The sequence below is a fragment of the Parasteatoda tepidariorum genome, chromosome 9 (assembly GCF_982258835.1).
Source record: "Parasteatoda tepidariorum strain Cologne lab strain chromosome 9, Ptep-v5.0, whole genome shotgun sequence".
Taxonomy (NCBI): domain Eukaryota; kingdom Metazoa; phylum Arthropoda; class Arachnida; order Araneae; family Theridiidae; genus Parasteatoda; species Parasteatoda tepidariorum.
In genome coordinates this window covers 1012937-1130460 of record NC_141763.1, presented here as the reverse complement: position 1 = coordinate 1130460, position 117524 = coordinate 1012937, and the positions used below count along the sequence as shown (strand labels likewise).

The 117524-nt window shown below is 29.0% G+C and overlaps 2 protein-coding genes and 2 long non-coding RNA genes across 37 annotated transcripts; 2 read left to right on the top strand and 2 right to left on the bottom strand.

Moving 5' to 3' along the window:
• Nucleotides 1-11384: 11384 nt before the first annotated feature.
• LOC147803226 (protein spire-like) lies at nucleotides 11385-45212 on the bottom strand. Of its 6 annotated transcripts, none has more exons than XM_087150555.1 (12): nucleotides 44815-45182; nucleotides 44251-44355; nucleotides 41051-41166; nucleotides 39211-39311; nucleotides 34722-34863; nucleotides 33521-33628; nucleotides 28126-28280; nucleotides 25236-25370; nucleotides 21295-21396; nucleotides 19134-19255; nucleotides 14979-15157; nucleotides 11385-11548 (listed from the first exon to the last, which is right to left on the bottom strand). In XM_087150555.1, the coding sequence occupies exons 4-11, from the start codon at nucleotides 39211-39213 to the stop codon at nucleotides 15130-15132; spliced, it is 795 nt and encodes a 264-aa protein (XP_087006681.1). In that variant the 5' UTR covers nucleotides 39214-39311; nucleotides 41051-41166; nucleotides 44251-44355; nucleotides 44815-45182; the 3' UTR covers nucleotides 11385-11548; nucleotides 14979-15129. The 6 variants fall into 6 exon arrangements, with proteins under 6 accessions (XP_087006681.1, XP_087006682.1, XP_087006679.1 ...); XM_087150556.1 differs by having other exon boundaries at nucleotides 39211-39307; XM_087150553.1 differs by lacking the exon at nucleotides 44251-44355 and having other exon boundaries at nucleotides 44815-45212.
• A 301-nt stretch (nucleotides 45213-45513) lies between these two features.
• Nucleotides 45514-50946, top strand: LOC147803225 (uncharacterized). The gene is made up of 3 exons (XR_015428906.1): nucleotides 45514-45654; nucleotides 46269-46346; nucleotides 47883-50946. It is a non-coding gene; the product is annotated as an uncharacterized LOC147803225 (long non-coding RNA).
• Nucleotides 50947-54789: 3843 nt separating this feature from the next.
• LOC147803224 (uncharacterized) lies at nucleotides 54790-70557 on the bottom strand. 5 transcript variants are annotated; one of them, XR_015428911.1, is made up of 5 exons: nucleotides 70399-70527; nucleotides 67937-68039; nucleotides 66196-66299; nucleotides 62467-62547; nucleotides 54790-55247 (listed from the first exon to the last, which is right to left on the bottom strand). It is a non-coding gene; the product is annotated as an uncharacterized LOC147803224 (long non-coding RNA). The 5 variants fall into 5 exon arrangements; XR_015428909.1 differs by having other exon boundaries at nucleotides 66196-68039; nucleotides 70399-70557; XR_015428910.1 differs by lacking the exon at nucleotides 70399-70527 and having other exon boundaries at nucleotides 67946-70386.
• A 76-nt stretch (nucleotides 70558-70633) lies between these two features.
• On the top strand, nucleotides 70634-103684 carry LOC147803223 (integrator complex subunit 11-like). Of its 25 annotated transcripts, none has more exons than XR_015428896.1 (7): nucleotides 70634-70732; nucleotides 72108-72355; nucleotides 77761-77884; nucleotides 86625-86723; nucleotides 87666-87925; nucleotides 90596-90638; nucleotides 103517-103684. XR_015428896.1 is itself a non-coding variant. In XM_087150540.1 (7 exons), the coding sequence occupies exons 4-7, from the start codon at nucleotides 86682-86684 to the stop codon at nucleotides 103677-103679; spliced, it is 339 nt and encodes a 112-aa protein (XP_087006666.1). In that variant the 5' UTR covers nucleotides 70634-70732; nucleotides 72108-72355; nucleotides 77761-77884; nucleotides 86625-86681; the 3' UTR covers nucleotides 103680-103684. The 25 variants fall into 25 exon arrangements, 12 of the variants coding, with proteins under 12 accessions (XP_087006666.1, XP_087006673.1, XP_087006668.1 ...); XM_087150540.1 differs by having other exon boundaries at nucleotides 87666-87756; XM_087150547.1 differs by having other exon boundaries at nucleotides 70702-70763; nucleotides 87666-87756.
• Nucleotides 103685-117524: the final 13840 nt, after the last annotated feature.

The window sequence follows — 117524 nt, the reverse complement described above, 5'->3', positions numbered from 1 at the left end:
TTTATAGGTTAATATTATAGGGAGTTACGGGGTGTGATGTGTGCGTGACTCCTGATATGACTTCTGTCCCGTTTTCAGCCTTTATTCACATATAGAAGACTTTATTCGCTTTAAAATATTGGAAAGAAGTTAAAAAAAAGTTCGCTATTAGTTATTATTCGCTTTTTCCCAAAGAAAAATAGATTTTTTTTATATACAGAACACTTGATTCACGTTTAAAAATAAAAATATATATTAAAAAAATAATATTAAAAAAAAGAAAAAATTTTAATGTTGACCGTCCCAGGGTTTCGAACCCATGGTATCGTGGACTACAAATTTAACTTGCCACACAGCTTTACCAACAGCGCCATATTCACATGCCTGACCGCGAATATTTAGCTTAAAACACCACCGCCCGGTTAGTAAACAAAACTTATTTTGGCAGATTGCGGTCCCACTAATTGGTATATAAAAAAATCCTTCGGTACAATTGCTGGATACATTAAATTCTATGTTTAGGCGGAGTTTGAAATTTATAGGTTAATAATATAGGGAGTTACGGGGTGTGATGAGTGCGTGACTCCTGATATGACTTCTGTCCCGTTTTCAGATTTTATTCACATATAGAAGACTTTATTCGCTTTAAAATATTGGAAAGAAGTTAAAAAAAGTTCGCTATTAGTTATTATTCGCTATTTCCCAAAGAAAAAATAGATTTTTTTTTTATATACAGAACACTTGATTCACGTTTAAAAATAAAAATATATATTAAAAAAATAATATTAAAAAAAAGAAAAAATTTGAATGTTGACCGTCGCAGGGTTTCGAACCCATGGTATCGTGGACTACAAATTTAACTTGCCACACAGCTTTACCAATTGCGCCATGATTCACATGCCTGACCGCGAATATTTAGCTTAAAACACCACCGCCCGGTTAGTAAACAAAACTTATTTTGGCAGATTGTGGGCCCACTAATTGGTATATAAAAAAATCCTTCGGTACAATTGCTGGATACATTAAATTCTAAGTTTGGGCGGAGATTGAAATTTATAGGTTAATATTATAGGGAGTTACGGGGTGTGATGTGTGCGTGACTCCTGATATGACTTCTGTCCCGTTTTCAGCCTTTATTCACATATAGAAGACTTTATTCGCTTTAAAATATTGGAAAGAAGTTAAAAAAAGTTCGCTATTAGTTATTATTCGCTATTTCCAAAAGAAAAAATAGATTTTTTTTTATATACAGAACACTTGATTCACGTTTAAAAATAAAAATATATATTAAAAAAATAATATTAAAAAAAAGAAAAAATTTGAATTTTGACCGTCGCAGGGTTTCGAACCCATGGTATCGTGAACTACAAATTTAACTTGAAACACAGCTTTACCAACTGCGCCATGATTGACATGCCTGACCGCGAATATTTAGGTTAAAACACCACCGCCCGGTTAGTAAACAAAACTTATTTTGGCAGATTGTGGGCCCACTAATTGGTATATAAAAAAATCCTTCGGTACAATTGCTGGATACATTAAATTCTAAGTTTGGGCGGAGTTTGAAATTTATAGGTTAATATTATAGGGAGTTACGGGGTGTGATGTGTGCGTGACTCCTGATATGACTTCTGTCCCGTTTTCAGCCTTTATTCACATATAGAAGACTTTATTCGCTTTAAAATATTGGAAAGAAGTTAAAAAAAGTTCGCTATTAGTTATTATTCGCTATTTCCCAAAGAAAAAATAGATTTTTTTTAATATACAGAACACTTGATTCACGTTTAAAAACAAAAATATATATTAAAAAAATAATATTAAAAAAAAGAAAAAATTTGAATGTTGTCCGTCGCAGGGTTTCGAACCCATGGTATCGTGGACTACAAATTTAACTTGCCACACAGCTTTACCAACTGCGCCATGATTCACATGCCTGCCCGCGAATATTTAGCTTAAAACACCACCACCCGGTTAGTAAACAAAACTTATTTTGGCAGATTGTGGGCCCACTAATTGGTATATAAAAAAATCCTTCGGTACAATTGCTGGATACATTAAATTCTGAGTTTGGGCGGAGTTTGAAATTTATAGGTTAATATTATAGGGAGTTACGGGGTGTGATGTGTGCGTGACTCCTGATATGACTTCTGTCCCGTTTTCAGCCTTTATTCACATATAGAAGACTTTATTCGCTTTAAAATATTGGAAAGAAGTTAAAAAAAAGCTCGCTATTAGTTATTATTCGCTATTTCCCAAAGAAAAAATAGATTTTTTTTTTATATACAGAACACTTGATTCACGTTTAAAAATAAAAATATATATTAAAAAAATAATATTAAAAAAAAGAAAAAATTTGAATGTTGACCGTCGCAGGGTTTCGAACCCATGGTATCGTGGACTACATATTTAACTTGCCACACAGCTTTACTAACTGCGCCATGATTCACATGCCTGACCGCGAATATTTAGCTTAAAACACCACCGCCCGGTTAGTAAACAAAACTTATTTTGGCAGATTGTGGGCCCACTAATTGGTATATAAAAAAATCCTTCGGTACAATTGCTGGATACATTAAATTCTAAGTTTGGGCGGAGATTGAAATTTATAGGTTAATATTATAGGGAGTTACGGGGTGTGATGTGTGCGTGACTCCTGATATGACTTCTGTCCCGTTTTCAGCCTTTATTCACATATAGAAGACTTTATTCGCTTTAAAATATTGGAAAGAAGTTAAAAAAAGTTCGCTATTAGTTATTATTCGCTATTTCCAAAAGAAAAAATAGATTTTTTTTAATATACAGAACACTTGATTCACGTTTAAAAATAAAAATATATATTAAAAAAATAATATTAAAAAAAAGAAAAAATTTGAATGTTGTCCGTCGCAGGGTTTCGAACCCATGGTATCGTGGACTACAAATTTAACTTGCCACACAGCTTTACCAACTGCGCCATGATTCACATGCCTGCCCGCGAATATTTAGCTTAAAACACCACCACCCGGTTAGTAAACAAAACTTATTTTGGCAGATTGTGGGCCCACTAATTGGTATATAAAAAAATCCTTCGGTACAATTGCTGGATACATTAAATTCTGAGTTTGGGCGGAGTTTGAAATTTATAGGTTAATATTATAGGGAGTTACGGGGTGTGATGTGTGCGTGACTCCTGATATGACTTCTGTCCCGTTTTCAGCCTTTATTCACATATAGAAGACTTTATTCGCTTTAAAATATTGGAAAGAAGTTAAAAAAAAGCTCGCTATTAGTTATTATTCGCTATTTCCCAAAGAAAAAATAGATTTTTTTTATATACAGAACACTTGATTCACGTTTAAAAATAAAAATATATATTAAAAAAATAATATTAACAAAAAGAAAAAATTTTAATGTTGACCGTCGCAGGGTTTCGAACCCATGGTATCGTGGACTACAAATTTAACTTGCCACACAGCTTTACCAACTGCGCCATGATTCACATGCCTGACCGCGAATATTTAGCTTAAAACTCCACCGCCCGGTTTGTAAACAAAACTTATTTTGGCAGATTGTGGGCCCACTAATTGGTATATAAAAAAATCCTTCGGTACAATTGCTGGATACATTAAATTCTAAGTTTGGGCGGAGTTTGAAATTTATAGGTTAATATTATAGGGAGTTACGGGGTGTGATGTGTGCGTGACTCCTGATATGACTTCTGTCCCGTTTTCAGCCTTTATTCACATATAGAAGACTTTATTCGCTTTAAAATATTGGAAAGAAGTTAAAAAAAGTTCGCTATTAGTTATTATTCGCTATTTCCCAAAGAAAAAAAAATTTTTTTATATACAGAACACTTGATTCACGTTTAAAAATTAAAATATATATTAAAAAAATAATATTAAAAAAAAGAAAAAATTTGAATGTTGACCGTCGCAGGGTTTCGAACCCATGGTATCGTGGACTACAAATTTAACTTGCCACACAGCTTTATAAACTGCGCCATGATTCACATGCCTGACCGCGAATATTTAGCTTAAACCACCACCACCCGGTTAGTAAACAAAACTTATTTTGGCAGATTGTGGGCCCACTAATTGGTATATAAAAAAATCCTTCGGTACAATTGCTGGATACATTAAATTCTAAGTTTGGGCGGAGTTTGAAATTTATAGGTTAATATTATAGGGAGTTACGGGGTGTGATGTGTGCGTGACTCCTGATATGACTTCTGTCCCGTTTTCAGCCTTTATTCACATATAGAAGACTTTTTTCGCTTTAAAAGATTGGAAAGAAGTTAAAAAAAGTTCGCTATTAGTTATTATTCGCTATTTCCCAAAGAAAAAAAAATTTTTTTTTATATACAGAACTTTTGATTCACGTTTAAAAATAAAAATATATATTAAAAAAATAATCTTAAAAAAAAGAAAAAATTTGAAAGTTGACCGTCGCAGGGTTTCGAACCCATGGTATCGTGGACTACAAATTTAACTTGCCACACAGCTTTACCAACTGCGCCATGATTCACATGCCTGACCGCGAATATTTAGCTTAAAACACCACCGCCCGGTAAGTAAACAAAACATATTTTGGCAGATTGTGGGCCCACTAATTGGTATATAAAAACTTCCTTCGGTACAATTGCTGGATACATTAAATTCTAAGTTTGGCCGGAGTTTGAGATTTATAGGTTAATATTATAGGGAGTTACGGGGTGTGATGTGTGCGTGACTCCTGATATGACTTCTGTCCCGTTTTCAGCCTTTATTCACATATACGCTTTATATACGACACATATACGACTTTATACGCTTTAAAATATTGGAAAGAAGTTAAAAAAAGTTCGCTATTAGTTATTATTCGCTATTTCCCAAAGAAAAAATAGATTTTTTTTAATATACAGAACACTTGATTCACGTTTAAAAATAAAAATATATTTTAAAAAAATAATATTAAAAAAAAGAAAAAATTTGAATGTTGTCCGTCGCAGGGTTTTGAACCCATGGTATCGTGGACAACAAATTTAACTTGCCACACAGCTTTACCAACTGCGCCATGATTCACATGCCTGCCCGCGAATATTTAGCTTAAAACACCACCGCCCGGTTAGTAAACAAAACTTATTTTGGCAGATTGTGGGCCCACTAATAGGTATATAAAAAAAACCTTCGGTACAATTGCTGGATACATTAAATTCTAAGTTTGGGCGGAGTTTGAAATTTATAGGTTAATATTATAGGGAGTTACGGGGTGTGACGTGTGCGTGACTCCTGATATGACTTCTGTCCCGTTTTCAGCCTTTATTCACATACAGAAGACTTTATTCGCTTTAAAATATTGAAAAGAAGTTTAAAAAAATGATATAAATTAAAATAAATAAATAAATAAAATTTATCCAAAATTTATCCGATTATTAGCTATTATTCGCTATTTCCCAAAGAAAAAATAGATTTTTTTTATATACAGAACACTTGATTCATATTAAAATATCAAAAAATATATTAAAAAAATAATATTAAAAAAAAAGAAAAAATTTGAAAGTCGACCTCGCAGGGTTTCGAACCCATGGCCCCCGGGACAACAAATCTAACTTGCCACACAGCTTTACCAACTGCGCTATGATTCATATGCCTGGCCCGCGGATATTTAACTTAAAACACCTTCTCCCGGTTAGTAAACAAAACTTTTTTTGGCAGATTGTGGGCCCACTAATTGGTAAATAAAAAAATTCTTCGGTACAATTGTTTGATACATTAAACTCTAATTTTGGGCGGAGTTTGAAATTTATAGGCTAATATTATAGGCAGTTACGGGGTGTGATGTGTGCGTGCCTCCTGATATGACTTCTGTCCCGTTTTCTGCCTTTATTCGCTCTTTAACAGCGAAAAATATTTCTTTTCACATATAGAAGACTTTATTCGCTTTAAAATATTGAAAAGAAGTTAAAAAAATAATATAAATTAAAATAAATAAATAAATAAAATTTATCCGTTTTATAGCTATTATTCGCTATTTCCCAAAGAAAAAATTGTTTTTTTTTATATACAGAACACTTGATTCACATTAAAATATCAAGAAATATATATAAAAAAAATAATATATAGAAAAAGAACGAAAAAAATTTGAATGTCGACAGTCGCAGCGTTTCGAACCCATAGCCCCCGGGAAAACAAATCTAACTTGCCACACAGTGTTTTAAGCTAAATATCCGCGAGCCCGGCATGTGAAGCGTGGCGCAGTTGGTAAAACTGTGTGGCAAGATAGATTTGATGTCCCGGATGCCCAGGGTTCGATACCCTGCGAGGATCGTCTTTCAAGTTATTTTAGTTTTTTTTTAGTTTGTTAACAAATTTTTTTCGTTATTTTAACGTAAATAAAGTGTTCTGTATGTAAAAATATCTTTTTTTTGTTGAGAAATGGTGAATAATAGCTAATAAACGGAAAAATTTCGGATAATTTTTACTTATTTTATTTTATGTCATATTTTTAACTTCATTTTCAATATTTTCACGTGAATAAACTGTTCTATACGTAAAAAGATTTTTTTTTTTTTTGTTAGAGCGAATAATGGCTGAAAAAGAGACAAAAGTCGTATCAGGAGTCACGCATACATCACACCCCGTAACTCCCTATAATATTAACCTATAAATTTTAAATTCGGCTCGAAATTAGAGTTTAATGTAGCGGACAATTGTACTAAAGAAATTGTTTATAGACCTATTAGAGGGAACGCAATAGGCCAAAATACGTTTTGTTGACTAACCGGGAGGAGGTGTTTTAAGCTAAATATCCGCGGGCCTGGCATGTGAAGTGTGGCGCAGTTGGTAAAGCTGCGTGGCAAGGGAGATTTGTAGTCCCGGATACCCTGGGTTCGAAACCCTGCGAGGGTCGACTTTCAAATTTTCTTATATTTTTCGATATTTTAACGTAAATAAAGTGTTTTGTATATAAAAATATAATTTTTTTTGTTGGGAAATAGCGAATAATAGCTAATAAACGGTAAAATTTTGGATAATTTTTACTTATTTATTTATTTTATGTTATATTTTTAATTTCTTTTTCAATATTTAACGTGAATAAAGTGCTCTATACGTAAAAAGAATTATTTTTCTTTCTTAAAGAGCGAATAATGGCTGAAAGAGAGACAAAAGTCGTATCAGGAGGCACGCACACATCACACCCCGTAACTCCTTATAAATTTTGAATTCGTCCTGAAATTAGAGTTTAATGCAGGGCTCGAAGAAAGTCAGAAATTTTAGCTGTCCCCGAGGACGGCTTGTTCAACAATGTACCCGTCCTCCTTTGAAACTAACCCGTAGCTTATAATTAAATAAAAATATAATTTTCTCTTATTTATTACAACCATTAATATAAATTGCACAATGAATTAGTAGTTACTAGGATGACAGATACTGGGCTACTAATAGTAAAACCTAGTAATTCTTATATGAAATAATTTCTTTCTCTTATGAAATAATTTAAATGACAAAGGTCAAGTTATCTGGAATGTCAATTTATCCGAGGGTACAGTAAAACTTGTTTAAGTTGACCACTTGTGGTGCATTGTTTTAGCGGTCAACTTAGACAAGTGGGCAAATTATAGAGGGGGTGGGTCATTGTTTACTTTTTCTTTTCCTATATCATGTTGCTATATATTAAAATTTTTTTTTACTTGACTTTAAAATTTTATTCAGAAAATATGCAAATGAATATGTTAAGAAATGTGTTTAACCCTGAATGAACTTCAATTTGATACATATAATTCTAATATTTAACTAATTTTTTTTTAAAATTATTTGGTTAGTTATGCATGTGAAGTGTTTAATAAATATAATTTCTTAAAATATCAGAACACGAAAATATGTAATTTGAAATCTTTCACAAAATAAAATTATTTGGACACTTTAAAATTTATTTACTACACTTAAAGATCAAAGATTCAGAGTATTCATTTATTCAAATGCTCACTATTGCAACAGGAAGAGCAACTTTTCAACTAACACACCTGTTTTCAATGAACGGATGAAAGAAATTGTAAAAAGCTGACTCCTTACAGTTTCCCCTGATGGTCAACTCACAAAAGGGTTTAGATTAGCTTTTTACACTATTTCACCAAACAAGTGAAATTTTAACATACATTGCTAAAATGACAGAAAATTTTCTGAATTTTTTTTCTGGTCAACTTATGAGGTTTTTAGAATAGAATTTCATAATACTCCTAGACAAAATTGACTTATTTCAGTGGTCAACATACAAGATAGACAGGTGGTCAAGTTATAAAGGTTTTGCTTCTTTATATTATATAGGAAAAATTCCGTTCTTGATAATTGAGGTCAACTTATGCAGGTGCCCAACTTACAAGGGTGGTCAACTTGGCAGGTTTCACTGTACTTCGTTTTTTAAATGAAACTAATATGACCTTTGCCAGTTCCACAATCAAGCCAATAATTTACAGAGGTTTCTGCACAGATCTCTGAAAGGGGTTTTCTTTTTAGGTGGATGTTCATAATTGCGTTTAACGCTTCTTGTTTAAGACCAGTACGTAATGTGTTTTTTTGTAAGCTCATTGCTGAAAAGCCTCTTTCAACCACTGCAGTACTCCCAGACAGAGAAAACATCAATTCCACCAAGCACAGTATGTTGCTGTATTTCTAGATTAGAGGGTCATTTTAGAAGTGAGGCGCAGGACTCTTGTAAGATAACAAAAATTGAAAATGTATCACGAATATTAACGGGAAAATGGCCGTCCGCGCGGACGCCGGATTCGAGATATTTGTTGTCCGCAGGGAATTTTTGACCGCCGAGGACGGGCGGTTCTTCGAGCCCTGGTCTCCCGTAAGGAAAACATATTTTCATGAGGGTGGTTTGTTACCACTGCCGATAAACGCCCGACATCGAGCTTTTTGGATCTCATCCCGTGACTTAGCCAAAGATAAACAACGAGCATAGATTCGGCTGATTTGAGACGATTATCGATCATATTTCCAACAGAATATATGTAAATCTCTTCTCCCTCTTGATAACTAAAATCAGCCAAAAGGATCCCAGCGCGTTAAGGTTTCCAAATACATTGCAGGTCCCAGTAGTTCAGTCCATCCTAGGAAGTGACCCCCTTGAACCATAAATCGTATGACACGAAAAACCGGTCATTAGATTACGGAGTGTTTTTGTCCATTACACAGCTGTAAAATGTGCATTTAAACGAAATTAAGCTTAAAGTAAAGATAATGGTTGAAAACCTCGAATAGGGTAAAAATTAGCTGCCATATAAAGTTTAATTCATTTACTTATGAAATAATAAAACTTTTTTACTCTTTTAAAGTCACGACACAATGATTGCCTGCTAAATTTTACTTATATTTCTAGATTTCTGATCTAAAAAGGAGGATAACTATTTGTTTGTTTTATTCAATATATATTTATTATTTTTTAATGTAATTTTTTTTACAAAATTCATATATTAAAAACAAAAAACAATTGGCTGTTTTTTTATTTTTGAATTACTTGAGAAAACTTATTTGTAACTTAGAAATTTAATTTTTTTAATGTCTTTTACTGAATTTCTTTTATTTTGTAACCAATATTTTAAGTTTTTATTAAATTTAATCTTAATAATATGAACAAGATTACATTATAATTCCTGTTGGAAAAAAAAAAGATTAATAAGGATAAATTGAAAAGAGATATTTACCACTGAAAAAGAAGATCATGCCATTTAAAATATGAACTTTGATGGTAATACACATTATTTGTTTTCACGAGAATTGTAAGGAAATTTTGCTTAAATTTCATAATTAAATTTTAAGAAAATAACTCAAAATATTTCTTACAAAATAAAAAAATTTCAGTTAAATAAAAAAAAAATTTACATTACTAATTTTTTTATAATCATATTTTAATTAAAAAATAAAAGTAAAATGTAGCTTAATTGTTTTTTGTTTGAAAATTTTAAACTTTGTAAAATAATTAATTTAAATTAAAAAATAATAATTTAAATATTGAATAAAACATACTAAATAATTATCAGTATTTTCATATCAGGAATCAAGAAATATAAATGAATGTCTCAGTTAGAAGGCTTAATTGTTGCACCATAAATTCACGAAAGATAAAAAGTTTTACTATTTCACAAGTGAATGAATTAAAACTTAAAGCAAACATATTTTACTCCAGGAGCAGCAGTATTTGCAAATTTTTAACCTCTCCAAGGTTTTCAACCATGCTCATTAATTTAAGCGAAATATCTCTTTAATGCAGACATAAACTTCACTTGTATTAAAACACACTTAATGACTAGACTAGGGGTGCACAACCCGCATTTAATCTGAAAAAATATTTCTTTTCTTCAATGTTTATTTATTTTGATAAATCTATTGTTCATATAATAAAAACAGCAAGTTTTTTTTTTTCTAAAAGAAAAAAAAAAAGTATAAGCTTTTTTTTATTTTGAATGCATTCTTTTTATTTTGAATAATGGAACACTATTAAGTTATTAATATTACTAAGTTTATTGATGAAAAAAATGGAACGCTAATGTTTAAATAAACATTATAACATTCGTCATTAACATGTCTAAATACATGTGCGGCCCTTCGTTAGCCAACCTGCTGTGCAAGTGGCCCTTCACTCAAAAAGGTTGTGCACCCCTAGACTAGACGATCGAATATTGATTCACGTTTGAGACCTATTATTTCATTTTTTTTTCTTTAAATATTCCCCCCCCCTTTTTTTTAAAAAAGAAATGGACATATTTTTTTTAATGAACTCTACTGTTTACAAATACTATTAAAAATTATTTTATTTCATTAACTGTATTTTTTATTTTAATACTTCATATTGCTTGGTATTTAAATTACTTAAAAAAAAAACAACCACTTCAGAATATAATAGTTATTAAAAAAATATTTAAAAATTAGTGCTTATAATAATAAATAAAATTTAGATATTAAAAGGATACAACCATAATATACTTTGACGTCTGCTTTTTTGACATTTAAAATATAAAGTGTTCTTCAGAAATCTTTATATTCAATCTACAAAATCATGATATAAATGTTCATACATATCGAATTAAAATATAAACAACAGTTCCTCATTTATTATCACCAATCTATTGAACACTAATGTGCATATATATTATTGAAAAAAATAATAAAATTAATTTTTTTCCTTGACAACAAGTAACTGTTAACTGAAATACCAAGCAAGTGCACAGTCATAAGCTCAAGAAACAAAAAATCTATAAAAAGGTATCTAATATTATTGAATAATAAAAAGGAATTGTTCCTTTTATACAAACAAGACATCAATCATTCCTTGTTTCTAGGATTTCACAAGGGTTCCGTCTCCTAGCTATTACTTGGAAAGAACGGCAACATCGACAAAGGGATGGTAACTTTTAAAGAATATACAATGAAAACCAGAAATTCACAATAAACAAAATAAATATTTAATAGGAATCATCATTAAAGGAAAAGTGATAAATATTTTAATTACAAATGTTGAAACAAAACATTTCATTTCAAAATTTAAAACTCTTCTTATTTTTTGTTTTCTTAAGATTCATGGAAGATGAAGCTTGATTACAAGTCTGAAATGAAAAAGAAACTGTATTTAACGATTTATATATAATAATAAAAATACACTTAGGTAAAGTTTTTGGTAGTTAAAACTTTGGTAACTTTTAAAGAATATACAATGAAAACCAGAAATTCACAATAAACAAAATAAATATTTAATAGGAATCATCATCAAAGTAAAAGTGATAAATAAATATTTTAATTACAAATGTTGAAACAAAACATTTTATTTCAAAATTTAAAACTCTTCTAATTTTTTGTTTTCTTAAGATTCGTGGAAGATGAAGCTTGATTACGAGCCTGAAATGAAAAAGAAACTGTATTTCTCGATTTACATACAATAATAAAAATACACTTAGGAAAAGTTTTTGGTAGTTAAAAATCCTATAAATAAAATTTTTCTGAAAAAAATTACAACGGTTAGTTTAGGAGAGAAAACTATTAAAACTCCCAAAGGCTATAGGTGAGAAGAATTTTAACCAATAACTGCGTAGAAATTTGATTTTAGATATTTTTTAGACCATTTATTTATCTGATGTATCAAAACCATTATTAGTAAATTTAGTTGAAGGCAAAGACTGAGTTATCCAAAGTTAATCTGACAATGATTGTTGACTTCAAAATAGACTTGAAAATTTAAATTTTCAGTTAGTAGCCTGTGGTAGGTAGACTAATAGCTTAGCAACTAATTTTTCCTCCAACCAAATGAGTCAATAATCAATACTGATAGGTCATTTTTATTTAATTAATGATCCCGATCATTAAGACACAGTTCCCAGTAGAACACCGAAGTCAAGCATCACTGGCTGCGGTCAGTAAGCGGGAGGGTGACCACTTTGATCATCGGTCCTCGTTAAACTGTTTTACCATAAAGTGCGCGACTTCGCGCACAGGTCGTCGGGCTATCAAAATGGAAGAGCCATCCCCTCTGTAGAGGATCAAAATTGTGATGGCATGTCTTCGGATCATCCTCAGGGATGTTTCCCAGACCGTCGCCAATAGCCCATTGTGCAGCTCTAGTGCGACGTAAATAAAAGAAAGCTATGAATAAAAATATTGTAAAATGTTTTCGTTAAATGTTCACGGAATAAAAATGGTTTACTGCATTCATCTAACCTATCCTTTACTATATTTCGGGTAAACGTACGCAATGAGAATGCCTCTGTGGCTGAGCATTAATAAGATCTAAGGCCCCTGGCCAAATTATTAGACGCACTATAAGTTTCTATGTAAAATCTTAATTATTAGGTGATACTATACAGCTTTTACGCGGTTTGCACTTGTTTACGTTTAAATGAAACGATATATAATGTAAATTTGACGATAGATTATATAAATATTTATTATATCAGGTATTATATCAGTACATTATTATTAATTCGACCAAATCATTAGACGCACTGCAGTTTTTTAATAACTAGTGTTTTAATAACTGCATGTTTTGCACGAGTGTATATGCGATACTTTTATATTTAAACATACATGTAATGAGTGCTATTCTAGAGATTTTTATATACTTCCTATTTGTAATTATTTTTAAAGTATTGCATTACAATGTTAACCAATTAATACACGAACGTAAACAAGTGCAAACTGGTTTCAGTCGTGTAAGTCAGTTGATAATTTATATAGAATCTTCAGTGCGTCAAATAATTTGGCCAGGAACTGGCCAGGATACTAGGCAAAATCGGTCGAATCGTTCCTCAGAAATCGAACCTTAAATATCTGACTTTCTTAGAATTCGATTTCACAAGAACTATAAAGTACGCTTTTGTATCTGATTTCATAAATTAAAATATCGTCTGCATTAATTAATCAGCCTATTTTCGGTCACCCCCTCAAATCATTAAGATTAAGTCCTGAACGTGAAGATCCGATCATTAGATCAAAAGTTATTCGGCGTGGTCAGCTTTTTTGTTTTTCGTACTTTGACAATGTTTTTTGTTTTTTTTCCCCAGCAAGTTTGCACTTTATTTCTTTGAAGATATAAAAAAGCATTGATCACTTAAATCATAAATATTTGATTATTTCCTAGCATTTCCTAAATCACTGACCAGAAAAGCATAGATTTCAAAGCAAGATCAAGTTAAAAGAACAAATACATAAAAAGTGCTTTAAAATGAAAAAAACTATTTCATGTAAGCATGAATTAAAACTTCTTAATATCTCCTTATATTTAACCTAGCCAATTTTTTATTCAACACCATTTTGACAATCGGTGAAAATAAGTTCTCCAGTTAAGTTTATCTTCTAAAAGTAGCAGAGTAGTGAACGCATATATTTAACCTAGCCAATTTTTTATTCAACACCATTTTGACTATCATCGAAAATTAAGTTCTCCAGTTAAGTTTGTCTTCTAAAAGTAGCAGAGTAGTGAACGCATATATTTAACCTAGCCAATTTTTTATTCAACACCATTTTGACTATCGTCGAAAATTAAGTTCTCCAGTTAAGTTTGTCTTCTAAAAGTAGCAGAGTAGTGAATGCATATATTTAACCTAGCCAATTTTTTATTCAACACCATTTTGACTATCGTCGAAAATTAAGTACTCCAGTTAAGTTTGTCTTCTAAAAGTAGCAGAGTAGTGAACGCATATATTTAACCTAGCCAATTTTTTATTCAACACCATTTTGACTATCGTCGAAAATTAAGTTCTCCATTTAAGTTTGTCTTCTAAAAGTAGCAGAGTAGTGAATGCATTTCTAAAGTAGTTTGTAGTTGCTACATTTTTCAAAAAAAAGTAGTTATAGTTAACAACAATTGTAATAAAGTAGAACTACAGAGTTAGCTACTGAAGTTAACTACAAAGAAAATGTAGTTTTACCGACCACCACCCCTGGGTGCTATCTATGGGGGCAATTTGATCTAGGAGAGCGATGAATGAATACCAATACTATTTGAATTATAAATCAAAATGATGAATGAATACCAATACGATTAATTATAAATCAAAATGAGGAATAAATACCAATGCTATTTTTATTATGAATGAATACAATTACAAAGATTTTAAAAACCAAGCGATGATTTTAAATCACGTATTGGAGATATTTAAAATATGGATAAAGCAGGATGGATTATCAAGATGATTTAACTGCGTAAATTATAGATGATTATGCAAAAAATATCTTAAACTTTGGCAAGAATTCCATTTGACATATTGATGATATAAAATTTCATTTACAAAAAAAAAAAAAAAGTATTCAGAGTCAACATGTTTTGAAGCTTGAAAATATGCGCCCATTCTCAAGACTCACCAGATGTGAATGAGGCATGAATATATTCCTCACTCACAACATGGAGTCTTGAGAATGAGCACCTGTTTTTAAGCACTCAAAACACTTAGATTTTTATTACCAGCAGCATATTTTTTTAAGCAAATAAAGTTTTATACATATTGTCAGTGGATAAATACAAAATAAAATGGTAGATTTACGAACCTGTGCAATATTTTCTTCATTTGGACCTTCAGATCCTGAATCAGAAATTTCTCGTTTGACAGGAGCTTTTCTGCCCAGTTCTTCCTTATCTTCATCATATTGTATTGGAAATGAAGATTCAGATATCTCCTTCTTAATCGGCATTTGAGACTTATCTGGACTTTCTGACAGTTGATTTTCTGTAAGTCAATGGTAATTGTATAATTAGATTCAAATTCAATTATAAATGCAAGTTTTCTAAAAAAAAATAAACCTTTTGCTAACTTATAGAATGAAAGACTTTTCTGTAATAATAAAGTAAGCGAAAGACATAAATCCACTACAATATTAACCTAAGAGCCGAGATGGCTCAGGTGATGGAGCGTTCGCAGTCTCATGAGCTGAACCGGGTTTGAATCCCAGCTGGTCGATACAAATTCCGCATTCGCCTTGCACTGACCACAATACTGACGTAAAATATCCTCAATGGTAGACGGATCAGAGGTTAGAGTCCTCTTGCCATCAGGCTAACCTTGGGAGATTTTGCTCACCATGTAACCCAAATGTGGGTTAGTTCCATCAAAAATTCCTCCACGAAGGCAAATTTCTCACACTACTTGATACAGGAGTTCCCTTGTCTTCCAGATTAGGTTAAAAATTACAAGGCTACTGCGTGGAGCGTTAGTAGTCGTAAACCACAAAATCGGGTCGGCTGTTCAATGACAATTTTAAAATAAAATACTTATCTAAAATCTTAATTGCCTAATTTTTATAAAATAATTCATCATAATGTAGTCACCTTCATCATAACTAGGGCTGCAAGTTTGTCGCGGGAAAAAATTCTCGGAAAAATCGCAGGAAATTTTGAAAATTACACAAATTCTAAACATAAAAAAATTTATTATATAAATGATGCAAAAGACAGAAATTGCGCAAATAATAAAAAAAAGCTCATAAATACACAATAAAAGTATTTCTTTGAATTTCAAGCAATATTAATATTTTTATTTAAATGAACAGAATTTTGGTACAAAGTATTGTACATTGTCAGATTATTCTCATTAATGCTTCGTCTTTTATCACTTAATGCATTTTTATACTTAGAAAACGATCTTTCTGCGTCAACGCTGTTTTTAGGCACCGACAAACATCCAATTGCCAATTTTGGAGCGTTCGGCCTTTGATTTCCAAAACTCGATCAATTTTCCTTCACCAACGAGCAATTCCTTGGCCGTTGCTTTGTAAGAAGTAAATGCTGTAAAACTCAAACATTCTACATTCAAACTTCTAGTTACAAGTCCCTACTAACTACTAGTCCCTCTCATCTAAGAAACTGATCCGTATTTAAGAGATCACAAGAAGCCGTCTAGGAAAAATTAACTGAATATGTAGAAAGGCAGTAGAAATTTCGTTGCCCAGTGCAATAGCATGTATACAATTTTTCTGTCAAAGATTTGATTTATAACATTTTCCTTCCTTGGTGATTCCAATTTCTTTTGTACTCTTACTGACTTCAGGAAGGTAATTACCCTCCCTAAGTGTAGACAGACCACCTTAGTTGACAAGATTGTGATTATCTCTTATCTCTGAACTATTTTCATGTCATTTTGCTATTGATTCACTCCCCTAAATATCTAATCAATTTTACACATTCAATTTAAGGTTCAGGAAAATAAAAAATTCTGTTTTATAAAAATAATAAATAAAATAAAAAAACTCTAATTTTAAGCAATTTTCAAGCAAGTCAAGACATATTGAGAAATTAGCGGATTTTAGGAAAAAAGATGACAATTTCGCGGAAATTCGCGCCGCAACAAACCTGCAGCCCTAATGATCAATAGTGAATAATCAACTCCATAGGTCCTCATGACTTACAGGTATGCTGTACTTTTTTTTTTCTGTGAATCTTGGGAGGTTTACTTTCAAAGAAGTATTAACCATGTTCCCTATCAAGTAATACTTAGGTGTAAGGGGATGTAAATCTAATAACTGAAACTGACTGAAAACTAAAAGCTCCTATTCGGTATAATTTGTCTGACTTGAATATTTGAGCTAATAGGAAAATCATATTCATTTATCTGTAGCTACATCTAGAATTATGTACTTATATCAAGCTTTTTAATGTATTCTTTTTTATCGCAAGATATTTTTGAAAGTTTAAATATATATTCTTGTAGATTATTTAATTATTTCTTTGAAAATATTCTAAAAACAATTTATGTTGATAAACTTCGTTATTAGGGTATCCTTCCTGTAGACAGACAACTCTCATAAACGGACAATTTTTTCGGTCCCAAGAAAGTCCTCTTAACCGAGGTTTCACTGTATACGTAAATGAAAACATATAAAAGGTAATTTATATTTCTTAAGTTATACAAACTAACAATTTTTACATTACATAGATTAAGACTGTAATGAATAAATGGAAGTATAAAATAAAAAGAGAAAAATGTGAAAGAAAATCTGAACTGATATATTATTACCAATATTGTAAAGAATAACACATTATTTAAATATAAACACTATTTTGCATGAAAATGAGTTGCATTTTGTTTGATTTTAAATGGGGCAAGAACCTTGCATTTCCAATCTTATAAAATGCTACAAAAATAATTATAATTTTATGAGTATGCTATACTTCTGGGAGAAACCCTTCACGGCAAATTCTCTTTATAATTACTTGAAAGTATAGATTAAAGTGAGTTCAACTATACACCTAGAGCATTGATGGACAAACCTTTCTGATCCAAGGCAAAAATGCAAAGAAAAAAAAGTTTGGTGAGCTAAGTAAAAACTTCTAAAATAAAATAAAAAAAAATGATATACAAGTTTTAATTTAAATATTTAATGAGATGAATGAAATTAGGATTTCATTTTTAAAAGTTCCTTATATTGAAGTTCCAAGTGAGATGTTCTTATTTTAAGGAGCGAGGCTAAACGTTTGTCTGCTTCTGAAATGATTTTTTCTAAGGTTCATAGTTGAAAACACTTGTGCACATAGATAAGATGAAGCAAACATAGCACTGATTTTCTGGGCCTGAGATATTAAATTTGGGAAACTAGCTTTTGGTAATGATTTGTAAAACTCAAACTTTGGCATATTTAGAAACAACTGCTTCAGATGGCACCAATTTTCTGCTATTCTATTTAGAACTTTTGCTTTTAACATTTTACCAATTGAAGCTGACTGTGCTAGCTATTTCCATCAATTTATGTTTTGAAGAACAAAAATAGAGAAAGTAAAAAGATCGTCAGTACTTTGTTGTTAGAAAAGAAAGAACAAAAATAGCTTTAAACAAATTAGACAAGAAAATGGGTGTATATTGTTTATATTCGCCATGGATCGGCAAGTTAAAATTCTATCTGCGTGCCGGATAAAACCTTCTGGCGGGCCGCAGTTTGCCCATACCTGATTTAGAGCAAACAATGAAGTATCAAATGTTGAAAAAATGCGTGTAACTTATTGCATAGTGAAATAACACATTTAGTCACTTTAAAAATATTTACTCCAGGCTTAAATGAAATCACTTTTCTGTAAAATATCAACAGAGATGAAATAGAATTTCCCATAAAAATTTTCTCTCATGATACAGTGTGCTCTCAAGAGGACGCCACACCACGGGTGAAACTTTTCGTCGCTAATTCTCTTTCACCTTCATGATAAATTTTTTAAAAAAAAAGAAAAAGTGAGTTCAGACAAACCTAGAGTAAGCAATGAAGTTTCAGTTGCTGAAAAAAAAAATCAAAATGCAAACAAATTATTGAAAGAGAACTTTTCCATTACGTAATCCTAACTTATCATCGTATAATTTATTTTCATTTTGATACTTAAAACATTTCTTTTCATTATTTGAAACTTCATGCCTTGCTCTAGGTTTATCTGAACTCCCTTTTTCTTTAGTTTCAATTTCAAATTAGTTATGGAGGTGAAAAAGAATTTGTAATGAAAGGTTTCCCCCCATGGTATGGCGTCCTCTTAAGACAGCCAAATAAAGTCAAGAAGACACTTTGTGGGGTGAGGAGACAATGTCAACCTTCATCTATGAAAAGGTACTCCTTCGTAGAATTGAGTTAACATGTCTTATATACTAGGGAAATGGAATTGTATTTTTGTAGTGGTAGATATAGACTACAACTTATTTTGAAAGGGTCAGTAAAATAGGAATTTCGTCTTACTTTCCAAACATCTCAGAAAACTTCCAAAAACTATGACTAGCTTCCTTCTCAGGGGGTGGACTTGGGGTTGGACTCAGCATGTAAACTGGTATCCTGGCAGAATGTTCAGTTGGGATATGCATCTGAAAAATTGGAATAACATTACACATGAGAAGCTTCATTTATGCAATTCATATAACGACCCTTGTTATTCAAACAAAAATGGATATTATTATGTGAGCTCATCATGTTCCAAGTACACAAATATTTGTGCATGGCTAATAAATAGACCAGAGTTTCTCAAAAGGTGTTTTTCAAACCTTACTGTTCAGTGATAGGATCAATAAGGTACGGAGGTACTTTATTTAGGTCACTCTAAAGCTGCACAATGGGCTATTGGCGACGGTCTGAGAAACATCCTTGAGGATGATTCGAAGAAATGTCATCGCAATTTTTATTCTCTGCAGAGAGGATGGCTCATTTGCTTTGGTAGCCCGATGACCTGTGCAGGTAGTCGAGCACTTTACAGTCGAACAATTTATCAAGGACCGATACCGTACACCCTCAGTCTCTACATGGGCTGATCAAAGTGGTCATTTACTGACCATAGCCAGCAATGATTGACTTTGGTGTTCTACTGGGAACCGTGTCTTTACGATCAGCCCACTGCAGGATCATTGGTAAGATCAAGTGGTTCCGGATGTAAGTACATTTTTTTAAACAGTAATGATTTTTGAAATCGGTAATTTTTCTTATATTCAAACAACAATTTAGAAATTAATTATTATTATTTTTTTATATAAAATTATTGAAGTAAAATGCCAAGGAAGGCAAATTGCCAAAATTTGAAAAATAATTTTTAAAACAATATATCGAATAAATTATTAAAAGAATATAGAATCTAAGATAAAATATTCTATCAATATTTCTCATTGAAATTATTATTTCAAATAAAATAATTGAAATGAAAAATAAAATTTTTTGTTTATCTGACAATCATTTTCAGCGTTTATAAAAGCTCCCTTTTGAAAACCAAAACCAGCTTATTTTATAGTTTTTGATACCATAATCAAGTTTATTAATCAAAAGCTACTTTATTTTCTGCATATGTATAAACCAAAAACCAATTCAGATGCCACTTTAGACCTGTGACATTAACTGTCTTTTTAATTCCAGGACAATTATTGATAAAAACGATGATTCATTGCTCTTATTAAATATTTTCAAAATTATCAACAGTCGTCCATTTGGATAGAATATACGCAGCTTCAAGCAAACTTAAGAGTTTCCATTTTTAGCTTCATGGTCGAAAAAATAATTAAGAAACGCAGTACTAGATTGATTTGGGCAAAAAATGCAAATTTTTCTTTTCCTTATATTCTTATTTCTTCCTTCCTTTTCACAGTGTAGGGTTCTTTCTGTAACTCTTAAAAATCATGAGGTGATTTTGCTCTAGGGGTTGGTAAAAGTAGAAAACATAGGATTAGCTATGCGAATTGTTAGCTGGTGGGTCGAAAGAGGGTATATGTCCACCTCAATAAATAGAAATCTCTAAAAGTCCCCCCTCAAAATTTCAGAGAATTTCAAATAATCATCAAAATTAAAAACAAGAGAATTAAGCTTTTTACAAATATTTAGCACATTTCAAAAAATCTTTTCTACATGTGTGAATTTTTTTCTTCTGATAAAGTATTCTGAATTCTCAAAAATTAGTCTCTTGCAATGACTATGGCATGGGCTTCTTAGTATACATAAAAGTACCATACAAAAGAATAGATTATGGATGGTTAACCATGTAAAGCTAAGCACAGGTGGCGCTTGGGGTTAAAATTCGCCAATTTTCAAAAATTGAGAATTATTTATTGATTTTAGTATTTCTTATCTAGGTGGTATTTTGTAAGAATTTTTTAGATTTCTTTGCTTTGTGCGAAAGCTCTTAAACTGCCCCTTCTTTTTTATTTTCCCTGGTGTAAGAGCTTTAAAAAACATCCTTAAATAATTTTCAGTTCAACAACAAAGAGCTTCATAAAATTCTACTTTAATAGTGAAATGTATCGTTGACTTTCAATTCAACAACAAAGAGCTTCATAAAAACCTACCAAAATAATTCCTAAAAAGTGGAAAGAGTTTCCTTGTGAGAAAAAAAACTGTTAAAGGTAAGGATAAAAAAATAAAAGCTTACTTTACTGCTGCATTTATCACATACTGTCTTTTCACACATTTTACACTTTATTTTCCATGGACCAAAGAAGGAAAACCTAACTTGTTTGCAAGTGAAACAGACCTAGAACAAACAGTTAAAATGTTATCTTTTAAATAGTCACAAAATTCTACATTGACAGTAAAGATCGGACAAAAAAAAAATCAATTAAAGATAAACAGGAAGAGATAGTATAGTTTGTCTAAAGTGAGAAATCCCCATGCCATTCGTCTGGCCCTGTGGCGGTGACCATGGTAACGAAGTATAACTACTTCACGTAGGGGTCGCTGTTTAGGACAGGTTTTAGCTCGGGTGGGCAAAAGAAAGGGAATATTTTTCTTCGTGTTAGCCTTAGAGTGAAGAGAAGCTACCCTCCCTAAAATGCACTATTATTGTTTCCATAGCCGCAGACGGCCTCAGACTTTTTGGAGGTGAGAGTTCTTACAATAGACAAACTATACAGCTTGCAGCCTTCGGCACAAGAAACCTGGAATTTATTTTCTCCAAGTTTCAAAATCAGTAACTAACTTTGTTGCTAGAAAACATGCTAACGGGAAATATTATAAAATAATATTTTTGCAGTATGTCAGACCATAATAAATTACATACATTAAAAGCTCGATAAAATGAGTACCCGAGTAGCACAGGAATATTGTTAGACACTATTATTATAATATTGATCAGCATCGTGAATGCAAAGAAAACCAAAGGCATTTGCGCACATTACGTCATCGAGTGATAACACAATTTCATAACAAGTTACCAATTTATTCCTGTTAGTTAATTAATTTCATAGGAAGCTAGTTTAGCAATAATATACAAGAAAAAATGTTTAGAAGACTAAAATAATTCATTTTTGCTGAAAAAATCAAAGAGTCAAAATTTGCATTGTATAAAAAATTTTTGTAAACAACAATGAATATCATATATGTAATGTTTTTTCGATTTGCATCCTTTTACCTTTCGTTTGAGAGTTAAATTTATTCATGAACAAAGCATTTTAAATGGATGAAAATGTTGCTTACTTCGCATTAGGATAGCTATAGCAGAAAGTGATGTGTATTTACAGTAAAAGGTATTAATTATTGTCCTGTATTGAAAAAACTATAAAATTATCACCTATTCATTCAATTATTTGAATTTTTAATGTTCTATATATTTGATGATCTGAAAATCTGCGTTGTAGGCCTAATTTGTAATATCTTGTCCAGAGTTTTAAGAAGCTTTTAATGTTATTTTATTTCAAATTTAATATTTTTTTTTAAACTTTAAACGCAGACTTTTTATGTTTCATTATATCTTAACAAATTGTTTAACTGGATCATCCACCATACAGCACCAGATTTTCATCTGTTTCCAGAACTTGAGGAATTTCTAGGTGAAAAGCACTTTGGGAAATGATGACATGTTGAAAGAAACTGTTACTAAGTGGTTTAATGGCCAGGCAGCAGAGTTCTTAGTTGAAATTGTAAAATGAATAAATGTTCCTATTTTAGTTAGTGATACAATTAACGTTTATATATAAAGTTTCTTTTACAAGATGATTCTTACTTATGTAGCGTTTCTACCACTGCAAAAATACCATTCCAATTCTATATAAGACATGTTAACTCGATTACATGGTGGTGTACCTTTTCATAGATGAAGGTCAACATTGTCGATAAATACATCCCCACATTGGTGACCTTCGGACGTGATGTGAACATGCCTACCTTGACAGAAACTCCCACTTTGATATGAACACGTCTATCTTGACATTAACGTCCACTTCGATCTGAACACAAACGCCTACTTCATTGGATGGTCCACATTGAACAGTTGACTTGCTACTTGTGATAGCGACATTGTCCATCTCTTTGCGCTATTGCTGCTCAGTCCTGATCGACAATGTATACACTCGACTGCTAAAGGGAACACAGGAGCGACCACGACCGTGAACTTAATACAGCTCTAAAAAAGTACGATGATCTTAATACAGCTCTCCCAGCTTCTCACAAAACAGCATTGAATCGACTAGCAGTATTCATGTATCGAATTCTATCGCAAATATAATTATGGTAGGGGAGTGCTGTAGCGTTTAAACCCCTACAAAAATATAATTCCAATTCACTAGTATATAATACATGTTAACTCGATTCTATGTTAGGGTTTCATAGATGAAGGTTGACATTGTCGATAACAACTCACTCCCCGCACTTAATTAGATGATATTTCAAAATGTATCTATTAAGCTAAAATCTTTCGTAGTACAATGTTTTATAGGTATACAAGATTTAACAAACTTAATTTTACTTTAAACAGATCATAAATCGCAAAGCGTTTTAATTTTTTAAAATACAATTCACTTTAGAACGCGAACATTAAGTTATTCAGAAATATTTTTGGAATTATTCCTTTCCTGAAAGTACTTTTCTCTTTAAATTTGGTTGCAGTTTTTTTTTTAGGAGAAATTTTAGTGAGAAATAAAAAAAAAAAGATAAGTTTATTAAAATTACAGTTATTAAAAGAATGACAAATTAAAATTATAAAAAGGCTGTTTGTACATTGGAAAAGAGAAAAAACTGTAAGCAAAGCCATTTCGTTGCTACCTTTTTTTGATTATATTAGCCACCATAAAATTTTATATATCTTCCTCAATAAATCAAATACCCTCCTCGTCATTGAAAAGCCTATTCTTTCAATCACTTGTCATGGAGCTCATATTTAGCGATACAAACCAGCCAGTTTCAGCAGAAATTTAGAGACAAGACATCAATTAGCTCCTCTTCAAAAAAAAAAAAAAAAAACTTGCACAATTTTTATACAAAAAAGAAAAATTTGAAAAGTATAACAGTGAATGGGTAATTACAGTTTGGTCAGTAATATGGGTGAATGTAACACAAAGTTAAAAAAAAATTATCAATTGTATCACTAATAAGTTTATGTTTAGATTAATGAAGTATTTATGATGATCATGAACAGTTTAAATCAAATTTATCAAAGAATAAAAATGATTGTTTATCTATAATTTGGTCAAAATAGGAATTTCATTCAGCAAAATGTGAATTTTGTTCCTCCAAAAATATAAGTTTGCGAAGCCCCTGATGTCTAAACATTTTTTACTCTTTTTATAGTTATTTTAACATTAAATATGTTTATTTGCTTATAATAACGCACAATTTAATCTTTCCATAATTTAATCTACATTTATAGACTGTCGTTATAACGGACTGCATAGGCATCTGTTAACGTTGTTCTTAGACTGCTGGAAGTTGCTGCTTTAAAATGGTGGTCAGTTTGAAAACAGTTGATAACAAAATTTCTCCTGAAATAAAAAACAAGACTCCGTTTGGCAAATAGGACTGCCTAGGGGTCGAGAAAATTTGTTCTTAATTTACAAAACTCTTGTCTGACCAGTCTTGGCATATACTTCTGAAGCTTGGACAATGACAAAACTGGAGGAAAATTGTATCACAATGTTTGAGAGAAAGATTTTGAGGAGTATACCTGGTGGTGTAACTGAAAACAATAACTGGAGAAGGAGATTTAACTTTGCCAGATATTATTAAACATTAACAGTTCGATATTATTAAATACATAAAAATAAACAGAATGAATTGTATGGCCCATGTGATTCAAATGAGTGACGAGAATTCAATAAAAAAGATATTGCTTTTTAGACCCAATGGTAAAATTTCTTACAATTCATGAAAAGAATTGGACATCCAAGATAAATTGGAAATCGTTATGGAGAAATGTTTAGAGGAAGGCATTGGCTCACATTGGGCTGTCTGGCCAGCTATGATGACGATGAGTTTGAAAACATCCTTTTACAATTTATTTTTTCAGTTATCAATTTAATATGTTGACGAATTTTATAATAATTTTTTTTAAACTAAAGAAGAATAAATAAGCAGGTTTCAAAAGCAAAGAGCAGTGATTACCTTTCCCTTGCATATGCCGTCGTAGAGTGTAGGATCTACAATTAGACTTTCAAGCTCAGCTTTCGTCAAAACGTTGCGGATGTGGACGACTTCTTCTAAAGTCAAGGCAAGATATTCAAGGCTCTGCCACTGAGACTGAAAAAGAATGTTAATGACTTGAAAAATACAATTAAAGCCTCATGAAATGACTTCAAAAAGAAAAATAGTGTTTTTAAAAATGTTGGAAAAATTGTTTTATATTACCACCACTTTTTGTGAAAAATCACAAAGCATAATTTGCATTTATCAATGTAGTAAAAAATGAGATAAAAATTTAAAAAAAAAATTTTAAAAAATAAAATTTAACTAATTATTTGATAAAGGAAGAATCTTATCTTCTTTAAGTTTGCAAAAATACCAGAATTGAATTGTGTTGTCAAATATTTTTTTTTAAATTAGAAGATTGCCTAATGTCCTAAAGTAAATTCCTCCTTCTTTACTGCCTAATGTCCTAAAGTAAATTCTTCCTTCTTTACTGCCTAATGTCCTAAAGTAAATTTTTCATTCTTTACATCTTGTAAAAACTCTGTTCAACATCAACAGTTGCAGGAACCACATAACTTGGGGGATCTCTGATCCCTCACATTTTATAGAGGGAGGAACACAGCCTTTTCTAATATCGCAATTTTTCAATAAATATTTTTTTAATACGTAATCTCTGTATACAAAAGGAAAAAACTTTCTGTTGCAATTCCAAAAAAAAAAAAAAAATAATACTAATAATAATACAGCAGGAAACCGATTATCCAGAACGATCGGGACCATCGCTATTCCAGATAACTGATTTTTCTGGTTTTCTGAATCGCTACAAAAAGCCGTTTTTTTATTGTTAAACCCAACTAAAAAAAAATATTTGGAAATAATCATAAAAAGAAGAAAAATGATGAAATAATACACTAATAATTATTTCCAAAATGACGGTAAGGTAAAAATCTTTCAAAAAAGAAAGAAAAATCCTAAAATTTTAAGAGGAAAAAAAAAACGGCAGGAAAATTTATCGAATTTTGTTTCGGTTTTTTGGTTTTCCGACTTCCGGATAACGGGTTCTGTACTGTAATAATAAATTACCTTATTTCAAGAGATCTTTAATATTTCCTTGGTGGGAACTGCTACCAAAATCACCCCCTCCCACAAAGGCAATCTATGGTGACCAACGGAAAAAATCTTACTTTTAAATGGTTTTTTTTAATTTTTAATTTTTTATTTATTTTTAATGGCAGAAATTGACAAACTCTTAACAAGAAGAATATATGCAAATGAAATAGATAAGAGAAAAAAAGTCAATGACTCATTAGCAGTTGCCTAGCACTATAATATCTTTTCACTTCGGAGGCTCCGTGTACAGCCGAACATCCCATCAAGTGCTTCCTTTCCATTAATTCGAATTTCCTACAGAGTGAGCAAATCGGACTCGGTATAAATACCAATGCGGTGGAGTTGGTGCGCAAGACAGTCATGACCCACTGCAAGTCTAAATTCTGCCACAGCCTTTTCACGGGATCTGTCTGAAATGCCCCAGTCTAAAATGTTCCCCCAACTTTTCAGGGATATATGGGATGAAAGGGACACTTTCCAATTTTTCCACATTAAATTTTTGATGTAGATTTTCGTGGAATGAAAAGAAAAATTGGAATTTAGTTGTTGGATTATTTTTGTGCCTTTTTTTGCCAACATATATCAGCTTGTTCATTGCCGTAGATATCGCAATGTCCTGGGATCCATTGTAGAGTAACCTGACAACCATCGATCTTCAATTTCTCCAAGAGACTATCTTGTATATTCTTGGATATGGGCATTTCCTTAGATGCAATGGCCTGTGTGGCAGCTTTGGAGTCAAGAGAGAATAACAGTCTTTTTGTAGAGGTGTCTTGGAATTAGCTGTATCAGAGCCACATTGATAGCTGTTACCTCTCCCTCAAAGGAGAGGTAGCAGCGTTACTTTTAAATGTCATAGTAAAAAAAAAAATGAAAAAAAAAAAAAATAGCAGAGAGGAAAAAAAAGCTAGAAAAAAGAGAAAAAATCTAATGTGCTATCATATTGTGCTTGTTTTAAAACGGATTAATTATTTAATATGTTGGCTTAAGCAAAATATATATAGCATAATTAAAATTAAAAAAACAAAGAAAATTAAGAAAAGCAATAGTTAGACAAACAAATAGATCAATTTTTTTTCCTTCCTCTTTTTGGATTTTTATTATTATTATTCCCCCCTTTTTTTCCCATTGTTCTGTAATTTTTTCTATGTTTTCTCTACATTTTGAACTCTATATATATATAAATACACAGGGGTCTGTTCAGGCCAAATTTACTACCGTTTAGCGGCACCTTCACAAATTCAACTTTAGAGAAAACGGTAGTTTCACAAAATACTTTTTCTTAAAATTTTATTTTTGTATCCCTTAAGAAACGATAAATCCATATTTTTGCGTTGATTTTTTTTTAATATAAATTTTAATTTCCACAAATTATGTCTAAATTTTCACAAAATAGTTACCTCTCAGAAAAACCTAGACAGACCCCTGATATATATATATATAAATAGCACAATAAGACAAAAAGAAGAATAAAAAAATAAAACTAATAAGTTTTATATACTGCACATACATGTAACTACTAAAATAAGTTAAAAAATATAGAGAAAACATGGAAAATATTAAAGATTATTGAAAAGAGAAAAAGAAATATTCCTAAAATAAAATATTTTTAAAAAATTTAAAAAAATATATATTAAAAGGCTGGAAAACAAAAAAAGTGAAAAGATATAATCTCATCATCAGCTCGCACAATTATATCCACAAAAAGGGTATATATATATATATATATATATATATATATTGAAAAATCACTTACAGATTTCCAATACTCGAATCTTGCCCGACTAGAACATTCATAGAATGGTGTGGAATATTTCATAGTTCCTTCACACTGTGCGGTCTGGTCACCAGACTTAGGAGGAGATTCACACACGCTGATGCTGTGTCTCCTTTCTCTACTCCCCACACTTTCTGCAAAATAAATTTAAAAAAACATTTTCTTTAAAGTTAAATAAACATTGCCAAATCTTTTCAACATTCTGAACCCAATATATATATACTATATATATATATATATATATATATATATATATATATATATATATATATATATATATATATATATATATATATATATATATATATTGGATTAGTTTGTTGAAAATCTGGCTCTGAAGAAGCTGTTGATTATTTTAATTACAGGCTACATTTTAGATTTTCAAATCCAAGACTTTCTGTGACTAATTCCAAGAATTTTCATGACTTAACGAAAATACTATTTTCTCTGACAAAAACACAACAATAAATTTAAAAAAAGCATTATATTAACATTAATTGAAATGATAGATATAACCAAAACTGTTATATTCTGCATCTTCATATTTATAGATTTTTAACTTAAAAAACAGAGTAAAGAAAGAGTTGAAGCAATAAAATAAAGGAAAAAAATACAATGGGAAAAAAATACAAAAGCAAATAACTAAATACAGTCAGATATATGCAGTTATTTAAATCTGTTTTATTTCTTATTAAAGGTAAGTGTAATATAAGAAGCCTATACTAGAATTTTAATTTGATAAAATAAAAATAATAATAAATAGATAAAAAATTCTAATATCATGGAAGTTTAAAAGATAATTCGCTCTAGAAATTATGTTCTTACTTTTTTTAAAAGAACACCATAATTTTTAAAGAACAGGATAAAAACATGCTATATTTTAATAAAATATGACTATGAGTGGGGATTTTGTTACAAATTCAGATATTCGGAACATTGGAAACTGTGAAATTGGTAAATTCCATTTTAAAAATTAGATTTTTCGGCAATCTAAATCCATGACTTTCCATGATCTTGTTTTAAAACAAAAATAGTTAAAATCATTATATTTCGTGATAAATTTTGTTCAATACCAAAATCCATGATTTTTCATGACTTTCCAGGTGCGCAGATACTCTGTAATTATTTGATATTCTACTTTAATCTTCATATGAATGGGATGTTTGAGAAACCATTATCAGGCTACCAATCAATAACTTTAATGAAAGACTGACAATTACTTTTAATAATTCAAATGTTCATTTAATTTTCATACAAATTGGATGATGGAAAAAGGTTTACCTATTTGACTATTACTACGCTCAATGGAAGACTGCCGATTACTTCGATTTTGAAGAGGTAGTGACTTCGGTTCCTCGTGAGGAGTCTGAGGTAGATCTTCAATATCCTGAGATAAAACATTAATTCTTACACATTAAAATGTTTAAAAAAAAAATTTATATACTTGTACCAGGGTTTGTTGATTTAAATCAGCTTGATTTATATCACAATTTAAATCATGATTTAAATCAAATTATTTTTATTTAAAAATCATCGATTTAAATCAACTTATTTTTATATATATATTGATTTAAAAAGTTAAAAAACAGTGTTTTAAATCATTGATACTTCTTTTATTTCTTTTCTTATAAAAATTTATTTTAAATAAATTGCTGCATTAGTTTCAAAATTTAATATTGCTGCATTAATTAATTTTAGCTAACAAAATTACTTTCTTTCTTGGTATGTGTTAAATTCCAACATATTTGAAATTACATTTTTAAAAATCATTTGATGCTTGAGATTGAAAGTACAGATTAAAGTAATCATTTAAGTATTTTTTTTCCACATAATATGTTTGCAGTATCTTTGACATTAAAGGAATTTTGTGAAAAAAAATTTAAATGAGTACATAGATTTTTAAATTTTTTTTTTTTTAAGCTTAACTTATCTATTTTGATACAGGATTAAAAATTTATATTTTAATGTAAAAATATATAGATTAAATATTTATTTTTTGATGAATGACTACATTTATAAACACAATCTGTTACATTTATTTTGTCATTTTAAAAATCAAGAAAAAGAAGGGGGGAAAAAAGAAATCACAATTTTAAATTAAAATTATGGTTTGGTAATTGAAACTTTGTTTTAATAGTTTAACTATTCTTTAAATTCTCTATTTCATCTAGTCTTTAAATTTCAATCATGTATTTGTTTCAAAATGGTTGCTATGCATTCAAAGCTATGTATTATAATGAAAAATTGTTTTAGGTAGTTAAACCTTCTAAAATATTCTTATAAATTCTAATAATATTCTTATAAATTCTTATAAGTTTTAATATTAATTTATATTGATTAAACATTTATAAAGTTATTTTAATCATAAATCAAAGTTCTTACAGTGTATTTGAATAAAAATCAAAAAAATCCAATTTAAATAAAAAAAAATCTGATTTATTTTTTTAAAATTTTTTTTAAATCAAAAAAATTAGGAACCCTGATTGATACACATATAGTCATCTATCTACTTTGCGCAGAACATTAGAATTGAAATTAATTCATTTCATCAACTTCCAAAAGTAAAAAACTTTTTAATTAGTGAATATATCTATAAATCTAGGTCATAATTTTAAAGCTGTCAAGGCAAATAGATTATACCATAAAATAGAAATTTCATGCTAACTACTATATAAGTGCATAACATGTGAAATACTCTACATCTTTGCAATGGCAAATAAAGTACAAAAATGCTTAAAAACTACAGCATTTAATATATATATTACTGTGAATAACTGAAATTGGTGGTTGTTGACTTCCGCCAGTGAATGTTGACAATCACAGTCGCTTTGGTAAATGTCCAAGATATATACTAGGTCTAGTTAAGTGCCCGGTGTACCATTGTATTTTTAAGGACCAGCGCCCTTGCCCAGTATGCATTTAACTGGTACTCTGAACACTGATGTTTCTCCTAATCTATTCTTAGCAGATATTAAAATATCAAATAAATGTTATAATATCAACGAATAAATTAATATCAACTCGGATATAACAAATATTTCGGACATTCACTGCAGCGACTATGTAATTGCTGACTTTCACTGGTGAAAATTGACATTCTCTTGATTTCGGTCTTTCACGATAATGTATACACTAATAACTATAAATTTAAATTGTTATCGGTTTGTGACCAACACTGGATGGCCTCAATCACATAGGGAAAAAACTAACTGATTTTTTAGACTGATTGTATAATATGGATTAATATGGCCACAATCACTCAGGAAAAAACTCCCTGATTTTATAAAAATTTATCAATTTCCGCAACTGGTGGTATAAATTTCATTATTAATTTTTTAGCAATACCTTATTCTCATCCATAAAATATGTCACCAAAACTTTTACATTAAGTACAAGCACATCAAATAAGAGGAGCCCACATTATGTAGGACCACCATGTAAAAGAAACCACAACCATTTTGTAGGTACAAACTTTAACTAATGCTGTTGTCGTTGTAGGCCATTAAGGCAAAAGGTGCGATTGTTCTTGTTTTCCAGTGATGCCATCTGTCGCCAAGAATTAGACTTCAACCACACCCATACGTCACACCAGCTTATAGGACGAACCCATTCATACACAGATCATAATTTTAACCTGAACCAGAGAACGGTCAATCCCCAATTCAGTACCCCTAGAGGTATAATTTGTTATGGGAACATGGAGGACTTTGTGACCAGACAGATTTAACATACACCAGTCACCATTTACTACACAGGGAGTCTTCGGCTGGCTAGATTCAAACTCCTGTTCTCACGCACGTGAATCCCACGTTCTGCCAATGAGGCTATGCTGGCCAACTTTAACTAATCTCACCCCTAATTGATACCCAGGGGTGATTGTGAGCCCAAGTCAAAATTCCGGAAAATTTCTTGAGTAAAAAAAAAAAATTTAAATCGAAAAATTAGGAAAAAAATTTAAGCAAGGTTTTTTCCTTTTTCTCAATATTTCTTAATTTACTTAAAATATATTTAAAATTTTACACATACCTATGATGACCTGGAGAAGTAATTGAAATTTACAAATATGTCTTTCTTTCTTGAGTTTATGATTATAATAACTATTTACTGATAAAAAATTAATATTAATCTTGAATATAAGCTTACAAAGTATCTCTCTGGCTCTCCCTTACAAACAAATAAAATAAACTGTGTTTTTAAGTTCCACCTTTGAAAATTTGATTTCCGGAAACTTTTGTGATCAATGATTTTTTGAAACGTCTGAGCCTTCCATCTCCGGAAACTTCCGGATGACGGTGAGCGAAAAATACGGAAATCCGGATTTTTTCCGGATCATAATCAGCCCTGGATACCATAAAAAGTTGATAGTGATAGGTCTTACACTTGCTACTAGATTTAAAAAATAACCTTTTTTTATTTCATAATTATTATGAGATCAATTTAAGAAAAATTATTGCAAGACTACTTTAACGGAAATATTGGACATTTGGGTATCTGAAAATCTAATTAATTCATTTTTCTTGACTTTTTTTAAAATTATAATTCCCTGATTTTTCACTGCAATGTGACCACCCTGTAAACACTAAATAAATTAATATAAACATTTTTTATTAGGTTCATTGCATTCTTCAATTCATAATTTTCAATGAATTTATTTTAGATAGTTATGACATATTTTTGAATAACAAATACATTAAAAACATGGGTGATAATGTTAGATACTAATTATTTTCTAACTGATTTAAAAATAAAGTTTTTATTAAAAAAGATAATAAGTAAAATTTACAGAAATTTAAATTATAAGTAACACTTGCTTCGCTGATACTTATTTAAATTTACAAGTCATCAATTATCTGAGTATAGATTTATTCTGACAGGGATTCTTACAGTGAATTCTTTAGATTTCATAAAATTTTTTAAAATATACGAATACATACAGAAGTTTTGTTTAAATTAGAACACCAGGATAAAATTGCCAAATCTAGTTATTTTCAGGAAAATAAAGTAGTAACAATTATTTTCAATTCTCAAGAATATGCAAAGATTGCTCAACTTCATTTGAATGAAGTCTGCAATCATAAAATTCACCAACTTTTTTTTAAAAATAAAATCTAGAATAATAATTATAAAGAACACGTGATTTTGTTTTAATACAATATGGAACTTTCAAATCCACTTAACTTTGTTTCCATAAAATCTAGAATTATAAAAAAAAGTTTGTTCCTATAAAATTAGAAATTACAAAATCCAAGCAATTTTATAAAAATAAAATCTAGAATTACAAAAACTACCTAAATTTATTTTAATGAAATCTAGAAAATGAAGAAGAGAAAAGCTATTTCTTTTAGAAAAAAAGCATTGGCTATTAAATAAATACTTGTCTCGTAACTTGAAGAAAAACCTAAACTAATGTCTGCTTTAATAAGTCGTCTTTGTGGTTGTGGCGTATCATCTGTGTCCTCTAGTTTTGTTCGTGAAGTTTCAACTAAAAATAAAATATACAAAAACATACATATTTATAACTGTTTTTCTTGAAGAACATTTTAACCTAATAATATAAGGATTCTAACATAAAAAATAGCCCCGTGGCAGAATTTTTTAGAGCTATCTGGGACATAATGGTCCAGCACTAATATCTGAATGCAAGATACTTTTAATAATAACAAACATATATGTTACTAATTTAAAATAACAAGAACGCTTTGTTTACAACTACAAAAAAAAACTATAGAATTCTTTTAAATTGAACATGTAATAATTTTTTATTCTAATATTATGGGTGGTATTCTCGCATTTTGTTGGGGGGGGGGGGTGAACGCACCCACCTAAGTTATTTCCTTTTTTGCATTTTGTAAATAATTATCACAATAAAAAAAATTAAAAATCATGAAATCCGTAGTGGTAATTGTCCAAAAAAAGATAGAGGACAAAATCACGAGAATAGAACTCTTTAAAAAGGGGTTTCTTTTCAAGATTAGGTTGTTATATCGAAATGTTATCGAATAAAAAATGTAAGATTTAATAACTATGGAGAAATCTATACTAATAACTGCTCAAAAATTCTATAGAATTATTGCCCTGAAAAGTAAATACTCAAATGCCTGATTCAAATTTTCCATACTGTTTGAAATATATCGGAATATTTAAAATCCAACTGAAAATCAATATCAGTAACTGCCAATAATACAATCGAAACATTACATTGCGTTACGATACCATCGTCGTAAATTGAGCGAGTAAAAAAGTGATTAACTAAAAGTGACTAGCTTTAATTAAGGTTTTGAAAACCCTAAGACAACCTCGATTTAAGGTTTTTATATAGAAGGTTGTTTTCCAAGGTTTTGGACTAGGGTAATGTACGTAGAATAGAGGAGATTGTCACAGACCTCGTTTTAAGAAGGTTTACTTGTAAACCTCATTACAAACCTTTTTAGGTTTGCATTAAAAGGTCTTTTGCTTACTGGAAATAAACCTTATTTTGCTATCTGGGTAGTATATTGATTTGATTGAATTTTTGTAACATAAATAATTCACTCTTTTAATATGTTATTTCAAAACAAAGCCATAATTCTGCTTACTTTTCCTCTTTCCTACCCTTTCAGGCACAGGAGAGGCTGTGGGTGTGGGTTTTAACTTTTGTTCTTGTTTTATAGATGCCATTAGCTTCTCATATACAGTAAGCTGTCTAGGAGGTGTAGGCGGTAGCTTCCTCTCAGACACCTAGTAAAAGATCAAAAAAATTTCATACCTCAAGCATTATAGTAAAACTAACTTTATATTACAAATTCACAAATAAATCTCAACATAAGAAAAACCTAAGATAGCTAATACAAAAAACATTTTTTTTATAAAAAATATTGACATTGCTATTATTTTCATAAGTTAAAAAAAAAGGATTCCTTTTACATAAAAATTTAACATGTATAAAAAATATTTTGCCATATTACAAACGGGACAGATCTCCTATTTGATATAATTATATGTTTCGAAAATAGTGAAATATGGACATATACAGTTGCTATACTTTATTATTAGACGCACTGAATGATTCTAGTTGAAATCTTAATTATCAGGCGATACCACACAGCTTCATTATTATTACGTGCCTGAAACCAGTTTGCACTTACTTACGTTCGTGTATCAATTGGATAAATTAGACGATATATTAGTATATAAATATAGAATATTTGTATGTCACATTTCACAATAAAATTGGTCATATTCATAAATTTGATGAGTGACTGTTCACTGTTCATGAGGTTTCAATCTTATTACAGAAAAAAAATCTTTATAATGCAATAACAGGGTGCGTAGCCAGATTTTTCAACAAAAATAAGCACCTTTTAAGTACTTTTTAAGCACTCAAAAAATATTTTCACTCCCCCCCCCCCGCAAAAAAAAAATCATAATTAGGATCTGTGCAGTAATAAAATTGTTTTCCCCTATAGTTTAAAATTCTTAATTTATAAACAAAAAATCAGTAAAAATTAGAAATATTTTCAAAACCTTTTACATAATCATGATAAAATAACTAGTTTCTGATAAATACTGCAGAGAAAATTGTCTAAACCATGCATTTTTTGTAATTTAGAACAACAGTCGACACAGCAAAGAAAAAATTTCTTTTTAAAAAATAGAAAATTAAGCACTTTTTACAAACCCTGAATAAAAAAAGCACCTTTAAGGGGTTTTAAAAAGCGCTATGCACCCTGATTAAATAGAATTTTGAGTCACATAGATCAATTCATGTATTTTTAAGTTTAGTTAATGAGCATAAACAAATTTGTTAAAATAATTTTTAGATGCAACCTACTTTAAAACAAAAAGACATGCACTCCAATTTTCTTACCTAGTATTCAAATAAAACTGATGTTAACCCAGACTTTTTGTTAGATTTGTAATCCAAAGGAAACGTTTTTACATTCTTGAAACATCGGGGATTTCGGTATTTTCCAATAACAAGTAAGGGCAATTTCTCTGTCCTAGACGCATTTCCTCCTACTAGGACAGTCAAACGTTCCTTGCCCATTTTACCCCCGGAGCAGTTTTCATCCTTCAACATCATAGTCTTATTAGGAAAACATTTAAAAAATAAACTTTTTTAAACAGCTTTAGCTTCTACATGAAGAGTGCCAAAGACATTGTGTGTGTGTTGCAAAGGAAGGGGCAAGATATCAGGTCCTAGGTTTTGTTTCTTGCTTTAAAAGATCCCAAAACAATTGAGTTAAAGGGAGTAAAATTCAAGTAATAGAGAATAATTAATATGAAATTGAAGATAAAAGGGTCGAAACCTCATAAACAAATCGAGTTATAGTAATATTCGAGTTATAGCGAATTGACTGTATATATATATCAGGGTTGGATTTTTGACGTCAAAAAGTGGTTTTTGACATGACAAGGGTATAATACTGGTTTAAACCGTCAAAAACCCGTCAAAAATGTCAAAAACTGAAGTTTGCCAAGAAAATATATGAACTTCAAAACTACCAACAGTTGCCATGCATTATATTGAAATTTAATTATACTATAGGTAATCAGCAGGTTTTAAAATATTTTTTAATTAAAATTAAGGTAAAATAACAGATTTAAAATCTCAGAAATTTCAGATGCATGTGCAGAAAAATTTTGCGCAAAAATTGTTTAAATATTTATATTTAAAAATTTTTTTTTTCTTTTTGATGCTTAAGAAAATTAAAAGTTTATTACTATGCATTTTTGACATATAAGGAACATATAACTAATATTTATAAGGAACTTACAAGTTATGTTGTATAAATACAAACTTGATATAAGATACAAGTGTATAAAAATTTTTTTTTTTATGTTATACCGAATATCTTTATTATCCAGTATGTTAATTTGAATTTAAAAGTAGTTATATTTATGAATAATGATAAATATAATTCATATTGTTTATTATATTTATTTATAATTATTACACTTATCATTTTAAAACAATTTTTATCTCTTAATTTTTTTTTCTCCACTTGTATTAAGAATACAAATAATGCATATCTTGAAAGCAAGAAGTAATTATTCAACAGCTGAATATTTAGATATTCAACAAAACTATATCGTATTCAGCAAAATGAAATTCACAAGTATTTGGATAAACTAAATTTTCAGCATAGTAAGTGAATAGGCTGAATATACTGTAAATCGACACTAACTACTCTGTGTATTTAACAGAAAGCACTTAAATTTGTATTGTCTTATGTTAAAAAGATTAAGAAGATTTAAAAGAATATTAAAATGATTTTCTTTAAAAGAAGATGTCTAATGTACAAAACTGCTAATGTTTATCTTTAAAAATGTCTAATTTTTAGTATAATCTATACTATACACTAAATTTGGTTATAAATAAATTTCTTAATATCACTGCAGATTTTCAATAACACATGAAAATGAATACATAATATTACAAAAGATGTGAGTTTTCAAAAGTACAAGATTTTGGTTACTATTCAAAATATAAGTGTTTCTTCAAAATTATAAATTTATTTGTTCTAGAACATATTTAGAAACACTATCCTTTAAAAAATATATAAATTTTATGTATTAATTAAATTTCACATATGAATATAGGTTTTTGACATTTTCGACATTTTTGACAGTGAAGTTTTTGACGTGACGGTTTAAACCATGGTTTAAACTGTCAAAAACTGTCACATGTCAAAAACCTGCCAACCCTGATATATATATCGCACCCCGGCAAGAAAAGTAACACAAGCCAAAAAACGGCATTTGAGAAAATGCCATTATCTAAACCTGAAATTATCATTATCTAAACCTCGCACAAAAAGGCAATAAAGAATTTGTACTTGCAGTTTTAACGTCATGATTAAAATTGTTTTAAATTTAAAAAGCTTTTATTACAGCAAAAATAGTAAGTTTTTTTTTTTTTTTTTACCCAGTCACCAGGGGCAGACCCCTATTATCATTTTCAAATTTTATTATTACTACTAATTAACTAATCACCTACAGATAAACTATAAAAAACACATATTGAATTCCCAAATACAAATAGCATCCATTTTTAATCAAATACTGTTAAGTATGAATACTTGAACAAGTAGTAACTATTCAACAAGTAGTTTAATACACAAAATAAAGTCAATTCCTACTTAGGTTAACAAAGAAAAATCTTACTTTAGTTACTTTTTATTAAATAATTATAATTTTTTCCCATATAAAACTAAAATTAATTCATTAAATTTAATTAATGAATTAATATCTGAAAAAACTCTATAAAAATATAAAATAGTGTCATTCACAAGTTTAAAAAAAATGTATTTTAAATTGAACAGAGGAATAAAAAGTATTTTATTAACGATTGAAAATTTGAACAAGATATATAAATATATATTTCTTGGTGAGGAGCTATTCAAATTATTGGTGTTTGCATGATAATCAATTACTATTTGTAGAAAAAATAAATAAAATGCCCATATTATACAATAGAATATATTTATTTCACACAATATATAAGAAAATGTTGTTTATTCTTAGCTTATTTTTAATACAATTTATAAAAAGTATGATTCTCAAGCACCCCCTGGGTACTGCTCGGGTGTGCCATGTGTAAAGACGGTACTGTGATAGAGCTATTATAAGATTAGACCAAGTAGGCATTTGCTCATCTCTCCTACCCTTGGTAATGAAATTGAATTTTTGTTAAAAACCATAAATAAAGAAGTTTCCTTAAAATTAGTTTTGGTATTTCAACATGCAAATCTTGTTTTTAATTTACCATGTACATAAAATTGAAAAGAAAGCAGTGTTTACATTTTTAGGAGCCTTGGATTAAAACAAAAAGATCATAAAAATCAAAAATATAGAATGAGAAAATCTAGTTTTTTGATAAATCATTTGATGATTATTTAAATTGGGTCGTTTAATGCAAAATTCTTTGTTTCTAAAAAGCACTAATGTTGTGTACATAAAAATGAAACGATGGTATAAAATTTCTAGAAAAAAAATGTTTGGTAGTTGGTCTTCAGAAATCTACCAACAGTTTTGATCAAGCAATAAACAAAAAAAAAGTATAGTGAACAAATAATTATTTACCATTATCAAAAGTATCTTCCTAATCTTGCAAGAAATGCAGCTTCAGAAAGGTTCATTTCAGCAGCAATTTTTTGTTTACTTTTTTTTGATACTGCCTCTAGCTAATTCAAAAACATTAAAAACATAGTTTCAATAGATATAGTATTCAGAAATAAAAAGATAGGGATAATAAAATTCAAATGTCAAACAATTCATATCTTACCCACGCTAGGAGTTTAAAAGTACAAAAACCCTTAAAAGGATGGTAGCTGGCTGGTTTGCAAAAACCCAGCCACGTCAGTTTATATGCAGTGGAAATAAAAGGCAAGTCTTAATAAAACTCGAATGTCAAACAATTTATTCCCTAACCCGGCTATGAGTTGAAAAGTACAAAATAACTTAAGAGGATGGTAGTTTGCTGGGTTCACAACCCAGTCCCTGTGGCTTCCTTTTATATGAAAAGACCTTATTATGTTTGGGGCTAATTGGCTTACAAAAATTAATTTATAATTATTAATATTATTAAAATACAAATTTATGTAAATGAAAAAATTGAAACTTTGAAAATAAAACATGACAGTAGTTACAATAGAAACAAAAAATATAATCAGAAAACTATATTTTATTAATATTTAATCTATTTGCATGTATAAATGAATGCCTGTCCGTTATGTGTCTTTCATAGACTGCCAAATCATCCAAACAGCAATATGGCATGCAAAAAATTTGAAGCACAAAGAAAGCCCATTGAGCGAAAACGTCAACATCATTGAGTGAAAAACGAAATGAAATTTTCCAATTGGTCAGGCGTTATCCATTATTTTATAATTAACTTTAGACAATTTAATTATCCAAATACTTTAAAGATAACATCAACGATATTAATTAGCTTATTACATTATTTGATTAATAAGAAAAGGGAATTTATTATACTACTTTAATATTTAATTATTTATATTTGCTCTATCAGATACCTTCAACATTAACATGAGAGCATGAATAGACAATGTCACCATATAAGTAAGTTATCTCAGACCGTGTGCTTATTTTGTTAATACCAACTCTTTTAAAACGTGTTTCTGTAAAAGTGAATGATTTAAAATCAACACTAATTGAAACTAAAAAAAAAAAAAAATACTTAGATAAAAAAAAATATATAAGTATTTTAAAAAATATATGAAAAAAATATGAGTATTTAAAAAAATATAAGTATTTAAAGGCAATTCGTTCATTTGTTTAGGAGAAACGTGAAAAATTGACATGCTATTATTGACGCCAATGATTGTTAATTAATTTAGGTAATATATGCAGAGTGAAATAAAAGAAATTAACCATGTACCTACTAAAAGACAAAATTAATGAAGTAAAAGTATTCATACGCTTCGAGAAACTATAAAAAATTGACGTACTATTATTAACAACAATGATGCTTAATCACTGTTAATAATGTCTATTGATAAATGTATTTCGCACACAACTCAAATGTTAAAAGGTTATGTAATAAATCCCAAATATACTAATATAGGTATCGAGTATTATAGTGACATATTTTTCGATTATTAAAACTACACCAACACTAAGCAGCTTTAATATCAATACTGTGGAAATAAGTCTTTCACTCACGGCCCCTCGAAAGGGTTATATACAAAATTTTGACTATCATCAGCTGGTAGCTAATAGTGTTTTTAATTCTTTTGCCAAGAAAAATGAAAAAAGTCACAATTTAAAAGGCAGAACTATAATTAACTTTAAGAGCACGGTAGACAACGTCAACAAAAATTCGTTACAAAGCTCAGTCCATAACGGAGATTCATAACAAAAAGATTTAACAAATATTTTTCTGCATGACAATATGTGATACCTCAGTCTTGGGGATATAGAATTCAGGGCAATAGCTATTTCTTTGCATTTCTCATAACTAGTAGATGGTAACTACCAGTGTACATTCAATGTTTGATAACACGGATATACTTTAACCTGAAAAATAAATGCATTGATATTACCATTTTGGAAACATACATACAAGGTGTTAAAATCCCTTTTAATACATAATTAAGGAATCATTGGCACATAATTAAGAAATCATTGGCATTTGAAAAAAAAAATAGTAATAACATCTCATAAAGAGTCACAAATTAATTTTCAGGGGAGGAAAAAAAAAAAACAGTTCCGAACTCTCACCCACTACATAGCTGATATTAGAAAGAGCAAAGGAGGGATTGAAATTATAAAAACAGCTTATTTTTTCATTTAGATTGGAATGTGTTACGAACTGCCTTAAGTTTTAGCCCAAAAATAGTTGTAGATGATTTTAATTACTTGTTTGTCTTTACATCCTTTGAAAAATCCCTTCAAAATTTGATCTGAACTAAACCCCCCTCCCAAAAATAAATAAATAACACACAAGGTTGGATTTATATACAAGCAGAATAGGTTGCAGCTTAGAGCCCCAAATATCTTTTTTCTTTCTTTTTGCACTGCTCAGAGTTGCTCAAAATAAATTCAATAGCCAAGTAACATTAGCAAATACTATTAATTTAATCTTCAATAATCACGGATAAAAAAATGATATTCTGATAATTAGTTTAGAGATTGCAAGTGATTTTAGTGACACTAGTTTTGAAATTTTTGAAACAATGACTAAAAAAGAATTTCATGAACAGATTAAGCATTGGTTTGATGAAGAAAATTACTGTTGACGCAAAACAGTGACTAGTGTTATAGAAACTCTTCACCTGAGAAATCAACTATTATTGAGTAATACACTGCATTTATACATGGTCACTTATGATGCTGAACGCTCTGGCAGTCGTTAAATCAGCATTGTTCTAGAAAATATAAAAAAAGTTTCACAAAATACTTTTTCTAAAAATTTTATTTTTGTATCCTGTAAAAAACGATAAATTCATATTTTTGTGCTGATTTTTTAAGATATTTTTAAATTTTTTACAAATTATGTCTAAATTTACACAAAATAGGTACCTCTAAAAAAAAACTAGACAGACCCCTGATATTTTAAGCTAACATGACTAAATATGCGTGCTGCCCTTCATTAATCTACTTGCTGCGTGAGTGGCCCTTCACTCAAAAAGGTTGTGCAAGCCTACATATAAAGCGTCAACATCGTAAAGGGAGCATATAAAATATTGGTTAAGACATGACTCTCAGGATGCATAGTTTTCTAGTGCAGTAAATAAACAGCGCCAACAGATTTATAGAGATAAAATTAAAACCGAAGATTAAACATATTGGTAAAACCCCACGAGATGCCACTGTGAGCCCAAGTAATAAGCAGAGATCTTACAGACCCGGAAGTGTCAACATACAAATTCATATTTGAAATTAAATAATTGTTTTTGTATTTGAGTTAAATAATTGTTAAACAGATGTCATTGATGGGTTGATGTTCTGAACTCTTGAAAAACCACTGAACCCCGCGATACTAATGGATGAACCCACTGATTAATGAATTTGAACACACATATACATAGAGCAAATATTCCTTTTCTCCTTTATTCTTAGATGAAGGAGAAAATTAGCATAATACTAAGTATCAAATTACTTTGTAACTTTTCCTTAATGTAGATGTTTGACTAGTTCTAATTAGAAGCCTCGATTGTTTAAATATAATTCTTCTCGGGTTGAAACCCCAAGTTTTGTCTACCAATAGATAAAATAATATAAATTAAAAGCCTTGATTGTTTAATTAAAAGCTTTGATAGTTTAATTAAAAGCTTTGATAGTTTAATTAAAAGCCTTGATAGTTCTAAGTAAAAGCCTAAATTGTTTAAATATAATTCTATTTTGGTTTGAAATTATCTGTTTTGTCGACCAATAGATAAAATAATACAAATGTGAATATTAATAGGTAGATAAAGAAGTTGAAATTTTATATCTTAAATAGAACTCCTGATTATAATATAAAGAGACCCAGAAGGATGGAAGTCCTAAAGATCCACAATTTCCAAAGTATAGCAGAGTCACTGATCTTATATATTTAGTAAACTGAATGATATGAAAGGGAAAAGTAACTCACCTTTTACATAAAATTCAAATACCATTTTTTGCTGAAAGTACGCATAAAAAATTAAGTAACAAAATATGAAGAGAAGAAAAAAAAAAAGATTAAGCACATAGCCGAGCTTAAAAAAAATTTATTATTAATCCAGTACTTAGATCATAATTTTAATTACAAATTGGCAGGATTAGAATTAATCATGGAATACAGCTATAAAGAATTATGATAAGCAATAATTATGATCAGAGTAAACATTATTTTATTCCCTGTGGCAGAATTTTTTGGGCATTCTGCAACAAACCTCTCTAGCGCTAATATCTTTCAGCAAGATACTTTTAATAATAACTAATGCATATGTTATTAATGACATTTAAAGTAACAGGAATGTTGTATTCACAAAGAAAAACCTATTAGGGTATAATAAAATTGTACTGTCCCATAGCGTGGGGGTTTAGGAAATAACACTCTTATATTTAACAAGCACTATTTATTAATTTTTTACAACATTTAGAAAACAGAAGATGCGTTTTAACGCAACACTAACAGGTGAGGAAAACTAAACTGAAACTTTTAGAGGGAAAGTCCCAATTCGATTGCGTAGGCGTGATAGTATGTAAACATAGCCTCGAACGGCTAAATTCACGACAAAACTTTTATGTATTTTTTTAAAAATTAATATGTAATATTTTTTAAATTCTAATATCTCGGCAATATTGTCCCATTTTGTAAAAGAAATAACACACTAATTATTTCTTTTTTGGCATTTTATAAATCATCATCACATAAAAAAATAATTAAAAATCATAAAATCAGTAAAAGAAAAGAAAACCAAAATTAAAAAATCACAAGTATTCTTCCCCTCTGAAAGGGAAAAAAAAATCTTTCAAAATTTCTGCAGAAAGAAAATTTTTTGTTTCAATGTTCTTTATTTTTCATTTTTCTCAAATAAGAATCGAAAAATTACGAACAATTCTTTCACCTCCGATGTGCGAAAAGGCATCTTTTAAATATAATTTTAAAGAAAGAGAACCAAAATTTTTTACTTTCTAAAGAAAAATTCTTCCTGCAAGAACTCTGTAACGTTTCTGTGACAATGTCGCTGTGATTCTGCCACAATTATTTTCTAACAGAAATAGTGTATTTTAAAACTAGAAAAGAATAGTACTAATAAGTTTTGCAAATAGAAAAACAGTGCAATGTCCTTAGAAATACCATTTATGTGTAATATTAACTGGATAATTTACCCAAATGCTATAGATATTTCTCGGATAAAATAAATTATTTGAAGTATTAACCACATTTTTAGTATCTATAATTGAAAAATGCTGTTAAAAGTTTCTTGCATTCCACCACTAGATGGTCCCTGCAGCTGATGGGCAAAGCTATTTGGAACAGGTAATGATACATCTTTGTTTTTCTCATTGTTAAAAATTAAGAAATAAAACATTATTAATTGTAAAAATTTTGTTTAAAAATAGATATATATTGTAGTTAACAAAAGTAAAAGCTAATTTGATGTACATATCTATATTACAATAAAGATAAAGGGGGGGGGGAAGCTGGAGAGTTCGAATTTTGTATAAAAGGATTTAGAAATGAGTACCAACTTTTTATCTTTATTATCAATCAACTTGGAAAGCATAGAGCGACGTTTATTCTTTCTGCCAGCAAGTATTTGTCCATAACCAGCATACGTCCTTAATTGATTTGGGCGAATATTATATAGCCGTCTATTAAACTTTATCATTTCAAACTCGTCAAAACTAACTTATATAAAAAACTCACAAAACAGAACAGTTTAGTTATTATAGTTTATGTATTATGAAAGTATTACAAAATGTGTGTTGAGTATAGTAAAGTGCGGCGTGCTCTCTGCTTTCGCTTTTAGCACTGCGTTTCAATAGGTAAGGCTTAATTTAGCCTATCAAGATTTATTTGAACAGCAATATTTCGAAACTAGAGACCCTCCTCCAAAACCCAGCCATCATGGCCTGTAATCCCACTGGCTGTGATTGAAAAAAAATGTAACATTAAATTATAGCTTACATAGTACTACAGTTAAAATCACTGCAATGTGTTAAAAAGCTATAAGCTAATAATTTTGCAGCATAAAGCCCAAAAATTGTTATAGTATCTTGCATAAAGTAAACAAATACAAATGACTGCTGTGGAAGCCGTAATAAAGTCTTTATACTTTACTATGGCTTTTAAGCCGTAATTATATAATTGAACTCACAAGCATGCAGAGAATAAGTGAAACAAACAACAAAATAAATAATAATTTTGGTTAAGACAGCTTTTATGGCAAAAGCGAAATCTTAAAACTGCATTGATTATAATAACTCCACTTTATTATGGACTTCACAAAAGCGGAAACACGAAGATTTGTTTCAGTGCGGAAAAGATAATTTTGAACATGGGTTGAAGAATTTTCGCCGACAAATGTTGTAAGACTAAACATTCTGCAACTCGTCTGCTTTTTATTTGAAATTAAAACTATTCATTTCTTTTTGTATGTCTATGTTATAAGTAGATTTATATCACAGCAAATCTTGAACTCCTGTCTATTCTTGATCTTGCCTATTTTGGAATTTTTGAGCTTTATTCTTGTGAAAAATATAATCTTGTGGTTTATTTTATGTTTACTAATTTTTGATCCAAATGGAGTTATATAAAATTTCTAAGAAGTATATTGCAATATCAAATTAATTTTAATATCAATAGTAGTTGAAACTATTGTTACAGCTTTATTTTACTCTATTTGTTTGTTTCTAATAGTTCAACCTTTTACCAATCCTTTGTTCTATTAGCTATTTTTCAAAGTAGTAAAATTTCCTTGTTTTTTTTCTTTTCTTTTACCCTGATATATTATTTCAAATTTTAATAATTTTTTTTTCTTTTGTTTAAAAAGATTTTCCAGAAATTGCTCATATTATTCCTCAGTTTTGTGGTTTCTCACTATCCCTTTATTTGCATAAAAATCAATATCACTCAATTTGGTTATTGTATTGTGGTAAAAAATAATTAAATTTGATGTTTGATGAACTATTTTTTTTTCCAGAGGAGCTTACAATTCATAAAATAAAAAGTTTCTGAAGAACAAGTGTGGATTCAGAATGCAACTAATAAGCATAATAAGGTAAGTGTTTTCTTCCTTGTTGAGTAGATTTCCGTGTTGTAATCTGTAACAGAATAATTTTCAAGTCTTGGGAACTTCCAGCAGTGGCCCGCGACAAACTTATAAAAACATCACAAAAAGGGATCAACTCGTAAAGTATAACTCGTAACAATCCCTGGACAAACATCCACATGTTTTTTGTTTTGTTTTTTAAATTGCTAGTTTCAAATCTATTTGTCACCTTGTCAATTGTAGTTGGCGCGACAGATCATGATACGGAAATATCCACCTCTTGTTTTTATTGAAAAGGCTTTTCCTTTCATTCAAATGCAGTAAAGCAAATTTTAAGTTGTGATATTTTTAATTAAATTTATGATGGGAGGAAAAGGGTAAGATCTGATAGTGAGGTTAGATCTGTAGCTCGATTGTGTTGAAATTAGTTTCGTTTTCTAATGAACAAACTATGAACACTTTATTAGGCAAGAAGAAGAACCTACCATTTTTTTGAGTTGTTGTTGATTAATTCAAGTCATCTTGGTTAAATAAGTTTGTTTTATTTTGGACTTACATTATTTAGAAACTATTGAAAAATTTTATGTATTCAAATATATTTTCTGGTTTTTTATTCTCCAAAATTATCTCTAAGTTTTAAGTGTACTCAGTCATGCACATTGAATTATAAATAAACATTTCTCAGAGGCATAAGTAAGCAATTGCATTTTCATCTGTTGCTACAAGGAAAAAAATAGAAATTCAAACTTTCACCAGTTAAAATAGTTTTCTCAAAAAGATAAAAGAATCTACCCTGACTAAGGATTTCATAATTAATGTTATGAAAATTCTAGAATTTTTTTCTTAGCTTTATCAAAAGCTTTCTTTTTATAATATTCATTTAATTTTTTGCATCAAAAATGGTGATAAATCAAATTAACCAGAAAGTAAAGGTCCTATCAATAGGTTGTTGCTTAAGAAATAAGTTACATGTTTTTTAAAAAAAAATTTCTTCACTTTATTGTTATTATTTTATTTGGTAAAGGATTTATACTTATTGCGGTGAGACTTCTTTATTTCAATTATTTAATTATCAAACAATGACATTTAAAAGACCGGGAACTGGGAGCTTTTTTTAAAATTAAATTTCTGTATTAGTTTTTTTTTTAATGTTTTTTAATGTCTCGGCCTTTTGTTGGGACTTTTTTTATTGTAAGGAAATAAATTTTTTTATGGATTGCTGTCTTTTTTTTCAAGATGCTTCTTAATGATCTGGTGTACTTTTTAAAAACTTAATTTAGAGAATGATGAAGTTAGTTTAACTCATTTTCTGGTTTATGTAAAGTGATCAAATATTGTTAAAAGCAAATAAGTGTTAGAATTTTTAGTAAGTTAATTTCCCATTCAAAATAGTTCCTTAAGTATAGATTATTATTATAATTATTTTTTTTTTAAATTGCATTTTTTTTTCTAATAATAAACATTAGTAACTTAATGTTAAATGTTTTAAAATAAATCTTTTCTTTTTCTTTCACCCTTTGAGTCACTTTTTTTTCTTCTTTTTAGAACACAATTCTACAAAATGTAATGCATTGAAACAAGGAACACCACAAAGAACAGGGATAATTGTTCGTGGACACAAGAACAAGCATTTTTATTTCACCTTCAAGTTTGACTGTTTTAAACTTTACTTATCAATGAGATTATAATAATTTAAAGTGACCTCACTTTTTCCTGAAGTTGCTTTGTAGTCCATGGGGACTCAATACAGCATTATCAGTAGTGTCCACTGGAATGATATGGAAGTTTCTAAAAGTTTAACAGAAGATTGAAGGAAAAAGTATGAATAAAATAATGTAAAGAATTCACCTATGGCTGGTGGGCCAAAAGTGGCTTATAGCGTTCTCAATTTGGCTCCTGAACTGTCTTAAACAAAAAATACTAAGAAAATAAGCATACCAGAAAAAATATTTTTCCAGCTGTATTCTACATCATTTACTGATATAATTTGTAATTTTTCTCTAATAATTGGATTGCAACAATTTTGTTTTCAAAGTCTTGTTTATTATGATAGATATGATTTCAAAAATTGAAAAACAAATAAAAATAGTTATAGGTGAGACCATCACATTCGTCTCATACTGATTAGTAACAATTTTCAATTTTTTTTTTATTAATAGTTTGAAGTAAATGAAAATTTTAATTTCCTGTTTTTTTCTTTTTTTTCCAACTTTTTGCCCTCCTATGAATTTGGTATAATTGTTGTTTTTTTTATCTACTATTCAAAAATGGTTTTTCATTCATGGTACTTGAAAATTAATTTTTTGGCATAAATTATTTTTAATAATTTTTTTTTTTACAAATGTTATCGATGGCCACTTGTAACACGCAGTTAAATAAAACAGTTATTGAGTAAACTTTTTTATATTGTTCTTACTCAAAAAAATATCAAGTTTAATACTTTAAAAATACTTCTTTGATCTCTTAATTAATTTGTATTAAAAAACAAGTTCATTAATAAGTTTTGAGTAAATAATAAGTTTTAAGTAAGTTTAATTCTAAGAATATATTTTTATAGGAATCTCATAGCTTTTAATTTTGACATGCAAGTTTTTTCCATCATTCATACATTTTTTGTTTGTTTATTTTTTTTTTAAATATAAAAATATTTTTGAACAGTATTCTAGTTGATTCAATAAAAGCTTATGTAAAAAATGTTTGCTTGGAAAATATTGAATTCCTCATTAAATCATGTTCATAGTTTAAGAATATGTTTCAGATAAATATTATTGTGCATTATTAATTTTATTTATCTATTTTTTCTTTCAAGTGTATCAAATACTTTTTAATTTTTTTTCTCCATTAGGAGTTCCCAAATGGGAATAAGAGATCCAACCCTTATTCATTGCATTCTAAGGTATGTTTGTTTTTCATGCATTTGTTTTTACTCTATATTGAAAAATTCATAAAAAATATTTTTCTTTCAAATTTGATTTAGTTCTTCGAACAACTTCATAATATCATACTTTGAATATACTTTTATAAGTGGATAAATGAATGGATCCGCCTTATAAGCAGGTGTGATGCATGGGTGTGGCAGAAGTCGAATTCTTGGCCGTAGATGGCCCACTGAAAAACAATCGCATCACTGAGTGCCTTAATGGCACACGACAGCAACAACATGGAATTTTTAAAAAAAATTTACAATGAGAACTTATAAGAAGTGAATAATTCATTTGTTTTACCAGCATTAAATTTTTTTAATGCATATATGAGCCTTTAATTGCTCAGACTATCAGTATTGTATCATGAAAATGATTTACATCCACTGTTACATCTGATTTCCAATTGGTGCTAGTGTTACCATTTTCCTATGTGATGTCATATTTTGTGTCATACAATGCATTTGTTATGTGAGATTTGTTTAAGACAATGTATTATAGTCTAAATGTAAGCTTTTTCCCACCTAACAGGTTCTGATTTTTTGACTCACAAATTTTTGTGCCTTCTATTCTAAGCTGCTGCTTCAGGTCAAATATATAGGTACATACCCATGCAGCATGAAGGGGCAAATAAACGTTAAAAATACGTTCGTTCGGTATAAGGTTTTGGACTTAACGTTAAAATTACGTCAATTTCACGTGATGATTTTCACCGTTTCTTCATTCGTTAAAACGTATGCGTTAAAATGACGGTATTTTAACGCTATCAATTTCCCCTTTAAATATTTCGTTAAAAATAAGTACTAAAAATACGTTATATTAACGTGTACATTTTACCCATTTTTTGACCGTTTTTTAAAAACGTATAATTAACGAAAAAGTGACGCTTTGTTGCATAGTTATATTTACGTTAATTTTTTGGGATTATAAACGTAAATTCAATTATAAAAATGCTTCTAAAAAAGGATGTGAGTGCCCAAGAAGGATATTATTTTACGTCTCTCTTAAATTTGAATAAACTGAACAGTGTAGATTTTTATTACAATTTGTATTCTATTTTTAAATTCTTATAATTATTTTTGTTTATTTAAACTGGATATAAATATTTGTTTGTTGATAATATTGAGTCTGCTCATTGTCAATAACTGACAAGGAAACTATGAGTTTTAATTCTTATGAAACTAAACTAAGATGAAATTAAAGAATTTCCAAAATACTGAATAAAGTAAAAATTTGTTACAACTTGTCATGCAACGAACATAATAACGTAAAAACACATGATTTAAATTTAAATCTTCTTTGTCAGGTATAAGAGTCGTGGTGTAGTGGTTAGAGCGTTCGCCTCAAAGGTACGTTGTCCTAGGTTCGGTCCTACCGGAACTTCGGTGGAATGTTGAGTTCTGGGTCTTGCAATTTTTTTTATTCAAAGATCATAAATTAAAAAACTATATATTTTTTTAATTATGCAAAAATTAATTCATTTTTTTTATATTGAAATTATCGCTCTCCATATGGGTTTTTATAAATTATTATAATAAATTACAAGGAAAATTGTCTACTTTTAAATTCCATGTTCTTATTGCAATGAAAGAAGCATTTACTTTATTTTAAAATAATGATTTAATGTTTTTTTCTTACAAAAACTTCATAAATAGTGAAAATAAAATTAAAGTATTTTGAAAAATGTATCAATCTTGTTTCTTTAAAGTAGTATATATATTCATTACTGAAAGAGAAAAAAAGCACACATATCAAAAGACAGATAAAAAGGAATTCTCATAATTAGTTTTCGTAACTTGTCAATAAAAATACTTGTAAATTTGAATTACAGGACCCAGAATTATGCAAAAGTAATTCAAAAGAAATTTTCATTTTTTACACGTCGCAGAAATTCATTAAAAACTACTTTTTGAAGTAGAATTAATTGCATATTCTACAATATTATTTGAATAAAAACATATAACGCTATTTTAATCATAACAAATGAATGTATTTGAATATCTTTAGAATAACTTAGCCGATATTTAATAGAGGATCTCAAAACAGAAAAGAAAACTATGCTTAAGTTTTATTATCACCCTAAAACTTATTATTTACCACTTTATTAAAGAGTAAATATTTCAAAAAGGTCAAATGCCAAATAGCAGATTAAGAAATAAAGTTTAAAAGCCTGATCTGTAATTTAAATTTTAATAATGCTTGGTTGTAATTTCATGAGTTTTCGCATAGCCCATTCGAACGGTTCAAAGTAGAAAGTTTTAAGCAAAATACCTCGATACTTTGAACAAGTCTTTCATTTTTATGTATACGTAAATGACCGAAATTACTGGTGGTTGACATCCACCGGTGAATGTTGACAATCACATATTCGCTTTGGTAAATGTTCGAAATATATACTATGTCTAGTTAAGAGCCACTGCCCGATATACCTTACACTGATGTTATTTTAAGGTTCAATGCCAGTGCTCCAAACATCTCCTAATCTACACCCTAGCGCCTAGACATTCGCCGATGAAAGTCGACATTCTCTTGATTTCGGTTATTTTGCTTTTTTTTTAATTTTCTATGACTGTCGTTGAACAGAAGACCCAATTTAGATTTCACGACGACTAATGCCTTGAAATTTTGAACCAAATCAAGAAGACAAGGAAACTCCTGGATCAGAAACCCCAGATGCAGGATTTGTTAATGGAACATGGAGGACTTCGAGATTCGACAGATTTAACGTGCATCAGTCACACGGGGAGTCTACGGTCGGCGGAGATCGAACCCACGACCTCTTGGACATGGGCCAAGTGCCCTGCCAACCAGGCTATCTCGGTTCCTGATTTCGGTTATTCACGGTAACATCGGTATACCTCAAACCAAAAATATTTTCTTTCTCTGCTATTAAAAACTATAACGCCGGGAAATTAAAAGATGTTTTATGCGACTTTCCGGTAAATTCAGGATTTAATATTAAATCATTCAGAAACCGATGTTATTATGCTGCATTTGGATAAATTTAAAAATGATAACAGTGCAAAATTTGCCTTTTGTAGTTAATATATTCATGTTTCTTTTTCAATAGTTCTGTAAAATAATATTCAGGTTCATTAAATCAAACTTTATCAAATAAAGAACAAGGTACTCGTGTTGCTGCAAAGGGTTATCCACTTCGAATTTAGATGAAAATCCTTCTCTTTTCTTCAAAAATCAGATCATCTAAACCAGTAACACGATTAACTCGAAGGTTACTTAGTTGAATTTTGACGTTATTTGTACATGTACCAAATTGAACTATTGTTTTTGTATTCTGTTTTTTTTTTTTTGGGACAGTTCTTCATATATAATCTCTACATGAAATATTTTTCAAAGCAAATATATCGGCAATAAGTATTTTCCATGATTTTTTGACGCATTCGGTTCAAAATCAGCTTCATTAATAACCGGCCTAACAATTTATTTGCGTTTTTTTGGGTTTACGGCTAATAATGTTCAACTCCGTAGTCTTGCAATTTTGAACCCAATCCAGAAGAGTAGGAAACTCCTGTATCCAGAATTAAGAGAAGTTTACCTTCGTGGAGGAATTTATGATAAAACTAAGCCGCATTTGCTTTGCATTGAGAAGAAAACCACGAAAACCTAATACGGCTAGCATGGCGGCAAGGGGACCCGTGATCCGTCTACCATGGGGATATCTTACGGCAGCACAGTGGTCCATGCGAGCCGGGTGTTGTATCTGTTAGCCATCGCTAGAATTCGAAATCAGTTCACCTCATTTTGATGCTCTATCCCTTGAGCCACCACGGCTCTAAAATAATGGCGACTCGAATCACCAAACTTTCGGTTAAAAATGCTCTACAGTGGACAAATATTCAATCCAAATAATATACTTCATATATTTTTTGACCCTAATTTTTATTGCGCTTAAGTTAAATATTATATACCTTCAGGTGCCCCAGTTAGATTAACGACAAAGTGAATGAAAAAAAAGTACATAGGAAAAGATTAGGAGAGATAGCTTGGTAGAAGAGATTTGAATATTATAGTTTAATATAGAGGCCGGGATAGCCTGGTTGGTAGGGCACTGGGCCCATGTCCAAGAGGTCGTAGATTCGATCCCCGCCGGTCGAAGACTCTCCGTGTAATAAATGGTGACTGATGCACGTTAAATCTGTCAAGTCACAAAGTCCTCCATGTTCTCAAAACAAATTATACCTATGTTGGTACTGATCCAAGAGTTTCCCTGTCTTCTGTATAGTACCTTATAATATAATATCAGGTCGAGTTTGGAAATCATAGTTTAATATTTAGGGGAGATAGGGGTCCATTTATATGTACAGTACATGAGCAAGAATTTCTCCATTTTACTGCTATTGTACGTACTTAAAAAGAAAAATATTAAACAGTTTTAAGAAAAAGAATGTTTTATTTAAGTTACAATATTTGAAAATAAATAAAAAAAAGCGCATTCATTTTTATTAAATATAATTTTTAAATATTGAACAGCTCGAGCCCCGAACCCTCAGAGCTAGTAATTAATTGTTTCCTAATATTTAACCCATAGATTTAGACGGGGAAGATGAATTACTTCACCTAAAGGGCGTCAGGGTGAACTTGAACAATGTAGTCCTTACTATACATTTGCGCTATCTATTGACCTTTTATATAACATTTTGTTCTCAAATAGACTTATCAAAAAACTTGATTTTGAACATAACAATATAATGCAAATAATTTATAAAAATGGAATCTTCAATTATATAATTGCTCAAAAAGATATTTATTTATAAGGAACGACGGTGCAAATTAATATTATTTTATTAAATATTTCGTATTTTTACATATTCCACAGTTACTTCCAAATAAAAATACCAAATATCATAAAGTATTTTTTGTAAAAAAAGAAATAATATTATTCAATTAAATATGAAAGGGGAAAAAAGAGTAAGCTATGAATTTCCATTAAAAATAATTTGTTTTTACGAAGTTTTATGCAATCAAGCAATATTCTATGTACAACATTCTTAAAATACAGTATGCAATAAATTTAACAAAATAAATAAATAAAATAAAAAAATTATGATATGTAATCTATATAAATGTTTTCAATATAAATTTTAATGCATTTTTTCTTACATTTTAACAAAAAATTTTATTAGCAAAAACAAATAGGTATAAATTTAGTTAAAACTACCAGAAAAATCTTGAATCAGATTTGGAAGATATATTTTTTTTGGTATAATAAGAGGAAAAGTTTTTACTTCATTTATAATCCAAGTAAAATTTAAAAACAATTTAAGCTAATTAGCTGGAAACTTGTAACTTTCTCATCTTCAACCTGATGCAAAAATCACATGCAACACATTAAATTAATTATTATTATATTTACATATAATAAAATCGATGACAAATTTCAAACATTGATAAAAGCCTGCACTGAAAAAGAAAATATTATAAAATTAATTCTTAAAAGGAAAGAAAAACAAGTAAAAGTAAAAAACATTAGGTATAAATCTCTGTAAAAAATTTCCAGGCTCTGTAAAAAGTTTTCAGGAACATTTTTTATTTATAAATCGCATACGCACTCAATTCCAGACATGAACACGTATATCTTATAAATTATAATTTAACATTGAGTTTATCTGAATAAACAAAGGTTAACATAGAAGTTAACATAACGGTACAGAATAATAAAGTTTTATAAATATAGAATACCATATTAAATATTCATATGCAAAGGGTAAAAAAATGTTTTTTTATATGTTTTCAGACATTGTAAAAAAATAAACTTGAAGAGTAATTAATTTCCCAGTTTATTTTTATTACATTATATTACAGTTCCTTTAAAATGCAAACATATGAAAAGTAAATCATACTATAAATGTAAACTTTATTTTAAAAACTGTTCCTTGTAAACACAGATTTCAGTATTCCTTATGACATTTTTTAAATTTTATGTAACAGATTCTTTACAGCTCCATTTCAATGAACCTTCATAACAGAACTGAAAATGAAAAAAAAAAATATAATATTAGCATTAAAATATTTTTGAGCAATAACAAACAGTTTTTTTTTTTCATTTGAAAAATCAATAATTGAAATTAAGAAATATGTCAAATTAATGACGAAATCAAAAATCAAAGTAATAAATAAAAATTCTACAATAGATGCCCTACACTTTATTGTTAAATTAAAGAATTTCTGCAACAACCTATTATGGGTCAATGGGTGGTGGAGTTTATGACCAAAAGCATAATGTGGTGTAAGCATGACACACAATATTTGCATTACAATCCCACACAATCTTCGAACAATCGATCAGCAGCTGTGTGTGGGCCTCAAGTTGTCACCAAGTTCCAAACCCAGTTCTTCATAATTATAGCTCAATTCGTTTGACCACTGAGCCATTGTTGTAAATTTCAGATAATATAAATGAAGACATTTATAGATGGATTTTATCATGAAGCTTAAAAAAATAATTAATTTTTTGTCAAAAATGTTATCATAATGCATTTGTACAAATTGAAACAAATTGTAAAAATATTCTGTGAAAAATTAGCTAAAATGTATAGTTATTTTACATGTTAACTTTCTAAAACTGTAATATTGATCACAGAAATGATGACAAAGGAGAATTAAGAACAGTTGAACTCTGCTGTATTAAACAAGATAGTCCCCAAAACCACTTGACACTTGGTTTGTGATGAAATTTAATGCATAATAATCTGAATTGGCCATACTGAGTCAAATTTAACTATTACATACTCAAAATAGGGAAAAAATCACAAAACTATAAAAAATATCTGCCACAAAAAATTATAATTAATAAATAACAGGAGAAAGAAAGAGAGATCAATGCAGTATTCTGGTGTTGTGATACCTGAGTAAGAATAAAAATGGGAAAGAATTTGAGAGGCAAAATGCAGTTGTAACAATCAGTTTACAAATGAGCCATAGTATGCGTAAAAATTCACATCATAAACCGAAAATGCTCACCAGGTTTTGAGACAATATAGTGATAGGTCACAGTATAGAAATAAACTTAAATTTTGATTAGAATTTTGATTGGTTTGAAATTAGCTCTTAATACGATAACAATAATAACAATTTTAAATGATCAAAAAATTGGCAATACCTGTAAATTTTGAAAGCTTAAGGCCATACAAAAAAACAATTTCAATTATGAACAACAGTCGGTTAAAATAAATGAACTTGTAACCAGGGTGTAAGATTATTTATATGGGGGAACAAACATCCATGAAATGAAAATAATTCACAAAAACAATTTTCTCAGTAAAATAAGGATATGTACTATAAATTCTTTCTTTCATAGAGCTTAACTAAAATTCAATTAAACTTATTTGTTGCCTTAAAACAAGATTTTTAATGAAATATTTAAATAAAAATCAAGTTTAAAGGTCTTACTTTTTAAACTTTAAAAGTCATAAGAATTGGAGGTGTAATTCACACAAGGGCAGAATCTTGAATTTTCAACAAGGGCAGAATTGATGGAGCATCTAACTAATGCTATTGATAGAGCATCAAAATCAAGTTAAAATCTTACATTGTTACAAACATTAAATAACAAAGTTAAACAGAAACTATGTCTGACAAAACATAGGGGAAAAGAAATTGGATATTTAAGAAACTGTATTTATCTTAAAATAATAAAACCCTTGATAGAGTTGATTTTAAAATAAAAGTATCTAATTGTTTTCTAACAAACATTTAATAGGTATTTAAATAATTATAAAAATAATGCAGATTAATCCCAATTACTTCTACCAGAACTTTACCTTTAGGTACCTAAATTATTTTAAAATAATTTAGTTTTATTAATTAGTAAAGAAGGTTTGTAAGAAGATATAAAGCTAGTATAAACATTTTTAACATAATATTATGGCAAAAATTTTGTTCTGCATCACTTTGTGATTAAATGATGATGCTATACAATAGTAACAAATTTGTAATTGTTAGTTAGAGAATGCAATATGATACAATATATAATGCAAAAAAAGGTATATAAAATTCATATTTACAGTTAATAAAATAAAATATTAAGAAATTTAATTTAATATTATAATTATATCATATTTTTTTAAATAAAATAATTTTTAAAAAAAAGAGTTTATTCATTCACACAATATTTTATTTAAATTAAAACTTAGATATAATGACATAATTTTACTTCTTGTATTTGCTGAAAAATAAGCAAATACAATTTTGTGAGAGGAGTTACTTAAATCCCCCTTTTAGTTCAAAAATAAAAATAGATTTTAAAGAAATAAAATAATAATACTCAGTAAATAAAACTAAAACTATAAGTATTACTATTTCTATATATTTATAATATTTCTTGAATTACAGAATTTATATTTTTAGGCCACATTATATAGGCTTTTCAAGAGACTTTTCAAAGCTATTTTTCAATTTTTTAAGGCTAACTGAAATCAAGACATTATAGACAGTTAGAAGAGTTGCACATTTTCTAAACTTAGATTCAATAATTTTATATACACTCAATATATAACTAAGGATTCAGTTCTGATAAGTTAACACAAGTAATTTTTTAAGTAATATGAAGGAAAAAGAAATCTGAGGCTTGAAGCTTCATTAAATGAAAAATTCTGTTTTTATAATTATGTAATTTGTATTTAGGAGGGATCATATAATAATGTTTTTCACTTATAGACCATATAACCATAAGAATTTATTGCAAGAATGTAAAAGCACATGAATTTCTTAATTATATTTTAATGATATGTGAATTTTTAAAGGGAAAAATGGGCTTTTTTCATTAACACTTTTTCAAAGTGTTTTGATTGGTGCCTTTTTATTTTATTTAATCTCTTTTCCTCATAAAAAAAGTTTTCATATTTTTCTTTCAATTGCATATTCAAAAGGTATTACATTTCATTGAGTAAAGTTTCACTTCTGTTTCCCAAACTTAGAGTCAGATAATTAAAGTAAATTTCCAACTAAGCACTAAATATGTTAATTATTGTGAAAACTTTGGTTGCTAAATGTTAAGTTTTCTAGAAATGTTTATTGCAGCTTTTAATAACTTTCTCATATTTGTATAAGTCATTAGAAAAGTGCTGCCCTAGTTTATTTTTTGTTTTCGTCTGTTAGAATTAATATTATCAGATTGAACATTAAAAACCCGCATGTTAAATCACATAGGAATGAATGATTGTATGATTCCATCATTCTTTCTGTACAAGTGAAATATTGCAAATTTTTGACTATAGATTCAAGAATTTTTAACCCAAATCAGCTTAAAAGTTAAAATACTTGTATTGCACATCACTGCTGTCCTCATTAATCATTAGAAAAGCGATGTCCTAGTTTATTCTGTGTTATCGTCTGTTACTGTAAATATTATCGAATTGAATATTAAAAGCCACATATTAAATCACATAGAAATGAATTCACTACAGTTCCCATCTTGCTTTTTTTATTGTAATGTCATAAATTATTTTTATTTTACCATTAATAATCCTATAAGGATATTTTTTAAAGGAAAAAAAAACACATTATATGTTTCTAGAACATAACTATATCAAGTCAAAATATTATTTTTCCATATCTTATTGTCACTTGCAAACGTGTCACTACTGTGCCACTAATTTTATCTTTTAATGGTAAAGATAAAACTGATTATTAGAGAGTTATAACTTTACAATCATATATTAATGATTTTTTTTTAATAATTTCAAGGAAAAATAAACTTTGAGAAGTAATATTTAAATAATTGAGTAAATCATTTATGTAATACAAATTTTTAAATCAAAACACTAAAATCAAGGAATCATAAATATTTTTAATTAGTGTTGGTGACCAGTTTGGTTCTGATAAGGAACTTGACATTTTTCTGTTCCTCACTACATGGTCGGGTGTTGTGGTAATGTAATATTTCAAATATAATTCAATAATTTATAGAACAGAACTTCAAATAAACCTTTACTGGCCTTTATGGATCGTGTGCCCAGTCAGAACATTATGTCCAAGGCATACACACATTTCAGTTATATCATTTTATTTCAATTAGTCAATAATTTATAAACAAAAGTTTCAAATAGACCTTGGTGTTTTTTATGAATTGTGCATCATATTTTTTACTGTGCCCAAAGCACACATAACAAAACTTGAATTCATAGAATATAGCAAAGAGGATGTTTAGAGCTTTCAAAATCCAATTTTAAAAAAATGATTACTTGTCATTTTTAAACAATTACAGCAAAAAGTATATAAATCATAACATCTTTCAAGTAGGTAACAAATCAAAGTAAAGGGGAAAGATATTTATAATCAAATTTTAAGTAACAGCTAAATATTATTCTTTGCATACCACTAACATGATATTTGCAATGAAATTAGATTTCATGATTTAAAATCAAAATTATTTTTAAAAGAAATAAATATACATAGTTTTTATTGTTTAGTTCTTGTAAAATAAATTTTTTAAATAAATTTTTATATTATTCTCAATCATTATTTTTCTTTTGAGTAAAAGAATAATTGATTACATAATATAAAGACTAACAGAATAAACAATATTGATTTCATTTCAAAAGAAAACTGTAAATGTAATTTAAAAGCAACTTTAAAGCACTGGTTTTTATATATGGTTTAAAAAATTCTTTGATGCAATGGTCATAAAATAAGTCCATTGTCTTGATATGAAAATAACTTAAATCCTCTATTAATTACAAAATGTAAACCATTAAAAACTGACTATGTAGCTTTGCTATTGATTACAATAGTTGCTATCATTTTGGATAGAGAAAGAAGGAATTTGGTGTAACAAAAGAGAAAGATCTATGTATATTATACATGAATGTGCTCAGGTATCTGAATTGTTTTCCATATGCAATAACAGAACAGTGCATTTCCATGAGCAAACAATTCAATTTACAGCAGAGGAAACCCACAAAATTCTTTCTACTTATTTTAAAACCAATGAGATGAAAATTGCAACATTGAGATGTGATATACGATAATCTATGATAGCCAGGATTCATTATCCAGAATATAATAACGAGAAACAATAAACTAGTTTTAATACTAGATCTGGAAGGTATATTTTACCCTCATTAAGAGCTAGACAAACAAGAATTTCTTAAAAATAAAATTTTATGCAAAATTTGTTGCACAACCATGGTGAACACTTCAAATTAAATCTAGGATATGATATACGACACATTTGAAATAATGAATGTGATGCAAGTGTTTTATAAAAAAAATTTAAATTGTCCTCAAAAATAAATTTTTTTATAGTAAAAAGATAAATTTAACATTTAAGCGGTTTTTCATTTCATATGTGGTTCTGTTATCATAACAGTTACAGCTCTTCTATTATCATTGGAGAGTAAAAAACTAAAAATTATGTTTGTTTATATATAGAACACAAACAATTAAAGTCTGTGTCAAGACACTGAAATAAATGCCCAATGAATGGGAGTATAGGGCCATGTGTTCAAGACATAAAAAAAAGACAAATTTAAGAGTGTAACAACTACAGAGTAATCACCCCTTTAAACAAAGCATTTAAGATCCTACCAAACATTTTATACAAAAGATTATTACCATACATTGCAAAAGTCATCAAAAATTATCAATGCGGATTAGAAAAAGAAATATCAAGACCAGATGCACAATCATACACATCTGGGAAAAAGAAACGAAATTAATATTTATACATACCATATATTTTTTGTCTTTAAGACAGCATATGATGGCATAGAAAGAACAAAATTATATCATGCAATACTCGATTTAGAAATACACACGTAACTAGATAAATCTTACAAAGATGACTCTTAATAGATTTAAAAGCAAGGTAAAACTAGGCAAAGTAAAACTCATACGAATATCTATACGAGTGAGATTCCATGTCATTGGAAAGAGTTATTAAAGACTCAGTATAACAGTTTAAATATTAGAATAATTGAATTAATATATCGAACAAATTTTAATACGGATTAAGAAATCACTTTAAATTAAAACTCTTAAGCATAAATTAAAGACTTATAAATATAAAAGTTTAGTAAAACAAATAATTATGTGTGGACGCACATTTTGGACTACGATCAAAACAAAGGAAAACAAGTTCTGAGAGAAAAGAAAATATTTGGCACTGTCAAAAAAGTAATGCCTGGAGTAAAGTAACCAAATATTGTGAAAACTAAAAAGGTATATCAATTAAGATGACTTGGACATATCTACAGCTACAATGGTTTAAACCCAAAGATAAAAAAAATGGCAAAAGGGGTAGACCAAACATGAGGTGGCTTGATACAGTTGAGAAAATGTCACATAAAATTAGGGTCAACCATTGGTAACAGTAGATCATTCCGAATAAAAGAACTTAAGGAGAGAACCTTGGCCTGCAACAGGCTGTAAAAATGTGGAATAAGAAAGAACTATAAATTTTTTTTAATTCCTATTTTTAAAATGCTAAAAAAGTACCGAAGCGGGGTTGCCATCCTCTCCGCAGAGGATCAAAATTGTGATGGCATGTCTTCAGATCATCCTCCGGGATGTTTCCCAGACCGTTGCCAATAGCCCATTGTGCAGCTCTAGTGCGACGTAAATTAACAACAACAACAAAAAAGTTTAAAAATAATAAAACAGTAAGGTTAATAATTTTCCTTAGAAAAAATAATTAAAGTGAAATATGAAAAATTTTTCAACAGGTAAAATGAAATTTAGTTAATAAGTAATAAGTTAATCAAAAAGAATATTATTTAAAATTATTCAGATATCAATGTTTAAAAGGGTCAACTAATAAACATTTCAGCAAGGTCGAAATTTATTTTGAAAGAATTTATTTAACAAATAATAAAAAATACTGAAGGGAACAGTGATATTTTTTATGGTTTGAATCAAGAGAAAAACTAGTTATTTCATGAAACATATTTAAAGAGTGTCTCAAAGTGTATTTCATGAAAATCAAAATTTTTAACACAATATTTACTATTTGGAAAAAAATTCATAAATCATATTTATTACTAATAAATGTGACATTTTCTCATGAATCAGGTATACTTTCAGTTTGAGAAACTAAAGATAATGTGTAACATTTTTAATACAATTTTTGGTATGAAAGTAATAATATTGATTAAAAGTTAAAAGAAATACAAAGAAACTTTCTCATTACTGACTTCTTTTTCATTACTGACAGCATATTTCGTTTAGCAGAAGAAAAAAAAAAGAATTACTTTTCACATAGCTGAAACAGCAGGTATACAAAAATGATGAAGGAGCAGCAGTTGCGGGTTCGAATCCTTATGTTTCCATCGCTAAATAAAAAGAAAACAATTGAGAACAATGACAAATACTCAAAATTAGCATTCTATTTCTGATAACTATGAACTAAAAACTACATAAAAATATGCATGGAGACAATTTAACATCAAAAAATGGTTTCAAGGGAGAAAAAAGAAACTTTTTATATAAAAGAAGTTAGGTTAAAAGATTTTTATATAACCTGTTGATACATTCAGCTATGTGTATAAAAAACTAACTAGTGAATTACTGGTAAAATAATGAAATTTAAACCTCTTTCAGAAAAATTTCTGTTCTATATTTTGAATATTATAGAGTAACAAGTATAGGAAAGCTTTTATTACATTCACGATTTTTGTAAAAGTGTAAAAACAATAAAAACCTATAAGCAAAAACCATAAAGTTTGTCTTGATTTTAGATTTTTTCTCCTTAAACACTGATTACATAATAAAAAATAACAGTCAAGATCAGAGTTTTAAGCATAAAATAGAATCAAGTTTTTCTTAAAATACACAGTGAGGTGGCAGCTAAAAGTTTTTAGAAACCTCTGTTATTAAGTTATAATTTATAAGAAAAATTTGAAATTCATTTAATATAGTAATTTTTATAAGCTACAATTCAAACGATCTACAATTTGATCCTTTTTTTAAGGGACTATTCATAACAAATCAATGGTGCAGGAAAATGACGAATGAGAGTTAACCTAGAATATTTTCGAAATTCATGAAAATTAATACATTCGTAATACATATAAAACATTTAATTAAAAAAATTATTCGAAATATTTATGCAAAAATATTTACGGCACGAAGTAAAGGATAAATAAGTGCATCAACATATTTACAATACAGTAAAACCTCTGTTATGCGGACATTCTTGGGACCGAGATTGTTCATTTATGGGAGGGGTACCATAATAACAAAGTTTAACACCGTAAATTATTTAAAAAATATTTTGGAAGATGTAGAAATAATTAAATAATCTACAATAACTATCTATAAGGATATTTTTTTAAACTTTAAGAAAGATAAAAAAGAATATATAAAGAAGTTTGATATAAAAACATAATTCCAGATGTTTTTTTTTTTTAAATTACGCCCGCCATCGTCCTCAGACATAAGGCGTCTTGCAGTACAATATAACAGTGAAGTAGCTCCAGAAGGTGAGAGAGCACGAAAGTCCTCACAGGAATTAATGACGAGAAGAGAGGGGCAATCAAAAAGATGCTCCCCAGTCATAGGCGAAGTGTTACAGAGTACACAAAGAGGTGAATTGACTAGGTTAATCTTAAATAGATGAGCCTGCAAGTAGTCATGTCCAGTAATTATTCTAAGGCAAGCAACTCCCTCGGTCCTGGGAAGGAGGGAAAGACGAGAGCGCTGCTGGCCATCAAGAAGGCTAGCTCAGGATTTTCCATCAGCTAAGTCCTCAAGAGCAGATATTGTTCTGTGTCTGAATTTGCTCTTAAGATGCCACCTTGCATTTCTAAGAGGAACTGAGTGAGAGGGTTAATGCAATGCTGAAGCCTCTCTAGCCAACATGTTAGCCCGTTCATTTCCGCAGATGCCACAATGGCCAGGGATCCACTGGAGGACTACATCTCTTTCAGAACAAAGGAGAGATCTGATGCGTTGTTTATACTCAAATTCAAGTTCAGAGCGGTATAAATTATATTCAGAAATGGTCTGAATTGCAGCCTGAGAATCGACAAAGATAACTATGTTTTGTTCAGATGGTTCACCAACAGCTGTAATAGCCATAAGGATTGCAAACATTTTTCCATCAAAATTATCTGCCCAAGTGTCAAGAGGTTCTCTAAGGCTGAAATATTTGGAATAAGCACTGGCTCCAGCTTTACCAGTTGAAAAAGTGGAGGATCCATCAGTAAAAACCTGCAGCCATTCCAGGCGAGGGTATCACTCGTGTATAGTGGCCAGAGCAATAGGATACAACTGAGTCTGGTGGAAGTCCAATTTCCGGACAGGCTGTACCAAGTTAAATCCAGCAGTGGCATTTCTCAGAAAGCTTGTAAAAACAGGCAGTCTGTAGATACAAAGTTTGGAGTTGGAGACCTCAAAGATCTCTGCAAGTCTCCGGTACTCAAAAAGAAAAGAATGTTGAGTCTGGTTTGAGGGAGAATATATAATTCCAGATGTAGTTACAGATAAATGAATATAATTTCCCTATTAGCATAGATACTTCAGTTAAACATATGATACTGAATAGGAGCTTTCAATCCTCAGTTGTTTTCAATTATTAGGTTTACATCCTCTTACACCTACCTATCATTTGATAGGGAACGTGGTTAATACTTTTTTGAAAGTAAACCTCACATGATTCACAGAGGAAAAAAGCTATGCCTACCTGTAAGGCATGAGGACCTATGGAGTTGATTATTCACAATTGAACAGCTATCAATTGTCTGAATAAATGTTTCGTTTATATGAACAACTCAAAGATTATACTTCTGTTCTCTTTTTTACCCCAGCTCGGTTAAATACAGTCTTCAAATTGATAAGAAAATGAAAGAAATTTTCAATGGGGAAGAAGCATTGAGAGCGTTCAAGATGTTATTTCAACTTGAGGGGTCTCCTAACTTGTGTGGTCCAGATGAAAAGATCAAAAGATCTCGCTGTCCGAATTATTTCACAACAGCAGTATCATTTTCTCTCCTTTCTTTACAAAGGTAAGGCAAAGTGACAGGAGAAAAATTGCTTCTTCCATAGTGAAATAGTTTAACAATATTTTTAGTTATGGATAAGGCAAAAAAAATTTACATGCTTTAAAAATGGTGAAAAGTTGCGCTTTTTTCCTTGCAATTTAAAGCAGAAAGTTTTTTTTCTCCTTTTTTTTCAAATTTAGAAAAAGTAGTGTCCGTTTTGAGGAGATAGAAATAACATTTCAGGGCCAAAATGACTGTCCGCGTCCGGTTATGGGAGTGTCCGCTTTGTGGAGTATGTACATAACGGTTTCTTCATAGAAGATTCCCTGGGAATTAAAAATATGTCTGTATTGAGAGGCGTCTGTTTTGAAGAAGTGTCCATAGCAGGAAGTTTCACTGTATTTGGAAATTTTGGTTTTCTTTAGGCAAACAATAAATTTTCAAGAGCTGTTACAGATTGTAGTTCATTTTCTGAAAATTCCTGTGAATATAAAAAGCTCCTGATTGGTTTAAAGATTTTCAGGCCTTCTGCAAATGTTTGCTCTAATTGTTTGTGTTCACTCTTCATTGGTATTATATTGCAACTACTTTTTGATCCAGCAAGTTTCAATATTTTTATCAACTGATGCATAACCACAAAATTGTTGTTTGAGGTGTTTTACCCAAACTGTAACATAATCCACATTTTTTTTTTCTTTTTTCATTATTAACATCACCATTCAGAAGATACTATTCTGCTTCCTCAAAGCAAATTACAAACAAGTAATTTGTTTTGATAACTTAATTTTAATAACAAAATAAAATATTATTAGCAAATTACATAGAAATGATAAATATAAAATTACAAAAGATAATTAAAAGAAAACTAAGGTATTGGTAAAAAACTATCATTTACAATAAAATATCCTTTTATATTTTTAGTCTAAGATAAATCATAATACAAGACAAAACAATATTAAATATTTTCTCTATTTTAAATAAATTTATGTAAAAATTTACCTCTGCTCAATACCAACTTGAACATCAGAGAATGCTTTGAGTACAAAAAGGAGAGTCAATTTTATGGCATCAGATGTAGTATTATTAAGAGGAGCAGCTCAAAACTGAAATTGAAAAATTTTGAGTGTCAAACATACTTTTAAATTATACATGAGTGATTACTTTCTTAAAAAAATGCACAAAACTGTACAATGTACAAGAAAGAAAGCTTATGTAAGGAGCATAATTATTTCTTGATTGTGGACAATTCTTTTTATTAAAATATCTTTTTTTTTTTAAATCTTAAAGTAAAAATGAATGGACAGAATGATGAGAAAATTACAAGCCATATTATTTCAAAAAATAAAAATACCTCTATTTAAAAAGCCTTGACATAGACTTAGATCTTTATTGAGTAAGCGTACATATCTCAACTAATCTATTCGTTATTATTTTTTTAGTATAATGATCTGTGTTAACCTTGAATTTAAATGTTACAAAACGTTATAATTAAGCAAGAGTCAAAACTTACCCTTCTATATAGATTTAATATTGTCAATGCTTTAATATAGTTAAAACATAATTATTGCAACAGATTCTATATAATAAGGTAAGATTGAAAGTCTACAAATCTTTTGCATTTTATGAATAAAGAAAAATGGTAGAGATTTAAGTTGCCTTTTTGAAATAAAATAGTTTTAAATACACTCTTTATTCACTTTCTGCAATAAATAAGTTCACCTATGTGTTCAAATTGTTACTATACATTTTTAGATGTCTTGAAAGTTATGTTTAATATCATCAATGATTATTTCAATTGATTGTTAAAAGAAAAGTTCAAAGTATGAAAATTATTAGCAACCCAAAATTACCTCAAAAATTAAAAACCATTATAAGTAATTTTAATTTAAAATGACAGCCTTTCCATGTTCAAAAAGTACTAGTACATAAAAACAAGGAATGTAAGCCAAAAATAAAATATTTTCAGCAAATATATAACATCAAATCTGCTATATTTACTAAATTATATCAGGCTATCTGTTATCAGGTTATAATTTATATATTAAAGCAATATTATTATTTTTTTAATAAGCTGTATTTTTTATTGCTGTTCCAAAATTGTAATTTTTGTAATTGTAGAATTTTTGAATTCAGCAAATAATACATACAAATAATTCATACAAAGTTGCTGTTTTAATTAAATAAAAAAAATTTCAAAAAACTTATTAACAAAAACTACATTTTTCAAAAGAAATTTTGATCGGACCCTAAGTAGACATGACCCCTTGAGTACAGCCATAAAGAACCATAACTCAGACAACCAGTTTAGGAGCACATTTAATAGTTATCCAATATAACAGCTAGAAATTTCATGCAAAACAATTTATTGCATACCAGTAATTCACATAAAAAGAATTCATGGTCTACTTCTAAAATTTTATGGAAATTGTGAAAACAGAGATTTAAATTTAATTTATAAACAATCAAGTTTGTTCATAGAAAAAAATATTAGTCGTAAAGTTAAAAAAAAAAAAAAAAAACTATTAAAATAAGGGGTCATTAAGAAATATCAAGAAATTAAAGTTAAGAAATTATAATAAAGATATAATTTTCTAATAAATTAGTTTCAAGTACTATTAAGCTTTTTTATTTTTTTTTTTAAATTTTATCTACCACTTAATAGTTGAAATTAAAATCTGCCAGAATCATCCTAAATGTACCTGCTTACTTTCATATTTATAATAAATTTAAGTGTTAATACCTTTTGTACCTAATTAATTGACTTCACTATATGTTCAAAGACTTTAAGTCACAACCAAAGAGTCAATTCAATCTACATACATTTATCTACTGACATATCCTGCCTATAGATACAACAAAAATACATATAAATGTTAGTATATTGAGTCATATTTCATGAAATGGTATATGCTAGTCTCAATACTATGTTTCTACCTGACCAGTTTAATCTTGTCATTACAATACAGAAGTAAACTAGGCTATGATAACTAAGATTTGCACAAACACTAAACATGTGATTTGGAAGAATATGGAGCAAAGGACGGAAATAACTTTAAATTAATCTAGGTACTTTTTCATTTTGGCTAATTTATCTATTATTTGTTTTTCTGTTTTTTTAAAGTCACTTATAAATAATAAAAAAACAGTTGAATTTACTTGCACTCATTAAGTTTCAATTAGTGACTTTATCGCCTGCTCCGGAAAAATGGAGAATTACCCTAATTTATTTAACAATTAACTGAAATAAAAAAAACAATAACAGAAAAAATATATTCCAAAATTCCACGAAGTTAAGAACAAAGCAAAAAATTGAAAACAGGAAAAGCAAATAGCTAGAAGAGCAAATTACACAATTCCTGCTCATCTTAAACATCCATGAGGGTTTGTCAGGCATGAGCACTTCTTTAGGACATCTGGGGCAAAAGGCTAAATAATACCAGTTTCTCAAGACAGTGTTCCGTCGAAAACGGCTTCTATTTTTTATGAGCTGCAGCAAAATTTGGTGTTTGAAATCCCAAGTGAGGGATAGCTAAAGCAGAGACAGATACTGCTCATTTTCGTTTTGCATTTTATGCAGATTGGAACAGAGTCCTATCGATATTGGCTCTCATTGTTACCGTGTTACTAACAATATTAAAACTTAAATAAATTATTAAAAAATTATCATTAGCCACCATTCATTTAATTTTTGTAGTCTCTAGGATATTTTTATTATGTTTTGAAATTTTAATTTTTCCACTTTTTTTGATGAATTGCTACTTGCAATGAAACTTTTCGTTAAGAATAATTGAATTAATTATTTAAAAAAATATCCATTAGCCATCAATTAAATTGCTTGGGTCATCATTCTGACATTTTTGCTTTATTATTCTTTGGTTACAAGTTTAACTGAATTCTTACTAATGAAACCTTTTTTTGTCTAACTTTTAGTAGTAACATTTTAAAATTATGATTGCACAGTTTCACCAAGATAACAAAAAATTTGGTGTTTAATTTTAAGCACAAAAAATGCTCTTTCTTAAACACCATTAAATCTATGTTAAATTTTAATGCTTCAAAAGTTATTTATTATTCAATAAAAATCAAATTTACTTTAAAAGGTATGTGTATGTTTTTTTAAAAATTATTTAAAAAAATATGTTTATCAGTGCATTTTTTAATACTAAAATATCTTTTCGTATAAGAGTATCAATTTCCTAGGAACCTGCTTAGGGGCCGTTCAAAAAGTACGTACACAAAAATGGAGAAATTTTAACCCCATCCCCCTTTTTCGTACATTACCGTACATAAGGCCTTACCCCCCCCCCTAGAGTACGTACATTATATTGCTCTAACCCTTTAATTTTTTATTCTGCTTTATTTCTTATTTTTTGAGAGACAACTTTTTTTGAGAACTGGTTTACTCATTCTAACAAGTGGTCGCCGTGTGAAAAAAAATACAAGAGCAAACATATGTATAATACATGTGTAGGAAAAAGTCAAATTTAAATTTGGTGTATGCTTATAATGTACGTACTTTGTATAAAACTTCCCCCCCTCCCCATCATACAAAATAGCAAATCCCCTCACCCCTTCGGGTGTACATACTTTTTGAACGGCCCCTTATTGAATTATGGAACATGCTTGAAAATCCAATAATCAGGATTAAGTGTAAAGAGAAGGGTAATCACAGAAAATTAAAAAAATAGCGAAACTTTTCCTATCTTAAGGTAAGAAGTAGCTAATTGACTACGCAAAATTAAAGTTTCTAATAATATGTACACTTTGGCTACGAATACTTGAATCAAAGAATTGATATAAAAGGGGATATTTTCGTATCCTGATCTGTTTCGTATCCTGACTACAATTGCTAAAGTGCCAAATAGATTTTAAAAATTTCAAATTAAAAAATAAACAAAACATGTAGATGTTTGGGGGTGGCTGCGAGTTATAACTTTCGAGTTGGTCCCTTTCTGTGACGTTTCTTTTTAGTTTTTCACGGGCCACTGCCTGGAAGTTTCCAGGACTTGGGGATTATTCTGCCACAGATCACGATACTGAAATATCCCCGATATAAACAACTTTATATACAATTTTAATTTATAACTAATTTAATTATATACTTTATTAATTAATGATATAACAACTTTATATACTAAATAAAAACTATATTTTTATATATTAAATAGAGTTACTACTGTAACTGTCAATACAATTTCTTACAGTTCAACTTGAATGTATTATATTATTTAAAAAAAATTGCACTTGCATATTAGAAAAAAAATATAAAATATATATATATATATATATATGCAATAATGTAAAATTAGCTTTTTGTACGCAAGCATTTGTTTAATCCCACTTTTCCATGTTTTCATCTAACTCTCTATAATGTTTTGCAGACAAGTAAGCTACAAGCTTAAAAAATTTCTTACGCACAAGTGTTTAAAATAAAAGTGAACTTCAGATCATTATAAGCGAGCTATAAGCTGCAAACAGCTAATAGCTTCATCAAAACTGATCGTTACAATTATCATCACTTCAGCTCAATATTTTAGTTAGAATATATATATATATGTGACATTTTTGTAATAATATAAACTATACTATATGCAACTAAACTATATGTTTTTTGAATCTGTTTGTTTCCTGCCCCGTTTCATTTTGCAGCAGTTAAAATCCATTCTTACAGTTACAAGTTAATTTTTAAAGATAGATTTTTTATGTTAATAAGATGAATATTCATACTAAATAGTTTAATGTATATTGTCAATGAATACAATAAATTTTTCTCCCATGTATTAAAAATTATATATTTTGACTCTATCTGTAATTTAAGATTAAAATATCTTTCATTTAACAAATCCTTTAGTTACTTGTTAGATATGTGTAAAAGTTGTGTACAAATTAAATTGATGCAGAATGTAATGATTTAGAACAAACAAGATTCTTAAAATTTGTTACTTTCAATTCTGTTAAATAGTCCTCTGATTATTTAGTAATGGAAAACTTTCTTAATCTACATAAGGTCTTACTCCCCCCCCCCCAAGAGTAGGTACATTTTATTAGCCCCCCCTCCTTTTTCATAAAAATTAAAATAATCGTGTTTTAAATAAAATTAAATATTTATTTAGAATAATTTATTCATTTAAATTATTTAAACATTAACACCCAACTTTATCTTTGAATCAATAAATAAAACAATCTTATCTGATCAACATAATAGGAATAAGTCAAATTTAAATTTGGTGTATGCTTATAATGTACATACTTTGTATAATACCTCCCCCCTCCCCATTGTACAAAACCGAACAATATAGCTAATCCCCTCCCCCTCTTCGGGATGTACATACTTTTTGAATGGCCCCTAATTGCTTTTTCATGGGAACAAACTTTTGCAAGAATATATATCAATTTATTATAGGTTTTGCTTATAATATGAAAAATTAATAATTTATCAGTCTAGTTTAAATTTTATAGCAAAGATTTTTTTGGATATGTTTATTTATTTTTTTTTTACTTTTTTCTATATTTACAAAAATAACAAACTATCTTTTAGAAAAAAAAATAGTTCAATTTACGATTATATTAAATGTTTTTAAGATTTAGCTTTTTATAAATATCGATGTATTCATCTCATTAGAAAGATTTTGCAAAGCTTCTATTTAATTTTATCCTTAATGCTAATTTTATTTTCAATTCCTTGGTGATATTGTAATTTCTGGAGAAATATTTGCTCATACGCTATGCAGTCCAGATAGCGTTTGGGCTGCGAAATGATAACCTTTTCAAAATCTATTTTTTATTAATTTCAAAAAAGTCAAAAGTTTATTAAATTTAAAAGTTTTTTTTCATTATTTATTAAAAAAATGCAGTGTTTTTATAGTTTTACTTTTTTTTATTTTTAATATTTCCTGTTTTTTCTTATGTAGGTGCTGTCATAGTTCTTCTGTACCTGCTCTTAGGTATACTTGTTTACCTTCACTAGCTGCTGCTCCTGTTTCAAATCAAACAATTTGAGAGGAATGCTGCCAATTTCTGATTTTTCACCATCATTTGTTATCAGAGTATTCCTTCCAAGCTTAAAGAATTCTAGTTTTTCGTGTGTGTTAGATGCAGCATCAATGAATCAATGGAGAGATAAAGATCAATGAAGAGACAATGATCTGTTTAAATCAAGGTTTGTTTTATATGAGATATTCATTTTTCATTTATATTTTATTTCATTTCAGCTATAACATTTTTGAAATTATTTGTACTACCATTTATTCATTATTTTTTCAAATTAGCTTCTTTCAAAGTTTAATTTTTTTTATTTAACTGACCAAAAGAATAAATTGTAATATATTTCAACTAGCTTAACATTTTTATTTAAAAAAATAAATAAATAAAAAACCTGACAAAGTTAATTCGATTGTTCAAATTCCATCCCCCATAATTACAAATGCATATCGGCCAACATTAGAGAAAAAATTACACAGATTTTACTAGCAACATTTCTTAGGCTGCTTGTAAAGTTTGATCCATTATAAATTATCACATAAGTCAAAAAAAGAAATCAAAATTAGAAATAATGTAAGCACTTCCATTTAGCAAAGTAAGAAATATGTATATAAATCTTAACCTAAAGATTTTTTAAACCATTATTTATACTTACTTATAACTATTAACACTTAACAAGATGCAATACTAGCAATAGTATTATCTGTTGAGGAATAAGAGAAGTCTTTTCTCCATCAGCAGATAATCATCATCAATTTTTTTTTTATAAAAGAATTTCTTCAACAAATACAGAGAAATTTGTAATATACAGGTAAACAGGAGAGAGTCTTCATTAATAAATAGGAGACTTGGCAAGTACGTAAATGTTTAATAGGGATGTAACCTTTAAAATATTATGAGTTGCTGTAGTCTTGTTTGTTATAGAAAGTATGTGTCAATTGATTTAATTTTAGTTTTCAGGTCCTAAAATTTTTTAAATGTGTGTAAATATTTTGAAATTCAGATTACCAAATTTTGATATGCAAGAAAATATGTTTTCTTCTCTAATATTCTAAAACTATTTTAATTTTTTCTCTCTTTAAATTGTGTTTTGTGCAAAATAAGATAAAATTTTTGATTAAGTTTATTTTTAAAATTTAATCATAATCTTGGCTGTTAAGAGGTTGGAATTCAGTTGTTGAGAGCGGAGGTTTAAGAATATTGAGTGTTAAATATAAAGTTTAAAAAAGTTTTGTCCATAATCTGACTTTAATTTAAATTTGAAAAAAAGTCAAAAGAATACTAAAGGACAAAAAAAAAAAAAATTCAAGTACTCTTGAATCCACATGATGGACTTTTTAAGACCCAAAACTGTTTTTTTTAACCAAACAAAAAGTAATAAAAGGTTAACTTTGTATCACATATCTATGCATATGTTTTACATGTACTTTTTATTGTTTTTTCTAAACTTGATTATATTCTATATAGCAAGAAACAGATGTTTTTAAAATTATAAATTGCGTTTCCTGAAATATACTAATTGCTATCTAATGAAGTATAAAATTGCACAGCCATGTTACTCACTTATTGCAAGCAATAGAAAGAATTGCACAATAGGAATTATATATTTTATTAATCATAATATAATTTAAAAAGTGCTACACTAATTTAATCTGCTAATAATAATAGTATGCTCTAAAATTGAGAAATTCGTAAAAAACAAAAAATTATCTGTTTAAGTGGGACAAATAAATTAAGGTTTTACATCAATCGATTATAATTTAAATAGCACTGGAAAACAATTATTATTATTTTGTTTTGCTTTCCAATGAATAAGATATTTTAACAAAAACAATTTTACGACGCTGATTTCAAATCTGCAATTAATTTCTTCCTCCAAGCTACGGTTTTTTCAAATAATATTTTTTAGTGTATTTTTTGTTAAAATATGGAAGTTTAAAAACATTACCTATAACCGAGGATTGCATAAATGTTGTGACAATTTTCTAGGGGAATAAAGGCACGTCATCTGTATTAAACTTGCTTAACGACTTATGCCTGGATTTTTTGACATACTATGCAGTTTAGTATTATGAACTGCTTCTTACTGTGCTTCTGAATAGGTCATAATAGCCACATATGACGATATTTCCATGCATGTTTGCAAGTTTGATTCAGATGATAAGCCCAACTCCCCTAGAAGTTTGTCACAACATTTATGTGAACCCCTGTTATACATGACATTTTAAAAACTTGTACATTTCGACAAAAATATCATTTCAAAGACAATCTGTAGGTTTAGGAACAAAGCTAATTTTTGATTTGAAATTTCCACCCATGAGTTAGGCATGATCAAGTTTCTGTATAAGCGTAACAAAAAATTTTTTCCCCAATGTAGTCTTTATTTAATATTGTAAGTAATTAACCTTAAAATTTATAAACAAATCTATCTTAAACTATGTTTATATTTCTATAATATTTCTAGATTATTAAATGCACAATATTTTGGAATGAAAAACATTTGAACTTTGAATACTTTGCCTTCTGCAAAAAATAAAAAAGTATAGATTGTATCAGGTCCATAAAAAAAAGTTTTTATGAAAATTCATGAAAATTTAAAATATTAAATGAAAATAAAAATTATTTTTAATGAAAATTAATTGATTTAGAAAAATTTTATTTTTATTAACTCTTTTCACAATCATTAAAAGCAAAATTATTATAATCATTTTAAATATTTGATATCGTTTCATGATTCGAATTGATATTTTTTAATTGAAGTAATTTAACTTACAGTTTAAGTTGAAAATTTTAATAATTTGAATTAAATCATCTCCTTTTTCAATGTTTTATTATTTTACGTCATGGGCCAAACTGGATGAAAACCTTCAGGTAGTAAGTCTTTATGTATAGATTCTTCAAGAAACAAAGTTGTGAAAGCTGAGTGAAACTATCAAAATCTTAGGGTAGAATCTGATATTTAAGAGATAAAAGAATTTAAACATAAAATATTTTTAGCAAGCTTTGGATTTTTACTGTACTATACTTATTTTTAAAATGTCAGTAATAATTTTTTGCATTATTTCCATTTTTTTATTTAGACTTATTAGACATATATTTTTATGGGTAGTAATTCTTAAATATGTCAGTCTATTGTTAATAATACAATACAATAAAAATTAACTACATAAAAGAAATAAACCTTTTATAACAGAGTTTACAGGATGTGGGATAAATGCAGCTTTGCTTTTTGTTATTATCTCTGTTATTTATACATTCTCTCTTGATACGTAATCTATGTATATCTCTGTTATTATGTCATCTTTTTGAACAAATAAATTACACATCCATTCTCTTTTTAGGGATTCTTTGTTTTTGGTTCGGCAATCGACCTAAATTGATTTAAATTTTAATTTGACAGACAAAATTGTAATTTATAAGTTAAATTTACAATTTCAAATCATTGTTAACTTCTTATTGTGACAGGACAGAAAAACATTCCTTTTCCTAAAAGTATTCATTCTAAAAATAACTTTTTGAGCAAATCTACATAAAACTCTGCTTTAAAAAATTGTGCTTTTTTTGAAATCATGTAAATCAAAAAAGGAGAAAACTTGATTAGGTTCCTTAACAATTTACTAGTTTTCTAATTTAGCATTTTTTACAGTTTTTAAAATTACTAATTTGTGATTTAGATTTCTTTACCATTAGGTGTATCCTGTAAGATTCTTCTATTATTCTTACATGTTTCTGGAGTGTTGTCAGTTAAATTCTGTAGTGTTGTTAAGGAACTGCCTATTTCTCCCCTTAGAGTATCTATGTGTTAGGTTTTTCTTTTCATCCATTTTTATTTCTCAATTTTTGTTCTCCTTGATATTTTATGACAAATTGCTTTATAATTTCATATGAGACTTTAATTATTAAGAACAAAACGTTTTCTGTTAGCTGCTATGCTTATTCGATATCTTTTAAAGAAGCAATATTTTTTAGCTAAATAAATTTCAATTTCTGAGAGGGGCAGTATCATTTGCAAGTTTTGCCTGATGTGGAGTCACCTCTGGTTTCTTTAAAAATCATTTAATTTTGTAAAGAAATGAAAGTAAAAGATTGTTTATATGTTATAAGCGTAAAATTAATTATTACTAAAAGCAGACAATTATTACTAAAAGCAGATTGCAGCATTTTCTTTTTACAGGTGATACATTTCAGATTCCACTATAATTTTAGTTTTTTTCTTTGTTCATCATGAAATTCATTCTCAATAAATTAATACTTATTCATGAATTTTAAGGTGAAGTTTTTTTTAAAAATTCAGTTAATTTTATTATATAGTGGATTATATACTTGTATTATATACTTGTACTGGATTGTAATATTTATGTTATATTTAGTTTTTTTTAATTATCATTTCCATTTGGTAAATTTTAAGTGTTGTTTTTATTTAATTTGATTAATAAAGTTTCCTTGTATTTTATCATTTTATTTTTTGCTTTTAATTAGATATAAAATATATTGCTTTTTTAATTACTAATTTTGTTTTATATTAGTTAATTTGGTGATTTTAGTCTTTTATAATAAATCTTTAGTTTTTTATAATAAATCTTTAGTATATTATAATTTGGTTTTATTTAATTTAATATAATTTAGTTTAACTTCAATTAAATGAAGATCTTTAATTGACTTATATTTGTGTAAGTTTTATGATATTAAAGATGTTATTTTCTGTTTTGTTTTTTTTTAATTTTTTTTATTAATTTCACAATTTTGCCATCATAATTTATATTTTTGTAGCTATTTATCAATCTTATTAATGATATTTTTTTAATAGAAAATCTTAACATGTTGCAATTTTATACTTATTTTTCCCTTCTTATTTTTAACTTCTGTGGATAAATATGGATTTTTCACACATTTCCTAAATTTTTTTTTCAGGATAATATAATATTTAGAGTTAAAAATGTTTTTTTTAAATTAAGTAATGCTCAATTAAGTTTCTGAATCTCATTGATGCTTATCTTTCCCATTATTAATATTTTAATCGATGCTTATGTATGGGGGTTTATTTGCTTATTGTGTTTTTGGAGAATGTTCTTACATTGATTAAATAAGATTTAACATTGATAATATACAGATTATGTACATATTTTTAGTATTTCTTTTGCAAAAATTTGTACTTATAATTTTTTTTAACTGTTGCATAGTAAATTCCATTAGTCTTGTGTTTTCTTTCAGTTATATTTATATTTCTGATACTTCATTATTCTTAATCATAATTGACAAAATTAAAATCTTCTGCTTTTTTTAAAATGAAAAAAAAACATTTGCTTACTTGGATTTGCAATTATAATTTTAATTTGCAGTTTTATCAAATAAAAATTTTATTGAATATTTTCAAAAATAAATAAATAAGTCCTGGATTTGTAGGCAAATTCGATTGGAAAAGTCAGTGAAAAAACTTTTCTGACCATAAACTCTGTTTGCTACTTCTAAATAGAAATGCGTAAATGTTTTTTTGAATGCTTAAATGCATTTTTAATGGATATTTTAATTTTTATTAAATTATATACGAATTTTCTTATTTAAATGTAATTTTGTATTTAACAGGATGTAACATGTACTACTATACTGAATGGAGCTACTGTAAAGAATTATTGGAAATTTAGTATCCCGCTGCCCAAGTTCTGTTCAACTACAAGATCTGCAAGTTACTAGTGGAACTACATCTGTTGTAAGTAAAAATTATTTCTTCTAGATACTTTCATGCTAGGGAAGTTACTTGCACTTTCTCTAGCTAGTTGCATTCTTGTTCCTTATACTTCATGTTTAGTTGTATTTTCTTTTCTTTGTAATAGTTCATGCGTGATTTTACTTGTATGAAATTTGTTAATAACAACTTTATAAAAAACATCAATCTAAGTTTGTTTTAAAAAATAATAATTGGATTATGAAACCAGTTGAAAGTTAGTTTGGACTTTTTTTATTCATCAATAAGTTTTAAAATGCATGCCATAAATTTTATTATAATCTTATCTTTCTTTTAATCGAAAGTCATTGGAACAGATTTTCAAATCTTGCAAATTTTTTTTTTGAAAATTTCTTTACATTATTTCTTTATTACAAGCAGTGAATAACACTGATAAAATAACTGGATTATGTAATTGGCTGATTTTAAGAGCTAATTTCAGAGAATAAAATCATCACCATTTTATTAAATCAAGCTTTAAGGGAGTATATATGTTTTAAAGAGGAAAAAAAAAAATCCTGTCTAGATATTTAGATTTTTCCTCTTAGATTTAGAAAGATGCATAGCAAATTCAAATGTGCCAAGTGACACAAAGTCAAAATGCTCTCTTGTAAAAATTAAGGAACATCTTGCAAAAAAGGGAATTATTATTTCTTGTAGCTTGATCAGAAATATCACATATTTTTCTTGGTTCAAACTATGTTTTTTTTTTTTAAAAGAAAAAGAAAAAAAAAAAAAAAAACAATCTGTGGAACAATGTCAGCTGTGGACAAGCACAAACTGTGGAGCCCATTGTTGAAATTACGGGAACCAGTCCAATGTATTTCATGGCATTTAACTATTCCATTAAATATTAATTAATGTTTTCAATAAACAATTCAAAAATATCTACCTTGAATATGCTAACAAAATAATAAAAAAGGAAGAGACGAGCTGAATAATTTAAATATGCTTTTAAAAATGTTATTTTACCACTTCATTTAGCAGGCAAATAAACGCAACATTCAAATTTTATTTTAGTAGTATAAGTTAAAGAATGACCTCCCCCTTGCTTTTCTGTAATGTAAAATGCTGTATTTTTAAGTATTATTTAATTAGCATCATTATTAGCTGTATAAAATTTATAATATTAGTATTTAATTAAATTTTATGAAACATTTTTTTTATCCATTGAATCAATACAAGTTTTAATATATTTAAAGTGCAATATATCATATATATTTTATATCTATAATAATTTAAAAAAATATTTTATAATAATGAATTTATGAAAAGATACAAGAATGACATGGAATACGTGTAAAATAGTAAAAGTAAGTCTTAATATTAATAGTTTCATAATAAATAAGGTATAAACTATTTTCATTAATTTTAGCATAATAAATTTTAATGCATGATTAAATACATGGTAAAGTTTAATAATATCAAAGACTGTAGTATTGAAATTTCTGAATTCCTGACTAAAAAAAATTTTTTAACTTTATTTTTAGCTTTTTGTCCTGATATTTCTGATTTATTTGTACTAAGAACATCCCATTTTCTATGAATACTAATACAGTTTCTAAAGTAATCAGTTTGAATGATAGAAAGATTTGTATTTTCAATTAAATATTTTTTGTTTTATTTTAGTTCATGCAGAAAATTACTTTTGAAAACAAATGCGCATATTTACTGTGCTTTCGTGTCAAAATTATTGCAACTCCACTTCAGAATGATTTATTAAAGAAATCATGGACTTAGTTGCAAATTTTTAAAAAATATTCGTATGAAAGAATAATAAATAATGGATTATTTTTTAATGCCACAGTATCAATAAAACTTTTTAATTATTGATCTTTTATGACATGTTTATTAAAAGAATTCAACTGGAAAATTTTTTAAAACTTTTTATTTAGAATAAAGAAACTCTGTATATAATAAAAGTATTTTTCTTTGTGGTTAAAATTGACCCTTGTTGTACTTAAGTTGAGAAAACTATAATATTTCTTTATTTTGTTTGCTTTTTTAAAAAAGTAAACTAATATATGTATATTGTTTCAAAACATGTCCTGGTTTCATTTTTTATCCTACTGCGACCTGCAATATGCTTATTAAAATAATGTTTTATGAAATAAAATGAAACTGTAATAAATTAAATTATGATTAAAAAACCAAAAAAGATTTTTTACATTTAAATCATATTTTTTCACTGACTAAAATATCTAATAAATTGTATTAATGATATTTAACATTATTTAAAACACAATTATTGCTCAAATAGTTAACATTTCTGGTAATGGGTAAAACGATGGGTTTTAAAAAATGGGTAAAACCATTATTTAAGTATTAAAAAACTAATCATTGAAAAAATAAAATCATAGTTATATTTTTCAAGCTTAATTTGATAATGAATGTTAAAGATTAGGATACTATTTGTCAGCTAGAAAGATTAAATTAAAAGTCTTAAAAAGATTATATTAGTTAACAACTATTTTAAGTTACTTTTGGGTTGAACAAGTCTTGATATATGTATGCTATTTATACAAATTGCATTTAAATAAGCTTTAAACAAAATGTGTATAATTGAAATATGTTTTTTTGGTACAAGTTATTTTGTTGAATTCCAAGTGTAACAGAGGGAAATCACACTAGTATTTTATTCTGAAAAATATACTTAATATTTCTGAAAATAAAACATTTTACAAGAGTATGCTGGGCAATTTCATATGTGATGGAATGACATTTTGACTTGCAAAATAACAGTTAATTGAAGTTTCTATGCATCTAATTTGAAATAAACATTGTTTTTTCTCATGCATATAATTATTATTGGCATAATGCGATTTATAAACTAAAAAAAAAGGATTTTCCATTTTTTTTTTCAATTTGATATACTTTTTATTTATGTGATGGAATGACATTTTGGCAACCAAGCTTTTAGTATGCCACTTAGAACTGGTAGTTTCTGTGAATTTTGCCGCTATTATTTTTCTGAATTATTTTTCACTTTTAGTATAATGTGTAAGCAATGTAAAGTGTGAATTTGAAAAATTAATCTCAGGTTGGCTAGCAGTTATTAACATCTATTTACTGTGACAGAATGACCATGTCAGAGTGACAAAAAGTTAAGTGGAAGAAAGTCTTCATTTAAAAAAGGTTTTATTAATATGTAAATGATGAACAGAATGTAACAGATAAACAGGATTAATATGTATGTAACTGATAAACAGAATTAGTAAAAATTTCAACAATTTTAAAATTAGCTTGTCTCTGAAGAGGTTTTATATCTACCTTGCCTTGGTTTTATATCTAATAAGGTCACATCTTATCTTTCTCAGGAAATTTATGCATAATTTTAGTACTTTAGCATCTAAATCGTCTTTGTCTATCAAAATAATTTGCGTCACTTATAAATGCTCCTTTTTTACCGCAGTATGGAACAATGATTAAGGAGCCGCAGGCATACTCCTCAGTCATGTTTTCCATTTCCTCTTCAAAACAGTGGCCTTTCAAATCATACACTTCGCTTTGGTTAAAATTAGAAAACATTTTGATGATTCTCTAATTTTGATGATTCACTTTTCAACTACATGAACATCTAGTGCATGTCTCTTGTCCCTGGCAATGCTGTTGTAACAAGAGACCAGCTGAAGTCATTCTCTTTTGCCCTCTCTTAAATAGAATAGCTGGTCAGAATCAAAACTTCCACTATTTGTTACTTATATAAGCATATATTGCATCTGCACTCTTTGTTACTCTGTCAGAGTTCGTATTATGACTGAATCCTTCATACCTGGTAACTAACATTATTTTGATCGTAAATTTTTTTAACCAAATTAAACAGCTCATCGACATTGCTTTTCGCACTTAAATTAGTTTCTTTTGAGTTTGATGTTAAATACTTCTCACATAAAGATTGAATAATTGTTTTTTTTTGTTGCCTTTATTGGTGATTTTGGAAGTGAGTGTACAACTTTTTTTATTACTTTACCGAGACTCTGCCAGGATTTGTATGAGGAATTTAAATTAATTGTATGTGAAGAGGTTGGTAGAATTTGATTTTTTCTTTGTTTACACAATTTTTGCACTACAGCGTTTGCACATCTAAGTCTTTTAAGTCCAGCTTTTGTCATGTAAACTTTCTTCTTTGCCTTTCTTTCTCTGTCTTTTTTTTCATCATATCATGGGGATCTTGCTTCTTTTCAACATTCTATCTGTCTTCCAATAGCTGTTTTAGCCATTAGGTAAATTGAAAAAGAAATGATTCTCTAGTTTCTGAATAAGCTTCTGTAGGACTCGTTTTGTTATTCCATCGCCGAAGATGTGTCATTCCGTCACACAAATTATTGGTAGTTAATAATCAAATGCATAAAATTTTATCTCTCATTGATTCTTATACCATATCTGCTTTATATTCCAAAATATATAAATTTTCATTTTGAAATGCAGTTGCTGTTTAAAAAAAAATACTAAAACATGTGACGGAATGACACAAAAAAAAGTTTCTTTTATTTTATATATTAAACTTAAAATTACATAAAGACTGTTTTAAATGTTTAAACTTTGTACTATATGCATAATTTTATCAAAATATTGCAGAAGAAAGGTACATTTCTTTTATTTTATAAGTGTTTTTCAAGAAAAAAATTTGAGCACAAATGTAAACAATTCACTTGTCAGCCATGTGATTACTTTAGAATGCTGCAAAAAGTTTAAAATTCAAAAAACTTAAAATTATCAAAAGTGAAACAGGAATATGCAGACTTTGGCTATTTTTGAACATATTTTTAAAATCAAAATATGCAATTCATAAAAAAAAATTCACTTAAAAGTTGATACTTTCAAGGAATTGCCCTGCTACTTTAGGGTGCAATATTTAATTAATTGGCACAAAATAATAAAAGAGACTCATAATTAAATTGCAAGTTAATTCAAAGTACTTGTAACTGAGGGGGCAAATAAAATCCCACTTTTTAGACATACACTGTTATTTACATTAAATTTTGTGATTTCGACCATCCTAAACATTATCTGTAATTTTTTTTAAATTATAGTATCTAAACGTAAAATAAATTATTATGATACTTTTAAAATTGCAAACACATTTTTATTAAGTCCTAATAATATGTCGTAAGTAGACATGAAATGTAATAAAGGGGACTTCTTACAAATTTGACAAGTAGTTAAAGAGAAATAGCACTGTCAAGAGTGACTCTTTGGTTATTTAAAGTTGGGGTTGGCAGCACTGTTATGATAACTGACTAGTGAACCCATGCTACATTCTTGTAGTTTTATTTGAAAGTTTTTGTTTTAAAAGACCATGCTTAAGAAACATGCACATTGTTTGTTTCTTTCTCAATTTCAGTTATTTGGGCAACAAAATTAACTACCCTATTTTTCCCTAATACTGTTTACACTTGTCTTTGATAACATCAAAAGAATCCCAGTGTTTCAAATGGGGGACTGGTGCACGTGAAATCAGTTGGGTCACAAAGTCCTCCAAGTTCTCATAACAAATTAATACCAGTTCCCTTGTATTTTGGGTTGGATTAAGGCTACAGGGGTGAAGGCTACAGAGATGAACATTGGTAGCCGAAAACTTAAATTTGGGTCAGCTGTTCAATGATGGTTAGAAAATCAGTTTTACAAGTCGCTATATTTAGTAATTTTATGTAATTATTAGGTACACAACTTTGTGATTTTAATAGTAAATTTACATTTTCATGAATAGCCCATACGCACATTATATGGGGTTTTACCTACGCATAAAATATGGATAGGTCGTAGTACAGCAAACTTAGATTTGCCAAGTTTTATGTTTGGATGCATTTGCTTTAAAACTTGATATGCTTCCATCAAGGTGCACAGCGCATACTTTTTCTTGCTTTGTAACTTTCTGTACATTTTGTACACTTCTGTACATTCAGGACAGAGTACATGTCTGTTCTCTGACAATCATGTACTCATCTAAATATATTAACGTATTTAAAAATTAATTTAACTTAAATTTAAATACAATTTTGTCCTAAGTACTTTAATTATTATGTAAATTTTAATTCAACTTAGATAGGAGGTTCTGTATCCATACAAGACCATTATGTTTGTGTTCATATGTATGTTGTGTTTGTTTGTGGAACTAGAGCCTTAGTTACCATTGTGACCGTCACAGCTCCAGACGAGTGTCTGGCAGATCTTAGACAAATAGTATGGAGCTCAAGATTGTTATTGTTTACATTTATATTGAAAACACCATCCATAGCAAGGGAAATTTGTTCTTTTTATTTATTCTTGTTATTATTAAGTTATTTATTCTTGTTTTTGCTCATTTTTAAGATGTTTACCTAGTAGTTTGAAGCTTTTATCTCACCCCTTATAGAATTTGAATTAAAAAAAAAAAAAAACGTTATAGAAAACAAGTAAGCTAAAGGCGTAAATATATTTTCGCACAATCTTTCGAAACTGTAATCAATAATTATTTTTATCAATTGCTAATAAATTGCTCGATCACTAATAAATTAAAAGAAATATAGCTTTATATTAGTAGGATATTCAAAGGGGTATAAATTATATGCTAGCATGTTTTATTATTTCTGTATACTAAGTTTAAACGAGATCATGAAGTTTGTACTCCAACGGAGCAAAGCTGCTCTTGGGCAGGGGGCTCTTTTTTCTCATTTAAAGTTGTATGTTTAAATTAATCAGTAGCTTTAAACAAGGATTAATATATTTTACTAAGTAAATAACATAATATTTTTTTTTATATTTAGTATTGTCATTTAATTCCTAATCTTTTAGAGAGTTATTAATTTATAATTCTTACAGGAATAAAGGAAGCATATTATTTTATTTATTTATTTTTTTGTTATTTAAATACATATCATTTATTGATTTTCATTTGAGAAAAAAATGTTTATCATAAATTAAATGCTGTAAACTTAAGTGTGATTAGGACATAAAAAGTGAAATTGCATATTATGAAAGCGTTGAAACAAATGATAATTAATTGAAATTAATTTTATTTGTATTAATATCTTTTACTCTTAATTAGTATAGAATAAATATAAGTATAGAATAATACTCAATAAATTTAGCTTAATAAAGCTTATCTTCTTTAATTTTTTGTTTTATGAATAAATTTAAACGTGGAATTTATAGTTTTATCTTTTATATTAAATTTACAAATCCAATGTAAATGAACAAAACCTGTTTAAAAACTTAGTTTCAATGAATTTCATAAATTTTAATTTTATTCTTTGTGATAATTAAGGATTTCTTCCATTTCATCCAGTTTATCCCATTACATTCTGAATGTGCAAAAATAGTGTCTTATCCCGGTTAGGATGCAATGTATGCCATTTATAAAAGTTTAAACCCTATTCTAAATTTATAAATTTCGGAAATGCTTCAAGCAAATTTAAGAGGAAATCATCAGGCAGGACTTTTAGCTTTCTACTTTACACTGTAGCATATAAATCAGTTTAAGAAAAAATACTTCCTAATACATTAACATGTTAATTTTATTTATTCAGTTTTTAAAATTACTTACTAATAATTATTTTTTCTATTATGAGACAGCATAAATATTAACTGAAGGCAAGTAAATGACTGTATTGACATTAGCATGACTCTGAAATTTTGTTTCAGGTTATACTCTTATGAGTGAACACAAACGAAAAAAGTTACATAAATTTTTATTTGGCATAAAATAACATAATTTATAAGTATTTCTATGTGAAGTTATTTAAAAATTAAAAAAAAATTTAAATATTTGTGCCAGATTCTTACTGATTTTCTAAAGTTAATTTTTAATTTTTACTACACTTTTTTTTTCCTACTTGAATAAAATGCTTCGGCAAAAAAAAAAAAAAAACCGCAAGAATTTACAACAGTTAGTTTGAAAAGTTTTAAGCATTTACATTGAAAAGTATTTACATTAAAAGCATTTACATTGAAAAGTATTTACATAATTAAAACATAACTCCCAATATTCCCTTTCTTGTATGTTTTCAAAATTTATGATAACTACTGAAATCAAACAAAAAAATTTATCAATTAATAAAAAATGAGGTCAAGTGCTTATGGCTTACAGTATAAATTTTTAAAACCTTGGTCTTTTATTAATTTATTTTTGTAACATAATAGACCAGCCAGTCATAACTAAGGCACTGGTTTTCAGTTTTGCTGCATAAATGAGTTATTATATATATTTCTTACTATATTTATTTATTAATTCAAAATATTTTTGGGGATGTAATGAAAAATTAAATTTCCCTTTATTTAAATACAGGGTGCGTAGCGTTTTTAAAAAGTGTTTAAAAGTGTTTATTTTTTATTTATGTTTTTTAAAAGCTGTTAAAGATGCTTCTTCTATTCGGGATTTGAAAAAAGTGTTTGATTCTATCTTTTACAGAGAGATTTTTTCTTTGCCGTGTTGATTGGGGTTTTAAATTACAAAAGAGCACGATTTTCACAATTTTCTCTTCAATATTTATCAGAAACTACTTATTTTATCATGTTTATGTTAAGTTTCTTAAAATGTTATTGAATTTTATTGATTTTATGTGTATAAATTAAGAACTTTAAACAATAGAAAAAAATAATTTTTATTAGTGCACAGATCCTAATTATGATTTTTTTTGAAAGTGATTAAAAATATTTTTTGAGTGCATAAAACGTACTTAAAGAGTGCTTATTTTTTGTTGAAAAATCTGGCTATGCACCCTAAAATAAAATATTGTTTATGCAGGTTGTTGATGACCTTGAAATCACAGCTTGTTATGCTGGGCATGTATTGGGTTTTGCAATGTTTTTGATAAAAGTAGGATCACAATCAGTAGTCTACACAGTAAGTTTTTTTTTCTCAACTATTGTCATTGTAAATAATTAATTGGTTTATTGTTTCTTATATTTATTTTGATTGAGCTTTTGTGTTTTTGAAATGGGAGGAAAGCTAGGCTTTAAGTATTATAACTTTATTATTAGAGTTATTTTTGGAAAGTCTGTGAAAAATTTATTTTATTCACATTGATTTGCATTTCTAAAACATAATACTTACCCATACTTGTCAGAAGTATTTCAGTTTCTTTTTCATACAGTAAAGCCTACTAAGTTTATGTTATGTCTATGTTGACCTCTTATCAAGAACCAAATTCATCCTATGTTGAAATAGAAGACCTTTTGCAACTCATCCATCTCCCTATTTTCTTATTATTATTATTGTTTTAATAAATAAATTTTGTAACACAAAAAAAATAAAATTAAAATTGATGTAAGCTTAATTTTTTTTACGAATAATAAATAACATTATTAGGGAAATACCTACATTAGTCATTTTAGCTTATATGTAAGTTAACTATTATTTTTTTTAGCAAATTGTAATTCATTTTAATATTTAATTAAGCCTTTTAAACTGAATGAGGTAGTTGTTAATTGAAAATCTAGTTACAAATTTTGAAATAATGTGGAAAATAAAGTAACTTTTTTTTATCTTTACTGGAAATAGGAATTAACAGATAAACAAGGAAATTTGTACTATCTGAGTAAACTACTATAGTTATGCACTGCAAGTGGTCTGCTTATATAGTACTATAAACTGCAATAGATTGAAGTGAAATACAGCTGACAAATTTATAAAAATATTAGCCATTTATTTCTTTAAAATTTAAATTATGTTTATTTCTTAAAGTGTAGGTGTATCTGTAATGCGGTTTCTTTTATCCACATTTATGTTTTTACATTTCAACGCATGTTTTCTGTTTGTGCATATTCTGAAATACATCTGTTTTAGGGGAATTTTAACACCACTCCAGATAGTCACTTGGGGCCAGGGTGGATTGATAAATGCAGGCCAGACCTGCTGATTACAGATTCTACATATGGTACTACAATTAGAGACTCAAAATGTTATAGAGAAAGAGATACATTTCCAAAGTATCATTTCCAAAGTAAAAGATTTAGAAACAATGATTTTTAACTTATAAATATCAGTTTTCAATAAGTCATAGGCTGTTAAATGAAGGGCAACATCATTTGAAATTTTCAACCATGGTAAGGGAATCTGTTACCAAGTACAGTTTTTTTTTTTTAATTCACACTAATAATAGAAAATGGAAAGAATAATAATTAAAGTAAACTATAACAAAGCAGGTTATCTTGCACAAATATGTAGAAACATGTCTCATTTTGATTTACAAAAAAAATTCTCAAGGAACTTTTGATATTTTACGTGTGATACCAAAATACATAATTAATTGTACTGTAGCACTAGGATTCAATATAATCAATTATTTTTTCTGTTTAAAACAAGATTTTGATAATAATATTTTTTATTTTAAATTAGTTATTTATACACACCACTGCTTTTCTTTTCATTACATTTGTTTTTATTTATTTTCATCTCTTATTTCACATTTTCTTTATAAAATGAAGTAATATATGAAAAGAAACAATATAAATATTCCTGAAGGTTAATTTACAATAATGTATTTCACCTCGGAACCTAATAAAATTTTTGCAACTAAGCTGTACTTTAAGTTATTTATATTGTTACTTAAAATTGATTAATGAAGTTTTAATATATTTTTTAAATTTAATTTTATTTATTTTTTTGAGGTAAGCAACTCAGTTTTAATTTTTTTAGTAACAATTTAATTTCATTTAGAACATTTTAAATCAATCATTTTGCTTAGAGCTTGAAACATTTGTGTATTTAGAGAAAAAATAATTTCAGAACATTCTGTAGTTATTTATTTATTTTTTTGTGTAAAGAAAAAAAATAATTTTGTATTAAAAATATTAAACCTACTTGCATAGCAAACTACAACAATAACTCACATCCTATTCAATTTTTAGGTAAATGGGATAAAAATTATTAGTTATTTATTGGGCCTTAAATTGGTCAACGAAACTGAAGAGGGGGTATAAAGAAAAGATTAAAATTTATTCTAGAATTCCTATTAAATTTTTTTCCAAAAATTTGGCCCATCTTTTATGTTACAACTGGACATATCTTCTTGCTTGTTCACAGCTAGCTATGCCACTAAATAGAAGTAAAATGCAAATCGGTAAATATTGTTTAATTTTATGCAGGCAGTAAATAAAGCTATTATGTATTATCATTTTTCTTGTGCCCAGAAAAATTTCTTATAGGCTAATAATACAGTAAAAAATTGTTGTTTTTTTTTCCTTTTAATGTACAGTGATTATTATTTTTTTTTTCAATCGAATTTTTTTTTATTGCGTATAAAAATAGTGAATTTTTTCAACATTTTTCCCATATTTTGTTTTTTATAAAAAGTTTTTGTTCCATGATTTTTAAAATTATTAAATTTAAGAAAATATTGCTCAAATATGAGTTTTATTCATATTGTTGTTTATATATTACATTGATGTTAATGTATTTCATTGTTGTTAATGTACATTGCATAGTTAAATGAGTGATTTTTCAACTAACTTTTATAAGATGGAAAATGTTATGAAACATATTAATCTGACCATTGCAACAGGAAATAGAAGATAATTTAAATTTAAAGAAGCTATTTAAGTAAAAAATAATATTTATAGCATTAAGATTAAAATTAAAGTAATTTTCAGTCATTATAATGGTTATCATTAACTAAAATTTCTATACAATTTGAGAAATTTACATCTGACACTAAAGTAAAAAATTTCAAATTAATTATGTATCATCTTTCACAAACAACTACATAGAATTTTTTATTCAAATGTCAGCTTCAAAATTCAGTCAAGTTTAAATTTAAATTACAAACAAATTCACAGAGTTTAGACAATTTGTAAATTAGTAATACTTTTTTTTGCTTTCTCGCGATTCGCATCCGAAAGCAGCACTTTAATCCATTTAAATTAAAATTATAATAATCAGTTTTTATAAAACAAATTGTTTTTCGATAGTTTATGATATACTAAATATTTAATGTAAAAATTTGATGATTATAAACTTTTGTTTTATTACATAGTCTTTCTAAGAAATTAATGTTCATTTTTTTCCGACACCATGAAATTGCCCAGATGTAAAAACAAAGCCAATTAACTCATCTAATCTAGGAAACCATGTTAGATTGGAATTCTTAATATATTCTAATTTCCATCAGGAAAGAAAAAAAATTAAAGAATTTTATCTAGTGTTTTTCTTTTCTATAGAATATGCAACAAGAAATTGACAATTTTTCATTTACAAATACTGAATGTCTTAAAATAATAGTGCTAATTTGAAACAAACAACATTATTTAAACATTTGACTTATGATATTGTTTTAAAGAAAATTATTTCAATGAATTTTATAAAGAGCACTGTTTGGATAAAATACAGTATAAAATGGCTCTATATTGAAATGTAAATAAACATAAAAATTTACTGGTTTCTAACTATTTGGTACATTTTGTGCAAAAACTATTTAAACTTAAAAATAATTTTATTCATTAAAAGTGTTATTTTCTGCAAGCTAAACATTGTTTCCTCCACATCTATTCAAGATGATAGATTAAAAAAAATAACATTTTTATATTATCTTTATTTAATTTAAATATTTCCCTTTATTTAATGATTTTTTTTTAATTTTTTAAGTAAATTATTTTGTTTCATTTTAAATTTCTTTATATAAACTTTTTTTTTAAAAAAAAAGAGAAAACTTTTATTTTGTTTGATTTTATGAAAATTATATCTTTATTCAATATGTGACAAAATCTCCTTAATTTCAGTTCTGAGGAAAAGGAATAGCTTACTACAAAGCTCCTTTCTAAAGTAAGTAACAATTAACTACTCTTTAATAAATTTATCTGTAAAGTGGTTGGAACTTTTCTCTTTAACTTTTGTCATCGCCCAACCAAGACCAAGCACCTACACTCTCTTTATATGCATATAGTGTAGGTGAAAACTTTTCTTCCTGTTTACAGGCCCTCATTGCATTTTTTTTCACCATATAAAAACTTTTCATAAAGTTTACATCTCAATTTTTGCAAAATTTTGAAAGACTTTTAAAAAACATTTTATAAAAATTTCATTAGAAATTATCATTCTTTGCTCTTTGTGTGAGTGCTGGTAACTTTTATACAAAATATTTTTTGACCAATTTCCCTATTTTTTCAGTTTTAACTGTACAAACACAGTCGCTATTTTTTTTTCTTGTGCAAAACTATAAGACATTTAAAAAACTATAAGAAATTTAAACTATAACTAAAACTATAAGAAATTTGAAGTATGCTAGATAGTAAGTGATATTTAAGGTTACAAAAACTTCTTTTCCCTGGATAGACCTGCTCCTCATTCGACAAAATTGTGTACTTGACCCTAAGAATATGGGAGATAGCTGTAATTTGGGAGATATGATCCTTAGATCTAAATTGGGACATTGGTTGGAAATTTAAGCCTCTTACTATTAAAATCTCTAAAACTATTTAAGCAAATCAAATACATTTTGTGTTTGATTCTATAATTAAAAATTATTGTCTGCAAAAATTAATTAGCTTATTAAAAATTAGATTTATAAACCACTAAAATTATTTCTTTTAAGTATTCTGTGTTTCATTTTGTGCACTGTATAGCGTGCAAAAAAAAAATAAAACAGACTAGCCCGAATAACTTTTGTTTTAATGATTAGATCTTCATATTTTAGGACTCAACTGGTCTGAGGGGATGACCTGAAATATGCTAATAAGTCAGGTGGTTAAGTTACAAAATCAAACACAAAAACATTTCTCTGAATAAACACACCTTTTTGTCCAAAAATTCAGATTTATGTTCCCCAAAGTTTGTTCAGGAGAGCGATCCAAAGCTTTGACCCCTTAATGTTAATTTCACTTTTTGCAGTATCTCGAGAACTTCTTAAGTTAATTTAAGCTTTTTTATTAACAATCATAAAATTAATCTATCCAAAGATAATTCCATACAAAAATAAATTTTATTAAATATTTATTATTGTATTTAATAATAGTCGAAAAAATTTTGAAGTGTAAGCTATACATCATTTTAAAGTATGTCATTTTACATGGAAAAAATACATTTGAGTGAAATCGGTTGAATAGTTCCGGCGAAATTCAATTTTGACAACGCTGCTTCTTTAATTCTGATTTTGTATTTTGCCATGTAAATTTTCTTACTTTCAAATTATGTAAAAAATTACATACCTTACATTTAATTTTTTTTTTTTTACATTCCTAAGTAAAATTATAAAAAATGTAAAGTTAAAGTATGTTAAGTAAATGTAATTATCTTTGGATAAACAAATTTTATAAGTCTGTGCAAGAATTTTTCATTACACTTGAAAAGTTCTTGAAATATGGCAAAATAAGCAAAAAGTAAAATTAAGATTAGGGTGATTTCACAATATTGTGCAAGTTGCGAACATGACATTTACAAAGTTTGATTACTCATAATTAAATGAAAAGTTGAGACTGGTTTTTGTATCATAAAATTCAGGAGACATGTCATCTTTTAACCCAATTCATATTTAAAAATAAAAATGAATTTAAACAGCTTTAAAATAAAAATTTTAAGCGTTGCTGGCATGACGCAGAAAAATCTGTTTTTAGAATGTTTTTCTACATTCACCAAAATCTCTGAATTTTATGAAATAAATGACAACTTTTTTTAGGTAAGATTTCAATGTATATTTATATAAAAGAAATCACAAGAATTTTGACGAAATAAAATTAATTTAATTAAAAATTACCAAATTAAAAACAATATGTATGTTGCGGACATGACTTTGCAGACATGACAGAAAGTTTCTCATTATAAATAACCTTCTTAGATATGGTCATATATCATTGGAATATTATATATTTCTTTTGTTAAATGAAATATTAAGTAAATCGGGATTGTAAAATTATTTTTCTTTTAATATTTTAAACTTTTGAACTTAAATTTTATTATAAAATTAATTATTCTAAATTACTTTTATTTTAGATTTTAGGCAAAAGATGTGTCAAGAAACGCATTACAATTTATTTATTATATTATTTATCTTTAAGGCAAGTTCTGAATTGTATGGAAAAAAAACGTGCAGAATGATCAGGTGAAGGATCGCATGGCAAAGGGCATAAGTATGAGTCTATTGAAATTGTTTCAAATTGCAGTGTTTTTCCAAATACTTAAACTTGTTTATAGCTACGGGTTTGAAGTGTTGTTTAAGTGTAATATTTGTCTTACTTGTAAAAATTATTTCTCCTGGCCACCAATAGTTATCAAACAATACGGCTATCCACTAGCCATCTTCTAAAACTGTAACCTGGTGTTTAAGCTTGTTGTTGTGAAGCTACAGCAAGATTTGAAGGCAGTTTAGTAAATATTTCAGCTAGGTGCATGATTTGGGGACTAGAGAAAGGAGAATTTAAAGGAAATTCAACTAAATTAAGTGTTATATGTGAGATAAAATGCAATAATCTCGTATTTGAGATAGATTTGCAGAGACTATAACGTTCTTTCAGCATTGATGCCTCATGATCGACAGCGTCTTTGCTTATGTACATAATTTTTATATTCCCATCTGAAATTTTACAAGCCACTTCAGAAAACAATTTTGCATCAACGACAACTTCTCTACCTTGCAATACCTACTCCAAACTACATTTTTGATGGCGCCACCTATTCCATCAACGGCACCTTTCACATGAGCTGTTTTCGAAGAATGACCAGTCAGTATCAATGTTGAAATCTTCTTTGTGAAAGTCAAATTTGCGAGCATAAATTGATTTTCGAATTAACTGGCAGCTCCATCAGACCAGTAATGTACTTTTTCAGTTGTGCTTTTTTTTTGTTCCATTAGATGAGATAAAAATTTTTTAGTAAAAACTTGCACGCTATCTTTATTGTGTGAATGGTCATCAGAGATAATGGCATAGGACTGATGGTTTAAAGAATTATTTCTACCATCCTTGAAATATGCAACACAAGTGTACACTGTGACGTGGTCTGACAACCAGTGTGCACTCATGATTTCCCGATCGTGTTTTACTGTATAGTTCTCAGCAAAGTCAATATGCATTATGATTTCATTCTCTGAAAGATTTTCTTTCAAATCACGATATTCAAAATGCTGTTTGTAAACATTATAGATGTGTCTTGCAAATGATTGTAGCTGATATCCTATTTCTTCTTTTGTGCTACCTAAATCAGTAACGATTTATTTTTTAACTGTGAAACATTGTTGATTTTGTTGCCATTGATAAAACTTGACAATTTTGTCTAAATTTTTTTATCGTATTTTTTTATTTAAATATTTTTTGACACTGAAATCTTGACAGGACCTGTCTATGCAGTCAATATGTTCATCATCAAAATTACAAACACTTTCTTTTGCAGTTATTTCCGAATTTTTCGGAAGATCAGGACAGAGAGCTCGGATTCCTGAAAGAATCATAGAAATGTTTTCGTGGTATATACACATACAGACTTCTTGGTCTTTCTTTCCAGACGGAAGAACACACTTAGGACGAAGCTCATAAAATTTAGTTTTCCTAATATTTAAATCAGAATTTTCCTTCAAAAATAACTCATATGCTTCTCCAATGCTCATCACTAAATAACGCTTTTGATGTATTTCTCTTCCTTTCTGTCTGTGTCTTTATGGATATCACTTCCTTTTTTTCCTGGACACATACGGCTAATGTCATCTCTAACAAAAAATTTTTTTACTTTTATTTCAGTTTCCGCTGGTAGTTTATCACTTCTTGTTTTTCGAATATTAGTTTCAGTATCTGTTCTTAAAATATGCACTTGTTGCCTTTTCTTTTTAATGGCATTTTCAACTATCTGCTTTCTTTTTAATGGAGACATTTTTGATATCACATTTGTTAAAACATGAGGAGATTGAGGAGAGGAGATTTTGATAAAGCATTATTAATTTTCTTTACCGCTTTTCCTAAAGATTGTCTGCTAGTGTAGCCTGATATATTCATGCTTGATTTTTCAGATTCTGCTTTTTTCTTTCTACATTTCCTCTGTGCTTCTTTATTTTTTGGTCTTCTGTGCTCGTTCTGTTCTTCTGTAAGAACCTTAGAATGTCTGTATTCCTTCTTTTTCTTGCTTTCTTCTGGTTTTATAATTTCATATTTCTCTGCTTCTGCTTTCAATTTCTGTCTTCTCAGTCTGGACCTTTCTGTACTTGTTAATGGCATTAGAAATTTTATAGTTTTACCAACTTAGTTTAGAATTCTATAATCTGTTTCAAGTTTCATTAATTTTAATTAATTATATAATAATCAAATAAATCAACTAGTAAAAATTAAATCCTTTGAAAACTTTAATTTGAAAATTTAATAGAAAAATTTAATTTAACAGAAAACATCTGCAAATAAACAAGTGAAAAGCTAAATAATTTTGAAAATAATGTTCTGTTTTAAACTATGTTCTATTCTAATTAATATTCTATTAACTGTTTTGATGCCATTATTCCTAACATAATTTAGAGCAAATAAAAATGCTGCCACAAATTCAAATGTTTAAACTTAAAAAATATATATTTTTTTAATAAATGTAGAATTTAGACATGTTTTAAACTAAGTAATTTGTCAGTGTAATTGGTCATTAAGAAAATAAATGGCAGCAGAGCAAATTTAGTTTGTAGTTTGTTTAGTTTAAGTTTTATAGTTTGTGATACGAATTTCAAGCTTAAATGCTAAATAAAAGTAAGCAAAATTCTATTTTGCAACTTGTCATGTCTGCAACATTGCGGACATGACCAATTAGGAAATTCTAAAATTATATTAAATAAAATATTAATTAAATATTAAATAAAAAAAATTATAATTTTTTAAAAATCAAAATAATGCAACACTGCAAATAGTCGAAAGAAATCCAATTTTGAAGAATATAAATCTTTTAACTACTATGTTTTAATAAAAGTTTTTAAAAAAATCATTAAAAAGCAAAATTGTTCTTTTATAAGCGCCCTATATTTAAATACTGAAATTAAAAATAACGTTTTTACAGTCATTAATTATGCAAATCCAATATATCTCTTAAAATATGATGTTTAATTACAAATATCAAATGTTGCAACTGCAATTTTTTTTCGCTCTCTGTCATGTACGCACCTTTTTGACCCAATTTTTTTCACATTTTATGCAATTTAAAGAGTTTGCATCATTATTTAAAAAAAACTAATTTCATATTCATAAAATTCATTTAATGACCCCTAATTTAATATGCGGTTTATTAAATTTATTGGGAAAAAAATTTTAAGCATGCCAGGCTACAAATAGTGTGGAATCACCCATTAAGAGGTCGTAACTTGTTCTCCTGACAAAACTATGGGGGCCATATTTCCCATATTACGGCTACTCCATTTATTATGGGGGTCAGAAAACCGTATCCACCATCAAAAAGGTATGTTTATTCAGAGAAAAAACGTTTTTGTGTCTGATTTCGTAACTTAAAAATATTGTCTTCAGTAATTAATTAGCATATTTGAGATCAACCACTCAAACTTTTAGGAAACGGAGACTATCTGGAGCCTTTTCTGTACTCCTAGTGATGTTTTCTAGCATAAATTGAGTTGAAAACCTGCAGCCCGCGGAAGCTTCTGAACAGACTGAATTGATTCTTAAAAAATAAAAAATTTTGAATTGCAAATTTGAGTCATCACTTTTTAATTCGTTCAAATTGCACAGATTTCATTGCAAGTCTGCTTTGTTTCTTGATTGTCTTTTCAATGGTTGTTGCTACAAATTTCCGCTTGATTTTAAAAAATCCAATTTTTAATATGATATTACGAGGCATGAATTTCGAATTTGAGTAATCACTTTTCACATATATATATGTGTATAGTATATATATATATATATATATATATATATTCATGCTAAATCAATTATTGATAAAAGGGAAAGATTTTTAGAAAAAAGTTTTTTCTAATGAAAAAGTAATTATTTGATTAATTTCCTTCAAATATAAATTTTTTTTTATATAAAACTTTAGTGCTAGAACATTAACGGATATATAAAAAATATATTTCCCACCAACTCGATTAAATGGATCATGGTATATGACAATTGAGTCTTTTAATAAATTTAAGAGTCGCTGTTTCAATGTTCGGCTTTTTTACAAAAGTGAAAAAATACTAATCATGAAGGAGTGAATATTACTTTCGAGGTGATGCAGAGCAATAACCTCTTTCAATTATGAATGAACTAAGACCAAAATTTGCTTTTATAAAATTTTAGACTTTGCAATTTTTTTAAAAATGAGCTAGGTTCAGCACCCTCAATTCTAAATGAATAAGATTTTTAATGATATTGTTACTATTACTTACGTAAAAAATAATTTTATAATTTTTTTATATATTTGTCTCCTTCTGGTATATGCCATCTATGTCATAAGCTGCTGATTTTACTCAAATCACTCATTTATATTAAGCAAAAATGTTTAAGTATGTTCTTTTCAAGATTTTTGTGCGGGAAATGACTCATGATAGTCAAAATGTAGTTATTCAGAGATATACTCATGATAGTTATTCAGAGAAAGTATGTTTATGTATGTGATTTAAAATATTGTCTACATTAATTAATCAGCATATTTGAGGTCACCCCCTCGAGCCATTAAGATTAAGTCCTAGAAAATGAAAATCCAATCATATTAAATCAAAAGTCATTCAGGGTGTTTCTTTTTTATTTTGTCCACTCTACATAAGGCAACTTTGTTAAAATCTTTAATGTAAAAATTAACTGAAACTGTGTCATAAAACAATAAAGAATAAAAAAAGTTTTTTTATTTCCAAAAAATATCGAATTTATTCAGTATTAATTCATTGAATATTTTCTTTTCATTCGCCTTGTATGAAAGTGGTTATTCAGCTAGCGTACATATTCTAATGTGTGATTTTTCATTCCTAAATTTTTACTGCAGGAACTGTTTTTCATTTCTTATAAAGGCAAGATATATATATTTGGGGAACTACAAATGTTCTTAAAAGATTACATTTATTTTAAAGCTAAGAAAACCTAATTTTATAAATTTGTCAAAAACTGTTCTTATCATTCTTTGTCATAAATCATGAATAAATTCGAAAAATTCAGTTTTTGTGAGTTGTTTTAAAATCTCTAAAAGTATCTAGAAAAAATAAAATGTTGTAAGTTTTTTTCCTATAAATGTAAACAAAGTCTGAATGTATATCACTTTTCAGATATGAATACATATTATTTTATTTTTACTTAGTGTTTGAAAGTCTTAATGCCTAAATAATGTTTATTTCATAAAATACTGCTAAAGTTTGGCATTTAAAAAACTTAAAATAAGAAAAATTCAAACATAAATAGTTTGAAAACAAACAATTTAGTATTATGGATGATAATTATTGAGGAAAAACTGTAATGATGGATTCATGTTTGAAATCTAACATCTTAAATATACTAAGGAATAAAGGACAAAAAATGCCAGAATGTGTAAGTTTAATGTTGAAATGTGCATGTTTTTTTACACATTCATCTTTTACTGATACATTTTGCTTAAAAAATTTGAAAGTATTTGCTCAGTATTGTTGTTGTTGACCAAGATGCACAGAGCAAACCATTAAAAATTAATTTCCTATGTGAAGTTTTTACCCAATCTGCTAGGGCCCCCCCCCCTTACTTTGCATTTTATAATCTCTTTTTTCGTGGGTCAATGTAAATTTTTTATGATCTTTCTTACAAAAATATATATATATATATAATTTTTTTTCCATGGAAGTATATGATAAAGTAACTTTCTTTAGTAATTTGGCACTGAAGCATTCTTCTTGGATCTAAAAGTCATTGCTCTTGTTAACTTTATTAATCTGTATTTTTTTTTATTTGCAAATTTTATGAATGAAAATTTTAATTGTTTTATTTTCTTTCATTTTGAATTTGATCAAGTAATGCTTTGTAAAATAAAAGCATGTGTTACAGTAAAAATGCCTCTTGACATACTTTTTTTTTGTTAGTCCAAGGCAAGGAATTTAATTTTGTTACATTAGCAGTGTTTTTTAAAGCTCTTTCACGAAGAAGATTATAAAGTTGACCACAGCCTTACACTCTAAGAGAATTTACAATTTACACTTGTGAAGTCGAAAATCAGGTGTGGTTGGAAGTTGTATGGTATAATTGACTAATTGGAGATAGTGATGAAAAACAGGATAATGAAAAATGAAGTTGAAGATGAAAACTAAATCATAAATTATAATAAAACTTTTATTTAGTGGTATTTGTAGAGCTCAAGATACAAAAATTATATTTTATCAATAAGACTTTAAGCTAAATAAATTTTGCACAATAATATTAATAAGGACAGGCCATAGGAGTTAAATCTCCCATGACCTACTTAATGAAAAGCTAAATTAAAAAGTAATTGAATTGTTCCCCACAGACAGTTGGAATCATGAGAAGAGATCCAAGTTTGGTGATTTATCGAAAAATAACATAGCCCAAAATAAAGCCAGTCCCCCATAATCAATATTAGGTTCGAGAAATACCTTGGCAGTCACAAATCGCCAGCAAGACTGTGAGAATTACTATAACTGTGTAACTGAAACATATTTGTGGTAAGAATTTTAAGAATAAAGAGTTATAAATAAAATAAAAAAAAATTATTAAGCGCAACAGTGAATTAATGAGTCTGCATTAGTATTGAAATAAAAAGTTAGCCATTACATTGATCAATGAGAAAAGAATAAAATGTTTTATATTCGATATTTATAAAAATTAACTAATTGATTTAATTTAATTATAATTTGATTAAGAATGAGTAAAAAAGCAAGTTTAAGAAATTAAAGAAATTTTAAAAGCTAGAAAATATGTAATGTCCATTGGGCATCACAACACTATCTTGCCCTAGTGAATTATCCTGACTATAGAATGGGCAAAAAATTTAAATATTTTAAAAGTTATTCAGCTTTTTTAGAACTGTCAACTTAGAGAAATTTTTCTTAATGAAAATTATTTAAATCGAAGACTTATTCTTATCCCAGATAATGTAGCATTAGAATAATTGTTCAAGTATTAAAATGTAAAACCAGTTTCCCCAAAGTGACTTTTCTTCATATTGATGCTTACTTCGTTTTCAGAATTAGCATGGATAATAATATTGGCTAAAGAAAGGTCAAACATGAACGGGGCCTTTCATGTGTTATAGATGACAGGGAAAACTTGGATTTCTCAGAGAATTTTATTTTAACTCTAAAAAACAAGAAATAGTCAGGGAAAGTTACAGTTTTTTATTAAATACCTGGAAAATTCCTACATCATACCTAGAAAATAACCATTCTCAGAATTTTCAATAACAGTAATCAGTTATTGAGATTCGAGTTAAGTAATTCTAATGTTTATTACAATTTTTTTATAAAATTCTACTTTTAAGTGAAACTTTTCTATGTATCCATTCTCATTCAATTATATGGTTTTGCTCACAAAATCTAATTTTTGACATAACGAATAAAACAAATCAAAGTTTTCTGATAAAAATTTGCATGATCTTGGTATTAATAAAATATGATATGAATTTCCATTGAAATTTATCTGATATACCTGGAAAAATCAGGGAATTTTTTTCTGAAATTGAGTGGCATCTAGGATGACCCAACAGTTGTTGCAAACTCACAGCAGTTATAAAAATAGCTTATTATTCACACAAAAAAGGAGCTTTATTTCATTTGATGACCGAGTCTTTAAAAAATATCCTATAACTTAATCCTATGGTCAATGACTCTTTGAGATGAATAAAAAAAAATAGTGCATCCCTGATGGTTACAAATTATTGTAGCGATTTTAAATCATAAAAAATAAAGTCAAACAAAATGCAAAAGTATTAAAAATACTTAGAGACATTTTTAATGAGTTTCCATTTAACATTAAATAAAATATTAAAATTCAAAATTATTATACAAAAAATGGTCAAAATTTTAGCATGTAAAATTATGTATACAATTCAATGTACTAAATTTAAATTAAGATTGTAAAATAAATAAAAATTATATTGTATTATTCTATTTTGATTTCTGTCATTAAAATTCTCAAGCTGTCATTACCATTCTTATCTTAATTCTTAAATTTTAAGATGTATGGTAATGATATAGTTTAAGATGTATGGAATTTGTCCTACACCATAGCTGCCAACTCTACTGGATTTTGCCATTTTTTTCTGGATGTAATAAAAATTTTCCTGGTTTTTGTACATTTTTGAAAATTCTCTATAATTGAGGGAGTTTTCTAGTAAAAAAAAATCCCTATTAGAATAGAATTTTTATACATTTTATGTCTCGCTTGAATATTTAGATAAGTATTATGAATACATAATGAAGTGGGTCTCACTTAGAGTAATCAGTTTAAAGCTTTCCTATCTTTCTTTTTCTTTGTTCTAAAAATTTCAGTTTCTTTTTATTCAGTACACCCTTTTTAAATTATAAAATCTTTTAATCATCAATGATTATTTACTTCTTTACTGCTATTTAAAATTATGAGTTAGCATGAAACTGAAAGTTTCGAATTCATATAATGTCAATCACAAATGAAAAATATTGCAGACCATTTATGTATATTAGTGTAATAAAGGTTTCGTATATTGGTAACAATAAAAATCCCGAAAATTCCCTATATGTAAAATATTTAGTATATTCTGCCGGAAACCAAATATTGTTACTTTTGTAAAAACTTTTATATATTTTGTACAAAGACTTATCTAGTATAAACTAATAAAAAACAAAAATTTTCAATAATATTAAAATCAACTCATAAAGGGTAAGAATGTTAATGACAGCAATAAAAATGGTTCAACTTACTTTATTATTCAATATACCTAAGCAAGATTGCTAAATATTTCCATACAAATATTCTTTTTTCATTTTAAATCAGCTGCTTCTAAGAATAAATGTTATTTGAGTTACTAGTGGCCATGAAACTGTTGAATGGTAAAGATGTAAAATGTTGGGAATTCAAACTTAGTGCAAAAATATTTTTAAAATGCAGTGAAACATAAAGAAACAACTTAGTTTTAAATTTTTAATATGTGTGGAAATCATAGTTTTTTTTTTTCATGATACTTTTTAATTTTTATTTAAAGAATGGATAGAGCATGAAAGTCCTTTTAGTATTTATATTTATCCTGATTAAAGGAAGGTAGTATGTAGCTCTGTAATTAAAATAAAATATTTTATTTTTATTTTAAACTTTTAATATTTAAAAAGAGAAATAGAAAATTTTCCTTTTTTTATATTTAATAATTTTAATTTAGGTTTTATGTTCGACAGTTGAATACACTGTCTTAGAGATGAATCTAGTCTAGTTGAAAATTTGTTTTTATATTGCTATTAGAAACTGTTTTAAATATTGAAAATAATTATTAGGGAAAAAATTTTCTTTATTAAAAAATTCAGTTATTTTATTTTGATTTGAAAAGCACAATGTAAAATACTATTGCAAATTCTTATAAATGCATATTTTTTTCATACTTTTTTTAAACTGTTGTTAGACAAATTATATATTTTTTAAAAAAATTTCATTTCTCATTTTTTGACATATTACTTTAAATATAATTAAAGATTTCAAAAAATGTTTTTAAAAAAAAAGCGTTTTAAAAAGTTTCAACTGTTGGAGCTATTTTAACTCTTCCACAGAGCCCTAGAGTTCCACGGAATGTCATTTGGGTACCATTGTTCTAGAGTGTGATCCACGTATATATAATTAAATTCGCAAACTATTTTTAATGTATTTCAAGATATTTTCATTTAAATCCAGCCAACTGAATCCATGAATTCTATCATTAAGAATGAGCCATAATTACGTTATAAAATAATATTAATTAATTAAAATAACTTACATCGTGAATCGAAACAAAGTTATAATATCTCACCTTAATTCATAATAGCCATCGGTGTACAAGAAAATACTCGTTTTTTTATTTTATTTATTTATTTATTTCAAATGGTTAACTGTGAACAATTTTGGTTACGGACAACTTGAGTTGAGATCCTAAAGCATTTGTACTCAGTTAAAAGTTTTCATAGTACTGCCCTGATATCTCGTGTTCTGTCATTCTAGACTTGTTTTTTGTCAATTTATAAAAGAGGTATCTGTGCTCCTGAAAATCATGGAAAGTCACAGATTTCAGTGTTGAACAAAATTTGTCATGAAATGTCATGATTTTAGTTGTGTTTTTTTTTTTTAAATCATAGAAAGTCATAGATTTAGGTCGCCAAAAAAAATCTTATTTTTTAAAACTGAAAATTCAGAATATTTGAATTAGTAACAAAATCCCCACTCACAGTCATATTTCATTAAAATATAAAATGTTTTTTTTTTCCCCTGTTCTTTATTAAATTATGATGTTCTTTCAAAAAATGAAAGAAAGAACATAATTTCTAGAGGGAATTATCTTTTAAACTTCAGTGATTTCAAATTTTTTTTATTTATTTATTATTTTTATTTTACATATTACATTACATTAATTTAAGAAATTTGTAAAAAAAATTGTAACTTCAGTAAGTGAAAATTTCTTCATAAAAATTTCTTGAAATTATTCATGGTGAGTCATGTATTTGAAAATCTGAAATGTAGCAGATACCCTGTATATAAAAGTTTCTTTTATGGCTGGGCACTATAAAACTTCATTATCATTCTATAATTGTAAAACTGTGTTCTAAAAAGGTAATAACAATTTACTTTTTATTGCAGTATATGTATCGAGAGTCCTGTAAAGAAGCTAAGTCTGAAACGTCTTCTGAGAAAAGATACAAGAAATAATTATATTAATGTTATTTTTTTCACCTATTGCAGAATATATTGTACTAATTTTCTAAATATTTTACTTATGGCTCTGTATGTAATAAAAATATAATTCAATGTGTGTTCTCCTTTACTTCCGAAAACAAGGTTGTCAGAAATTATTTGAAGAAAAAAAACGTATTTTTTAAATCTAGTTTTATTTCTTTCACATTTATTAAATCAAAGCTCAGATAAAAGTTATATTATATACTACTTAATAATAATTAAATAATAACAATGTAACCAAAGAGCTACTGTTTCTAACTTAAAGTGGTTAAAATTAATACAAACTAATCATTGAATAAAGTTGTTATACATGGTTGCTTTTAATCAAGCTCAACACCCTCATGAATGTGTGGATCGAAGGTCGGGTTTGTCCTTAAGATATCGAATGAGGATTCATATTTAAACTACAAACTATTTATGTCTAAATTATTTCAGTTATAAGCATTACACTCCTTTATTTTCGAATTATTATTGTCGCACAACCCTTCGCAGACTGAGCCAAGATGGTTACCCTCCCTCGCACTGAAGCCAGTGATGCTTAACTTCGATGATTAACTGGGAACCGTGTCTTAACGATAAGCTCTAGTGAGACAGCAAATTATTATTAATACAGCTGCCTTTGAGGGGTTGAACACTAATTTCTTTTATAATTTTTGGATCAAAAGAGATTGATATTAATACCAAATCCAAGGATATATGTCAAAATTTTCAAAAACATAAAAAATATTTATTAAAAATTTTTTTATTTTGTCCATTTCACCCTTGATACTGCTGTTGCTAAAATCAATGATGATGCAAGTAAGATATGACGGGGTTTAAACAAAAATCTGTACCTTTCAATTAGTATCTACTTTAGTCTATTTCGGTTATTGGCATAGTTCTCTTTTGTTTCCAATTAATATTAATTGCTGCATTTGAGGGGATCTTTTGATAGATACATTAATGATTTTTAATTAATTTTTGGTTCACAAGAGAACTTTGATATTAATCCCGAGTCAAAGGATCGGTGCAAAGATTTTCAAAAACAGATAAATATGTTAAATAATTGTTAAACATTTTTATTTTGTCCATATAATAATGGGTAGATGAAACAGGTGTCACTGAAATCAATAATGTTGCAGTTATGATATGACACGAGCTAAAAAAAATATCTGTTGTCTACATTTAATCTGTATAAAAATATGGTCCTATACCTCCCTCTAATATAAACCATTAATATCAAATTGGACCAAGTATTATATTACCGGGTAATAGTGTAACCTACCGGAGGAAATAATTATAGACTTCATATCAGGTACACAATGTGGCCCTGCAGTTTACTATGTATGTATATCTAAAATAATCTTCTGAAAAGCTTTAAAATGAGGAAATTCGTCTTTTAAAGAGCTTTAAAAATTTGAAATCATTTTTCAATATTTTAGAGGTTTCAAGGTGTAATTTTATTTCCTCTAATCACTAATTAATGAGGACTCCAATGTGTGGTGAGAACAAGGATGACGATTTAAAACTTAATATAAATTTATTAAAACGTAACAAGCAACAAGTTAGTGCGACTGCTCGCTGAGGGGATACTCACTGGAATGGTCTGGAAATCCTTAATCCCGGCCTCTCAGGGTAGGCTGAAGAGGCACAATTTGGGGGTTTGGTCTAAAAATAGATTTCCCAGAAAGGAATCGCTACAATATTAACTAGCGCAAGGCCCGATATCAGACCTTAATATTCATCCATAAGATTTTAATTGGAACACGTATTATATTATCGGGTAATAGTGTACTACTTAGGGTCCAACTTTGAAAATTATACCTTGATAGTAAAGGGAGGTAGGGGGTCTCGAAATTTGAACCTTACTCGGGCCAATTTATTCATTTTTTTTATTATTCCATTACGCTTTCTTTGCTGGACTTCACACACAGAGCATCCCACACATGCTAGAATATCCAAAATGTTGTAAAAGGAGTCGAAAAAGAGCAAATAAACTGATTTTCCTGGATTTTTCCAGATAAAAGAATTATTTCCTACATGCAGGACCCTCCAGAATATCGAAAAACACATAAAAAAATAATATAATTTAAAACAAACAAAAAAAAGAACATTTTTTTGAAAATTTGACCGTCCCTGGGATTCGAACCGAGGACCCCTCCCTCCTCCAGCGAACTTGCTTGCCTGGAGGCCTACCTTCCAGTCCACAGTGAAACGCGACGCCTACCACAGATTCGCTTCAAAAGCTCTCTCCTCTCATCTTCGCAATATACTTTTAGGGGCCAACTGTGACCTCCCTAATTGGCCTATAAAAATTATCTTCAGCAGCCTTGTTTGGACCATAGACCCCTACTTAGGGTTCGAGTTTGAAAATTATACCTTGATATTAAAGGGAGCTATGGGGTCTTGAAATTTGAACCTTTATCGAGCCATTTTATTTTTTTACTCTTTTTCTTTAATTATTCCATTACACTTTCTTTGATGGACTTCACACACAGAAAACACCCCATGCATGTTAGAATATCCAAAATGTTACAATAGAAGCCGAAAAAGAGCAAGTAAACTGATTTTCCTGGATTTTTCCAGTTTTTTCCTATTTTCCCAATAAAAAAAAAATTCCTACATGCAGGAACCTCCAGAATATCGAAAAACACATAAAAAAAATAATATAATTTAAAATAAAAAAAAAGAAAATTTTTCGAAAATTTGACCGTTTCTGGGATTCGAACCCAGGACCCCTCCCACCTGCAGCGAACTTGCTTGTCTGGTGGCCTACCTTCCAGTCCACGGTGATACATGCAGCCTACCACAGTTTCGCTTCAAAAGCTTTCTCCTCTCATCCTCGCAATATACCTTTAGGGGCCCACTGTGACACCCCTAATTGGCCTATAAAAATTATCTTCAGCAGCCTTGCTTGGACCATAGACCCCTACTTAGGGTTCGAGTTTGAAAATTATACCTTGATATTAAAGGGAGCTAGGGGGTTTTGAAATTTGAACCTTTCCCGAGCCATTTTATTTTTTTATTCTTTTTTTTTTTATTATTCCATTACGCTTTCTTTGCAGGACTTCACAAACAAAAAACACCCCATGCATGCTAGAATATCCAAAATGTAACAATAGAAGTCGAAAAAGAGCAAATAAACTGATTTTCCTGGATTTTTCCTATTTTTTCCCTTTTTCCCAATAAGAAAAAATTTTCCTACATGCAGGAACCTCCAGAATATCGAAAAACACATAAAAAAATAATATAATATAAAATAAACAAAAAAAAAGAAAATTTATCCGAAAATGTTACCGTCCCTGGGATTTGAACCCAGGACCCCTCCATCCTGCAGCGAACTTGCTTGTCTGGTGGCCTACCTTCCAGTCCACGGTGATACGTGAAGCCTGCCACAGTTTCGCTTTAAAAGCTCTCTCCTCTCATCTTCGCAATATACCTTTAGGGGCCCACTTTGACCCCCCAAATTGGCCTATAAAAATTATCTTCAGCAGCCTCTTTTGGATCAAAGACCCCTACTTAGGGTTCGAGTTTGAAAATTATATCTTGGTATTAAAGGGAGCTAGGGGGTCTTGAAATTTGAACCTTTCTCGAGTCATTTTATTTTTTTATTCTTTTTTTTATTATTCCATTACGCTTTCTTTGCTGGACTTCACACACAGAAAACACCCCATGCATGCAAGAATATCCAAAATGTTACAATAGAAGTCGAAAAAGAGCAAATAAACTTATTTTCCAGGATTTTTCCAGTTTTTTCCCTTCTTCCCAAAAAAAAAATTTTCCTACATGCAGGAACCTCCAGAATGTCGAAAAGCACATAAAAAAAATAATGTAATTTAAATTAAACAAAAAAAAAATATTTTTTTTCCGAGAATTCGACCGTCCCTGGGATTCGAGCCCAGGACCCCTTCGATCCTGCAGCGAACTTGCCTTTCTGGTGGCCTACCTTCCAGTCCACGGTGATACATGAAGCCTACCACAGTTTCGCTTCAAAAGCTCTCTCCACTCATCTTCGCAATATACCTTTAGGGGCCCACTATGACCCCCCTAATTGGCCTATAAAAATTATCTTCAGCAGCCTTGTTTGGACCATAGACCCCTAGTTAGGGTTCGAGTTTGAAAATTATACCTTGATATTAAAGGGAGCTAGGGGGTCTTGAAATTTAAACCTTTCTCGAGCCATTTTTTTAATTCTTTTTTTTTATTATTCCATTACGCTTTCTTTGCAGGACTTCACGCTCAGAGAACACCCCATGCATGCTAGAATATCCAAAATGTTACAATAGAAGACGAAAAAGATCAAATATACTGATTTTCCTAAATTTTTCCAGTTTTTTTCCATCATCCCAATAAAAAAAAATTTCCTTCATACAGGAAACTCCAGAATATCGAAAAACACATGAAAGAATAATATAATTTAAAATAAACAAAACAAAAGAACATTTTTTCGAAAATTTTACCGAACCTGGGATTCGAACCCAGGTCCCCACCATCCTGCAGCGAGCTTGCTTGTCTGGTTTCCTACATTCCAGTCCACGGTTATACGTGAAGCCTGCCACAGTTTCGCTTAAAAATCTCTCTTCTCTCATCTTCGCAATATACCTTTAGGGGCCCACTGCGACCCCCCTAATTGGCCGATAAAAATTATCTTCGGCAGCCTTGTTTGGACCATTGAACCCTAGTTAGGGTTCGAGTTTGAAAATTATACCTTGATATTAAAGGGAGCTAGGAGTTCTTGAAATATGAACCTTTCCCGAGCCATTTTTTTTTTTTTATTATTATACCACTGCGCTTTCCTTGCTGGACTTCACACACAGAAAACACCCCATGCATGCTAGAATATCCAAAATGTTACAATAGAAGTCGAAAAAGAGAAAATTAACTGATTTTCCAGGATTTTTCCAGTTTTTTCCCATTTTCCCAATAAAATTTTTTTTTTCCTACATGCAGAATCCTCCAGAATATCGAAAATCATATAAGAAAAATAATATAATTTAAAATAAACAAAAACAAAAAAAAGAAAATTTTTTCGAAAATTTTACCGTCCCTGGGATTCGAACCCAGGACCCCTCCATCCTGCAGCGCACTTGCTTGTCTGGTGGCCTACCTTCCAGTCCACGGTGATACGTGAAGCCCACCGCAGTTTCGCTTCAAAAGCTCTCTCCTCTTATCCTCGCAATATACCTTTAGGGGCCTACTGTGACCCCCCCTAATTGGCCTATAAAAATTATCTTCAGCAGCCTTGTTTGGACCATAGAACCCTAGTTACGGTTCGAGTTTGAAAATTATACCTAGATATTAAAGGGAGCTAGGGGGTCTTGAAATTTGAACCTTTCTCGAGCCATTTTATTTTTTTATTCTTTTTTTCTATTATTCCATTACGCTTTCTTTGCTGGACTTCACACACAGAAAGCACCCCATGCATGCTAGAATATCCAAAATGATACAATAGAAGTCTAAAAAGAGAAAATAAACTGATTTTCCTGGACTTTTCCTGTTTTTTCCCTTTTTCCCAATAAAAAAAAATTTTTCCTACATGCAGGAACCTCCAGAATATCGAAAAACACATAAAAAAATAATATAATTTAAAATAAACAAAAAAAAAGAAAATTTTTTCGAAAATTTTCCCGTCTCTGGGATTCGAACCCAGGACCCCTCCATCCTGCAGCGCACTTGCTTGTCTTGTGGCCTACCTTCCAGTCCACGGTGATACGTGAAGCCCACCGCAGTTTCGCTTCAAAAGCTCTCTCCTCTTATCTTCGCAATATACCTTTAGGGGCCTACTGTGACCCCCCTAATTGGCCTATAAAAATTATCTTCAGCAGCCTTGTTTGGACCATAGAACCCTAGTTACGGTTCGAGTTTGAAAATTATACCTAGATATTAAAGGGAGCTAGGGGGTCTTGAAATTTGAACCTTTCTCGAGCCATTTTATTTTTTTATTCTTTTTTTCTATTATTCCATTACGCTTTCTCTGCTGGACTTCACACACAGAAAACACCACATGCATGCTAGAATATCCAAAATGTTACAATAGAAGACAAAAAAGATCAAATAAACTGATTTTCCTGGAGTTTTCCAGTTTTTTTTCCATTATTCCAATAAAAAAAAAATTTTCCTTCATTCAGGAACCTCCAGAATATCGAAAAACACATAAAAAAAATAATATAATTTAAAATAAACAAAAAAAATTATTTTTTTCAAAATTTGACAGTCCCTGGGATTCGAACCCATTACCCCTCCATCCTGCAGCGAACTTGCTTGTCTGGTGGCCTGCCTTCCAGTCCGCGGTGATACGTGAAGCCTACCACAGCTTCGCTTCAAAAGCTCTCTCCTCTCATCTTCGCAATATACCTTTAGGGGCCCACTGCGACCCCCCTAATTGGCCTATAAAAATTATCTTCAGCGGCCTTGTTTGGACCATAGAACCCTAGTTAGGGTTCGAGTTTGAAAATTATACCTTGATATTAAAGGGAGCTAGGAGGTCTTGAAATTTGAACCTTTCCCGAGCCACTTTTTTTTATTTTTTTATTATACCATTACGCTTTTCTTGCTGGACTTCACACACAGAAAACACCCCATGCACGCTAGAATATCCAAAATGTTACAATAGAGGTCGAAAAAGAGCAAATTAACTGATTTTCCAGGATTTTCCAGTTTTTTTCCATTATCCCAATAAAAAAATTTTTTTCCTTCATTTAGGAACCTCCAGAATATCGAAAAACACATAAAAAAATAATATAATTTAAAATAAACAAAAAAAAAATTTTTTTTTGAAAATTTGACCGTCCCTGGGATTCGAACCCAGGACCCCTCCATCCTGCAGCGAGCTTGCTTGTCTGGTGGCCTACCTTCCAGTCCGCGGTGATACGTGAAGCCTACCACAGCTTCGCTTCAAAAGCTCTCTCCTCTCATCTTCGCAATATACCTTTAGGGGCTCACTGTGACCCCCCTAATTGGCCTATAAAAAGTATCTTCAGCAGCCTTGTTTGGACCATAGACCCCTAGTTAGGGGTCGAGTTAGAAAATTATACCTTTGTATTAAAGGGAACTAGGGGGTCCTGAAATTTGATACTTTCTCGAGCCATTTTATTTTTTTATTCTTTTTTTTATTACTCCATTACGCTTTCTTTGCTGGACTTCACACACAGAAAGCACCCCATGCATGCTAGAATATCCAAAATGTTACAATAGAAGTCGAAAAAGAGCAAATAAACTGATTTTCCTGGATTTTTCATATTTTTTCCCTTTTTCCCAAAAAAAAAAATTTCCTACATGCAGGTACCTCCAAAATATCGAAAAACACATGAAAAAATAATATAATTTAAAATAAACAAAAAAAAAGAAAATTTTTCGAAAATTTTACCGCCCCTGGGATTCGAACCCAGGACCCCACCATCCTGCAGCGTGCTTGCTTGTCTGGTGGCCTACATTCCAGTCCACGGTGATACGTGAAGCATGCCACAGTTTCGCTTCAAAAGCTCTCTCCTCTCATCTTCGTAATATACCTTTAGGGGCCCACTGCGACCCATCTAATTGGCCTATAAAAATTATCTTCGGCAGCCTTGTTTGGACCATAGAGCCCTAGTTAGGGTTCGAGTTTCAAAATTAAACCCTTATATTAAAGGGAGCTAGGGGTCTTGAAATTTGAACCTTTCCCGAGCCATTTTTTTTATTTTTTATTATACCATTACGCTTTCCTTGCTGGACTTCACACACAGAAAACACCCCATGCATGCTAGAATATCCAAAATGTTACAATAGAAGTCGAAAAAGAGCAAATTAACTGATTTTCCAGGATTTTTCCAGTTTTTTTAATTATCCCAATAAAAAAAAAATTTTCCTTCATGCAGGAACCTCCAGAATATCGAAAAACACTTAAAAAAATTATATAATTAAAAATAAACAAAAAAAAATTTTTTTTTGAAAATTTGACCATCTTTGGGATTCGAACCCAGGACCCCTCCATCCTGCAGCGAACTTGCTTGTCTGGTGGCCTACCTTCCAGTCCACGGTGATACGTGAAGCCTACCACAGTTTCGCTTCAAAAGCTCTCTCCTCTCATCTTCGCAATATACCTTTAGGGGCCCACTGTGACCCCCCTAATTGGCCTATAAAAAGTATCTTCTGCAGCCTTGTTTGGACCATAGACCCCTAGTTAGGGTTCGAGTTAGAAAATTATACCTTTGTATTAAAGGGAACTAGGGGGTCCTGAAATTTGATACTTTCTCGAGCCATTTTATTTTTTTATTCTTTTTTTTATTACTCCATTACGCTTTCTTCGCTGGTCTTCACACACAGAAAACACCCCATGCATGTTATATCATACAAAATGTTACAATAGAAATCGAAAAAGAGCAAATAAACTGATTTTCCTGGATTTTTCCTATTTTTTCCCTTTTTCCCAATAAAAAAAATTTTCCTACATGCAGGAACCTCCAGAATATCGAAAAACACATAAAAAAATAATATAATTTAAAATAAACAAAAAAAAAAGAAAATTTTTTCGAAAATTTTCCCGTCACTGGGATTCGAACCCAGGACCCCTCCATCCTGCAGCGCACTTGCTTGTCTGGTGGCCTACCTTCCAGTCCACGGTGATACGTGAAGCCTGCCACAGTTTCGCTTCAAAAGCTCTCTCCTCTCATCTTCGCAATATACCTTTAGGGGCCCACTGCGACCCCCCTAATTGGCCTATAAAAATTATCTTCAGCAGCCTTGTTTGGAGCATAGAACCCTAGTTAGGGTTCGAGTTTGAAAATTAAACCCTTATATTAAAGGGAGCTAGGGGTCTTGAAATTTGAACCTTTCCCGAGCCATTTTTTTTATTTTTTATTATACCATTACGCTTTCCTTGCTGGACTTCACACACAGAAAACACCCCATGCATGCTAGAATATCCAAAATGTTACAATAGAAGTCGAAAAAGAGCAAATTAACTGATTTTCCAGGATTTTTCCAGTTTTTTTAATTATCCCAATAAAAAAAAAATTTCCTTCATGCAGGAACCTCCAGAATATCGAAAAACACATAAAAAAAATAATATAATTTAAAATAAACAAAAAAAATTATTTTTTTCAAAATTTGACAGTCCCTGGGATTCGAACCCATTACCCCTCCATCCTGCAGCGAACTTGCTTGTCTGGTGGCCTGCCTTCCAGTCCGCGGTGATACGTGAAGCCTACCACAGCTTCGCTTCAAAAGTTCTCTCCTCTCATCTTCGCAATATACCTTTAGGGGCCCACTGCGACCCCCCTAATTGGCCTATAAAAATTATCTTCAGCGGCCTTGTTTGGACCATAGAACCCTAGTTAGGGTTCGAGTTTGAAAATTATACCTTGATATTAAAGGGAGCTAGGAGGTCTTGAAATTTGAACCTTTCCCGAGCCACTTTTTTTTATTTTTTTATTATACCATTACGCTTTTCTTGCTGGACTTCACACACAGAAAACACCCCATGCACGCTAGAATATCCAAAATGTTACAATAGAGGTCGAAAAAGAGCAAATTAACTGATTTTCCAGGATTTTCCAGTTTTTTTCCATTATCCCAATAAAAAAATTTTTTTCCTTCATTTAGGAACCTCCAGAATATCGAAAAACACATAAAAAAATAATATAATTTAAAATAAACAAAAAAAAAATTTTTTTTTGAAAATTTGACCGTCCCTGGGATTCGAACCCAGGACCCCTCCATCCTGCAGCGAGCTTGCTTGTCTGGTGGCCTACCTTCCAGTCCGCGGTGATACGTGAAGCCTACCACAGCTTCGCTTCAAAAGCTCTCTCCTCTCATCTTCGCAATATACCTTTAGGGGCTCACTGTGACCCCCCTAATTGGCCTATAAAAAGTATCTTCAGCAGCCTTGTTTGGACCATAGACCCCTAGTTAGGGGTCGAGTTAGAAAATTATACCTTTGTATTAAAGGGAACTAGGGGGTCCTGAAATTTGATACTTTCTCGAGCCATTTTATTTTTTTATTCTTTTTTTTATTACTCCATTACGCTTTCTTCGCTGGACTTCACACACAGAAAGCACCCCATGCATGCTAGAATATCCAAAATGTTACAATAGAAGTCGAAAAAGAGCAAATAAACTGATTTTCCTGGATTTTTCATATTTTTTCCCTTTTTCCCAAAAAAAAAAATTTCCTACATGCAGGTACCTCCAAAATATCGAAAAACACATGAAAAAATAATATAATTTAAAATAAACAAAAAAAAAGAAAATTTTTCGAAAATTTTACCGCCCCTGGGATTCGAACCCAGGACCCCACCATCCTGCAGCGTGCTTGCTTGTCTGGTGGCCTACATTCCAGTCCACGGTGATACGTGAAGCATGCCACAGTTTCGCTTCAAAAGCTCTCTCCTCTCATCTTCGTAATATACCTTTAGGGGCCCACTGCGACCCATCTAATTGGCCTATAAAAATTATCTTCGGCAGCCTTGTTTGGACCATAGAGCCCTAGTTAGGGTTCGAGTTTCAAAATTAAACCCTTATATTAAAGGGAGCTAGGGGTCTTGAAATTTGAACCTTTCCCGAGCCATTTTTTTTATTTTTTATTATACCATTACGCTTTCCTTGCTGGACTTCACACACAGAAAACACCCCATGCATGCTAGAATATCCAAAATGTTACAATAGAAGTCGAAAAAGAGCAAATTAACTGATTTTCCAGGATTTTTCCAGTTTTTTTAATTATCCCAATAAAAAAAAAATTTTCCTTCATGCAGGAACCTCCAGAATATCGAAAAACACTTAAAAAAATTATATAATTAAAAATAAACAAAAAAAAATTTTTTTTTGAAAATTTGACCATCTTTGGGATTCGAACCCAGGACCCCTCCATCCTGCAGCGAACTTGCTTGTCTGGTGGCCTACCTTCCAGTCCACGGTGATACGTGAAGCCTACCACAGTTTCGCTTCAAAAGCTCTCTCCTCTCATCTTCGCAATATACCTTTAGGGGCCCACTGTGACCCCCCTAATTGGCCTATAAAAAGTATCTTCTGCAGCCTTGTTTGGACCATAGACCCCTAGTTAGGGTTCGAGTTAGAAAATTATACCTTTGTATTAAAGGGAACTAGGGGGTCCTGAAATTTGATACTTTCTCGAGCCATTTTATTTTTTTATTCTTTTTTTTATTACTCCATTACGCTTTCTTCGCTGGTCTTCACACACAGAAAACACCCCATGCATGTTATATCATACAAAATGTTACAATAGAAATCGAAAAAGAGCAAATAAACTGATTTTCCTGGATTTTTCCTATTTTTTCCCTTTTTCCCAATAAAAAAAATTTTCCTACATGCAGGAACCTCCAGAATATCGAAAAACACATAAAAAAATAATATAATTTAAAATAAACAAAAAAAAAAGAAAATTTTTTCGAAAATTTTCCCGTCACTGGGATTCGAACCCAGGACCCCTCCATCCTGCAGCGCACTTGCTTGTCTGGTGGCCTACCTTCCAGTCCACGGTGATACGTGAAGCCTGCCACAGTTTCGCTTCAAAAGCTCTCTCCTCTCATCTTCGCAATATACCTTTAGGGGCCCACTGCGACCCCCCTAATTGGCCTATAAAAATTATCTTCAGCAGCCTTGTTTGGAGCATAGAACCCTAGTTAGGGTTCGAGTTTGAAAATTAAACCCTTATATTAAAGGGAGCTAGGGGTCTTGAAATTTGAACCTTTCCCGAGCCATTTTTTTTATTTTTTATTATACCATTACGCTTTCCTTGCTGGACTTCACACACAGAAAACACCCCATGCATGCTAGAATATCCAAAATGTTACAATAGAAGTCGAAAAAGAGCAAATTAACTGATTTTCCAGGATTTTTCCAGTTTTTTTAATTATCCCAATAAAAAAAAAATTTCCTTCATGCAGGAACCTCCAGAATATCGAAAAGCACTTAAAAAAATTATATAATTAAAAATAAACAAAAAAAAATTTTTTTTTGAAAATTTGACCATCTTTGGGATTCGAACCCAGGACCCCTCCATCCTGCAGCGAACTTGCTTGTCTGGTGGCCTACCTTCCAGTCCACGGTGATACGTGAAGCCTACCACAGTTTCGCTTCAAAAGCTTGCTCCTCTCAACTTCGCAATATACCTTTAGGGGCCCTCTGTGACCCCCCGAATTGGCCTATAAAAATTATCTTCAGCAGCCTTGTTTGAGCCATAGACCCCTACTTAGTGTTCGAGTTTGAAAATTATACCTTGGTATTAAAGGGAGCTAGGAGGTCTTGAAATTTAAACCTTTCTCGAGCCATTTTTTTTTAATTCCTTTTTTTTATTATTCCACTACGCTTTCTCTGCTGGACTTCACACACAGAAAACACCACATGCATGCTAGAATATCCAAAATGTTACAATAGAAGACGAAAAAGATCAAATAAACTGATTTTCCTGGAGTTTTCCAGTTTTTTTTCCATTATCCCAATAAAAAAATTTTTTTCCTTCATTCAGGAACCTCCAGAATATCGAAAAACACATAAAAAAATAATATAATTTAAAATAAACAAAAAAAATATTTTTTTGAAAATTTGACCGTCCCTGGGATTCGAACCCAGGACCCCTCCATCCTGCTGCGAACTTGCTTGTCTGGTGGCCTGCCTTCCAGTCTGCGGTGATACGTGAAGCCTACCACAGCTTCGCTTCAAAAGCTCTCTCCTCTCATCTTCGCAATATACCTTTAGGGGCCCACTGTGACCCCCCTAATTGGCCTATAAAAAGTATCTTCTGCAGCCTTGTTTGGACCATAGACCCCTAGTTAGGGTTCGAGTTTGAAAATTATACCCTTGTATTAAAGGGAGCTAGGGGGTCCTGAAATTTTATACTTTCTCGAGCCATTTTATTTTTTTATTCTTTTTTTTATTATTCCATTACGCTTTCTTCGCTGGTCTTCACACACAGAAAACACCCCATGCATGTTATATCATACAAAATGTTACAATAGAAATCGAAAAAGAGCAAATAAACTGATTTTCCTGGATTTTTCCTATTTTTTCCCTTTTTCCCAATAAAAAAAATTTTCCTACATGCAGGATCCTCCAGAATATCGAAAAACACATAAAAAAATAATATAATTTAAAATAAACAAAAAAAAAAAGAAAATTTTTTCGAAAATTTTCCCGTCACTGGGATTCGAACCCAGGACCCCTCCATCCTGCAGCGCACTTGCTTGTCTGGTGGCCAACATTCCAGTCCACGGTGATACGTGAAGCCTGCCACAGTTTCGCTTCAAAAGCTCTCTCCTCTCATATTCGCAATATACCTTTAGGGGCCCACTGCGACCCCACTAATTGGCCTATAAAAATTATCTTCAGCAGCCTTGTTTGGACCATAGAACCCTAGTTAGGGTTCGAGTTTGAAAATTATACCTTGATATTAAAGGGAGCTAGGAGGTCTTGAAATTTGAACCTTTCCCGAGCCATTTTTTTTTTTTTTTTATTATACCATTACGCTTTCCCTGCTGGACTTCACACACACAGAAAACACCCCATGCACGCTAGAATATCCAAAATGTTACAATAGAAGTCGAAAAAGAGCAAAATAACTGATTTTCCAGGATTTTTCCAGTTTTTTCCCATTTTACCAATAAAAAAATTTTTTTCCTACATGCAGGATGCTCCAGAATATCGAAAAACACATAAAAAAATAATATAATTTAAAATAAACAAAAAAAAAAGAAAATTTTTTTGAAAATTTTTCCGTCCATGGGATTCGAACCCAGGACCCCTCCATCCTGCAGCGAACTTGCTTGTCTGGTGGCCAACCTTCCAGTCCACGGTGATACGTGAAGCCTACCACAGCTTCGCTTCAAAAGCTGTCTCCTCTTATCTTCGCAATATACCTTTAGGGGCCTACTGTGACCCCCCTAATTGGCCTATAAAAATTATCTTCAGCAGCCTTGTTTGGACCATAAACCCCTACTTA

What these genes read in the sequence shown, in the direction of transcription:
- LOC147803226 (XM_087150553.1), bottom strand. An exon ending in GATTCGAGTATTGGAAATCT is followed by an intron (nt 25,371 to 28,125) that starts GTAAGTGATTTT and finishes ATTCTTTTTCAG; the next exon opens with TCTCAGTGGCAGAGCCTTGA. An exon ending in ACGGCATATGCAAGGGAAAG is followed by an intron (nt 21,397 to 25,235) that starts GTAATCACTGCT and finishes TGTTTGTTCTAG; the next exon opens with GTCTGTTTCACTTGCAAACA.
- LOC147803223 (XM_087150540.1), top strand. Translation starts at nt 86,682, where the DNA reads ATGTTTTTGATAAAAGTAGGATCACAATCAGTAGTCTACACA. An exon ending in GATTACAGATTCTACATATG is followed by an intron (nt 87,757 to 90,595) that starts GTACTACAATTA and finishes CCTTAATTTCAG; the next exon opens with TTCTGAGGAAAAGGAATAGC. An exon ending in CTACAAAGCTCCTTTCTAAA is followed by an intron (nt 90,639 to 103,516) that starts GTAAGTAACAAT and finishes TTTTTATTGCAG; the next exon opens with TATATGTATCGAGAGTCCTG.